This window comes from Melopsittacus undulatus, chromosome 28 (assembly GCF_012275295.1).
Source record: "Melopsittacus undulatus isolate bMelUnd1 chromosome 28, bMelUnd1.mat.Z, whole genome shotgun sequence".
NCBI classification, from domain to species: Eukaryota; Metazoa; Chordata; class Aves; order Psittaciformes; family Psittaculidae; genus Melopsittacus; species Melopsittacus undulatus.
The window spans coordinates 123799-267977 of record NC_047554.1 but is presented as its reverse complement, the minus strand read 5'-3'; the positions used below and the strand labels follow the sequence as shown (position 1 = coordinate 267977).

The window sequence follows — 144179 nt, the reverse complement described above, 5'->3', positions numbered from 1 at the left end:
CAGTGCATGGCACATCAACACTGTGGAGACAGAGAGGAGATGGAGCTGGAACAAGTGTGTGTGAGGGGCAGATGGGGCTCGTGGGGGTGTTTAGCATGGAGAAGGGCAGGAAGGTGACACCAGGTCAGCCCCTTGGATTCAATGGTGGATGGATACCCACCTCCACCTTCAAGGTCCTCCTCCTTTTAGCTGGGCTTGGGCTTTAGGCTGAGAATAAGCTGCTAACACAGGCCTGGTTTTAGTTAATTCAGCTGTTAAGTGCTTAGCATCAACTATTAATTACTTGAGGACTCTTAGTCTCATGCTGTGCCAAGGGAAAAGGGCTGGGGATGGGTTGAATGGAGAAGGTTTGGATGCCCCATCCCTGGATAAGGGATGATGGGGCTTGGAGGAAGCTGCTCCAGTGCAGGGCTGGGAATGGATCCTTCCCATCCCAAACCATTCCGTGATTCCCTATCATTGCCAAACCTTTTGCGTTTACTTTGCCCTCAGCGTTTGTACCACGATAACCCCAGATCGGAGCGGCAAAATGGGCACAAATCGGCCAAAATACGGCAAGAGAGAACATTTTGCACCAAATCCATGGGGAATTACCTCTGGATTCGCTGCGGTGAATGGATTCGCTTGCGGTAATGGTTGCATTTGTAGCCTGAGGCAACCCCAGAGCCGCTGCCCCCTCACAGGGTCTCTGTGTAACCTGCGGCTCTCAAAGGGGGGAATTGTGAGGTAAAATATGGAGGTTTACATTAAACCCAATGTTAACTGTAACAAATGTGCTCTTTGACGGCGGCAGACCCCCATTAACACCTCACAAAAGACCCCACACCGGGACCCCACACCGGGACCCCACATCGGGACCCCCCCAACGCCATAAGGAACGTCCCCCATCCCTTCCTCCCACCCCACCGGCCCCACACCGAACCCCTACCGCCCGTTGTACCTCGGAGGCGGCTCCAAGCGCCGGCCCAGCCCCTTTCCCCGCCCCGGAGCCGCCTCAGCCCCACAGCCCCAACATGGAGGCGGCGGCTCAAGATGGCGCCGGAGCCCTCCCTCCTTCTTCTCCTTCCCCTCCCTCCTTCCCGCCCTTTCCGCGGCTCAGCCAATGAGAGCGGAGGATCCCCCGTGACGTCATCGGTTGCCGGGTAGATTAGGGAGGACGCTAGCGGCGCCTGAGGCGGCCATCACCGCGCCTCAGGCCGGGTCCCCGCCGCCATGTTCTTCACGTGTGGCCCCAACGAGGCCATGGTGGTGTCGGGTGAGCCGCGATCCCCCCCCCATCATCATCATCATCATCATCATCATCATCATCATCATCATCATCATCATCCATCCCCCCCTTCCCCTGGCCGCTTGGATCCGTCCATGACAGCTCTGTCCCCTCAGGCTTCTGCCGCAGCCCCCCCGTCATGGTGGCCGGGGGCAGGGTGCTGGTGGTGCCGTGCCTGCAGCAGATCCAAAGGTGAGGGGGGGGGGGGTATCCATAGGGATGGATACAGGGAATGGGGGGGGGGGGTATCCATAGGGATGGATACAGGGAATGGGGGGGGGGTATCCATAGGGATGGATACAGGGAATGGGGTATCCATAGGGATGGATACAGGGAATGGGGGGGGGGGGTATCCATAGGGATGGATACAGGGAATGGGGGGGGGGTATCCATAGGGATGGATACAGGGAATGGGGGGGGGGGTATCCATAGGGATGGATACAGGGAATGGGGGGGGGGGTTATCCATAGGGATGGATACAGGGAATGGGGGGGGGGGGGTATCCATAGGGATGGATACAGGGAATGGGGGGGGGGGTATCCATAGGGATGGAAACAGGGACTGGGGGGGGGGGTATCCATAGGGATGGATACAGGGAATGGGGGGGGGGTATCCATAGGGATGGATACAGGGAATGGGGGGGGGGGGTATCCATAGGGATGGATACAGGGAATGGGGGGGGGGGTATCCATCGGGATGGATACAGGGAATGGGGGGGGGGGTATCCATAGGGATGGATACAGGGAATGGGGGGGGGGTATCCATAGGGATGGATACAGGGAATGGGGGGGGGGGGGTATCCATAGGGATGGATACAGGGAATGGGGGGGGGGGGTATCCATAGGGATGGATACAGGGAATGGGGGGGGGTATTCCATAGGGATGGATACAGGGAATGGGGGGGGGGGTATCCATAGGGATGGATACAGGGAATGGGGGGGGGGGGGTTATCCATAGGGATGGATACAGGGAATGGGGGGGGGGGGTATCCATAGGGATGGATACAGGGAATGGGGGGGTATCCATAGGGATGGATACAGGGAATGGGGGGGGGGTATCCATAGGGATGGATACAGGGAATGGGGGGGGGGGGGTATCCATAGGGATGGATACAGGGAATGGGGGGCGGGTATCCATAGGGATGGATACAGGGAATGGGGGGGGGTATCCATAGGGATGGATACAGGGAATGGGGGGGGGGGGGGTATCCATAGGGATGGATACAGGGAAGGGGGGGGGGTAACCATAGGGATGGATACAGGGAATGGGGGGGGGGGTATCCATAGGGATGGATACAGGGAATGGGGGGGGGGGTATCCATAGGGATGGATACAGGGAATGGGGGGGGGGGTATCCATAGGGATGGATACAGGGAATGGGGGGGGGGTTATCCATAGGGATGGATACAGGGAATGGGGGGGGGGGTTATCCATTGGGATGGATACAGGGAATGGGGGGGGGGGGGTTATCCATAGGGATGGAGACAGGGAATGGGGGGGGGTATCCATAGGGATGGATACAGGCAATGGGGGGGGGGGTATCCATAGGGATGGATACAGGGAATGGGGTGGGGGTATCCATAGGGATGGGTACAGGGAATGGGGGGGGGGGTATCCATAGGGATGGATACAGGGAATGGGGGGGGGGGTATCCATAGGGATGGATACAGGGAATGGGGGGGGGTATCCATAGGGATGGAAACAAGGAATGGGGGGGGGGGGGTATCCATAGGGATGGATACAGGGAATGGGGGGGGGGTAACCAAAGGGATGGATACAGGGAATGGGGGGGGGTATCCATAGGGATGGATACAGGGAATGGGGGGGGGGGGATCCATAGGGATGGAGACAGGGAATGGGGGGGGGGTATCCATAGGGATGGATACAGGGAATGGGGGGGGGGGGTTATCCATAGGGATGGATACAGGGAATGGGGGGGGGGGTTATCCATAGGGATGGATACAGGTAATGGGGGGGGGGGGTATCCATAGGGATGGATACAGGGAATGGGGGGGGGGGGGGGGTAACCAAAGGGATGGATACAGGGAATGGGGGGGGGGGGTATCCATAGGGATGGACACCGGGAATGGGGGGGGGGGGGTATCCATAGGGATGAATACAGGGAATGGGGGGGGGGTATCCATAGGGATGGATACAGGGAATGGGGGGGGGGGTATCCATAGGGATGGATACAGGGACTGGGGGGGGGGGTATCCATAGGGATGGATACAGGGAATGGGGGGGGGGGGTTATCCATAGGGATGGATACAGGGAATGGGGGGGGGGTATCCATAGGGATGGATACAGGGAATGGGGGGGGGTATCCATAGGGATGGATACAGGGAATGGGGGGGGGGGGTATCCATAGGGATGGATACAGGGAATGGGGGGGGGGGGTATCCATAGGGATGGATACAGGGAATGGGGAGCAGCGTGTGGACCTGTCCCTCCCTTAGGATCTCCCTCAACACGCTGACCCTCAACGTGCGCAGTGAGAAGGTTTACACCCGCCATGGGGTGCCCATCTCGGTCACCGGCATTGCGCAGGTACCACCCCCCCTCCATGTACTTGGTACAGCCCCTTTAAGTGGGACCCACCCCATGCTGCTGGGGGGGGGGGGGATCCCCTTCCTCTTCCTCACCTCTATTAAGACCCCACATTTAAAGGGTCCTGTCATGGTGGACCCCTCCCCATAAGGGGCTTGTAGTGGTGGGTCCCTGCGCAAGAGGTGCAGCCCCTCTTAAAAGGGCAATGCACCCCTTTAATTCTCACCATGGTGGTTCCCTATTCAACCTTACACTCTTAAACAGGCCCTTGCTATGGAGACGCAGGTTCTTAAAGGGGCCGCGTCCCGTTGGTGTTAAAGGGGGGGGTGCATGAGGCTGAATGGGTCCTGCTGGGAGCAGGTGAAGATCCAGGGGCAGAACAAGGAGATGCTGGCGGCCGCTTGCCAGATGTTCCTGGGCAAGTCAGAGGCTGAGATCGCCCAGATCGCCCTGGAGACCCTGGAGGGCCATCAGCGAGCCATCATGGCCCACATGACAGTGGAGGTATGGGGGGGGGACACACACACAGCCCCCTTTAAAGCCCCTTTTAAAGCCCCATTTAACCCTAAGCCCCAATGGAAGCCTTGCTCCGATTGGCTCCCTACCCTTGAAGCCCCGCCCCCCTCATCCCTAAGCTCCGCCCCTTCTATAGGAGATATATAAGGACCGGCAGAAGTTCTCGGAGCAGGTTTTCAATGTGGCTTCATCCGACCTGGTCAATATGGGCATCAGTGTGGTCAGCTATACCCTAAAGGACATCCATGATGACCAGGTGGCATTGGGGACAGGCAGGGATGGGGACAGGGACCATGGGATGGGGGTATGGGGATGGGATCAGCGGCCATGGGATTGGGATAGGGTGATGGGATGGGGATATGAGGATGAGGACAGTGGCCATGGGATGGGGATATGGGGGTGAGGATATGGGGATGGAGACAGTGGTCAAGGGATGGGGGCATGGGGATGGGATGGGGATATGGGGATAGGATCAGCGGCCATGGGATTGGGATAGGGTGATGGGATGGGGATATGAGGATGAGGACAGTGGCCATGGGATGGGGATATGGGGGTGAGGATATGGGGATGGAGACAGTGGTCGAGGGATGGGGATGGGGACATGGGGATGGGATGGGGATACGGGGATGGGATGGGGATATGGGGATGGGGACATGGGGATGGGATGGGGATATGGGGATGGGGACATGGGGATGGGATGGGGATATGGGGATGGGGACACGGGGATGGAGACAGTGGAGGAGGAATGGGGCTATGAGAATGGGGACATGGGGACAGGGATAGTGGCCATGGGATGGGGACATAGGGATGTGGACACTGGTCAAGGGATGGGAATATGGAAATGGGGACACGGTGATGGAATGAAGATATGGGGATGGGGACAGTGGCCATGGGATGGGGACATGGGAATTGGGACATATGGATGGGATGGGGATATAGGGGTGAGGATACAGGGATGGGGCTATGGGGCTGGGGACAACAGATGAGCACAACAACCCTGGGGACCCCATACAAGGCCAGAGCCATCCCCACTGTCTCCTATGGGGCCTTAGGGGGTGACTGTGCCCCCTTGTCCCCAGGACTACCTGCACTCCCTGGGCAAGGGCCGCACGGCTCAAGTGCAGCGCGACGCCCGCGTGGGAGAGGCTGAGGCCAAGCGGGACGCTGGGATCCGGGTGAGCTCTACACCCCATGGGCACCCCCTGACCCCCTCCATGTCCCCACGCCCACAGTGCCCCATGGTGTGCCCCATAGGAAGCCCGTGCCCGGCAGGAGCAGGTCTCGGCGCAGCTGCTCAGTGAGGCGGCCATGGCTCGTGCCCAGAGGGACTTTGAGCTGCAGCAGGCTCAGTGTGATGCTGCTGTCAGCGCCCGCAAGGCCACAGCTGACCTGGCCTATGAGCTGCAGGTAACTCCTTCCTTCCATGGTGCCCCATAGACCTCTATGTGTGTGTGTGTGTGTGTGTCCCATGTCCCTCCTTGGCCTGGGTTTGGATGCTTGGTCCCCCACCTTGGACATTCATCCTTTAGATCCCTACATCCCCCATCCAAGATCTGCCTCTCCCAAGCATCCTGGTCCCATAGGATCAATGGGATTGGGATGTCATTCAAGACCATTGAGGTCTTGGTGCTCAATAATGCTCTATGGGGCTGGGTTGGACCCATAGGATCAATGGGATTGGGATGTCCTTCAATACCATTGAGGTCTTGGGGTTCAATAAGGGACCATGGGGCTTGGTTGTACCCATAGGGTCAATGGGATGGGTGGGAATGGGATGTCCTTCATGACCATTGAGGTCTTGGTGCTCAATAACGCTCTATGGGGCTGGGTTGGACCCGTAGGATCAATGGGATTGGGATGTCCTTCAAGACCATTGAGGTCTTGGTGCTCAATAATGCTCTATGGGGCTGGGTTGGACCCATAGGGTCAATGGGATTGGGAAGTCCTTCAAGACCATTGAGGTCTTGGGGTTCAATAAGGAACCATGGGGCTTGGTTGTACCCATAGGGTCAATGGGATGGGTGGGAATGGGATGTCCTTCATGACCATTGAGGTCTTGGTGCTCAATGATGTTCTATGGGGCTGGGTTGTACCCATAGGATCAATAGGATTGGGATGTCCTTCAATACCATTGAGGTCTTGGTGCTCCATAATGCTCTATGGGGCTGGGTTGGACCCATAGGATCAATGGGATCGGGAAGTCCCTGCACCACACCCCAATGGTGCCTTCCCCCTTTAACATTGGGGTGCCCCCCACCCATTGGGGTGTCCTTTGTGGGGGTGCAGGTAGCGAAGACGAAGCAGCAGATTGAGGAGCAGCGGGCGCAGGTGCTGGTGGTGGAGCGAGCACAGAGGGCACAGCTGCAGGAGCATGAGATCGGCCGTCGGGAGCTGGAGCTGGAGGCCACGGTCCGTAAACCGGCCGAGGCTGAGCGGTACCGGCTGGAGCGCCTGGCTGAGGCGCAGAGGTGAGGACGTGGCCCCTTTAAGGGCAGCGGTGCCCCTTTAAGGGAGAGCCCCAACCCGGTCTCACAAGCCATTGCCCCTTTAAGAGGGAGCCCCGTCCCATTCTACCAAACCTGAGTGGTGGGACCCACTTCCTAACTTGATAGCATAGAGCTTTACCAAGCCACATCCATCAGGTGTTGGACACACTAACTTTGTGCCATTGCCCCTTTAAGGGAGCTTTACCAAGCTAAGCCCCCTCAAGAGTAAGGACACACTAAATTCATGCCATTGCCTCTTTAAGAGGGAGCTTTGTCCCATTCTACCCAGCCACACCCCCAAACTGGGGGTCCCACTCCTTAACTTTACGGCGTTGCCCATTTAAGGGGCAGCCCCATCCCATCCTACAAAGCCTCATTGCTGGTGTCCCCTGCCTAACACGATGCCATTGCCCCTTTAAGAGAGCTTTACCAAACCCCACTAAGAGGGGTCCCACCACCACCTTCCCCTTAAAACGGCGTCCTGGCCCCTTTAAGCCACGAGGCCACGCCCCCTATCGTAACCACGCCCTCCATTCATAAACCCCCAGGTCCCAGCTGATCCTGCAGGCAGAAGCAGAGGCCGAGGCCATGAGGGTGAGTTCGGGGGGGGTCACACGTTCACTTATGGGGCTCTGCCCCCCAAGTGTGGGTCAGACCCCCCCCTAACCCCAATGCAGGTGACAGGGGCAGCCAAAGCAGCCGCTGTGGCCGCCAGGGCCAGGGCAGAAGCAGCACAAGCAGCAGCCAAGGCTGAAGCCTTTGGGCAGTACCAGGATGCGGCCGTGGTGGAGATGGTGCTGCAGAGGCTGCCACAGGTATGGGGTCCCTATGGGGGGGTCCCTATGGGGGGGTCCCTATGGGGGGGGCCCTATGGGGGGGTCCCTATGGGGGGTTTAGGGGTGCCCCCCATAGATGTGGGGTGCCTGGTATGGAATAGGGATGGGTTGAGGGGGTGCTTGGTGGGGTTTTGGGGTCATTACAGAGGGATTTGGTACAAGGGAGGATGTTGGGGTCCCCCCATGGATGTGGGGTCCCTACTGTGGAACACAGGGGGTATTTGTGGGGTGTGTATTTGGGTGCTGGGCTTGCGTTTTGGGGTGAATAGGGGGTATTTTGGGTGTCAAGATCAGGTTTTGGGGTGATTTGGGGGTGTATTGGGTGCTACACACCCATTTTGGGGTGATTTGAGGGTATTTTGGGGTAATTTAGGGGTATTTTGGGTGCTGAGCTGTTTTGGGGGTGATTTGGGGATGTATTTTGGGTGCTGTGCTCCCATGTTGGGCTGATTTGGGTGTATTTTGGTGCGATTTTGGGGTATTTTGGGCTGATTTGGGGTTATTTTGGTGCGATTTGGTGGTATTTTGGTGCCATTTGGGGTTATTTTGGGCTGATTGGGGTGTATTTTGGTGTAATTTGGGGTTACTTTGGGCTACTTTGGGTGTATTTTGTGCAATTTAGGGTTATTTTGGTGCGATTTGGGTTTATTTTGGTGTGATTTGGGGTTATTTTGGGCTGATTTGGCTGTATTTTGGTGCAATTTGGGGTTATTTTGGGCTACTTTGGGTGTATTTTGTGCAATTTAGGGTTATTTTGGTGCGATTTGAGGTTATTTTGGCCTGATTTGGGTGTATTTTGGCCTGATTTGGGTGCATTTTGGGCTGATTTGGGTGTATTTTGGTCTGATTTGGGTGTATTTTGGTCTGATTTGGGTGTATTTTGGTCTGATTTGGGTGTATTTTGGCCTGATTTGGGTGTATTTCGGTCTGATTTGGGTGTATTTCGGTCTGATTTGGGTGTATTTTGGTCTGATTTGGGTGTATTTTGGTGCGATTTGGGGTTACTTTGGGCTGATTTGGGTGTATTTTGGTGCAATTTGGGGTTACTTTGGGCTGATTTGGGTGTATTTTGATGCAATTTGGGTGTATTTTGGGCTGATTTGGGTGTATTTTGGCCTGATTTGGGTGTATTTTGGCCTGATTTGTGTGTATTTCGTTCCCACCTCGGGTACAGGCGGCCGAGGCTGTGGCACAGCCGCTGCTGGGTACACGCCGGGTGACGCTGGTTGCCGGTGCCACCGGAGCTGTGGGTGTCTCTCGCCTGCCTGGGGAGGTCCTGGACGTCGTCACCCGTCTGCCCAGCGCCATCGAGGCCCTGACTGGTGTCAGCATCACCCAGGTCTGCCCTTGGGGTCATGGGGGGGGGACACCAGGGCCTGGTGCCACCTCCTGAGCCTCCTTCCTTCCCTATAGGGCAGCCAGAAGAAGAGCGAGTGCCAGGGGTGAGGTGGGGGCACCAGCCCCTTGGAGCCATTGACCCCATGGGGACACCAACCCCATGAGCCTTGACCCCATGGTGCCATCAACCCAATGTCCCCATAGTGCCTACAGCCCCCATGGAGCCCATTGTCCTCATGGGGCCACTGACCCAAAGCCCATGTCCCTATGGTGCCACCAACCCCGTGAGACCCATCCCCATGGTGCCATCAACCCCATGTCCCCATAGTGCCTACACCCCCCTGGAGCCCATTGTCCCTATGGGGACACCAACCCCATGAGCCCTGTCCCTATGGTGTGTACAGCCCCCCTGGAGCCCTTTGTCCTCATGGGGACACTGACCCAAAGCCCGTGTCCCAATGGTGCCACCAACCCCTAAAGCCTTGGCCCCATGGTGCCATCAACCCCTTGGAGCCCATTGTCCCCATGGTGCCATCCATCTCTTGGAGCCCATTGTCCCTATTGTGCCACTGACCCCAACCCCATGTCCCCATAGTGCCTATAGCCCCCCTGGAATCCATTGTCCCCATGGGGCCACCAACCCCATGAGCCTTGTCCCCATGGTGCCATCAACCCAATGTCCCCTTAGTGCCTACAACCCCCCTGGAGCCCATTGTCCTCATGGGGCCACTGACCCAAAGCCCGCGTCCCTATGGTGCCACCAACCCCATAAGCCCTGTCCCCATGGTGCAATCAACCCCGTGTCCCCATAGTGCCTACAGCCCCCCTGGAGCCCATTGTCCTCATGGGGACACCAACCCCATGAGCCCTGTCCCTATGGTGTGTACAGCCCCCCTGGAGCCCATTGTCCCCATAGGGCCACCAACCCCATGAGCCTTGTCCCCATGGTGCAATCAACCCCGTGTCCCCATAGTGCCTACAGCCCCCCTGGAGCCCATTGTCCTCATGGGGCCAAAAGCCCAAAGCCCATGTCCCTATGGTGCCACCAACCCCATGAGCCCCATCCCCATAGTGCCATCAACCCCATGTCCCCATAGTGCCTACAGCCCCCCTGGAGCCCATTGTCCCCATGGTACCATGAACCCCAACCCCATGTCCCCATGGTGCCATCGACCCCCTGGAGCCCATTGTCCCCATGGGGCCACTGACCCAAAGCCCGTGTCCCTATGGTGCCACCAACCCCATGAGCCCCATCCCCATGGTGCCATGAACCCCAAACCCATGTCCCCATGGTGCCACCAACCCCATGAGCCCCATCCCCATGGTGCAATCAACCCCGTGTCCCTATAGTGCCTACAGCCCCCCTGGAGCCCATTGTCCCTATGGGGCCACCAACCTCATGAGCACTGTCCCTATGGTGTGTACAGCCCCCCTGGAGCCCATTGTCCCCATGGGGCCACTGACCCAAAGCCCATGTCCCTGTGGTGCCACCAACCCCGTGAGCCTTGTCCCCATGGTGCCATGAACCCCAAACCCATGTCCCCATGGTGCCATCGACCCCATGGAGCCCATTGTCCCCATGGTGCCATCAACCCAAACCCCATTGTCCCCATAGTGCCTACAGCCCCCCCTGGAGCCCTCTGTCCCCATGGTGCCACCAACCCCTTGGAGCCCATTGCCCCCATGGTGCCACCAACCCCTTGGAGCCCATTGTCCCTATGGTGCCACCACCCCATAGCCTCTATCACCCAAGTGCCACCACCCCAGAGCCTGGGGTGTCCCCAAGGGGGGGGATGTGTCCCCACGTCCCCCCCATCATTAAAGCTGCTGCATCCACCCCAGGCCTGCCTCCTTCCCGATGCCTTTGGGGACCCCACTACAGGGCTATGGGGGGCAGGAGGTGACCCCCAAGTGCTATGGGGCAGGGAAAGGGGAGCAAAGACACAGGACAAGGGGGGTGGAATTTTCCATCCCGGGTTTATTCCTGGCCCCGGAGGCGGCTTTTCAATATGAAAAAAAAACAACCAAAAAAAGAGGGGAAAAAGGTTGAAAAGGGGAAAAATGGCCCAAAATGAGGGGGGGGATATGGGGGGGATGGGAGAGCCCATTTTGGGGGGGGGGGGGTGGCAATAATTTAGTGGTGTCACCCCCCGGCAGTGGGGACGTGGTGGCCTCTGGTGATGCCCATAAGGGTGCTGGGACTGTGGTGATGATGATGATGGTGGATGAGGGCTCTGCGTTGACCATAGTGAAGGATGAAGGCTCTTCCATTGACCATAATGGATGAAGGCTCTTCCATTGACCATAATGGACAAAGGCTCTTCCTTGACGATGATGAAGGCTCTTTGGTGACCATGATAAGAGGTGGGGATCTCTGGTGAGGATGATGATGGTTGAACGCTCTTCATTGACCATAGTGATGGACAAGAGCTCTTCCATTGACCATGATGAAGGATGAAGGCTCTTTACTGACCACAATGAACAAAGGCTCTTCCTTGACGATGATGAAGGCTCTTTGGTGACCATGATGAAGAGTTGGGTGTATCTCTGGTGAGGATGATGATGGTCCAGGGCTCTTCATTGCCCACGATGAAAGACGAAGGCTCTCATTGACCACGGTGATGACAAACAAGGACTCTCCATTGCCCACAATGGACAAAGCCTCTCCATTGCAATGACCTTTCCCTGCTGGACCCCAGCTGAGGAGGAGGAGCAGGATGAAGGCCAGGACCATCCCAAGGAGCAGGATGCAAGGGGGGGGGTCAGGACACGGATGCCACCAAGGCCGGGGGGGGGCTCTGAAGACGCCGCTGGAGGACGAGAGGATGATGAAGGCTCTCCAAGGACACTGCTATGGGGGAGGGGGGGGGGGGTTGGTTCCATCCACGGCCACCCCCATCCCTTCAAGCTTCTTCTTCGGCCTCTTCCCCGAAGTCCTCCTCTTCCTCGGCTGTAGCATCCTGGTACTGCTGGTACTCGGACACCAGGTCGTTCATGTTGCTCTCGGCCTCGGTGAACTCCATCTCATCCATCCCCTCCCCCGTGTACCAGTGGAGGAAGGCTTTGCGCCGGAACATGGCGGTGAACTGCTCCGAGATGCGCTTGAACAGCTCCTGGATGGCGGTGCTGTTGCCGATGAAGGTGACGGCCATCTTCAACCCGCGGGGGGGGATGTCGCAAACAGCCGTCTTCACGTTGTTGGGGATCCACTCCACGAAGTAGGAGCTGTTCTTGTTCTGCACGTTCAGCATCTGCTCGTCCACCTCCTTCATGGACATGCGGCCGCGGAACACGGCGGCTACGGTGAGGTACCGGCCGTGGCGCGGGTCGCACGCGGCCATCATGTTCTTGGCGTCAAACACCTGCTGGGTCAGCTCCGGTACCGTCAGCGCGCGGTACTGTTGGCTACCGCGAGACGTCAGCGGCGCAAAGCCCGGCATGAAGAAGTGCAGCCGCGGGAACGGCACCATGTTCACCGCCAGCTTACGGAGGTCAGCGTTGAGCTGACCTGGGAACCGCAGGCACGTGGTGACCCCGCTCATGGTGGCTGACACCAGGTGGTTGAGGTCGCCATAGGTTGGGGTGGTGAGTTTGAGGGTGCGGAAGCAGATGTCATAGAGAGCCTCGTTGTCGATGCAATAGGTCTCATCCGTGTTCTCCACCAGCTGGTGCACGGACAGCGTGGCGTTGTAGGGCTCCACCACCGTGTCCGACACCTTGGGGGACGGCACCACGCTGAAGGTGTTCATGATGCGGTCGGGATACTCCTCCCGGATCTTGGAGATGAGCAGGGTGCCCATGCCGGAGCCGGTGCCCCCCCCCCAAGGAGTGGGTCAGCTGGAAGCCCTGCAGGCAGTCACAGCTCTCGGCTTCCTTCCGCACCACGTCCAGCACCGAATCCACCAGCTCAGCACCTTCTGTGTAGTGACCCTTGGCCCAGTTGTTGCCAGCACCGCTCTGACCTGGGGGGGTACATGGGGGGGGGGTCACCATCATCCTCCTCCTCAGCACCCCCAGACCCATTGGAGGGCATTGGGAGCCCTCATCCCATTGCTGGGGGGCTTCAATGCCAACCTTGACCCCCCCCATCCCATTGCTGGGGGGCTTCAATGCCAACCTTGACCCCCCCATCCCATTGTTGGGGGGCTTCAATGTCAACCTTGACCCCTCCCCATCCCATTGCTGGGGGCTTCAATGCCAACCTTGACCCCCCCCATCCCATTGTTGGGGGGCTTCAATGTCAACCTTGACCCCTCCCCATCCCATTGCTGGGGGCTTCAATGCCAACCTTGACCCCCCCCCCCCCCATCCCATTGCTGGGGGGCTTCAATGCCAACCTTGACCCCCCCCATCCCATTGCTGGGGGGCTTCAATGCCAACCTTGACCCCCCCCCCCCATCCCATTGTTGGGGGGCTTCAATGCCAACCTTGACCCCCCCCATCCCATTGCTGGGGGCTTCAATGCCAACCTTGACCCCCCCCCCCATAGAGACCTCGATCCCATCCTCATGGGTCTCCATTGACCTCCTTGGGGACCCTTCTTTAGGACCCCCCATCTTGGGTACCTTATGGGTACCCATTTCCTACAGGAGCCACATTAATGGGGGACCCCAAAACCCAACTGGGGGACATCACAGGACAGCACGGCCACCAAGAAGGGGACAATGGGAACCTCCTGCCCCATTGCAACCAGCACTTGAGAGGCATTAAGAAGGGATGTGTGAATGGGGACCCACAGCAGTGGGGCCCACCAGCCAACCCCATGGTGATGGCACCCAATGGAGGCAATGGGCACCATAGAGGACATGGGGACTCACCAAAAACAAAGTTATCCGGCCTAAAGATCTGCCCAAAGGGTCCTGAGCGCACAGAGTCCATGGTCCCAGGCTCCAGGTCCACCAGGATGGCTCTTGGCACGTACTTCCCTCCTGGAATGGCACCAGGTCACCAAGGTGGTGGTGATGGGGACATGATGGTCATGGGGACAGGGATATGATGGTCTGGACATGGTGGAGGTTGGTGGTGATGGGGACGTGATGATGGGGATATGATCATAGAGATGTGGTGATGGGATATGATGATGGGGATGTGGTGGTGATGGAGACAGGGTGGTCATGGGGATATAATGGTGGGGACATGGTGGAGGTGGTGGTGATGGGGATGTGGTGGAGATGTGGATGTGGTGATGATGGGGATGTGATGATGGCAACATGATAATGGTAATGTGGTGATGGGATATGATGATGGGGCCACGGTGGTGATGGGGATGTGGTGATGGGGCCATGGTGGTGATGGGGATATGATGATAGGGCCATGGTGGTGATGGGGATGTGGTGATGATGGGGCCACGGTGGTGATGGGGATGTGGTGATGGGGACATGGTGGTGATGGGGATATGATAGTAGGGACATGGTGGTGATCGGGATGTGGTGATGATGGGGCCATGGTGGTGATGGGGACGTGGTGGTGATGGGTATGTGGTGATGATGGGGACATAGTGGTGATGGGGATGTGGTGATGGGGACATGGTGGTCATGGGGATATGATGGTGGGGCCATGGTGGTGATGGGGATGTAGTGATGGGGACATGGTGGTGATGGGGATATGATAGAGGGGACATGGTGGTGATGGGGATGTGGTGATGGGGATATGATAGTGGGGACATGGTGGTGATGGGGATGTGGTGATGGGGACATGGTGGTGATGGGGATATGATAGAGGGGCCATGGTGGTGATGGGGATATGATAGTGGGGCCATGGTGGTGATGGGGATGTGGTGATGGGGCCATGATGGTGATGGGGATATGATGATGGGGCCGTGGTGGTGATGGGGACATGGTGGTGATGGGGCCATGGGGGTGATGGGGATGTGGTGATGGGGCCATGGTGGTCATAGGGATATAATGGTGGGGACATAGTGGAGGTTGTGGTGATGATGTGGATGTGGTGATGATGGGGATGTGATGATGGCGACGTGATAATAGTAATGTGGTGATGGGATATGATGATGGGGATGTGGTGGTGATGGGGATATGATGGTGGGGCCATGGTGGTGATGGGGCCATGGTGGTGATGGGGATGAGGTGATGGGGCCATGGTGGTGATGGGGACATCCTACCGGTGGCCTCATTGTAGTAGACACTGATGCGGTCGAGCTGGAGGTCACTGTCTCCATGGTAGGTGCCGGTGGGGTCGATGCCGTGTTCATCACTGATCACCTCCCAAAACTAATGGGGGTAAAAGGGGGTGTCAATGAGGCCACGCCCCCTTTCGTTCCCCTCCAATGAGAGGAGAGGAACCCAGAAAGTCCCGCCCCTCCCCTTGGTCCTATAGGGGCTGGGGATGAATGAACAAGGCTGTGATTTAAAAGGGGGCGGAGCTTAAGGGGGAGGAGAAGCCCCATTGGCTGGGAGGGGTTGAGCTCTGGAAGCTGATTGGAGGAGCCAGCACAGAGCAGAAAGGGGGCGTGGCCTGACCGCATGGGCGGGGCCACAAGGAGGCGGACCAATGGGGGTGGAGCCCTCCGAGGGGGCGTGGTCTCGGTGACCGCGGGGGGCGTGGCTAAAGTAACGGGCAGGCGGGAACCGGAAGCAGGGTTTGAATGGCGGCGCCCCCAAAAAAGCCGCTTTTTACCCCAAATTTACCCCCCAAAACCCCCCCAGTGAACGGGAAAGTGCCAAAATCGAGGGGTTTGGCCTCAAAATGTGCCCCTAGGGAGGCAATGGGGAACCCAGACCCCATTCAAGCTTATGGGGGGGGGCAGAGCCACGCCCTAAAGGTGAAAATGGGTCCAAACCCCCCAATTTTGGGGCGATAAAGAAGAAATGGGGTAAAAAAGGCGATTTGGGTTAAAAAGCATCATTTTGGAGAGTGAAAATGCGTGAAAACTGCGGATGAATGAGGTTAAAATGGCTCTTTTTGGTTGAAAATGGTATTTTGGGGTGGAAAAGGGCAATTTTGTGACTAAAAGGGTCCTGATGGGATGAAAATATCCATTTGGGGAATAAAAACAACGAATGTGGGGGGGGGGAGGGAGGAAAATGCCATTTTAAGGCTATAAAATGCGGTTTGAGAACAAAAACGTTTCGATTCCTGGGAAAATAGGAATTCTGGGGTGGAAAACACGATTTTGGGGTTAAAAAATGGCTTTTTGGGGTAGAAAACCCCGTTTTGGGGGAGAAATTTGGGCTCCGAAACGCTCATTTGAGGCGTTTTGAAGAACAAAGATCACGTTCTGCGGCTGCAAGGCTCCATTGAGGAGCTGGTTTGGAGACACAAAGGGGCCGTTTTGGGGCTAAAAACGTCGATTTTAGCACAAAAATGATCATTTTCGAAGGGAAAGGTTGATTTTGAGCCCAAAAACCCGTATTTTGGTGTTAAAAACCATGTTATATGGGGAAAACCCTATTGTGAAGCAGCGATGAAACCATTTCGATGTGGAAAAGAGCCTGTTTTGAAGCCAAAATCACTCATTTTGGGGTTAAAAACATAATTTTGCGTTAAAATCAAGGTGAGGATGGGGGAAAAAAGTGTTAATTTTGGAGGAAAACGGCTCATTTTGGGGCAGAAAAGCTGCTTTTGGGCGCACAAAGATGCGATTCTTCAGCGGCAGCCTCCATTTTGGGGCTGGATTCCTCCATTTTGGGGTGGGATCGCCCTTCTTTCAGCAGCAAAAACCCCTTTTTGGACCGAATTAAACCCATTTTGGGGCTGAAAAGCTCCAGTTTGCTGCTCAAAAGGCCCTTTTTGGGGTAAAAAACGCCCTTTTTGGGACTGGAAAATGCTGTTTGTGAGAACAAAGCTCTTTCTGTGCTTGGGAAAAGCTCCATTTTAGCGCTTTTGGGTGCATAAAGGCTTCTTTTACGGCTAAAAAGAACCCATTTTGGGGCCAAAAACCGTAATTTTGGGCAAAAAAACCTCCATTTCAAGGAGAAAACCTCCCTTTTGAGGGCAAAACCGCGTTCTCCTCATAGAGAACAAAGCTTTCCGCACTGAAACTCCCATTTTAAGGCTAAAACCATCGATTTAGGGGCTAAAAAGCCTCTATTTTTCCCAACCCACCCCATATTTTAAAGCTCTTCAAGAAAATCGCCATTTTGGGACAAAAGAATCGCGGTTTTGGGGTGAAAAAAGCCCATTTTGGGGCCAAAAGAGCCCCTTGAGGGCCGGCACGCCCCTGTTTTGGGGATGAAAGCTTCATTTTGGGCTTAAATCTCGTTATTTTGGGGTGGAAAAGCCCCTTTTTGGTTGCTGTGGGCGCCACGCCCCAATTTTGGGGCAAAAAGCTTCATTTTGGGGGTAAAACCCTCATTTTAACGGCGAAAACGACGAGTTTTGGGCTAAAATCCCTTCTGAACGGGGTTTTAGAGCAAAAACGCAATTGGAAAGGGAGCAAAGGGGCGGATCGATGGGATTTTGGGGTAAAACCAGCTCATTTTGGGATTTTAAAGCACCCTTCGTGAGGAAAAACTCCTATTTTAGGGCTAAATCCCGACATTTTAGGGCTGCAACGCCCCTTCCGAGGGCGGAAAACCGGCGAATCGGGCCAAAACATGACATTTTGGGGGAAAACACCTTAAAATACGGTTTTAGGGAGGAAAAATAGGGTTTTTTGGGGTAAAAATGAGGGAATTTTGGGGTAAAAACGTCGTTTTTTGGGGCTTCAAAGCCGCTTTCGGGCGCCGCTCCCCTGAGGCGCGGCGGGAACCCGCCATTTTGAGCCGCGTGATAAGGGGGGAGAGGCACGTTTTGAGGCCAAAAACCTCCATTTTGGGGCCAAAAACCTCCATTTTGGGGCCAAAAACCTCCATTTTGGGGCCGAACCGCTGGTTTCCCCTTGGTGAGCCCCCGAAAACGCGGGAAAAGCGCCGTTTTGGGCTCAAATCGCCCCGATTCGGGTCCGCCTTTGTCTGGGCACGGGGAGGGGCTTCTTAAAGGGGCCACGCCGCGGTGGGAGGGATGAAGGGGGGGGCCCACCCCCACGTCCCTTCGCAGCCCGCCCGCCCTTCACCTTGGCCCCGATCTGGTTGCCGCATTGTCCCGCTTGGATGTGGACGATCTCCCTCATGGTGGCGGTGAAGGTGACGGTGCCGGTGCCGGAGCGGTGGGGCCCACCCGGTCGTGGACGGAGCTTGTGGGTGCAGCGGCCCCTTTAAGACCCGAGCGCGGAGTGCAGCGGCGGCGGCAGCAATGGCGGCTCCCGCGGCCCCGCGGCGCCTCATATAGACTAGGCGGCACCGCCCGGCCCCGCGCTCCCATTGGCCAGCACCGCCCTGCGGCCGCGCTCCCATTGGACGGCCTCTCCTAGCTCCGCCCCCTTCCCTCGGAGCACCGCCCCCCGCCTCTCTATACGGACGTGAGCGGCAGCCAATGGGATGACGGGTGGGTGGTGACGCGTGAGAGAACTGACCAATGGGGTGAGGGAGGCGGGGCTTGGGCCGATGGCGCGGGAGGGGTGAGTGATGGCGGCGGTTGAGGAGGGTTGGGGGGTGCCGGGGCAGTTGGGGGGGGGGCATGGGGCAATTGGGGGTCACGTGGGGCAGATTGGGGTCATATGGGGCAGTTTGGGGTCATGTGGGGCAGATTGGGGTCATATGGGGCAGATTGGGGTCATGTGGGGCAGATTGGGGTCATATGGGGCAGTTTGGGGTCATGTGGGGCAGATTGGGGTCATATGGGGCAGTTTGGGGGCGTCCCTGGGGCAATTTGGGGTCATATGGGGTAGTTTGGGGTCATGTGGGGCAGTTTGGTGTCATATGATGCAGTTGGGGGTCATATGGGGCAGTTTGGGGTCATGTGGGGCAGATTGGGGGTACCTGGGGCAGTTGGAGGGGGTCGAGGGGCAGTTGGGGATCATATGGGGCAGTTTTGGGGTCATATGGGGCAGTTTGGGGTCATGTGGGGCAGATTGGGGTCATGTGGGGCAGTTTGGGGTCATATGGGGCAGTTTGGTGTCATATGGGGCAGTTCGGGGTCATATGGGGCAGTTTTGGTGTCATATGGGGCAGTTTTGGGGTCCCTGGGGCATTTAGAAGCCAAGGGGGTGTTTGGATGAGTCCTTTATCCCCGGGGGGGGGGGGTTGGTTTGGGGGTGACTTGTGGGGGGCAATTGTTCCTATGGGGCAGTTATTGTTGCCCCCCCAGACCATGCACCGACGGCACCACCAAAGCCTCAGCACCGTGGGGGACACCGGTAGGTCCTTCCCCCCCCCCCCCCCCCCCCCCCCCATATATTGGGGTACCCTAAAGGGCCCCCCCCCCCCATATATTGGGGTACCCTAAAGGGCCCCCCCCCCATATATTGGGGTACCCTAAAGGGCCCCCCCCCCCCCATATATTGGGGTACCCTAAAGGGCCCCCCCCCCCATATATTGGGGTACCCTAAAGGGCCCCCCCCCCCCCCATATATTGGGGTACCCCAAAGGGCCCCCCCCCCCCATATATTGGGGTACCCTAAAGGGCCCCCCCCCCCCCATATATTGGGGTACCCTAAAGGGCCCCCCCCCCCCATATATTGGGGTACCCTAAAGGGCCCCCCCCCCCCCATATATTGGGGTACCCTAAAGGGCCCCCCCCCCCCCATATATTGGGGTGCCCTAAAGGGCCCCCCCCCCCCCATATATTGGGGTGCCCTAAAGGGCCCCCCCCCCCATATATTGGGGTACCCTAAAGGGCCCCCCCCAAGTAGCTGTGGCCTCCATAGGGCAGGGACCAGCGGAGGACCCAGATGTGCACCCAGATGTGTGGAGCATCCGCAAGCGCTGCCGGAGCCCCCCCAACCCGGAGCCAGATGTGGGGGACCCCAAAAGGCACCGGCTGGGGGGGGCGAGCGGCCCCCATCCAGATGTTCCCCCCCCCCCCGAGGATCCAGATGTGGAGCTGGGCAGCCCCCGGCTGCTGGTGGTGGAGAGTGATACAGATGTGGAGGAGGATGATGGAGCCTGGAGCCAGATGTGCCGCAAGGAGCAGGTCCTGGTGATGGAGACACCCAAGGCAGATGTTGGGGGGGCCCATGGGGGGGGGCACTGACAGCGATGGGGAGGACGAGGACCTGACCCAGTGTTTCCTGCCCCCCTGGAAGGCGCCAGTGGTGGTGCCGGAGACTCCGGTTCCAGATGTTGGGGGTGGTGGTGTTGGGATGGCCCCAAACAGCTGGGAAATGGCCCCAAAATGTGGGAGCAACATGGGGATGATCCTGAATGGCGACGATGGAAGCACAGATCCAGATGTGGAGACCCCAAGTCCGGATACGAGATCCCCAAGTCCAGATGTGGTGGCCCCATATCCAGATGTGGTGGCCCCAAGTCCAGATGTGGTGACCCCAAATCCAGATGCGGTGACCCCAAATCCAGATGTGGTGACCCCAGATCCAGATGCGGTGACCTCAAATCCAGATGTGGTGGCCCCAAGTCCAGATGTAAGGGCCTCAGATCCGGATGTGCCTGCCCCAAATCCAGATGTTGGGGCCCCAAATCCAGATGTTGTGGCCCCAAATCCAGATGTGAAGGCCCCAAATCCAGATGTGGAAGCCCCAAATCCAGATGTGGAGACCCCAAATCCAGATGTTGGGGCCCCAGATCCAGATGTTGGGGCCCCAGATCCAGATGTTAAAGCCCCAAATCCAGATGTTGGGACCCCAAATCCAGATGTTGGGACCCCAAATCCAGATGTTAAAGCCCCAAATCCAGATGTTAAAGCCCCAAATCCAGATGATAAAGCCCCAAATGCAGATGTTGGAGCCCCAAATCCAGATGTTGGGCCCCAAGAACACAATGGAGAGACCCTGGCCCCAATTCCAGCTGTGCCCATGGACTCTTCCACCCCCAAATCCCAACATCTGGATCCATGTTCGGCTGTTACCAGTGATGCCAATGGGATAGAGAGCGACAGTGATGGTAAGGGGGGGTCCCATCCCCTTCCCCCCCACCTTGGGGTGCACCCCCATATATTGGGGTCCCCCCTCATGGTCTCTTCTTGCTCTTCCCGATCCAGATGTTGACCTCTTCCTGGAGCCCACCCAGAGCTTCCTGCCTGCAGCAGACAAGGGTGGGTGCCCTGGACCCATGGGGGGGGTACCCCCATATCCTATAGGGTCCCTATGCACATATGGGGGTCCCCATCACCAGCTCCTTTCCAATATGGCCCCCCCATATTCGGGTGCCCCCCCCCACTCTTAGGGTACCCCCCATAGAGCCTTGGTTCACCCCCATATATGTGGGTCCCCCCCCAGGTTCACCCCAAGTTTGGGACCCCGAGGAGCCCACTCAGCTCTTCTGCCCCCCCCAAGAGGAGGACAAAGACCCCCCCCAACCCCCTCCCCCCCCAAAGGAAGGGACCAAGGAGGAGGTGAGTGGGGAGGGGCCTCGCGCAAGCTCCGCCCCTCTCCATTGTGACGTCACAATGGCCTCATTATGACGTCACTCACCCCCAACCCGCCCCCACCAATCCCACAGGGCCGCAGCCAGCGCCGGGCCAAGAGCCGAGGGGGCGGGGCTAAAGGGGGCGTGGCCTCCGAGGAGGTGGCGGTGGGCGTGGCTTCCGTTGGCCCCGCCCCCTTGCGGCGCAGTCCCCGCCTCCTGGCGCGCCCCGTCGCGGAGCCAACCCCCCCCCCGCCGCCGGCCAAGCCACGCCCCCGGCGGGCAGGGACGGGCCAATCACGGAAGAGAGCGCAGGTGGGTGTGGCCTGAAGGGGCGGGGCCTGATTGGTGCTTGCTGATTGGTGCAGAGCACACTGGGGGCGGGGCCTAACGCTGTGGCTCCACCCCTCCAGGATAAGGAGGAGGAGCCCATAGAGGTGGAGGCACCGAAGCTCCGCCCCCGGCGCAGCGTTGGCTCCTCCCCCCCGAAGGTATTATGGGATAGGGAAGGGGGGTCAGGACCTTGGGGGTCCCCAATGTCCACATTGTGTCCCTATTATATCCCCATTGTGTGTCTATCGTGTCCCCATTATAACCCCGTTGTATCCCCATTATGAGCCAATGGTGTCCCCATTATAACCCTGTTGTATCCCCATTATGAGCCAATGGTGTCCCCATTATATCCCCATTGTGTGCCCATCATGTCCCCATTATACCCCTATTATATCCCCATTGCATCCCTATTATGTTCCCATTATATCCCTATCACGTTCCCATCTTGTCCCCATCGTATCCTTATCGTATCCCCATTATATGCGCATTGTGTCCCCATTATATCCGCATTGTATCCCCATTGTATCCCTCTCATGTCCCCATGGTGTCCCCATTGCATCCCCATCGTATCCACATTATACCCCATCGTATCCCCATAGTATCCCTATCATATCCCCATTATCTTCTCATTATATCCCCATTGTATCCCCATCGTATGCCCATACAATGGGGATATAATGAGGACATAATGGGGATACGATGGGGATACCATGGGGATATGATCCTCATTGTGTCCCTATCCTATCCCCATTGTGTCCCCATTGCATTCTCATGGTATCCCCATTATATCCCCATTGTATCCCCATTATGATCCCATTGTATCCTCATGGTATCCCCATTGTATCCCCATTATATCCCCATTGTATCCCCATTGTATCCCCATTGTATCCCCATTGTATCCCCATTGTATCCCCATTGTATCCCCATTATATCCCCATTGTATCCCCATTGTATCCCCATTGTATCCCCATTGTATCCCCATTATATCCCCATTATATCCCCATTGTATCCCCATTGTATCCCCATTATATCCCCATTGTATCCCCATTATATCCCCATTGTATCCCCATTGTATCCCCATTGTATCCCCATTGTATCCCCATTATATCCCCATTATATCCCCATTATATCCCCATTGTATCCCCATTATATCCCCATTGTATCCCCATTGTATCCCCATTGTATCCCCATTATATCCCCATTGTATCCCCATTATATCCCCATTATATCCCCATTGTATCCCCATTATATCCCCATTGTATCCCCATTGTATCCCCATTATATCCCCATTATATCCCCATTGTATCCCCATTGTATCCCCATTATATCCCCATTGTATCCCCATTGTATCCCCATTATATCCCCATTGTATCCCCATTGTATCCCCATTATATCCCCATTGTATCCCCATTGTATCCCCATTGTATCCCCATTGTATCCCCATTGTATCCCTATTGTATCCCCATTGTATCCCCATTGTATCCCCATTGTATCCCCATTATATCCCCATTATATCCCCATTGTATCCCCATTGTATCCCCATTGTATCCCCATTGTATCCCCATTGTATCCCCATTGTATCCCCATTGTATCCCCATTGTATCCCCATTGTATCCCCATTATATCCCCATTGTATCCCCATTATATCCCCATTATATCCCCATTGTATCCCCATTGTATCCCCATTATATCCCCATTGTATCCCCATTGTATCCCCATGTTATCCCCATGTTATCCCCATTGTATCCCCATTGTATCCCCATTGTATCCCCATTGTATCCCCATTGTATCCCCATTGTATCCCCATGTTATCCCCATGTTATCCCCATTGTATCCCCATTGTATCCCCATTGTATCCCCATTGTATCCCCATTGTATCCCCATTGTATCCCCATTGTATCCCCATTGTATCCCCATTGTATCCCCATTATATCCCCATTGTATCCCCATTGTATCCCTATGTTATCCCCATGTTATCCCATCCCATCCCGCTGCAGGTTCTGTTCACAGGCCTGGTTGCCTCCGAGGCCATGGAACTTGCCCTGCTGTCACTGGGGGGGTCAGTGGCCAGCTCAGTGCTGGACTGTACCCACCTGGTCACGGACCGCGTGCGCCGAACCATCAAGTTCCTGTGTGCCCTGGGCCGGGGGGTCCCCATCGTCACCCCACTGTGGATACAGAAGGTGCTAGGGGGGCAATGGGGACGTGGGGGGGGGTTGGGGACATGGGGGACACTGGGGACATGGGGGGGCTTGGGGATATGGGGGGGCACTGGGGACATGGGGGGGGGTTGGGGATATGGGGGGGCACTGGGGACATGGGGGGGGTTGGGGACATGGGGGGGATTGGGAATGTGGTGGCCATTAGGGACAATGGGAAGAGCTTGGGGACAATGGGAAGAGCTTGGGATCAATGGGAAGAGCCTGGAGACAATGGGAAGAGCTTGGGGTCATGGTGGCCATTGGGGACAATGGGAAGAGCCTGGGGACAATGGGAAGAGCTTGGGGATATTGGGAAGAGCTTGGGGACAATGGGAAAAGCTTGGGGACAATGGGAAGAGCCTGGGGATGTGGTGGCCATTGGGGACATGGGAAGAGCTTGGGGATATTGGGAAGAGCTTGGGGATGTGGTGGCCATTAGGGACAATGGGAAGAGCCTGGGGCAATGGGAAGAGCTTGGGGACAATGGGAAGAGCTTGGGGACAATGGGAAGAGCTTGGGGACAATGGGAAGAGCTTGGGGACAATGGGAAAAGCTTGGGGACAATGGGAAGAGCTTGGGGACAATGGGAAGAGCTTGGGGATGTGGTGGCCATTGGGCACAATGGGAAGAGCCTGGGGACAATGGGAAAAGCTTGGGGACATTGGGAAGAGCTTGGGGACAATGGGAAGACGTTGGGGATATGGTGGTCATTGGGGACATGGGGAGACCATGGGGTCATGGTGGCCATTGGGGACAATGGGAAGAGCTTGGGGACAATGGGAAGAGCTTGGGGACAATGGGAAGACATTGGGGACATGGTGGCCATTGGGGACATGGTGGCCATTAGGGACAATGGGAAGAGCTTGGGGACAACGGGAAGAGCTTGGGGATGTGGTGGCCATTGGGCACAATGGGGAGACCTTGGGGACAATGGGAAGACGTTGGGGACCATAAAAAGAGCTTGGGGATGTGGTGGCTATTGAGGACAACGGGAAGAGCTTGGGGTCATGGTGGCCATTGGGGACAATGGGAAGAGCTTGGGGACAATGGGAAGACCTTGGGGACATGGTGGCCATTGAGGACAATGGGAAGAGCCTGGGGACAATGGGAAGAGCTTGGGGATATTGGGAAGAGCTTGGGATCAATGGGAAGACCTTGGGGACGTGGTGGCCATTGGGGTCATGGTGGCCACTGGGGACAATGGGAAGAGCCTGGGGACAATGGGAAGAGCTTGGGGACATGGTGGCCACTGGGGACAATGGGAAGAGCTTGGGGATGTGGTGGCCACTGGGAACAATGGGAAGAGTTTGGGGACAATGGGAAAAGCTTGGGGACGTGGTGGCCATTGGGCACAATGGGAAGAGCTTGGGATCAATGGGAAGAGCTTGGGGATATTGGGAAGAGCTTGGGGACAATGGGAAGACATTGGGGACATGGTGGCCACTGGGAACAATGGGAAGAGCTTGGGGACATGGTGGCCATGGGGGACATGGGGGGGCACTGGGGACATGGTGGTCATTGAGGGCATGGTGGCCATGGGGGACACAGGGGGGCTTGGGGTGATTGGGAAGAGCTTGGGGACAATGGGAAGAGCTTGGGGATATGGTGGCCATTGGGGACAATGGGAAGAGCTTGGGGATGTGGTGGCTATTAGGGACAATGGGAAGATCCTGGGCACAATGGGGAGACCTTGGGGACAATGGGAAGAGCTTGGGGACAATGGGAAGACTTTGGGGACCATAAAAAGAGCTTGGGGATGTGGTGGCTATTGAGGACAACGGGAAGAGCTTGGGGTCATGGTGGCCATTGGGGACAATGGGAAGAGCTTGGGGACAATGGGAAGACCTTGGGGACATGGTGGCCATTGAGGACAATGGGAAGAGCCTGGGGACAATGGGAAGAGCTTGGGGACATTGGGATCAATGGGAAGAGCTTGGGGTCAGTGGTCTGGGTCCCTGTGTTCAGCAGTGCAATGGGGTTAGGGTTAGGGTTAGGGTTAGGGTTAGGGTTAGGGTTAGGGTTAGGGTTGGGGTTAGGGTTGGGGTTAGGGTTAGGGGTTAGGGTTAGGGTTAGGGTTGGGGTTAGGGTTGGGGTTAGGGTTAGGGTTAGGGTTAGGGTTAGGGTTAGGGTTAGGGTTAGGGTTAGGGTTAGGGTTAGGGTTAGGGTTGGGGTTAGGGTTAGGGTTAGGGTTGGGGTTAGGGTTGGGGTTAGGGTTAGGGTTAGGGTTAGGGGTTAGGGTTAGGGGTTAGGGTTAGGGTTAGGGTTAGGGTTAGGGTTAGGGTTGGGGTTAGGGTTAGGGTTAGGGTTAGGGTTAGGGTTGGGGTTAGGGTTAGGGTTAGGGTTAGGGTTAGGGTTAGGGTTAGGGTTAGGGTTGGGGTTAGGGTTAGGGTTAGGGTTAGGGTTAGGGTTAGGGTTAGGGTTAGGGTTAGGGTTAGGGTTAGGGTTGGGGTTAGGGTTGGGGTTAGGGTTAGGGTTAGGGTTAGGGGTTAGGTTTAGGGGTTAGGGTTAGGGTTAGGGTTAGGGTTAGTGTTAGGGTTGGGGTTAGGGTTAGGGTTAGGGTTAGGGTTAGGGTTGGGGTTAGGGTTAGGGTTAGGGTTAGGGTTAGGGTTAGGGTTAGGGTTGGGGTTAGGGTTAGGGTTAGGGTTAGGGTTAGGGTTAGGGTTAGGGTTGGGGTTAGGGTTAGGGTTAGGGTTAGGGTTAGGGTTAGGGTTAGGGTTAGGGTTAGGGTTAGGGTTAGGGTTAGGGTTAGGGTTAGGGTTAGGGTTAGGGTTAGGGTTAGGGTTAGGGTTAGGGTTGTCAGCCATGGGGCTGTCCCGGTGCCACCCCCCATCCCCCTTTGCCCCCAGAGTGCCAGCACTGGCCGCATCCTGCCCCCCGGCCCCTTCCTGGTGCAGGACCCACAGCAGGAGCAGCACTTTGGCTTCAGCCTGGCCCAGGCCCTGCAGCGAGCGCGGCGCCAGCCCCTGCTCCGGGTGAGCCCCACGGGGGGACAATGGTGCTCAATGGGTCCCAATGGTCCTCAATGGTCCTCAATGGGGCTTTAATGGTCCCCAATGGTCCCTAATGGGTCCCAGTGGCACCCCAATGGTCCCCAGTGGGTCCCCAATGGGTCCCAGTGGGTCCCTAATGGTCCCCAATGGTCCTCAATGGTCCCCAATGGGTCCTCAATGGTCCTCAATGGTCCCTAATGGGTCCCTAATGGGTCCTCAATGGGTCCTCAATGGTCCCTAATGGGTCCTCAATGGTCCCCAATGGGTCCCAGTGGCACCCCAATGGTCCCCAGTGGGTCCCTAATGGTCCCCAATGGTCCTCAATGGGTCTTTAATGGTTCCCAATGGTCCCCAATGGGTCCCTAATGGTCCCTAATGGTCTCCAATGGGTCTCCAATGGTCCCCAATGAGTCCCAGTTGGTCCCCAATGGGTCCCAATGGTCCCCAATGGGTCCCAATGGTCCCAATGACCCCATTGAGGACCCAATGCTGGACACATCACCCAATGGCCTCATGGTGGACACCATTGAGTTGGTCCCATCAAGGGTGTCCCAAAGGGGTCCTGGTCCCCTCTCAAGTGGCCTCATCCCCATTGTCCCCATTGTCCCCATGGTCCCCATTGTCCCCATTGTCCCCATTGTCCCCATTGGTCCCAATGTCCCCATTGACCCCATTGGTCCTCATTGTCCCCATTGTCCCCATTGTCCCCATTGTCCCCATTGTCCCCATTGGTCCCCATTGGTCCCATTGTCCCCATTGGTCCCCATTGGTCCCCATTGGTCCCATTGTCCCCATTGGTTCCCATGGTCCCCATTGTCCCCATTGTCCCCATTGTCCCCATGGTCCCCATTGTCCCCATTGACCCCATTGGTCCTCATTGTCCCCATTGTCCCCACTGTCCCCATTGGTTCCCATTGTCCCCATTGTCCCCATTGGTCCCAATGTCCCCATTGTCCCCATTGGTCCCATTGTCCCCATTGTCCCCATTGGTCCTCATTGTCCCCATTGGCCCATTGTCCCCATTGGTCCCAATGTCCCCATTGTCCCCATTGGTCCCAATATCCCCATTGTCCCCATTGTCCCCATTGGTCCCCATTGGTCCCCATTGTCCCCATTGTTCCCATTGGTCCCCATTGTCCCCATTGTCCCCATTGTCCCCATTGTCCCCATTGGTCCCAATGTCCCCATTGTCCCCATTGGTCCCAATGTCCCCATTGACCCCATTGTCCCCATTGGTCCCATTGTCCCCATTGTCCCCATTGGTCCCAATGTCCCCATTGACCCCATTGGTCCCTATTGGTCCTCATTGTCCCCATTGTCCCCATTGTCCCCTTAGGGCTATGAGATCCACGTCACCCCCAGTGTCCGCCCCGAGCCCGAGCACATGAAGGACATCATCACCTGCAGTGGGGGCACCTTCCTGCCCACCATGCCCAGCACCTATAGGGTGAGGGGACAGCAATGGGGTCAGGGCCCCAGAGCCACAAGGGGGGGCATGAAATGGGGACCCCAAGCCTTTGGGGGGGATCTGGGTGGTCCCAATGAGGGTTGGGAGGGGGGGGGGGGGGCAGTAACAGGGGTCTTGGAGCATCCCCATTGGTATTGGGGTGCCCATTGGGTTTGGGGGTCTCCATTGGGTTTGGGGCTGCCCATTGGGTTTGAGGGTGCCCATTGAGTTTAAGGGGTGCCCATTGATGTTGGGGTCTCCATTGGGTTTAAGGGGTGCTCATTGGGTTTGGGGGTGCCCATTGGATTTAAGGGGTGCCCATTGGGTTTCAGGGTACCCATTGGGTTTAAGGGGTACCCATTGGGTTTAATGGGTACCCATTGGGTTTAAGGGATACCCATTGGGTTTGGGGGTGCCCATTGGGTTTAAGGGGTACCCATTGGGTTTAATGGGTACCCATTGGGTTTAAGGGGTACCCATTGGGTTTCGGGGTGCCCATTGATGTTGGGGTCTCCATTGGGTTTAATGGGTGCCCATTGTGTTTAAGGGGAGCCCACTGTGTTTAAGGGGTCTCCATTGGGTTTGGGGGTGCCCATTGGGTTTAAGGGGTACCCATTGGGTTTGGGGGTGCCCATTGTGTTTAATGGGTCCCCACTGTGTTTGGGGGTCCCCACTGTGTCTCACTGCCACCCCCTGACCCCAGTCCCTCCCCTCACCCATCCCCCCCCTCCAGCCCCGACGTGTGGTCGTGTCCTGCCCTGCAGACTCCTGGTGCTGGACTCCAGCTCTGAGCTCCCACCTGCCCCTGGCCTCAGTGGAGCTGGTGCTGACGGGGCTGCTGCGGCAGCGCCTGCAGCTCCAGCCCTACCTGCTGCCCCCCCCCCCCCAGGACCCCCCCCAGGACCCCCCCCAGGACCCCCCCCAGGACCCCCCCCAGGACCCGCAGGCACCCGACGGGACACCCCCAATAAACAGCAGCACCAATAGAGGATGGTTTGGGGGGGGATGGGATGGGGTGGGGGTGTCAGCTCTATGGGGGGGGGGGCAATGGGGGTGTCAGCTCTATGGGGGGGGGGCAATGGGGGTGTCAGCTCTATGGGGGGGGGGGCAATGGGGGTGTCAGCTCTATGGGGGGGGGGGCAATGGGGGTGTCAGGTCTATGGGGGGGGGCAATGGGGGTGTCAGGTCTATGGGGGGGGGGGCAATGGGGGTGTCAGCTCTATGGGGGGGGGGCAATGGGGGTGTCAGCTCTATGGGGGGGGGCAATGGGGGTGTCAGGTCTATGGGGGGGGATACCAGGTTAACCCACTATGGGGGGTATGGGGGGTGAGGGCATTTGTCTGCATTGGGGACCAGATTTACCCTTTCAGGACCTCATTTACACCCTTAGGACCCCAATTACCCTTTCAGGACCCAGATTTACCTTATTAGAACCCCATTTATACACTAAATATCCCATTCACCCTTTCAGGACCCAGATTTACCCTTTCAGGACCTCATTTACCCCCTCAGGACCCCATTTACCCCCTTCAGGACCCAGATTTACCTGCTTAGAACCCCATTTATACCCTAAATATCCCATTTCCCCTTTCAGGACCCAGATTTACCCTTTCAGGACCTCATTTACCCCTTTCAGGACCCAGAATTACCCCTTTAGGACCCAGATTTACCTGCTTAGAACCCCATTTATACCCTAAATGTCCCATTTCCCCTTTCAGGACCCAGATTTACCCCCTCAGGACCCCATTTACCCTTCCAGGACCCCATTTATCCCCTTAGGGCTCCATTCATTCCCTGTGTGCCCCCCCCAGCCTCCCATTGGCCAGCGAGGGGGCGGGGTCTCCGCTCCTCCGCCTCTCATTGGCTGGCAGCTTCCCGCGGCTGGCGTTGGGGGGCGGGCTCTTCGCTCGGCTCTGCGCTCTGATTGGCGGAGAGGGAGGGAGGGCGGGCAGAGGCGGGGGAGAGTTCCCGGCGTGCACTGCGCCACTGGAGGGTACTGGAAGGTACTGGGAGCATCAATGGGGGCAATGGGAGGTACTGGGAGCATCAATGGGAGGTACTGGGAGCATCAATGGGGGCAATGGGAGGTACTGGGAGCATCAATGGGAGGTACTGGGAGCATCAATGGGGGCAATGGGAGGTACTGGGAGCATCAATGGGGGCAATGGGATGTACTGGGAGCATCAATGGGGGCAATGGGAGGTACTGGGAGCATCAATGGGGGCAATGGGAGGTACTGGGAGCATCAATGGGGGCAATGGGAGGTACTGGGAGCATCAATGGGGGCAATGGGAGCATCAATGGGGGCAATGGGAGGTACTGGGAGCATCAATGGGGGCAATGGGAGGTACTGGGAGCATCAATGGGGGCAATGGGAGGTACTGGGAGATCAATGGGGGCAATGGGTACTGGGAGCATCAATGGGGGCAATGGGAGGTACTGGGAGCATCAATGGGGGCAATGGGAGGTACTGGGAGCATCAATGGGGAGCAATGGGAACATCAATGGGGGCAATGGGAGGTACTGGGAGCATCAATGGGGGCAATGGGAGGTACTGGGAGCATCAATGGGGGGCAATGGGAGGTACTGGGAGATCAATGGGGGCAATGGGAGGTACTGGGAGCATCAATGGGGGCAATGGGAACATCAATGGGGGGCAATGGGAGGTACTGGGAGCATCAATGGGAGGTACTGGGAGCACCAATGGGGGCAATGGGAGGTACTGGGAGCATCAATGGGAGGTACTGGGAGCATCAATGGGGGCAATGGGAACATCAATGGGGGGCAATGGGAGGTACTGGGAGCATCGGGGGGGGGGTACTGGGAATGACCCATCCCTTACTGGTTCTTACTGGGATTCAGGTGTCACCAATGGCCGAGCAGCCACCAGTGACTGGTGAGACCCTTCCCCCCCCCCCAATGTGGGTGCCCCCCCCCCCCCCCCCCCCCATCCCAATCACGTGGTTCCTTCCACCCCCCCCAGGTCTCATCCCCCCATCACACTTCATGCTCCGCCCCCCCGGGCCCAGCACCAGGTAAGGACCCCCCAGTGCTCCCAGTTACCCCCCCAGTGCTCCCAGTTACCCCCCCCAGTGCTCCCAGTTATCCCCAGTGCTCCCAGTTACCCCCCCAGTGCTCCCAGTTACCCCCCCCAGTGCTCCCAGTTACCCCCCCATTGCTCCCAGTTACCCCCCCAGTGCTCCCAGTTACCCCCCCAGTGCTCCCAGTAACCCCCCCAGTGCTCCCAGTTACCCCCCCAGTGCTCCCAGTTACCCCCCCATTGCTCCCAGTTATCCCCAGTGCTCCCAGTAACCCCCCCAGTGCTCCCAGTTACCCCCCCAGGACTCCCAGTTATCCCCCCCATTGCTCCCAGTTACCCCCCCCCCAGTGCTCCCAGTTACCCCCCCAGTGCTCCCAGTTACCCCCCCCCAGTGCTCCCAGTTACCCCCCCAGTGCTCCCAGTTACCCCCCCCATTGCTCCCAGTTACCCCCCCATTGCTCCCAGTTACCCCCCAGTGCTCCCAGTTACCCCCCCCAGTGCTCCCAGTTCCCCCCCCCAGTGCTCCCAGTTACCCCCCCCAGTGCTCCCAGTTACCCCCCCCAGTGCTCCCAGTTACCCCCCCAGTGCTCCCAGTTACCCCCCCCAGTGCTCCCAGTTACCCCCCCCCAGTGCTCCCAGTTACCCCCCAGTGCTCCCAGTTACCCCCCATTTTTCCCAGTTACCCCCCCCATTGCTCCCAGTTACCCCCCAGTGCTCCCAGTTACCCCCCCCAGTGCTCCCAGTTACCCCCCCCATTGCTCCCAGTTATCCCCAGTGCTCCCAGTTACCCCCCCCATTGCTCCCAGTTACCCCCCCAGTGCTGCCAGTTACCCCCCCCAGTGCTCCCAGTTATCCCCAGTGCTCCCAGTAACCCCCCCAGGGCCGGGCTCCCCTTTGGCAGGAGCCTGGAGGCGGAGCTCGAGGCCGAAAGGAGGCGGAGCCAAGGCCTGGGGGCGGAGCTTGAGGCTGAGAGGGGGCGGAGCCAAGCCCTGGAGGCGGAGCTTGAGGCCGAAAGGAGGCGGAGCCAAGCCCTGGGGGCGGAGCTCGAGGCCGAAAGGAGGCGGAGCCAAGGCCTGGGGGCGGAGCTCGAGGCCGAAAGGAGACGGAGCCAAGCCCTGGAGGCGGAGCTTAAAGCTGAGAGGGGGCGGAGCCAAGGCCTGGGGGCGGAGCTTGAGGCCGAAAGAGGGCGGAGCCAAGTCCTAGGGGCGGAGCCTATTGGGGGGGAGCCCCTGGAGGTGAGCACAGGCCCCGTGGGGTCCCCCTATCCCAATGGGGTCCCAATGGGATCTCAATGGGATCTCAATGGGGTTTCAATGGGGTCCCAATGGGATCTCAATGGGGTCCCAATGAGGTTCCAATGGGGTCCCAATGGGATCTCAATGGGGTTTCAATGGGGTCCCAATGGGATCTCAATGGGGTCCCAATGAGGTTCCAATGGGGTCCCAATGGGATCTCAATGGGGTTTCAATGGGGTCCCAATGGGATCTCAATGAGGTTCCAATGGGGTCCCAATGGAATCTCAATGGGGTCCCAATGAGGTTCCAATGGGGTCCCAATGGGATCTCAATGAGGTCTCAATGGGGTCCCAATGGGGTCCCAATGGGATCTCAATGGGGTCCCAATGAGGTTTCAATGGGGTCCCAATGGGATCTCAATGGGGTTTCAATGGGGTCCCAATGGGATCTCAATGGGGTCCCAATGAGGTTCCAATGGGGTCCCAATGGGATCTCAATGAGGTCTCAATGGGGTCCCAATGGGGTCCCAATGGGATCTCAATGGGGTTCTAATGGGGTCCCAATGGGATCTCAATGGGGTCCCAATGGGGTCCCAATGGGATCTCAATGGGGTCCCAATGGGGTCCCAATGGGATCTCAATGGGGTCCCAATGAGGTTTCAATGGGGTCCCAATGGGATCTCAATGGGGTTTCAATGGGGTCCCAATGGGATCTCAATGGGGTCCCAATGAGGTTCCAATGGGGTCCCAATGGGATCTCAATGAGGTCTCAATGGGGTCCCAATGGGGTCCCAATGGGATCTCAATGGGGTTCCAATGGGGTCCCAATGGGATCTCAATGGGGTCTCAATGGGGTCCCAATGAGGTTCCAATGGGGTCTCAATGGGATCTCAATGGGGTCCCAATGAGGTTCCAATGGGGTTCCAATGGGATCTCAATGGGGTCCCAATGAGGTTCCAATGGGATCTCAATGGGGTCCCAATGAGGTTCCAATGGGGTCCCAATGGGATCTCAATGGGGTCCCAATGGGATCTCAATGGGGTTTCAATGGGGTTCCAATGGGATCTCAGTGGGGTTTCAATGGGGTTCCAATGGGATCTCAATGGGGTTTCAATGGGGTCCCAATGGGATCTCAATGGGGTTTCAATGGGATCTCAATGGGGTCCCAATGGGGTCCCAATGGGGTCCCAATGGGGTCCCAATGAGGTTCCAATGGGGTTCCAATGGGGTCTCAATGGGGTTTCAATGGGATCTCAATGAGGTTCCAATGGGGTCTCAATGGGATCTCAATGGGGTTCCAATGGGGTCCCAATGGGATCTCAATGGGGTCCCAATGGGGTTCCAATGGGATCTCAATGGGGTTTCAATGGGGTTCCAATGGGATCCCAATGGGGTTTCAATGGGGTCCCCATTCCCCCCCCAGTGCCAGGCCCAGTTCCTGCTCCAGGCCCGGCTCAGTGCCATGGGTCACATCCTGGCCCTGCAGGAGAAGGAGCTGAGCCAAGAGGTAGGTACTTGGGGGGGGGGACATGGGGGGGTTTGGGTGCTATAGGGTACCCCGGGGGGGGGGGTTTGGGTGCCATAGGGTGCCCCTTGTGGGGGGGGGGTTGGGTGCTATAGGGTGCCCTTGGGGGGGGGTTTGGGTGCCATAGGGTGCCCCGTGTGGGGGGGGGGTTGGGTGCTATAGGGTACCCTTGTTGGGGGGGGGGTTGGGTACCATAGGGTGCCCTTGGGGGGGTGGGTTGGGTGCTATAGGGTACCCTTGGCAGGGGTTTGGGTGCCATATGGTTCACTTTGGGGGGGGGTTTGGGTGCCATAGGATGCCCCTTGTGGGGGGTGGTTTGGGTGCCATAGGGTTCACTTTGGGGGGGGTGTTTTGGGTGCTATAGGGTCCCCTTGGGGGGGGTTTGGGTGCCATAGGGTGCCCCTGGGGGGGGGGTTGGATGCTATAGGGTTCCCTTGGGGGGGGGGTTTGGGTGCTATAGGGTACCCTTGGGGGGGGGTTGGGTGCTATAGGGTGCCATTGGGGGGGAGGGGGTTGGGTGCCATAGGCTGCCCCTGTGTTGTGGCTCAGTCCTATAGGCTACCCCCTGTCCCCCCCCAGCTGCCCCCCCCAGGGCTGCCGCTGTCCCTGCCCCCCCCCCACCTGCTCCAGCTCTTGGGGCGCTGGAGGCTGAAGGTGTTTGAGCTCCTGGTGCAGCTGCAGGTGCAGGAGGAGCTGCAGAGGCTGCTGAGCACACAGGTGGGTGCTGAGCTCATCCCTATGGGGGGAGCCTATAGGGGGGGGCAGGACCCATAGGGCTGTGCTGGGTCCCATAGGGCAGTGCTGGGTCCCATAGGGCTGTGCTGGGTCCCATAGGGGGTGTCAGGTTCCATAGGGGGTGTCAGGACCCATAGGGGGTGTCAGGTCCCATAGGGGGTGACAGGACCCATAGGGCAGTGCTGGGTCCCATAGGGGGTGTCAGGACCCATAGGGCTGTGCTGGGTCCCATAGGGGGTGTCAGGACCCATAGGGGGTGTCAGGACCCATAGGGGGTGTCAGGACCCATAGGGCAGTGCGGGGTCCCATAGGGGGTGTCAGGACCCATAGGGCAGTGCTGGGTCCCATAGGGCAGTGTTGGGGTCCCATAGGGCTGTGCTGGGTCCCATAGGGCAGTGCTGGGTCCCATAGGGGGTGTCAGGACCCATAGGGCAGTGCTGGGTCCCATAGGGCTGTGCTGGGTCCCATAGGGCTGTGCTGGGTCCCATAGGGCAGTGCTGGGTCCCATAGGGCAGTGCTGGGTCCCATAGGGGGTGTCAGGACCCATAGGGGGTGTCAGGACCCATAGGGCTGTGCTGGGTCCCATAGGGCTGTGTTGGGTCCCATAGGGATGTGCTGGGTCCCATAGGGCTGTGCTGGGTCCCATAGGGCAGTGCTGGGTCCCATAGGGGGTGTCAGGTCCCATAGGGGGTGTCAGGTCCCATAGGGCAGTGCTGGGTCCCATAGGGCAGTGCTGGGTCCCATAGGGCTGTGCTGGGTCCCATAGGGCAGTGCTGGGTCCCATAGGGCAGTGCTGGATCCCATAGGGCAGTGCTGGGTCCCATAGGGCTGTGTTGGGGTCCCATAGGGCTGTGCTGGATCCCATAGGGCAGTGCTGGATCCCATAGGGCAGTGTTGGGGTCCCATAGGGCTGTGCTGGGTCCCATAGGGCAGTGCTGGGTCCCATAGGGCAGTGCTGGGTCCCATAGGGCTGTGCTGGGTCCCATAGGGCTGTGCTGGATCCCATAGGGCAGTGTTGGGGTCCCATAGGGCTGTGTTGGATCCCATAGGGCTGTGCTGGGTCCCATAGGGGGTGTCAGGACCCATAGGGCTGTGTTGGGTCCCATAGGGCAGTGCTGGGTCCCATAGGGCTGTGCTGGGTCCCATAGGGCAGTGCTGGGTCCCATAGGGCTGTGCTGGGTCCCATAGGGGCTGTGCTGGGTCCCATAGGGGCTGTGCTGGGTCCCATAGGGCTGTGTTGGGTCCCATAGGGCTGTGCTGGGTCCCATAGGGCTGTGCTGGGTCCCATAGGGCAGTGTTGGGTCCCATAGGGGGTGTCAGGACCCATAGGGCAGTGCTGGGTCCCATAGGGCAGTGCTGGGTCCCATAGGGCAGTGCTGGATCCCATAGGGCTATGCTGGGTCCCATAGGGCAGCGCTGGGTCCCATAGGGCTGTGCTGGGTCCCATAGGGCTGTGCTGGGGTCCCATAGGGGGTGTCAGGACCCATAGGGCTGTGCTGGGTCCCATAGGGGGTGTCAGGACCCATAGGGCAGTGCTGGGTCCCATAGGGGGTGTCAGGACCCATAGGGCTGTGCTGGGGTCCCATAGGGGGTGTCAGGACCCATAGGGCAGTGCTGGGTCCCATAGGGCTGTGTTGGGTCCCATAGGGCAGTGCTGGGTCCCATAGGGCTGTGCTGGGTCCCATAGGGGGTGTCAGGACCCATAGGGCAGTGCTGGGTCCCATAGGGCAGTGCTGGGTCCCATAGGGCTGTACTGGGTCCCATAGGGCAGTGCTGGATCCCATAGGGCAGTGCTGGGTCCCATAGGGCAGTGCTGGGTCCCATAGGGCTGTGCTGGGACCCATAGGGCAGTGCTGGGTCCCATAGGGCAGTGCTGGGTCCCATAGGGCTGTGCTGGGTCCCATAGGGCAGTGCTGGGTCCCATAGGGCAGTGCTGGGTCCCATAGGGGGTGTCAGGACCCATAGGGCTGTGCTGGGTCCCATAGGGGGTGACAGGACCCATAGGGCAGTGCTGGGTCCCATAGGGGGTGTCAGGTCCCATAGGGCTGTGTTGGGTCCCATAGGGCAGTGCTGGGTCCCATAGGGGTGTCAGGTCCCATAGGGCAGTGCTGGATCCCATAGGGCTGTGTTGGGACCCCATAGGTGAGCACACTGGGGGCAGTGGTGGCTGCAGGGACCCGCAGGGTGACCAGGTTGGAGCTGAGGCTGCAGGAGAGGATGGAGAGAGCTGAGGAGCAGAGACAGGAGAGGCAGGTGAGGAGGGGGTGGGGGTGGGGTGGGGGGTGGGTGGGGGATATGGGGTATATGGGATATGGGGTATATGGGGTATGGGGTATATGGGATATATGGGATATGGGGTATGGGATATATGGGGTATGGGGTATATGGGATATGGAGTATGGGATAAGAGGTATGGGATATGGGATATATGGAATCTGGGGTATGGGATATCTGATATGGGATATGGGGTATATGGGATATGGGCTATGGGGTATGGGATATGGGGTATAGGATATGGGGTATGGGGTGTATGGGATATGGGGTATGGGATATGAAGTATGGGATATGGGGTATGGGATATGGGATCTGGGGTATGGGATATGGGGTATGGGATATGGGATGTGGGATATGGGGTATATGAAGTATGGGATATGGGGTATGGGATAAGGGGTATGGGATATGGGATCTGGGGTATGGGATATGAAGTATGGGATCTGGGGTATGGGATTTCGGGTATGGGGTATGGGATAAGGGGTATGGGATATGGGATATATGGGATATGGGATATGAAGTGTGGGATCTGGGGTATGGGATATGAGGTATGGGATATGGGGTATATGGCATGGGATATAGGATATGGTATATGGGATATTGGATATGGGGTATATGGGATACAGGGTATGGGATATGGGGTATGGGGTATATGGGGTATGGGGTATGTGATATGGGCTATGGGGACACGTGCTGGGGACATGGTGCCTCTTGCCACAGCGCCTGGAGCAGGAGCTGATCCAGCATCGGGGCCGGGCAGAGGCTGCTGAGGAGGCACTGGGGGAACTGGCCCAGGCAGCTGCCAGGTACTGGGAGGGACTGGGGTAACACTGCCCCCATATCCTATATCCTGTATCCTATATCCCATACCCCATATCCCATATCCCATACCCTGTATCCCATATCCCATATCCCATACCTCATATCCCATATCCCATACCCCATATCCCATATCCCATATCCCATACCTCATATCCCATACCCCATATCCCATATCCCATATCCCATATCCCATACCCTGTATCCCATATCCCCATATCCCATACCTCATATCCCATATCCCATACCCCATATCCCATACCCTGTATCCTATACCCCATATCCCATACCCCATATCCCATATCCCATATCCCATACCCCATATCCCATACCCTGTATCCTATACCCCATATCCCATACCTCATATCCCATATCCCATACCCCATATCCCATACCCTGTATCCTATACCCCATATCCCATACCCCATACCCCATATCCCATACCCCATATCCCATACCCCATACCCCATACCCCATATCCCATACCCCATATCCCATACCCCATATCCCATATCCCATATCCCACATCCCATATCCCATACCCCATACCCCATATCCCATATCCCATACCCCATATCCCATTATTCCCATATCCCATATCCCATATACCCCATATCCCATACCCCATACCCCATATATCCCACACCCCATATACCCCATACCCCATACCCCATATACCCCATATCCCATATCCCATACCCCATACCCCATATACCCCATACCCCATTACCCCATGTCCCCTGTGCTGTCCCCAGGCTCACCAGGGTGGCTGCAGCACATGAGGCTGCAGTGGCAGCAGCCACCAGGACCATGGACACCCTCAGCACCCGCCTGCGCCGGGCGGGACACAGGCTCCGGGTGCTGCAGGGTATGGGGATGGGTATGGGATATATGGGATATGGGGTATATGGGGTATATGGGGTATGGGATATATGGGATATGGGATATATGGGGTATATGGGGTATGGGGTATGGGGTATGGGATATGGGATATATGGGGTATGGGATATGGGATATATGGGATATGGGATATATGGGATATGGGGTATGGGATATATGGGATATGGGATATATGGGATATGGGATATGGGATATATGGGATATGGGGTATGGGATATATGGGGTATGGATATGGGCTATGGGATATTGGGATATTGGATATATGGGATATTGGATATATGGGATATGGGGTATGGGATATATGGGGTATGGATATGGGATATATGGGGTATGGATATGGGATATATGGGATATGGGATATATGGGATATGGGGTATGGGATATATGGGATATGGGATATATGGGATATGGGATATGGGATATATGGGATATGGGGTATGGGATATATGGGGTATGGATATGGGCTATGGGATATTGGGATATTGGATATATGGGATATGGGATATGGGATATGGGATATATGGGATATGGGGTATGGGATATATGGGATATGGGATATATGGGATATGGGATATATGGGGTATGGGGTATATGGGATATGGATATATGGGATATGGGGTATATGGGGTATGGATATGGGATATGGGATATTGGATATATGGGATATGGGCTATATGGGATATGGGCTATGGGGACAGCATTACCTTGTCCTTGTCCCCCCAGCGCTGGTGTCTCCAGTGGTGGCCTTGGAGCAGGTGACCCCGGATGAGGTGAGGGGGGTTGGGAACATGGGATGGGATTGGGGGGGGGGGGGTTGGCACTTGGGGCCAGGGCTGGTTCCTGTCCCTGTGTCACCCCCTGTGTCACCCCCAGGCCCCCCCCCGTGAGGACAGGATGAGCCCCCCCCCCCAGCAGAGGTAGGTCCCATCCCATGTCCCTGTGTCCCCCCCATGTGCCCCCCATTGTCCCCTCATGTCCCCCCCATGTGCCCCCATTGTCCCCTCATGTCCCCCCATGTCCCCCCATTGTCCCTTCATGTCCCCCCCATGTCCCCCCATGTGCCCCCATTGTCCCCTCATGTCCCCCCCCATGTGCCCCCCATGTCCCCCCATTGTCCCCTCATGTCCCCCCATGTCCCCCCATTGTCCCTTCATGTCCCCCCCATGTCCCCCCATGTGCCCCCATTGTCCCCTCATGTCCCCCCCATGTGCCCCCCATGTCCCCCCATTGTCCCCTCATGTCCCCCCCCATGTGCCCCCCATTGTCCCCTCATGTCCCATCCCCCCCCATGTGCCCCCATTGTCCCCTCATGTCCCATCCCCCCCCATGTGCCCCCCATTGTCCCCTCATGTCCCATCCCCCCCTATGTGCCCCCCATTGTCCCCTCATGTCCCCCCATGTGCCCCCATTGTCCCCTCATGTCCCATCCCCCCCCATGTGCCCCCCATTGTCCCCTCATGTCCCATCCCCCCCTATGTGCCCCCCATTGTCCCCTCATGTCCCCCCATGTGCCCCCCATTGTCCCCTCATGTCCCCCCCCATGTGCCCCCATTGTCCCCTCATGTCCCATCCCCCCCCATGTGCCCCCCATTGTCCCCTCATGTCCCCCCCCATGTGCCCCCCATTGTCCCCTCATGTCCCCCCATGTGCCCCCATTGTCCCCTCATGTCCCATCCCCCCCCATGTGCCCCCCATTGTCCCCTCATGTCCCCCCCATGTGCCCCCATTGTCCCCTCATGTCCCCTCATGTCCCCCCCATGTCCCCCCATTGTCCCCTCATGTCCCCCCCATGTCCCCCCATTGTCCCCTCATGTCCCCCCCATGTCCCCCCATTGTCCCCTCATGTCCCCCCATGTGCCCCCCATTGTCCCCCCATTGTCCCCCCATTGTCCCCTCATGTCCCCCCATGTCCCCCCATTGTCCCCTCATGTCCCCCCATGTCCCCCCATTGACCCCTCATGTCCCCCCCATGTCCCCCCAGCTGCCCTGGGCTCCCTGGTGATGCAGCTACAGGCTCTGGGTGCCTCCATCCTTGGGGACCCCCCCTGACCCGGTGAGTGACCCCCAGCCCTGCTGCTTGGGGGTCCCACCAGTTTACCCCAGTAAGGCACTGGTGTGACCCCTGTACCATCCCCCTCCCAGTTTCTCCCCATCCTGGGCCCCAAATCTTCTATTTCCTGCCTTTTTTTACAGCTTTGCCCTTTTTCGCCTCGTTTCACCCCAATTAAAGCTCGTGTGATGACGTCACCGTGTCCGGTTGCACTAGGGGCCGGGGCAGCGGGCGGGCACTAGGACCCGGGGGCTCCGCTTACCCCTCCGGGCGCTCTCCTATTGGCTGCCGCGACCGGCGCTCCGCGCGCTGATTCTTGTGAATGGGGGTGTCAGTGTGAATGGGGGGTGCTTGTGAATGGGGGGTGTCAATGTGAATGGGGGGCATTGGTGAATGGGGGGCAATGGTGAATGGGGGTGTCAATGTGAATGGGGGGCAATGGTGAATGGGGGGTGTCAATGTGAATGGGGGGCAATGGTGAATGGGGGGCATTGGTGAATGGGGGTGTCAATGTGAATGGGGGGCAATGGTGAATGGGGGGCAATGGTGAATGGGGGGGTGCTTGTGAATGGAGGGGGGTGCTTGTGAATGGGGGGCATTGGTGAATGGGGGGCAATGGTGAATGGGGGGGCAATGGTGAATGGGGGGGTGCTTGTGAATGGGGGGCAATGGTGAATGGGGGGTGCTTGTGAATGGGGGGCAATGGTGAATGGGGGGTGCTTGTGAATGGGGGGCATTGGTGAATGGGGGTGTCAGTGTGAATGGGGGGCAATGGTGAATGGGGGGCAATGGTGAATGGGGGGGTGCTTGTGAATGGGGGGCAATGGTGAATGGGGGGCATTGGTGAATGGGGGGCAATGGTGAATGGGGGGCAATGGTGAATGGGGGGTGCTTGTGAATGGGGGGCAATGGTGAATGGGGGTGCTTGTGAATGGGGGGCAATGGTGAATGGGGGGCAATGGTGAATGGGGGTGTCAGTGTGAATGGGGGGGTGCTTGTGAATGGGGGGCAATGGGGAATGGGGGGCAATGGTGAATGGGGGGCATTGGTGAATGGGGGTGTCAGTGTGAATGGGGGGCAATGGTGAATGGGGGTGTCAATGTGAATGGGGGGCAATGGTGAATGGGGGTGTCAGTGTGAATGGGGGGCAATGGTGAATGGGGGGTGCTTGTGAATGGGGGGCAATGGTGAATGGGGGGTGTCAATGTGAATGGGGGGCATTGGTGAATGGGGGGGTGCTTGTGAATGGGGGGCAATGGTGAATGGGGGGCAATGGTGAATGGGGGGTGCTTGTGAATGGGGGGCAATGGTGAATGGGGGGCAATGGTGAATGGGGGGTGCTTGTGAATGGGGGGCAATGGTGAATGGGGGGTGTCAATGTGAATGGGGGGCATTGGTGAATGGGGGTGTCAATGTGAATGGGGGGCAATGGTGAATGGGGGTGTCAGTGTGAATGGGGGGCAATGGTGAATGGGGGGCAATGGTGAATGGGGGGCAATGGTGAATGGGGGTGTCAGTGTGAATGGGGGGCAATGGTGAATGGGGGGCAATGGTGAATGGGGGGCAATGGTGAATGGGGGTGTCAGTGTGAATGGGGGGCAATGGTGAATGGGGGGTGTCAATGTGAATGGGGGGCAATGGTGAATGGGGGGGTGTCAATGTGAATGGGGGTGTCAATGTGAATGGGGGGCAATGGTGAATGGGGGGTGTCAATGTGAATGGGGGTGTCAATGTGAATGGGGGGCAATGGTGAATGGGGGGTGTCAATGTGAATGGGGGTGTCAATGTGAATGGGGGGCAATGGTGAATGGGGGTGTCAATGTGAATGGGGGGCAATGGTGAATGGGGGGCAATGGTGAATGGGGGGCAATGGTGAATGGGGGGTGCTTGTGAATGGGGGGCAATGGTGAATGGGGGGCAATGGTAAATGGGGGGCAATGGTGAATGGGGGTGTCAGTGTGAATGGGGGGCAATGGTGAATGGGGGGCAATGGTGAATGGGGGGCAATGGTGAATGGGGGTTGCTTGTGAATGGGGGGTGCTTGTGAATGGGGGGCAATGGTGAATGGGGGTGTCAATGTGAATGGGGGGCATTGGTGAATGGGGGGTGTCAATGTGAATGGGGGGGCAATGGTGAATGGGGGGCAATGGTGAATGGGGGGTGTCAATGTGAATGGGGGGCATTGGTGAATGGGGGGCCCGGTGTATTGAAAGGGGGGGGATAGTGAGTGGGGGAAGGGGGTGTTGTGCATTGGGGGTCATCAAGTGGATGGGGGGTGGGGGTGCATTGGGGGGGTCTCAGTGCATTGGGGGGGCCCTGGTGAATAAGGGGGTGAATGGGGGTGCATTGATGCACGAGAGGAAGGGTCCAGTCCTGGTGCGAGAGTGGGGGGGGGGGGCTGCAGAAAAGGGGGTGTCCCCCCCCCCTTCCCTTTCCCACCCCCCCCTTCCCTCCCCATCCCTCCCTCCCCCCCCCCTTCCTCCTCCCCGGGGGTCTCCGGGAGCCGCCTCCATCCCCCCCCCAACATCCCCATCCCCCCCCCATGATTCCCTCCATGTTGGTTCGCTCCGCTTTGGGGGGGGGGGGGTTTGGGGGGAGGATGGAAGGTACCATTATGGGGTGGGGGGGGTTAGGGTCGCAGATCGCCGTTGGCCGTGATCGGGGGTGGCGAGGGCAGAAGCGGGGGTCGCCCTGGGGGGGGACCCCCCCCATACATCCCCCCCCAAGCAGCCCCCCCCCATCCCCGGCCCAGCTCACACCCAACAACAATGAGGTTGCAATGTGTGTACAATGAGTGTGCAATGGGTGTGTAATGAGTGTACAATGAGTGTGCAATGAGTGTACAATGAGTGTACAATGGGTGTACAATGAGTGTACAATGAGTGTGCAATGAGTGTGCAATGAGTGTGCAATGAGTGTGCAATGAGTGTGCAATGAGTGTGCAATGAGTGTACAATGGGTGTACAATGGGTGTACAATGGGTGTGCAATGAGTGTACAATGAGTGTGCAATGAGTGTGCAATGAGTGTGCAATGAGTGTGCAATGAGTGTACAATGGGTGTGCAATGAGTGTGCAATGGGTGTACAATGAGTGTACAATGAGTGTGCAATGAGTGTGCAATGAGTGTGCAATGAGTGTACAATGGGTGAACAATGGGTGTACAATGGGTGTGCAATGAGTGTACAATGAGTGTGCAATGAGTGTACAATGAGTGTGCAATGAGTGTGCAATGAGTGTGCAATGAGTGTGCAATGTGTGTGCAATGAGTGTACAATGAGTGTGCAATGAGTGTGCAATGAGTGTACAATGAGTGTACAATGAGTGTGCAATGAGTGTGCAATGAGTGTGCAATGTGTGTACAATGAGTGTACAATGAGTGTACAATGGGTGTACAATGTGTGTGCAATGAGTGTACAATGGGTGTACAATGGGTGTACAATGGGTGTACATTGGGTGTGCAATGTGTGTACAATGAGTGTACAATGAGTGTACAATGGGTGTACAATGTGTGTGCAATGAGTGTACAATGGGTGTACAATGGGTGTACAATGGGTGTACAATGGGTGTGCAATGAGTGTACAATGAGTGTGCAATGAGTGTGCAATGAGTGTGCAATGAGTGTGCAATGAGTGTACAATGGGTGTGCAATGAGTGTGCAATGGGTGTGCAATGAGTGTACAAAGAGTGTGCAATGAGTGTACAATGGGTGTGCAATGAGTGTGCAATGAGTGTGCAATGAGTGTGCAATGAGTGTACAATGAGTGTGCAATGGGTGTGCAATGGGTGTACAATGAGTGTGCAATGGGTGTACAATGGGTGTGCAATGAGTGTGCAATGAGTGTGCAATGAGTGTACAATGGGTGTGCAATGAGTGTGCAATGGGTGTGCAATGAGTGTGCAATGGGTGTACAATGGGTGTGCAATGAGTGTGCAATGAGTGTGCAATGGGTGTGCAATGGGTGTACAATGAGTGTGCAATGAGTGTGCAATGGGTGTGCAATGGGTGTACAATGGGTGTGCAATGAGTGTGCAATGGGTGTGCAATGGGTGTACAATGAGTGTGCAATGAGTGTGCAATGGGTGTGCAATGGGTGTACAATGAGTGTGCAATGAGTGTGCAATGAGTGTGCAATGAGTGTGCAATGAGTGTACAATGGGTGTGCAATGAGTGTGCAATGGGTGTACAATGAGTGTGCAATGAGTGTGCAATGAGTGTACAATGAGTGTACAATGAGTGTGCAATGAGTGTGCAATGGGTGTGCAATGAGTGTACAATGAGTGTACAATGGGTGTGCAATGGGTGTGCACTGGGTGTGCAATGAGTGTGCACTGAGTGTGCAATGAGTGTGCAATGGGTGTGCAATGGGTGTACAATGAGTGTACAATGAGTGTACAATGAGTGTGCAATGAGTGTGCAATGGGTGTGCTATGAGTGTACAATGAGTGTACAATGGGTGTGCAATGGGTGTGCACTGGGTGTGCAATGAGTGTGCACTGAGTGTGCAATGAGTGTGCAATGGGTGTGCAATGGGTGTACAATGAGTGTACAATGAGTGTACAATGAGTGTACAATGGGTGTACAATGGGTGTGCACTGGGTGTGCAATGGGTGTGCAATGGGTGTGCAATGAGTGTACAATGGGTGTACAATGAGTGTGCACTGAGTGTGCAATGAGTGTGCAATGGGTGTGCTATGAGTGTACAATGAGTGTACAATGGGTGTACAATGAGTGTGCACTGAGTGTGCAATGAGTGTGCAATGGGTGTGCAATGGGTGTACAATGAGTGTACAATGAGTGTACAATGAGTGTACAATGAGTGTGCAATGAGTGTGCAATGGGTGTACAATGAGTGTGCAATGGGTGTGCTATGAGTGTACAATGAGTGTACAATGAGTGTACAATGGGTGTGCAATGAGAGCCTGTACATGCCGTTCTGCGCCTGCGCACTGCGCCCCCCTGCCGCTCTCGCCCCGCCCCCTGCCGCTCTCGCCCCGCCCCCTGCCGCTCTCGCCCCGCCCCCTGCCGCTCTCGCCCCGCCCCCTGCCGCTCTCGCCCCGCCCCCTGCCGCTCTCGCCCCGCCCCCTGCCGCTCTCGCCCCGCCCCCTGCCGCTCTCGCCCCGCCCCCTGCCGCTCACGCCCCGCCCCCTGCCGCTCACGCCCCGCCCCCTGCCGCTCTCGCCCCGCCCCCTGCCGCTCTCGCCCCGCCCCCTGCCGCTCTGGCCCCGCCCCCTGCCCCTCTCGCCCCTCCCCCTGCCGCTCTGGCCCCGCCCACCGCCGCTGGGTCCTACCGCCCCCCGCTGTCCGTCCCCCCCCTTACCGGCCGCCGTAGCGGCACCGGAAGTCCCTCCCCCCGCTTCCGCTATGGCGAAGCTGCTGAGCTGCGTCCTGGGCCCGCGGCTCTACCGAGTCCATCGGACGGGAGCGGGGGGGGGAGGGGAAGGAACCGGGAACAGCGGCGGGGAGAGGAGCTGGGTGCGTGGGACAGCGGGGGGGGGAGGGGGGAACGGCGTTGTCATGGTGACAGCGGCGGGGGGGGGGGGGGGGAGAGGAGCTGGGTGCGTGCAACGGGGGGGGGGGGGGGACGGCGTTGTCATGGTGACAGCGGCGGGGGGGGGGGGGGGAACCGGGAACAGCGGCGGGGAGCGGAGCTGGGTGCGTGCAACGGGGGGGGGGGGGGAACGGGGTTGTCATGGTGACAGCGGCGGGGGGGGTGCGAGGAGCAGCGGGGGGGGGGACGGCGTTGTCATGGAGACGGTGGCGGTGGGACCCCCCCTCTGCAGTAACCCCATCCCAGTAACCCCATCCCAGTAACCCCATTCCCATCCCAGTAACCCCATCCCAGTAACCCCATCCCAGTAACCCCATTCCCATCCCAGTAACCACATCCCCATCCCAGTAACCCCATCCCAGTAACCCCATTCCCATCCCAGTAACCCCATCCCAGTAACCCCATTCCCATCCCAGTAACCCCATCCCCATCCCAGTAACCCCATCCCCATCCCAGTAACCCCATCCCAGTAACCCCATTCCCATCCCAGTAACCCCATTCCCATCCCAGTAACCCCATCCCAGTAACCCCATCCCAGTAACCCCATCCCCATCCCAGTAACCCCATCCCCATCCCATTAACCCCATCCCAGTAACCCCATCCCAGTAACCCCATCCCCATCCCAGTAACCCCATCCCAGTAACCCCATTCCCATCCCAGTAACCCCATTCCCATCCCAGTAACCCCATCCCCATCCCAGTAACCCCATCCCCATCCCAGTAACCCCATCCCCATCCCAGTAACCCCATCCCCATCCCAGTAACCCCATTCCCATCCCAGTAACCCCATTCCCATCCCAGTAACCCCATCCCCATCCCAGTAACCCCATCCCCATCCCAGTAACCCCATCCCCATCCCAGTAACCCCATTCCCATCCCAGTAACCCCATTCCCATCCCAGTAACCCCATTCCCATCCCAGTAACCCCATCCCAGTAACCCCATCCCCATCCCATTAACCCCATTCCCATCCCAGTAACCCCATCCCAGTAACCCCATTCCCATCCCAGTAACCCCATTCCCATCCCAGTAACCCCATTCCCATCCCAGTAACCCCATCCCAGTAACCCCATCCCCATCCCATTAACCCCATTCCCATCCCAGTAACCCCATCCCAGTAACCCCATTCCCATCCCAGTAACCCCATTCCCATCCCAGTAACCCCATTCCCATCCCAGTAACCCCATTCCCATTGCAGGATTCCTACTACCAGCCGCGGGGGCTGGAGAAGCACACGGACAGTGTCCTGGCACTGGTGAGATGGGGGGACCCCTATGGATCCCTATGGACCCCAATTGATCCCTATGGATCCCCCCATGGACCCCTATGGATCCCCCTATGGACCCCTATGGACCCCAATTGATCCTTATGGATCCCTATGGATCCCCCCATGGATCCCTATGGACCCCAATTGATGCCCATGGATCCCCCTATGGATCCCTATGGACCCCAATTGATCCCTATGGATCCCCCTATGGATCCCTATGGACCCCAATTGATCCCTATGGATCCCCCTATGGATCATTATGGACCCCTATGGACCCCAATTGATCCCTATGGATCCCCCCATGGATCCCTATGGACCCCAATTGATCCCTATGGATCCCCCTATGGACCCCTATGGACCCCTATGGATCCCCCTATGGACCCCTATGGACCCCAATTGATCCCTATGGATCCCCCTATGGATCCCTATGGACCCCTATGGATCCCCCTATGGACCCCAATTGACCCCTATGGATCCCCCTATGGACCCCAATTGACCCCTATGGATCCCCCTATGGACCCCTATGGACCCCAACTGATCCCTATGGATCCCCCTATGAACCCCTATGGACCCCAATTGATCCCTATGGATCCCCCTATGGACCCGTATGGACCCCAATTGATCCCTATGGATCCCCCTATGGACCCCAATTGATCCCTATGGATCCCCCTATGGACCCGTATGGACCCCAATTGATCCCTATGGATCCCCCTATGGACCCGTATGGACCCCAATTGATCCCTATGGATCCCCCTATGGATCCCTATGGACCCCTATGGATCCCCCCATGGACCCCTATGGACACCAATTGATCCCTATGGATCCCCCTATGGATCCCTATGGACCCCTATGGATCCCCCTATGGACCCCTATGGACCCCAATTGATCCCTATGGATCCCCCTATGGACCCCAATTGATCCCTATGGATCCCCCCATGGACCCCTATGGACCCCAATTGATCCCTATGGATCCCCCCATGGATCCCTATGGACCCCAATTGATCCCCATGGATCCCCCTATGGATCCCTATGGACCCCTATGGATCCCCCTATGGACCCCTATGGATCCCCCTATGGACCCCAATTGACCCCTATGGATCCCCCTATAGACCCCTATGGACCCCAATTGATCCCTATGGATCCCCCTATGGACCCCTATGGACCCCAATTGATCCCTATGGATCCCCCCATGGATCCCTATGGACCCCAATTGATCCCTATGGATCCCCCTATGGACCCCTATGGACCCCAATTGATCCCTATGGATCCCCCCATGGATCCCTATGGACCCCTATGGATCCCCCTATGGACCCCTATGGACCCCAATTGATCCCTATGGATCCCCCTATGGACCCCTAAGGACCCCAACTGATCCTTATGGATCCCTATGGATCCCCCCATGGATCCCTATGGACCCCAATTGATGCCCATGGATCCCCCCATGGATCCCTATGGACCCCAATTGATCCCTATGGATCCCTATGGACCCCTATGGATCCCTATGGACCCCTATGGATCCCCCCCAGGCCTCGGTGCTCTGGTCCATCTCCTACTATGCATCACCACTGGCTGTGTTCTACCTGTACCGCAAAGGTAGGGGCTATGGGGTGTCTATGGGGCACTATGGGTGTCTATGGGGTGTCTATGGGGCACTGTGGGGCACTATGGGTGTCTATGGGGCACTGTGGGGCACTATGGGTGTCTATGGGGTGTCTATGGGGCACTATGGGTGTCTATGGGGTGTCTATGGGGCACTGTGGGTGTCTATGGGGTGTCTATGGGGCACTTTGGGTGTCTATGGGGCACTGTGGGGCACTATGGGTGTCTATGGGGTGTCTATGGGGCACTGTGGGGCACTATGGGTGTCTATGGGGTGTCTATGGGGCGCTATGGGTTTCTATGGGGTGTCTATGGGGCACTGTGGGGCACTGTGGGGCACTATGGGTGTCTATGGGGTGTCTGTGGGGCACTGTGGGGCACTATGGGTGTCTATGGGGTGTCTATGGGGCACTGTGGGGCACTATGGGTGTCTATGGGGTGTCTATGGGGCACTGTGGGGCACTATGGGTGTCTATGGGGTGTCTATGGGGCACTATGGGTGTCTATGGGGTGTCTATGGGGCACTATGGGTGTCTATGGGGTGTCTATGGGGTGCCTATGGGGTGTCTATGGGGCACTGTGGGTGTCTATGGGGTGTCTATGGGGTGTCTATGGGGCACTATGGGTGTCTATGGGGTGTCTATGGGGCACTGTGGGGCACTATGGGTGTCTATGGGGTGTCTGTGGGGCACTGTGGGGCACTATGGGTGTCTATGGGGTGTCTATGGGGCACTGTGGGGTGTCTATGGGGTGTCTATGGGGCACTGTGGGGCACTATGGGTGTCTATGGGGTGTCTACGGGGCACTGTGGGGCACTATGGGTGTCTATGGGGTGTCTACGGGGCACTGTGGGGCACTATGGGTGTCTATGGGGTGTCAGTGGGTCACTGTGGGTCTGGGTTGGGTGTCTATGGGGTGTCAGTGGGTCACTGTGGGTCCCTATGGGTCACTATGGGTCAGGGCTGGTTGTCTATGGGGTGTCAGTGGGTCACTATGGGTCAGGGTTGGGTGTCTATGGGGTGTCAGTGGGTCACTGTGGGTCACTAGGGGTCACTGTGGGTCAGGGCTGGGTGTCTATGGGGTGTCAGTGGGTCACTGTGGGTCACTATGGGTCACTATGGGTCAGGGTTGGGTGTCTATGGGGTGTCAGTGGGTCACTATGGGTCACTATGGGTCAGGGTTGGGTGTCTATGGGGTGTCAGTGGGTCCCTATGGGTCACTGTGGGTCACTGTGGGTCTGGGTTGGGTGTCTATGGGGTGTCTATGGGGTGTCAGTGGGTCACTATGGGTCCCTATGGGTCACTCTATGGCTCTCACCAGTAGCCCCACTGTGCGCTATGGGGCACTCAGCCCTTGCCCCATAGCGCCCCCATTGCCCCATAGGGCTGCTGACCATGTCCCGTGTGATCCCCATGTCCCATTGCGCCGCTACCATCGTGCTGCTGCTGGCGGGGGTGGCGTGTCTGCGAGGTGAGAGATGGGGGTCCCAGCACCCCCTATGTGTGGGGCACCCCATTGTGTGGGTCACCCCATTATGTGGGGCACCCCATAGTGTGGGTCACCCCATTGTGTGGGTCACCCCATTGTGTGGGTCCCAGCACCCCCTATGTGTGGGGCACCCCATGGTGTGGGTCACCCCATTATGTGGGTCTGCCCCATTGTGTGGGTCACCCCATTGTGTGGGTCTGCCCCATTGTGTGGGTCACCCCATTGTGTGGGTCACCCCATTGTGTGGGTCTGCCCCATTGTGTGGGTCACCCCATTATGTGGGTCTGCCCCATTGTGTGGGTCATCCCATTGTGTGGGTCACCCCATTATGTGGGTCTGCCCCATTGTGTGGGTCACCCCATGGTGTGGGTCTGCCCCATTGTGTGGGTCTGCCCCATAGTGTGGGTCACCCCATTGTGTGGGTCACCCCATTGTGTGGGTCACCCCATTGTGTGGGTCACCCCATTATGTGGGTCTGCCCCATTGTGTGGGTCACCCCATTGTGTGGGTCTGCCCCATTGTGTGGGTCACCCCATTGTGTGGGTCTGCCCCATTGTGTGGGTCACCCCATTATGTGGGTCTGCCCCATTGTGTGGGTCACCCCATTGTGTGGGTCACCCCATTGTGTGGGTCACCCCATTATGTGGGTCTGCCCCATTGTGTGGGTCACCCCATTGTGTGGGTCTGCCCCATTGTGTGGGGCACCCCATAGTGTGGGTCACCCCATTGTGTGGGTCACCCTATTGTGTGGGTCACCCCATTGTGTGGGTCTGCCCCATTGTGTGGGTCACCCCATTATGTGGGTCACCCCATTATGTGGGTCTGCCCCATAGGCATCGGGCGCTGGAGCAACCCCCAGTACGTGGAGTTCATCTCAGTGCTGGAGGACAGTCACCGCCTGGGCACCCCCGAGACCAAGGTGGGACCTGACCCCCTGCCCCATAGATTCTATGGGTCTGAGGGTCTCACCCCATAGCTCCTGCTCTCCCCATAGCGCAAACTGGCCCAGTACAGCTTCGACTTCAGGAGCTGGCCCATTGACTTCCGTTGGGACAGCACCGGGGCCCCATGGTGAGCCCAGCCCCCCCCCCATAACTACTGCCCCCCCATAACTACTGCCCCCCCCATCCCCATTGATGCCCCCATCCCCATTGACCCCCCATCCCATTGACCCCCATCCCCATTGACCCCCCCATCCCCATTGATGCCCCCATCCCCATTGACCCCCCCATCCCCATTGACCCCCCCATCCCATTGACCCCCCCCATCCCCATTGACCTCCCATCCCCATTGACCCCCCCCCATCCCATTGACCCCCCCATCCCCATTGACCCCCCCTCATCCCCATTGACCCCCCCCATCCCATTGACCCCCCATCCCCATTGACCCCCCATCCCCATTGACCACCATTGACCCCCATTGATGCCCCCATCCCCATTGACCCCCCATCCCCATTGACCCCCCCTCATCCCATTGACCCCCCATCCCCATTGACCCCCCATCCCATTGACCCCCCCATCCCCATTGACCCCCCATCCCCATTGACCCCCCCTCATCCCATTGACCCCCCATCCCCATTGATCCCCCATCCCCATTGACCCCCCCATCCCCATTGACCTCCCATCCCCATTGACCCCCCATCCCCATTGACCCCCATTGACCCCCATCCCCATTGACCCCCCATCCCCATTGACCCCCATTGACCCCCATCCCCATTGACCCCCCCCATCCCCATTGACCCCCCATCCCCATTGCCCCCCCCATCCCCATTGACCCCCCCCATCCCCATTGACCCCCCACCCCCATTGACCCCCCATCCCCATTGACCCCCCCTCATCCCCATTGACCCCCCCATCCCATTGACCCCCATTGCCCCCCCATCCCCATTGACCCCCATTGACCCCCCCATCCCCATTGACCCCCATTGACGCCCCCATCCCCATTGACCCCCATTGACCCCCATTGACCCCCATTGCCCCCCCATCCCCATTGACCCCCATTGACCCCCATTGACCCCCATTACCCCCCCCGCAGGGGAGGCTCTCGGGCTGTTCCATTGCTCCGCACCCCCCCCCGGCACCGCGGGTCTGCACGGGGCTTCCTGGGGGCTCTGCGCAAGGTGCCCTGCAGGCTGGCCAGGTGGGCGGGGCTTGGGGTGGGCGGGGCCTGCAGGGGGGCGGGGCTTGAGGGGTGGGCGGGGCTTGAGGGGTGGGCGGGGCCTGGAGGGGGCGGGGCTTGAGGGGTGGGCGGGGCCTGAATGGGTGGGGCTTGAGGAGGGTTGGGGGCTGAAGGGGGCGGGGCTTGAGGGGTGGGCGGGGCCTGAATGGGCGGGGCTTGATAGGTGGGCGGGGCTTGAGGGGTGGGCGGGACCTGAATGGGTGGTGCTTGAGGGGGGTGGGGGCTGAAGGGGGCGGGGCTTGAGGGGTGGGCGGGGCTTGAGGAGGGTGTGGCCTGAAGGGGGCGGGGCTTGAGGGGGTGGGGCTTGAGGAGGGCGGGGTCGGATGTGGGTGGGGTTTAGGGGGGCGGGGCTTGATGGGGGCTTGGGATGGGAGCCCCTGGCCACGCCCCCAATGGGAGGGGGTGGAGCCTATAAAGGGGCGGGGATACTGCCACGTGACCACGCCCACAAGGGGAGGGGGGTGGAGCTTATAAAGGGGCGGGGTTACTGTCACGTGGCCACGCCCACAAGGGGAGGGGGTGGAGCTTATAAAGGGGCGGGGTTAGTGTCACGTGGCCACGCCCACAAGGAAGGGGGTGGAGCTTATAAAGGGGCGGGGTTACTGCCACGTGGCCACGCCCACAAGGAGGGGGTGGGACCTATGGCCATGGTGGCAGGGGATTGGTTGGGGGAGGTTAAAGCCACGCCCACAAGGGGAGGGGGTGGAGCTTATAAAGGGGCGGGGTTACTGTCACGTGGCCACGCCCCCAAGGGGAGGGGGTGGAGCCTGGCGCTGACTCCGCCTCCCGTGGGCGTGGCCTGCGCTGGCCCCGCCCCCAGCCTGGTCCTGGCGCACACCCTGGGCCGGAGGATGCTGTTCCCGGGGTCAGTTCGGCTGCTGCAGAAGCTGCTGCTGCCATCACTGCTGCAGGGGCAGGCCAGGCTGGTGGAGGAGGTGAGAGACCCTAATACACCTGAAATACACCCAAAATACAGCCCAAATACACCCAAAATACACCCGAAAACACCTGAAAACTGACCCCTGAAAACACCTGAAAACACAGCAAATACACCCAAAATACTGCTGCCATCACTGCTGCAGGGGCAGGCCAGGCTGGTGGAGGAGGTGAGAGACCTGAAAACACACTAAATACACCCAAAATACACCCAAATACACCCAAATACACCCAAAAACACAGCAAATACACCCAAAATACACCTGAAAACACCTGAAAACTGCCATCACTGCTGCAGGGGCAGGCCAGGCTGGTGGAGGAGGTGAGAGACCTGAAAACACACTAAATACACCCAAAATACACCCGAAATACACCCAAAATACACCTGAAAACTGCCATCACTGCTGCAGGGGCAGGCCAGGCTGGTGGAGGAGGTGAGACCCAAATACACCTGAAATACACCCAAAATACACCTGAAATACACCAAAAACACCCAAAATACACCCGAAACACCTGAAAACTGACCCAAAATACACCTGAAACACCTGAAAACTGCCATCACTGCTGCAGGGGCAGGCCAGGCTGGTGGAGGAGGTGAGAGACCTGAAAACACCTGAAACACACCCAAAATACAGCCCAAATACACCCAAAATACACCCAAAATACACCTGAAAACACCTGAAAACTGCCATCACTGCTGCAGGGGCAGGCCAGGCTGGTGGAGGAGGTGAGAGACCCGAAAACACCTGAAATACACCCAAAATACACCCCAAAAACTGACCAAAATACACCTGAAAACTGACCCCTGAAAACACCTGAAAACAGCCCCAAAAACACCTGAAAACTGCCATCACTGCTGCAGGGGCAGGCCAGGCTGGTGGAGGAGGTGAGAGACCTGAAAACACCTGAAATACACCCAAAATACACCTGAAAACACCCAAAATACACCTGAAAACTGCCATCACTGCTGCAGGGGCAGGCCAGGCTGGTGGAGGAGGTGAGAGACCCGAAAACACACTAAATACACCCAAAATACACCCGAAAACACACCCAAAATACACCTGAAAACACCTGAAAACTGACCCGAAAACACAGCAAATACACCCAAAATACACCTGAAAACACCTGAAAACTGCCATCACTGCTGCAGGGGCAGGCCAGGCTGGTGGAGGAGGTGAGAGACCCAAATACACCTGAATACAGCCCAAAATACACCTGAAATACACCCAAAATACACCTGAAAACACCTGAAACACACCCAAAATACACCTGAAACACCTGAAAACACAGCAAATACACCCAAAATACACCTGAAAACTGCCATCACTGCTGCAGGGGCAGGCCAGGCTGGTGGAGGAGGTGAGAGACCCAAATACACCTGAAATACACCCAAAATACACCTGAAACACACCCAAAATACACCCAAAATACACCCGAAAACACAGCAAATACACCCAAAATACACCCGAAAACACCTGAAAACTGCCATCACTGCTGCAGGGGCAGGCCAGGCTGGTGGAGGAGGTGAGAGACCCAAATACACCTGAAATACACCCAAAATACACCTGAAACACACCCAAAATACACCCAAAATACACCCGAAAACACAGCAAATACACCCAAAATACACCCGAAAACACCTGAAAACTGCCATCACTGCTGCAGGGGCAGGCCAGGCTGGTGGAGGAGGTGAGAGACCCAAATACACCTGAAATACACCCAAAATACACCCGAAAACACAGCAAATACACCCAAAATACACCTGAAACACAGCAAATACACCCAAAATACACCCAAAATACACCCAAAATACACCTGAAACACAGCAAGTACAGCCAAAATACACCTGAAAACACCCAAAAACACCCAAAAACACCTGAAAACACACCAAATACACCCAAAATACACCCGGAAACACAGCAAATACACCCAAAATACACCCGAAATACACCTGAAAACTGACCAAAAACACCCGAAAACACCCGAAAACACCTGAAAACACACCAAATACACCTGAAAACACCTGAAAACTGACCGAAAACACCTGAAAACACCTGAAAACAGCCCAAATACACCTGAAAACACAGCAAATACACCCAAAATACACCCGGAACACACCAAATACACCCCAAATACACCGGAAACACCCCAAAAACTGACCGAAAACACCTGAAAACAGCTCAAATACACCTGAAAACTGCCCCAAAACACCCGAAAACACCTGAAAACACCCAAAAAATGACCCAAACCACCCCAAATCCACCCCTAACCCCCCCCTGACCCCCCCCTGACCCCCCCCTGACCCCCCTGACCCCTGTCCCGCAGTGGGGGGGGGCAGCGCGCGAAGCTCTTGGCCTGTGATGGCAACGAGATCGACGCCATGTTCATTGACCGACGGCAGCGGCCTGGGCCCCACGGCAGCACCCTGGTGAGCTATGGGGACCTATAGGGGCTATGGGGCTATGGGGGCTATGGGGGCTATGGGGCCTATGGGGCACTATGGGGGATATGGGGCTATGGGGCACTATGGGGCTATGGGGGCTATGGGGCTATGGGGCTATGGGGGCTATGGGGCTATGGGGCTATGGGGGCTATGGGGCACTATGGGGCTATGGGGGCTATGGGGCTATGGGGCACTATGGGGGCTATGGGGGCTATGGGGGCTATGGGGCGCTATAGGGTGCTATGGGGCGCTATGGGGCTATGGGGCGCTATAGGGTGCTATGGGGCTATGGGGCTATGGGGTGCTATAGGGTGCTATGGGGCTATGGGGGCTATGGGGGCTATGGTGCTATGGGGGCTATGGGGCACTATGGGGGCTATGGGGGCTATGGGGGCTATGGGGGCTATGGGGCTATGGGGGCTATGGGGCTATGGGGGTTATGGGGCACTATGGGGGCTATGGGGCACTATGGGGCGCTATGGGGCTATGGGGCTATGGGGCACTATGGGGGCTATGGGGGCCTATGGGGCACTATGGGGGCTATGGGGGCTATGGGGGCTATGGGGCACTATGGGGGCTATGGGGGCTATGGGGCACTATGGGGGCTATGGGGGCTATGGGGCACTATGGGGGCTATGGGGGCTATGGGGCTATGGGGGCTATGGGGCACTATGGGGGCTATGGGGGCTATGGGGCTATGGGGGCTATGGGGCACTATGGGGGCTATGGGGCACTATGGGGGCTATGGGGCACTATGGGGGCTATGGGGGCTATGGGGCTATGGGGGCTATGGGGCACTATGGGGGCTATGGGGGCTATGGGGCTATGGGGGCTATGGGGCACTATGGGGGCTATGGGGTGCTATAGGGTGCTATGGGGCTCTATGGGGTGCTATGGGGGCTATGGGGGCTATGGGGGCTATGGGGCACTATGGGGGCTATGGGGGCTATGGGGCACTATGGGGGCTATGGGGGCTATGGGGCACTATGGGGGCTATGGGGGCTATGGGGCGCTATGGGGCACTATGGGGCACTATGGGGCTATGGGGGCTATGGGGCACTATGGGGTCCTATGGGGGCTATGGGGGCTATAGGGGCTATGGGGCTATGGGGGCTATGGGGCACTATGGGGGCTATGGGGGCTATGGGGCACTATGGGGCTATGGGGCTATGGGGCACTATGGGGGCTATGGGGGCTATGGGGCTATGGGGGCTATGGGGGCTATGGGGCTATGGGGCACTATGGGGGCTATGGGGGCTATGGGGCACTATGGGGGCTATGGGGGCTATGGGGCTATGGGGGCTATGGGGCACTATGGGGCACTATGGGGGTTATGGGGCACTATGGGGACTATGGGGCGCTATGGGGGCTATGGGGGCTATGGGGCACTATGGGGGCTATGGGGCACTATGGGGGCCTATGGGGCGCTATGGGGGCTATGGGGGCCTATGGGGCGCTATGGGGCACTATGGGGGCTATGGGGCTATGGGGCACTATGGGGTGCTATGGGGCTATGGGGCACTATGGGGGCTATGGGGCACTATGGGGGCTATGGGGCACTATGGGGCTATGGGGGCTATGGGGCACTATGGGGGCCTATGGGGGCTATGGGGCACTATGGGGCGCTATGGGGGCTATGGGGCACTATGGGGGCTATGGGGCTATGGGGGCTATGGGGCACTATGGGGGCTATGGGGCTATGGGGGCTATGGGGGCTATGGGGCTATGGGGGCTATGGGGCTATGGGGCACTATGGGGGCCTATGGGGGCTATGGGGGCTATGGGGCTATGGGGCACTATGGGGGCTATGGGGGTTATGGGGCACTATGTGGGCTATGGGGCACTATGGGGTGCTATGGGGCACTATGGGGGCCTATGGGGGCTATGGGGGCTATGGGGCTATGGGGCACTATGGGGGCTATGGGGCACTATGGGGGCTATGGGGCACTATGGGGCTATGGGGGCTATGGGGGCTATGGGGCACTATGGGGGCCTATGGGGGCTATGGGGCACTATGGGGCGCTATGGGGGCTATGGGGCACTATGGGGGCTATGGGGCTATGGGGGCTATGGGGCACTATGGGGGCTATGGGGCTATGGGGGCTATGGGGGCTATGGGGCTATGGGGGCTATGGGGCTATGGGGCACTATGGGGGCTATGGGGGCCTATGGGGCACTATGGGGGCTATGGGGGCCTATGGGGGCTATGGGGCACTATGGGGGCTATGGGGGCTATGGGGCTATGGGGCACTATGGGGGCTATGGGGCCTATGGGGTGCTATGGGGGCCTATGGGGCGCTATGGGGGCTATGGGGCACTATGGGGGCTATGGGGCTATGGGGGCTATGGGGCGCTATGGGGGCTATGGGGCTATGGGGGCTATGGGGGCTATGGGGCACTATGGGGGCTATGGGGCTATGGGGGCTATGGGGGCTATGGGGCACTATGGGGCACTATGGGGGCTATGGGGGCTATGGGGGCTATGGGGGCTATGGGGCTATGGGGGCTATGGGGGCTACGGGGGCTATGGGGGCTATGGGGCTATGGGGGCTATGGGGGCTATGGGGGCTATGGGGCTATGGGGGCTATGGGGGCTATGGGGGCTATGGGGGCTATGGGGGCTATGGGGCACTATGGGGGCTATGGGGGCTATGGGGGCTATGGGGCACTATGGGGGCTATGGGGGCTATGGGGGCTATGGGGCACTATGGGGGCTATGGGGGCTATGGGGGCTATGGGGCTCTATGGGGGCTATGGGGGCTATGGGGGTTATGGGGCACTATGGGGGTTATGGGGCGCTATGGGGGCTATGGGGTGCTATGGGGGCTATGGGGCGCTATGGGGGCTATGGGGCACTATGGGGGCTATGGGGCACTATGGGGGCTATGGGGCTATGGGGCGCTATGGGGCACTATGGGGCGCTATAGGGTGCTATGGGGCACTATGGGGGTTATGGGGCACTATAGGGTGCTATGGGGCACTATAGGGTGCTATGGGGCACTATGGGGGCTATGGGGCACTATGGGGGTTATGGGGCACTATAGGGTGCTATGGGGCACTATAGGGTGCTATGGGGCACTATGGGGGCTATGGGACACTATGGGGGCTATGGGGCACTATAGGGTGCTATGGGACACTATGGGGGCTATGGGGCACTATAGGGTGCTATGGGGCACTATGGGGCACTATGGGGGCTATGGGGCACTATAGGGTGCTATGGGGCACTATAGGGTGCTATGGGGGCTATGGGGCACTATAGGGTGCTATGGGGCGCTATAGGGTGCTATGGGGCACTATGGGGCACTATGGGGCTCTATAGGGTGCTATGGGGCACTCTGAAACCCCCTTGTCTCCCCCCAGGTCATCTGCTGTGAGGGCAACGCTGGGTTCTACGAGGTCGGCTGCTTGTGTACCCCATTGGAGGGTAGGGATGGAGCCTCCTGCCCCATAGATGGGTCCTCTGCCCTATAGATGTACTGCCCAGACCCCTAAGTGAACCCCCTGCCCCATAGATGGATCCTCTGCCCTATAAACTGCCCAGACCCCTAAGTGAACCCCCTGCCCCATAGATGGATCCTCTGCCCTATAGATGTACTGCCCAGACCCCTAAGTGACCCCCCCTGCCCCATAGATGGATCCTCTGCCCTATAGATGAACTGCCCAGACCCCTAAGTGAACCCCCTGCCCCATAGATGGATCCTCTGCCCTATAGATGTACTGCCCAGACCCCTAAGTGACCCCCCTGCCCCATAGATGGATGCTCTGCCCTATAGATGTACTGCCCAGACCCCTAAGTGCCCCCCCCTGCCCCATAGATGGATCCTCTGCCCTATAGATGTACTGCCCAGACCCCTAAGTGACCCCCCCTGCCCCATAGATGGATCCTCTGCCCTATAGATGTACTGCCCAGACCCCTAAGTGAACCCCCTGCCCCATAGATGGATGCTCTGCCCTATAGATGAACTGCCCAGACCCCTAAGTGAACCCCCTGCCCCATAGATGGATCCTCTGCCCTATAAACTGCCCAGACCCCTAAGTGAACCCCCTGCCCCATAGATGGATCCTCTGCCCTATAAGCTGCCCAGACCCCTAAGTGAACCCCCTGCCCCATAGATGGACCCTCTGCCCTATAGATGTACTGCCCAGACCCCTAAGTGAACCCCCTGCCCCATAGATGGATCCTCTGCCCTATAGATGTACTGCCCAGACCCCTAAGTGAACCCCCTGCCCCATAGATGGATGCTCTGCCCTATAAATGAGCTGCCCAGACCCCTAAGTGAACCCCCTGCCCCATAGATGGATCCTCTGCCCTATAAACTGCCCAGACCCCTAAGTGACCCCCCTGCCCCATAGATGGATGCTCTGCCCTATAGATGTACTGCTCAGACCCCTAAGTGAACCCCCTGCCCCATAGATGGACCCTCTGCCCTATAAACTGCCCAGACCCCTAAGTGAACCCCCTGCCCCATAGATGGATGCTCTGCCCTATAGATGAGCTGCCCAGACCCCTAAGTGAACCCCCTGCCCCATAGATGGATCCTCTGCCCTATAAACTGCCCAGACCCCTAAGTGAACCCCCTGCCCCATAGATGGACCCTCTGCCCTATAGATGTACTGCCCAGACCCCTAAGTGAACCCCCTGCCCCATAGATGGACCCTCTGCCCTATAGATGGATCCCCTGCCCCATAGATGGATCCTCTGCCCTATAAATGAGCTGCCCAGACCCCTAAGTGACCCCCCTGCCCCATAGATGGGCCCCCCCCTATAGGGCCCCAATGCACAGGGGGTCCCCCCATATCTTCCTGCCCCATAGCCGGTTACTCTGTCCTGGGCTGGAACCATCCTGGCTTTGGGGGCAGCACCGTGAGTGGGGCAGGGGCTTTGGTTTGGGGTATTTTGGGGTGTTTTAGGGTGTATTTTGGGGTGTATTTGGGGTGTTTTAGGGGTATTTGGGGTGTTTTAGGGTGTATTTTGGGGTGTTTTAGGGGTATTTTGGGGTGTATTTGGGGTGTTTTAGGGGTATTTGGGGTGTTTTAGGGTGTATTTTGGGGTGTTTTAGGGGTATTTTGGGGTGTATTTGGGGTGTTTTAGGGGTATTTGGGGTGTTTTAGGGTGTATTTTGGGGTGTATTTGGGGTGTTTTAGGGGTATTTTGGGGTGTATTTGGGGTGTTTTAGGGGTATTTTGGGTGTTTTAGGGTGTATTTTGGGGTGTTTTAGGGGTATTTTGGGGTGTATTTGGGGTGTTTTAGGGGTATTTTGGGGTGTTTTAGGGGTATTTGAGGTGTTTTTGAGGTATTTTGGGGTATTTTGGGGTGTTTTAGGGTGTTTTAGGTGTATTTTGGGATGTATTTGAGGTATTTTGGGGTGTTTTAGGGGTATTTAGGGGTGTATTTGGGGTGTGTTTGGGGTGTGTTTTGGGGTGTATTTGAAGTATTTTGGGGTGTTTTAGGGGTATTTTGGGGTGTATTTGGGGTGTGTTTGGGGTGTGTTTTGGGGTGTATTTGGTGTATTTGGGGTGTATTTTGGGGTGTATTTGAAGTATTTTGGGGTGTTTTAGGGGTATTTTGGGGTGTATTTGGGGTGTGTTTGGGGTGTGTTTTGGGGTGTATTTGGGGGTGGTTTTGGGTGTATTTGAGGTGTTTTAGGGGTATTTGAGGTGTTTTTGAGGTATTTTGGGGTGTTTTAGGGGTATTTTGGGATATCTTTGGGGTGTATTTGGGTTGTATTTTGGGGTGTATTTGGGGTTTTTTAGAGGTATTTTGGGTGTATTTGGGGTGTTTTGTGTGTATTCGGGTGTATTCTGGGTGTATTTCGGGTGTATTTTGGGTGTATTTTGGGTGTATTTTGGGTCTATTTTGGGTGTATTTTGGGTCTATTTTGGGTGTATTTTGGGTCTATTTTGTGTGTATTTTGGGTGTATTTTGGGTGTATTTTGAGTGTATTCGGGTGTATTTTGGGTGTATTTTGGGTGTATTCGGGGTGTATTCGGCTGACCCCTGACCCCTGACCCCTGCAGGGGGTGCCGCTGCCCCAGAGCGAGGCCAACGCTATGGACGTTGTGGTTCGGTTTGCGCTGCAGGAGCTTCAGTTCCCCCCCCACAGCATCGTCCTCTATGCATGGTCCATAGGAGGCTTTACTGGTACCGGCACTGGGAGCACTGGGAGGGACTGGGAGGGACTGGGAGGGACTGGGGGGGTGCATTGGGGTGCACTGGGGGGCACTGGGAGGTACTGGGAGGGACTGGGGGGGACTGGGAGGGACTGGGAGGGACTGGGAGGGACTGGGAGGTACTGGGGGGGTGCACTGGGAGGTACTGGGGCTGCATTGGGGTGCACTGGGAGGCACTGGGAGCTACTGGGAGGGACTGGGAGGGACTGGGGGGGACTGGGGGGGTGCACTGGGAGGCACTGGGGCTGCATTGGGGTGTACTGGGAGGCACTGGGGCTGCATTGGGGTGTACTGGGAGGCACTGGAAGGGACTGGGAGGGACTGGGAGGTACTGGGGGGGTGCACTGGGAGGCACTGGGGCTGCATTGGGATGCACTGGGGTGCACTGGGAGGCACTGGGAGGGACTGGGGGGGACTGGGAGGGACTGGGAGGGACTGGGAGGGACTGGGGGGGACTGGGAGGGACTGGGAGGGACTGGGGGGGACTGGGAGGGACTGGGAGGGACTGGGAGGGACTGGGGGGGACTGGGGGGGACTGGGAGGGACTGGGAGGGACTGGGAGGGAGTGGGAGCTACTGGGGGGGTGCACTGGGAGGCACTGGGAGGTACTGGGGCTGCATTGGGGTGCACTGGGAGGCACTGGGGGGCACTGGGAGGCACTGGGAGGGACTGGGAGGGACTGGGAGGGACTGGGGGGGTGCACTGGGAGGCACTGGGGGGGTGCACTGGGAGGCACTGGGGCTGCATTGGGGTGTACTGGGAGGCACTGGGAGGTACTGGGGCTGCATTGGGGTGTACTGGGAGGCACTGGGAGGTACTGGGAGGGACTGGGAGGGACTGGGGGGGTGCACTGGGAGGCACTGGGGCTGCATTGGGGTGTACTGGGAGGCACTGGGAGGGGCTGGGAGGGACTGGGAGGGACTGGGAGATACTGGGAGGGACTGGGAGGGACTGGGGGGGACTGGGGGGGTGCACTGGGAGGGACTGGGAGGGACTGGGGGGGACTGGGGGGGACTGGGGGGGACTGGGAGGCACTGGGAGGGACTGGGAGGGACTGGGAGGGACTGGGAGGTACTGGGGGGGTGCATTGGGGTGTACTGGGAGGCACTGGGATTGACTGGGAGGGACTGGGGGGGACTGGGAGGGACTGGGGGGGACTGGGAGGGACTGGGGGGGACTGGGAGGGACTGGGAGGGACTGGGAGGGAATGGGAGGTACTGGGGGGGTGCACTGGGAGGCACTGGGGCTGCATTGGGATGCACTGGGGGGCACTGGGAGGTACTGGGGGGGACTGGGAGGGACTGGGAGGGACTGGGAGGGACTGGGAGGTACTGGGGCTGCATTGGGGTGTACTGGGAGGCACTGGGGGGGACTGGGAGGGACTGGGGGGGTACTGGGGGGGTGCACTGGGAGGGACTGGGAGGTACTGGGGGGGACTGGGAGGGACTGGGAGGGACTGGGAGGCACTGGGAGCTACTGGGGGGGTGCATTGGGGTGCACTGGGGCTGCATTGGGGTGTACTGGGAGGCACTGGGGCTGCGCTGGTTTGTACTGGGTTGTACTGGGTTGTACTGGGTTGCACTGGGTTGTACTGGGTGTTACTGGGTTGTACTGGGTGCTACTGGGTTATACTGGGTGTTACTGGGTTGTACTGGGTTGCACTGGGTTGTACTGGGTGTTACTGGGTTGCACTGGGTTGTACTGGGTTGTACTGGGTGTTACTGGGTTGTACTGGGTGCTACTGGGTTATACTGGGTGTTACTGGGTTGTACTGGGTTGTACTGGGTTGTACTGGGTGTTACTGGGTTGTACTGGGTTGTACTGGGTTGTACTGGGTGTTACTGGGTTGTACTGGGTGTTACTGGGTTGTACTGTGTTGTACTGGGTGTTACTGGGTTGTACTGGGTTGCACTGGGTTGTACTGGGTTGTACTGGGTTGTACTGGGTTGTACTGGGTTGTACTGGGTGTTACTGGGTTGCACTGGGTTGTACTGGGTGTTACTGGGTTGCACTGGGTTGCACTGGGTTGCACTGGGTTGTACTGGGTGTTACTGGGTTGCACTGGGTTGCACTGGGTTGCACTGGGTTGCACTGGGTTGCACTGGGTGTTACTGGGTTGCACTGGGTTGTACTGGGTGTTACTGGGTTGCACTGGGTTGCACTGGGTGTTACTGGGTTGCACTGGGTTGTACTGGGTTGCACTGGGTTGTACTGGGTTGTACTGGGTGTTACTGGGTTGCACTGGGTTGTACTGGGTTGCACTGGGTGTTACTGGGTTGCACTGGGTTGTACTGGGTTGTACTGGGTTGTACTGGGTTGTACTGGGTTGCACTGGGTTGTACTGGGTGTTACTGGGTTGTACTGGGTTGTACTGGGTGTTACTGGGTTGTACTGGGTTGTACTGGGTGTTACTGGGTGTTACTGGGTTGTACTGGGTTGTACTGGGTTGTACTGGGTTGTACTGGGTTGCACTGGGTTGTACTGGGTGTTACTGGGTTGTACTGGGTTGTACTGGGTGTTACTGGGTTGTACTGGGTTGTACTGGGTGTTACTGGGTGTTACTGGGTTGTACTGGGTTGTACTGGGTTGCACTGGGTTGTACTGGGTTGTACTGGGTGTTACTGGGTTGCACTGGGTTGTACTGGGTTGCACTGGGTGTTACTGGGTTGCACTGGGTTGTACTGGGTTGTACTGGGTTGTACTGGGTTGTACTGGGTTGCACTGGGTTGTACTGGGTGTTACTGGGTTGTACTGGGTTGTACTGGGTGTTACTGGGTTGTACTGGGTTGTACTGGGTGTTACTGGGTGTTACTGGGTTGTACTGGGTTGTACTGGGTTGTACTGGTCTCCTGCAGCCACATGGGCAGCAATGTCCTACCCGGAGCTTGGAGCTCTTGTACTTGATGCCTCCTTCGATGACCTGGTGCCTCTGGCGCTGAAGGTTCTGCCGCGGAGCTGGGGTGAGAGCAACAACACCCTAAATACACCTGAAATACACCCAAAATACACCTGAAATACACCCAAATACACCTGAAATACACCCAAAATACACCTGAAATACACCCAAAATACACCTGAAATACACCTGAAATACACCTGAAATACACCCAAAATACACCTGAAATACACCTAAAATACACCTGAAATACACCTGAAATACACCTGAAATACACCTGAAATACACCCAAATACACCTGAAATACACCTGAAATACACCCAAAATACACCTGAAATACACCCAAAATACACCTGAAATACACCTGAAATACACCTGAAATACACCTAAAATACACCCAAAATACACCTGAAATACACCTGAAATACACCTGAAATACACCTGAAATACACCTGAAATACACCCAAATACACCCAAATACACCTGAAATACACCTGAAATACACCTAAAATACACCCAAATACACCCAAAATACACCTAAAACACCCCAAATACACCTGAAATACACCTGAAATACACCCAAATACACCTGAAATACACCTGAAATACACCTGAAATACACCTGAAATACACCCAAAATACACCCAAAATACACCTGAAATACACCCGAAATACACCTGAAATACACCTAAAATACACCTGAAATACACCTGAAATACACCTAAAATACACCTGAAATACACCTGAAATACACCTGAAATACACCTAAAATACACCTGAAATACACCTGAAATACACCTGAAATACACCTGAAATACACCCGAAATACACCCAAATACACCTGAAATACACCTAAAATACACCTGAAATACACCCAAAATACACCTGAAATACACCTGAAATACACCTGAAATACACCTGAAATACACCTGAAATACACCTGAAATACACCCAAATACACCTGAAATACACCTGAAATACACCTGAAATACACCTGAAATACACCTGAAATACACCTGAAATACACCTGAAATACACCTGAAATACACCTGAAATACACCCAAATACACCTGAAATACACCCGAAATACACCTGAAATACACCCAAATACACCTGAAATACACCCAAAATACACCTGAAATACACCTGAAATACACCTGAAATACACCCAAATACACCTGAAATACACCTGAAATACACCTGAAATACACCCGAAATACACCTAAAATACACCTGAAATACACCCGAAATACACCTGAAATACACCCAAATACACCTGAAATACACCCAAATACACCCGAAATACACCTGAAATACACCTAAAATACACCTGAAATACACCCAAAATACACCTGAAATACACCCAAAATACACCTAAAATACACCAAATACACCCCAAATACACCTGAAATACACCCAAAATACACCCCAAATACACCTGAAATACACCCAAATACACCCAAAATACACCTGAAATACACCCAAATACACCTGAAATACACCTGAAATACACCCAAAATACACCCAAAATACACCTGAAATACACCCGAAATACACCTGAAATACACCTGAAATACACCTGAAATACACCTGAAATACACCTAAAACACCCCAAATACACCTGAAATACACCCAAATACACCTAAAATACACCTAAAACACCCCAACTACACCCCAAATACACCCAAAATACCCCAAATACACCCAAATACACCCAGAATACACCTAAAATACACCCAAAATACACCTAAAATACACCTGAAATACACCCAAAATACACCTAAAATACACCCAAAACACCCCAAATACACCCAAAATACCACAAATACACCCCAAATACACCCCAAATACACCCAAATACACCCAAAATACACCAAATACAACCAAAATACACCCAAAATACACCCAAAATACCCCAAATACACCCAAAATACCCCAAATACACCTAAAATACACCCAAAATACCCCAAATACACCCAAAATACACCTAAAATACACCCAAATACACCCAAATACACCCAAAATACCCCAAATACACCCAAAATACCCCAAATTCACCCAAAATACACCCAAAACACCCCAAATACACCCCAAAACAGCCCTAACCCCCCCCCTGCCCCCCAGGGGAGCTGGTGACCAGGACCGTGCGGGAGCACCTGAACCTCAACAATGCTGAGCAGCTCTGCAGGTACCTGTGGGGACCCCCCCATAGCCCCATAGATCCCCCCCATAGCCCCATAGATCTCCCCATAGCCCCATAGATCCCCCCATAGCCCCATAGATCCCCCCCATAGCCCCATAGATCCCCCCAGTGCCCCATAGATCCCCCCAGTGCCCCATAGATCCCCCCCCGTGCCCCATAGATCCCCCCATAGCCCCATAGATCCCCCCCAGTGCCCCATAGATCCCCCCATAGCCCCATAGATCCCCCCCTGTGCCCCATAGATCCCCCCCAGTGCCCCATAGATCCCCCCCATCGCCCCATAGATCCCCCCATAGCCCCATAGATCCCCCCCTGTGCCCCATAGATCCCCCCCAGTGCCCCATAGATCCCCCCCATAGCCTCATAGATCCCCCCAGTGCCCCATAGATCCCCCCCCAGTGCCCCATAGATCCCCCCATAGCCCCATAGATCCCCCCAGTGCCCCATAGATCCCCCCCAGTGCCCCATAGACCCCCCCAGTGCCCCATAGATCCCCCCATAGCCCCATAGATCCCCCCCCATAGCCCCATAGATCCCCCCATAGCCCCATAGATCCCCCCCATAGCCCCATAGATCCCCCCATAGCCCCATAGACCCCCCCCATAGCCCCATAGATCCCCCCATAGCCCCATAGATCCCCCCCATAGCCCCATAGATCCCCCCATAGCCCCATAGATCCCCCCCAGTGCCCCATAGATCCCCCCATAGCCCCATAGATCCCCCCCTGTGCCCCATAGATCCCCCCCAGTGCCCCATAGATCCCCCCCATAGCCCCATAGATCCCCCCAGTGCCCCATAGACCCCCCCATAGCCCCATAGATCCCCCCAGTGCCCCATAGACCCCCCCATAGCCCCATAGATCCCCCCATAGCCCCATAGATCCCCCCCAGTGCCCCATAGATCCCCCCATAGCCCCATAGATCCCCCCCACTGCCCCATAGATCCCCCCATAGCCCCATAGATCCCCCCCATAGCCCCATAGATCCCCCCAGTGCCCCATAGACCCCCCCCAGTGCCCCATAGACCCCCCCAGTGCCCCATAGATCCCCCCCAGTGCCCCATAGACCCCCCCAGTGCCCCATAGATCCCCCCCCTAGCCCCATAGATCCCCCCCCCAGTGCCCCATAGATCCCCCCATAGCCCCATAGATCCCCCCCATAGCCCCATAGATCCCCCCATAGCCCCATAGATCCCCCATAGCCCCATAGATCCCCCCCAGTGCCCCATAGATCCCCCCATAGCCCCATAGATCCCCCCCAGTGCCCCATAGATCCCCCCATAGCCCCATAGATCCCCCCCAGTGCCCCATAGATCCCCCCATAGCCCCATAGATCCCCCCCATAGCCCCATAGATCCCCCATAGCCCCATAGATCCCCCCTGTGCCCCATAGATCTCCCCCAGTGCCCCATAGATCCCCCCCATAGCCCCATAGATCCCCCATAGCCCCATAGATCCCCCCTGTGCCCCATAGATCTCCCCCAGTGCCCCATAGATCCGCCCCAGTGCCCCATAGATCCCCCATAGCCCCATAGATCCCCCCCATAGCCCCATAGATCCCCCATAGCCCCATAGATCCCCCCCTGTGCCCCATAGATCTCCCCCAGTGCCCCATAGATCCGCCCCAGTGCCCCATAGATCCCCCCATAGCCCCATAGATCCCCCCCATAGCCCCATAGATCCCCCCATAGCCCCATAGATCCCCCCCCGTGCCCCATAGATCCCCCCCAGTGCCCCATAGATCCCCCCATAGCCCCATAGATCCCCCCCCGTGCCCCATAGATCCCCCCATAGCCCCATAGATCCCCCCCATAGCCCCATAGATCCCCCCCATAGCCCCATAGATCCCCCCCAGTGCCCCATAGATCCCCCCCAGTGCCCCATAGATCCCCCCATAGCCCCATAGATCCCCCCAGTGCCCCATAGATCCCCCCCCATAGCCCCATAGATCCCCCCCAGTGCCCATAGGATCCCCCCCAGTGCCCCATAGATCCCCCCATAGCCCCATAGATCCCCCCCATAGCCCCATAGATCCCCCTATAGCCCCATAGATCCCCCCCTGTGCCCCATAGATCCCCCCCCATAGCCCCATAGATCCCCCCCATAGCCCCATAGATCCCCCCCTGTGCCCCATAGATCCCCCCCCATAGCCCCATAGATCCCCCCCATAGCCCCATAGATCCCCCCATAGCCCCATAGATCCCCCCATAGCCCCATAGATCCCCCCCATAGCCCCATAGATCCCCCCATAGCCCATAGATCCCCCCCATAGCCCCAATAGATCCCCCCCAGTGCCCCATAGAGACCCCCCCATAGCACCCATAGATCCCCCCCATAGCCCCATAGATCCCCCCCATAGCCCCATAGATCCCCCATAGGCCCCATAGACCCCCCCCATAGCCCATAGATCCCCCCCATAGCCCCATAGATCCCCCCAGTGCCCCATAGATCTCCCCCATGGCCCCATAGATCCCCCCCAGTGCCCCATAGACCCCCCCCAGTGCCCCATAGCTCCCCCATAGCCCCATAGATCCCCCCAGTGCCCCATAGATCCCCCCAGTGCCCCATAGATCCCCCCATAGCCCCATAGATCCCCCCCAGTGCCCCATAGATCCCCCCATAGCCCCATAGATCCCCCATAGATCCCCCCATAGCCCCATAGATCCCCCCATAGCCCCATAGATCCCCCCCAGTGGCCCCATAGAATCCCCCCCCATAGCCCCATAATTCCCCCCCATAGCCCCATAGATCCCCCCCATAGCCCCATAGATCCCCCCCCATAGCCCATAGATCCCCCCCAGTGCCCCATAGATCCCCCATAGCCCCATAGATCCCCCCCAGTGCCCCATAGATCCCCCCCCATAGCCCCATAGATCCCCCCATAGCCCCATAGATCCCCCATAGCCCCATAGATCTGCCCATAGCCCCATAGATCCCCCCCAGTGCCCCATAGATCCCCCCATAGCCCCATAGATCCCCCCCATAGCCCCATAGATCCCCCCATAGCCCCATAGATCCCCCCCAGTGCCCCATAGATCCCCCCCATAGCCCCATAGATCCCCCCCCATAGCCCCATAGATCCCCCCCAGTGCCCCATAGATCCCCCCATAGCCCCATAGATCCCCCCATAGCCCCATAGATCCCCCCCCATAGCCCCATAGATCCCCCCCAGTGCCCCATAGATCCCCCCCATAGCCCCATAGACACCCCCCATAGCCCCATAGATCCCCCCATAGCCCCATAGATCCCCCCCATAGCCCCATAGATCCCCCCCAGTGCCCCATAGATCCCCCCCATAGCCCCATAGATCCCCCCATAGCCCCATAGACCCCCCCCATAGCCCCATAGATCCCCCCCCCCAGTGCCCCATAGATCCCCCCCCCATAGCCCCATAGATCCCCCCATAGCCCCATAGATCCCCCCCATAGCCCCATAGATCCCCCCCATAGCCCCATAGATCCCCCCCAGTGCCCCATAGATCCCCCCATAGCCCCATAGATCCCCCCCATAGCCCCATAGATCCCCCATAGCCCCATAGATCCCCCATAGCCCCATAGATCCCCCCCATAGCCTCTCATTGCAGGTACCAGGGGCCGGTGCTGTTAGTGAGGAGGACGAGGGACGAGATCATCACAACCACGTGAGCCCCTTTTGGGGGACCCCTGTGACCCCCATTGTGACCCCCATGTCCCATTGTGCCCCCTATGTCCCATTGTGACCCCCATGTCCCATTGTGACCCCCATGTCCCATTGTGACCCCTATGTCCCATTGTGACCCCCCCATGTCCCATTGTCCCCCCCATGTCCCATTGTGACCCCCATGTCCCATTGTGACCCCCCCATGTCCCATTGTGACCCCCATGTCCCATTGTCCCCCCTATGTCCCATTGTGACCCCCCCATGTCCCATTGTCCCCCCTATGTCCCATTGTGACCCCCCCATGTCCCATTGTCTCCCCCATGTCCCATTGTGACCCCCCCATGTCCCATTGTGACCCCCATGTCCCATTGTGACCCCCATGTCCCATTGTCCCCCCCATGTCCCATTGTGACCCCCATGTCCCATTGTGCCCCCCATGTCCCATTGTGACCCCCATGTCCCATTGTGACCCCCATGTCCCATTGTGACCCCTATGTCCCATTGTGACCCCCATGTCCCATTGTGCCCCCCATGTCCCATTGTCTGCCCCCCATGTCCCATTGTCCCCCCCATGTCCCATTGTGACCCCCATGTCCCATTGTCCCCCCCATGTCCCATTGTGACCCCTATGTCCCATTGTGACCCCCATGTCCCATTGTGACCCCCATGTCCCATTGTCCCCCCCATGTCCCATTGTGACCCCCATGTCCCATTGTGCCCATGTCCCATTGTGCCCCCCATGTCCCATTGTCTCCCCCCCATGTCCCATTGTGACCCCCGCATGTCCCATTGTCCCCCCCATGTCCCATTGTGACCCCATGTCCCATTGTGACCCCCATGTCCCATTGTGACCCCCATGTCCCATTGTCCCCCCCATGTCCCATTGTCCCCATGTCCCATTGTGACCCCCATGTCCCATTGTGACCCCCATGTCCCATTGTGACCCCCATGTCCCATTGTCCCCCCCATAGGGTCCCCGATGACATCGCATCCAATAGGGGCAATGATCTCCTGCTGAAGCTGCTGCAGCACAGGTGGGAATGGGATGGGAATGGGATGGGAATGGGATGGGGATGGGATGGGAATGGGATGGGGATGGGATGGGGATGGGATGGGATGGGATGGGGATGGGATGGGGATGGGATGGGGATGGGATGGGGATGGGATGGGATGGGATGGGGATGGGATGGGAATGGGATGGGGATGGGATGGGATGGGATGGGGATGGGATGGGGATGGGATGGGGATGGGGATGGGATGGGATGGGATGGGGATGGGATGGGATGGGGATGGGATGGGGATGGGATGGGATAGGATGGGATGGGATGGGGATGGGATGGGGATGGGATGGGGATGGGATGGGAATGGGATGGGATGGGGATGGGATGGGATGGGGATGGGATGGGGATGGGATGGGGATGGGGATGGGATGGGGATGGGATGGGATGGGGATGGGATGGGGATGGGGATGGGATGGGGATGGGATGGGGATGGGATGGGATGGGGATGGGATGGGGATGGGGATGGGATGGGGATGGGATGGGGATGGGATGGGAATGGGATGGGATGGGGATGGGATGGGATGGGGATGGGATGGGGATGGGGGGGGGGGGGGGGGGTCAATATGGGGTTTATGGGGGCCCATGGGGGGTCTGAGCCCTGTGCCCCCCATAGATACCCCAAGATTATGGCGGATGAGGGCACCCGGATCGTGCGGGAATGGCTGGAGACAGCGACACCAGCAGAGGAGAGTGAGGAACCCTATTGAGTCCCATAGACACCCCATAGATACCCCATAACACCCATAGACCCCATTGAGCCCCATAGACACCCCATAACACACATAGACCCCATTGAGCCCCATAGATACCCCATAGACACCCCATAACACCCATAGACCCCATTGAGCCCCATAGACACCCCATAACACACATAGACCCCATTGAGCCCCATAGACACCCCATAGACACCCCATAACACCCATAGACCTCTCATAACCTATATAGACCCCATAAGCACAGATAGCTCCCCATAGCTGCCCCATAGCCGCCCCATAGATACCCCATAACACCCATAGACCCCATTGAGCCCCATACACACCCTATAACACCCATAGACCCCATTGAGCCCCATAGACACCCCATAACACCCATAGACCTCTCATAACCTATATAGATGCCATAAGCACAGATAGTTCCCCATAGCTGCCCCATAGCCGCCCCATAACACCCATAGACCCCAGACCCCATAGACACCCCATAACACCCATAGACCCCATTGAGCCCCATAGATACCCCATAACACCCATAGACCCCAGACCCCATAGACACCCCATAGCACCCATAGACCTCTCATAACCTATATAGACCCCATAAGCACAGCTAGTTCCCCATAGCCGCCCCATAGCCGCCCCATAACACCCATAGACCCCAGACCCCATAGACACCCCATAGCACCCATAGACCCCATTGAGCCCCATAGACACCCCATAACACACATAGACCCCATTGAGCCCCATAGACACCCCATAGATACCCCATAACACACATAGACCCCATTGAGGCCCATAGACACCCTATAACACCCATAGACCCCATTGAGCCCTATAGATACCCCATAGACACCCCATAGATACCCCATAACACCCATAGACCCCATTGAGCCCCATAGACACCCTATAACACCCATAGACCCCATTGAGCCCCATAGACACCCCATAACACACATAGACCCCATTGAGCCCCATAGACACCCCATAACACCCATAGACCCCATTGAGGCCCATAGACACCCCATAACACCCATAGACCTCTCATAACCTATATAGACCCCATCAGCACAGATAGTTCCCCATAGCCGCCCCATAGCCGCCCCATAACACCCATAGACCCCAGACCCCATAGACACCCCATAACACCCATAGACCCCATTGAGCCCCATAGATACCCCATAGACACCCCATAGATACCCCATAACACCCATAGACCTCTCATAACCTATATAGACCCCATAAGCACAGATAGTTCCCCATAGTCACCCCATAGCCGCCCCATAACACCCATAGACCCCAGACCCTATAGACACCCCATAACACCCATAGACCTCTCATAACCTATATAGACCCCATAAGCACAGATAGCTCCCCATAGCCGCCCCATAGCCACCCCATAGATACCCCATAACACCCATAGACCCCATTGAGCCCCATAGACACCCCATAACACCCATAGACCTCTCATAACCTATATAGACCCCATAAGCACAGATAGTTCCCCATAGCCACCCCATAGCCGCCCCATAACACCCATAGACCCCATTGAGCCCCATAGACACCCCATAGACACCCCATAACACACATAGACCCCATTGAGCCCCATAGACACCCCATAGCACCCATAGACCCCATTGAGCCCCATAGACACCCCATAGACACCCCATAACACCCATAGACCTCTCATAACCTATATAGACCCCATAAGCACAGACAGCTCCCCATAGCTGCCCCATAGCCGCCCCATAACACCCATAGACCCCAGACCCCATAGACACCCCATAACACCCATAGACCTCTCATAACCTATATAGACCCCATAAGCACAGATAGTTCCCCATAGCCGCCCCATAGCCACCCCATAGATACCCCATAACACCCATAGACCCCATTGAGCCCCATAGACACCCCATAACACACATAGACCCCATTGAGCCCCATAGACACCCCACAACACCCATAGACCTCTCATAACCTATATAGACCCCATAAGCACAGATAGTTCCCCATAGCTGCCCCATAGCCACCCCATAGATACCCCATAACACCCATAGACCCCATTGAGCCCCATAGACACCCCATAGACACCCCATAACACACATAGACCCCATTGAGCCCCATAGACACCCCATAGATACCCCATAACACACATAGACCCCATTGAGCCCAATAGATACCCCATAGATACCCCATAACACACATAGACCCCATTGAGCCCCATAGACACCCTATAACACCCATAGACCCCATTGAGCCCTATAGATAGACACCCCATAGATACCCCATAACACCCATAGACCCCATTGAGCCCCATAGACACCCCATAGATACCCCATAACACACAGACCCCATTGAGCCCCATAGATACCCCATAACACACATAGACCCCATTGAGCCCCATAGACACCCCATAGATACCCCATAACACACAGACCCCATTGAGCCCCATTGAGCCCCATAGACACCCCATAGACACCCCATAACACACATAGACCCCATTGAGCCCCATTGAGCCCCATAGACACCCCATAACACACATAGACCCCATTGAGCCCCATTGACACCCCATAGATACCCCATAACACCCATAGACCCCATTGAGCCCCATAGACACCCCATAGATACCCCATAACACACATAGACCCCATTGAGCCCCATTGACACCCCATAGATACCCCATAACACCCATAGACCCCATTGAGCCCCATAGACACCCCATAGATACCCCATAACACCCATAGACCCCATTGAGCCCCATAGACACCCCATAACACCCATAGACCCCATTGAGCCCCATAGACACCCCATAGACACCCCATAACACCCATAGACCCCATTGAGCCCCATAGACACCCCATAGATACCCCATAACACACATAGACCCCATTGAGCCCCATAGACACCCTATAACACCCATAGACCCCATTGAGGCCCATAGACACCCCATAACACCCATAGACGTCTCATAACCTATATAGACCCCATTGAGCACAGATAGCTCCCCATAGCCGCCCCATAGCCACCCCATAACACCCATAGACCCCAGACCCCATAGACACCCCATAGCACCCATAGACCCCATTGAGCCCCATAGACACCCCATAGACACCCCATAACACCCATAGACCTCTCATAACCTGTATAGACCCCATAAGCACAGATAGTTCCCCATAGCCACCCCATAGCCGCCCCATAACACCCATAGACCCCAGACCCCATAGACACCCCATAACACCCATAGACCTCTCATAACCTATATAGACCCCATAAGCACAGAGAGTTCCCCATAGCCACCCCATAGCCGCCCCATAACACCCATAGACCCCAGACCCCATAGACACCCCATAACACCCATAGACCTCTCATAACCTATATAGACCCCATTAGCACAGAGTCCCCATAGCCGCCCCATAGCCACCCCATAGATACCCCATAACACCCATAGACCCCATTGAGCCCCATAGCCGCCCCATAGCCGCCCCATAGCCACCATGGGGCAGGTCACGTGACAGGTCACATGACCGGTCACGTGCAGGGGCGCTGGCGCAGAGGTGCCCTGTGGACGAGCGCTGGTGCCTGGAGCTGCTCGAGGCCTTCGCGGGTGACAGAGACCCACAGTTCCCATGGAGCCTGGGTGAGCCAATGGGGAGCCAGGGAGCCAGGGACAGCCAATGGGGAGCCAGGGAGCCCCAGACAGCCAATGGGGAGCCAGGGAGCCTGGGTGAGCCAATGGGGAGCCAGGGAGCCCCAGACAGCCAATGGGGAGCCAGGGAGCCCCAGACAGCCAATGGGGAGCCAGGGAGCCCCAGACAGCCAATGGGGAGCCAGGGAGCCCCAGACAGCCAATGGGGAGCCAGGGAGCCCCAGACAGCCAATGGGGAGCCAGGGAGCCCCAGACAGCCAATGGGGAGCCAGGGAGCCCCAGACAGCCAATGGGGAGCCAGGGAGCCCCAGACAGCCAATGGGGAGCCAGGGAGCTGGGGACAGCCAATGGGGAGCCAGGGAGCCCCAGACAGCCAATGGGGAGCCAGGGAGCCCCAGACAGCCAATGGGGAGCCAGGGAGCCCCAGACAGCCAATGGGGAGCCAGGGAGCCCCAGACAGCCAATGGGGAGCCAGGGAGCAAGAGAACAGCCAATGGGGAGCCTGGGAGCCCCAGACAGCCAATGGGGAGCCAGGGAGCCAGGGACAGCCAATGGGGAGCGAGGGAGCCCCAGACAGCCAATGGGGAGCCAGGGAGCCAGGGACAGCCAATGGGGAGCCAGGGAGCCCCAGACAGCCAATGGGGAGCCAGGGAGCCCCAGACAGCCAATGGGGAGCCAGGGAGCCCCAGACAGCCAATGGGGAGCCAGGGAGCCCCAGACAGCCAATGGGGAGCCAGGGAGCCCCAGACAGCCAATGGGGAGCCAGGGAGCCCCAGACAGCCAATGGGGAGCCAGGGAGCCAGGGACAGCCAATGGGGAGCCAGGGAGCCCCAGACAGCCAATGGGGAGCCAGGGAGCCCCAGACAGCCAATGGGGAGCCAGGGAGCCAGGGAACAGCCAATGGGGAGCCAGGGAGCCCCAGACAGCCAATGGGGAGCCAGGGAGCCGGGGACAGCCAATGGGGAGCCAGGGAGCCTCAGACAGCCAATGGGGAGCCAGGGAGCCCCAGACAGCCAATGGGGAGCCAGGGAGCCCCAGACAGCCAATGGGGAGCCAGGGAGCCCCAGACAGCCAATGGGGAGCCAGGGAGCTGGGGAACAGCCAATGGGGAGCCGGGGAGCAAGAGAACAGCCAATGGGGAGCCAGGGTTTAGGTTGCCCAATGAGCATTATGGGGTGGAGGGAACAGCCAATCAGAGCCCGCGCTGGGGGCGCTGTGGACACACTGGAAGGGGATTGGTCACCTTCAGCCAATCAGGGCTGAGCCCGGCGCTGGCCCCGCCCCTTTTAACAGTCACGTGTCCCCCTCTAGGGGAGGAGCTGTCGGGGGAGGAGCGGCAGCAGCTGGCGCTGTTCCTGGTGAGGGGGCGGGGCTAGAGGGGGCGGGGCTTGAGGGGGCGGGGCTTGTGGAGGGGAGGGGCTTGTGAAGGGGAGGGGCTTGTGAAGGGGAGGGGCTCATGCAAGGGGAGGGGCTTGTGAAGGGGAGGGGCTTGTGAAGGGGAGGGGCTTGTAAAGGGGAGGGGGCTTGTGAAGGGGAGGGGCTTGTGAAGGGGAGGGGCTTGTGAAGGGGAGGGGCTTGTGAAGGGGAGGGGCTTGTGAAGGGGAGGGGCTTGTGAAGGGGAGGGCGTGTGGGGGCGGGGCTAGCGGGGGGGCGGGGCTTGTGAAGGGGAGGGGCTTGTGAAGGGGAGGGGCTTGTGGGGGCGGGGCTAGCGGGGGGGCGGGGCTTGTGAAGGGGAGGGGCTTGTGAAGGGGAGGGGCTTGTGAAGGGGAGGGGCTTGTGAAGGGGAGGGGCTTGTGAAGGGGAGGGGCTTGTGGAGGGGAGGGGCTTGTGAAGGGGAGGGGCTTCTGAAGGGGAGGGGCTTGTGAAGGGGAGGGGCTTGTGAAGGGGAGGGGCTTATGAAGGGGAGGGGCTTGTGGGGGCGGGGCTTATGCAAGGGGAGGGGCTTATGAATGGGGTGTGGTTTGGGTCGGGGGGGGAGGGGCACCCATGGCCCCTCCCCCCATGGCCCCTCCCCCCCATCGCCCCTCCCCCTCATGGCCCCTCCCCCCCATGGCCCCTCCCCCCCGCGCAGGCGCAGAAGCACCTCCAGAACTTCGAGGCCTCGCACTGCACGCCCCTCCCCCCCCAGGCCTTCCGCCTGCCCTGGAGCCTCTGACCTCTGACCCCCATCGCCCCTCCCCCACCCCCCGCACGTGCCCCTCCCCCCCCCCCCCCCCCCAAATCCTTCATTAAAGATGAGTTTTGTTCCCAGCGTTTAATGAATGGGGGAGGGGGGGGGAGGGGGGAGGGGGTCACGGGGGGGGGGAGGGGTCACGGGGGGTCACGGGGGGGGGGGAGGGGTCACAGCATCTTCCTCATCAGCTCCTCGGCTTCCAGAACCTTCTCCAGCTCTGCCTCTGCTTGTGCCAACTATGGGGGGGGGGGGGGGGGGGGGGGGGGGGGGGGGGGATGGGTGACCCCCAACCCCGGACACCCCAAAACCCCCTTTAACCCCCCCCAAAACCCCCTTTAACCCCCCCAAAACCCCCATAGGACCCCCCCAAAACCCCCCATAGGTCCCCCCCAAAACCCCTTTAACCCCCCCCAAAACCCCCTTTAACCCCCCCCAAAACCCCCATAGGACCCCCCAAAACCCCCTTTAACCCCCCCAAAACCCCCATAGGACCCCCCAAAACCCCCTTTAACCCCCAAAAACCCCCTTTAACCCCCCCAAAACCCCATAGGACCCCCCAAAACCCCCTTTAACCCCCCCAAAACCCCATTTAACCCCCCAAAAACCCCCTTTAACCCCCCCCAAAACCCCCATAGGACCCCCCAAAACCCCCATAGGACCCCCCAAAACCCCATCGGACCCCCCAAAACCCCATTTAACCCCCCCCAAAACCCCCATAGGACCCCCCAAAACCCCATTTAACCCCCCAAAACCCCCATAGGACCCCCAAAACCCCCTTTAACCCCCCAAAAACCCCCTTTAAACCCCCCCCAAAACCCCCATAGGACCCCCCCAAAACCCCCTTTAACCCCCCCAAAAACCCCCTTTAACCCCCCAAAAACCCCCTTTAACCCCCCCCAAAACCCCCATAGGACCCCCCAAAACCCCCTTTAACCCCCCCAAAACCCCCTTTAACCCCCCCAAAACCATCATAGGACCCCCCAAAACCCCTTTTAACGCCCCCAAAAACCATCATAGGACCCCCAAAACCCCCTTTAACCCCCCCAAAACCCCCATAGGACCCCCAAAACCCCCATAGGACCCCCCAAAACCCCCTTTAACCCCCCCAAAACCCCCATAGGACCCCCCAAAACCCCCTTTAACCCCCCCAAAAACCCCCTTTAACCCCCCCAAAAACCCCCTTTAAACCCCCCCAAAAACCCCCATAGGACCCCCCAAAACCCCCATAGGACCCCCCCAAAACCCCTATAGGACCCCCCAAAACCCCCTTTAACCCCCCCAAAACCCCCATAGGACCCCCCAAAACCGCCTTTAACCCACCCAAAAACCCCCATAGGACCCCCCAAAACCCCCTTTAACCCCCCCAAAACCCCCATAGGACCCCCCAAAACCCCTATAGGACCCCCCAAAACCCCCATAGGACCCCCCAAAACCCCCTTTAACCCCCCAAAACCCCCATAGGACCCCCCCAAAACCCCCTTTAAACCCCCCCCAAAACCCCCATAGGACCCCCCAAAACCCCCAAAGGACCCCCCAAAACCCCCATAGGACCCCCAAAACCCCCTTTAACCCCCCCAAAACCCCCTTTAAACCCCCCAAAACCCCATAGGACCCCCCAAAAACCCCCTTTAACCCCCCCAAAACCCCCATAGGACCCCCAAAAACCCCCTTTAACCCCCCCCAAAACCCCCTTTAACCCCCCCAAAACCCCCATAGGACCCCCCAAAACCCCCTTTTAACCCCCCCAAAACCCCCATAGGACCCCCCAAAACCCCCATAGGACCCCCCAAAACCCCCTTTAACCCCCCCCAAAACCCCCTTTAACCCCCCCAAAACCCCCTTTAACCCCCCAAAAACCCCTATAGGACCCCCCCAAAACCCCCTTTAACCCCCCCAAAACCCCCATAGGACCCCCCAAAACCCCCTTTAAACACCCCAAAACCCCCATAGGACCCCCCCAAAACCCCCTTTAACCCCCCCCAAAACCCCCATAGGACCCCCCATAGGACCCCCCATAGGACCCCCCAAAACCCCCATAGGACCCCCCATAGGACCCCCCATAGGACCCCCCATAGGACCCCCCCATGCCCTCACCTTGGCCGCATCCGCCTCCTGCACATGGGGGGGCACCTTCTCCATGTACCCTGCCCCCCCCCTGCGCTCCTGCAGCCTCTCTATGGTCCGGACCAGCTCCTGCCTGCGCCCCCCCAACCGGGACAGCTCCTTGGGGGCGTCCACCAGACCCTATGGGGGGGGGGACCCCATAATGATGTCATCAATGGGGGGTTACCCCGTAATGACGTCATCAATGGGGGGGGGAATGCCCCATAATGACGTCATCAATGGGGGGAAATACCCCGTAATGACATCATCAATGGGGGGGTTACCCCATAATGACGTCATCAATGGGGGGTTCACCCCGTAGTGACGTCATCAATGGGGGGATTACCCCATAATGACGTCATCAATGGGGGTTACCCTGTAATGACGTCATTAATGGGGGGTTACCCCGTAATGACGTCATCAATGGGGGGGTTACCCCGTAATGACGTCATCAATGGGGGGGTTACCCCATAATGATGTCATTAATGGGGGATTACCCCGTAATGACGTCATCAATGGGGGTTACCCCATAATGACGTCATCAATGGGGGGTTACCCCGTAATGACGTCATTAATGGAGGGGATCACCCCATAATAACGTCATCAATGGGGGGGGGAATGCCCCATAATGACGTCATCAATGGGGGGATTACCCCATAATGACGTCATCGATGGGGGGTTACCCCATAATGATGTCATCAATGGGGGGTTACCCCATAATGACGTCATCAATGGGGGGGGTTACCCCGTAATGATGTCATTAATGGGAGGATCACCCCATAATGACGTCATCAATGGGGGTTACCGCGTAATGACGTCATCAATGGGGGTTACCCCGTAATGACGTCATCAATGGGGGGAAATACCCCATAATGACGTCATCAATGGGGGGGTTACCCCATAATGACGTCATCAATGGGGGGGAATACCCCATAATGACGTCATCAATGGGGGGGTTACCCCGTAATGACGTCATTAATGGGGGGATTACCCATAATGACGTCATCAATGGGGGCTACCCCATAATGATGTCATCAATGGGGGGGGTTACCTTGTGATGACGTCAACAATGGGGGGATTACCCCATAATGACGTCACCAGTGGGGGGATTACCTCATAATGACGTCATCAATGGGGGGGGGGGCTCACCTTGAGCAGCAGGTGGACGGAACAGCGCTCGGAGGCCACGCCCACGGCACAGCCCGGGGGGGGGGGCTCCGGGCTGGCCCCGCCCCCCAGCACGCGCACGGACCCCACCCCCCCCAGGACCCGGATGTGGGGGGTGCAGCTCTCGGCAAGGGAGGCCCAGGAGGGGTCTGAGACCTGCAGGAAACCTGGGGGGGGAGGGGTGAATGGGACCCATAGGGACCATAGAGACACATAGAGACACATAGAGACCCATAGAGACACATAGAGACACATAGAGACCATAGAGACACATAGAGACACATAGAGACACATAGAGACACATAGAGACCATAGAGACACATAGAGACCATAGAGACCCATAGAGACACATAGAGACACATAGAGACACATAGAGACCATAGAGACCATAGAGACACATAGAGACCCATAGAGACCCATAGAGACCCATAGAGACCCATAGAGACCATAGAGACACATAGAGACCATAGAGACCCATAGAGACACATAGAGACCCATAGAGACACATAGAGACACATAGAGACACATAGAGACCATAGAGACACATAGAGACACATAGAGACACATAGAGACCATAGAGACCATAGAGACACATAGAGACACATAGAGACCATAGAGACACATAGAGACACATAGAGACACATAGAGACACATAGAGACCATAGAGACCATAGAGACACATAGAGACCCATAGAGACCCATAGAGACCCATAGAGACCCATAGAGACCATAGAGACACATAGAGACCATAGAGACCATAGAGACCATAGGGACCCATAGAGACCCATAGAGACCATAGAGACCCATAGAGACCATAGAGACACATAGAGACCATAGAGACCATAGAGACACATAGAGACCATAGAGACCCATAGAGACCAATAGAGACACATAGAGACCATAGAGACACATAGAGACCATAGAGACACATAGAGACCATAGAGACACATAGAGACACATAGAGACCCATAGAGACCCATAGGGACCCATAGAGACACATAGAGACCCATAGAGACCCATAGAGACACATAGAGACACATAGAGACACATAGAGACCCATAGAGACCATAGAGACACATAGAGACCATAGAGACCCATAGAGACCCATAGAGACACATAGAGACCATAGAGACACATAGAGACCCATAGAGACCATAGAGACCCATAGAGACCCATAGAGACACATAGAGACCATAGAGACACATAGAGACCATAGAGACACATAGAGACCATAGAGACCCATAGAGACCATAGAGACACATAGAGACACATAGAGACACATAGAGAAACATAGAGACCATAGAGACACATAGAGACACATAGAGACACATAGAGACCATAGAGACACATAGAGACACATAGAGAAACATAGAGACCATAGAGACACATAGAGACACATAGAGACCCCATAGAGACCCATAGAGACACATAGAGACCCATAGAGACCATAGAGACACATAGAGACACATAGTGACCCATAGACACCCACAGACCCCATAGTCACACACAGACCCCCATGGAGCCCCACAGACACATATGGACACACATATACAGTGCCATAGACCCCACAGACCCCATGACCCCCATAGACCCCACAGACCCCATGACCCCCATAGACCCCACAGACCCCATAGACCCCCATAGACCCCACAGACCCCATGATCCCCATAGACTCCACAGACCCCATAGACCCCCATAGACCCCACAGACCCCATGACCCCCATAGACCTCATAGACCCCATAGACCCCCATAGACCCCATGACCCCCACAGACCCCACAGACCCCATGACCCCCACAGACCCCATGACCCCATAGACCTCACAGACCCCATAGACCCCCATAGACCCCACAGACCCCATAGACCCCCATAGACCCCATAGACCCCATGACCCCCATAGACCCCACAGACCCCATAGACCCCCATAGACCCCATGACCCCCATAGACCCCACAGACCCCCATAGACCCCATGACCCCCATAGACCCCATGACCCCCACAGACCCCATGACCCCCATAGACCCCACAGACCCCATGACCCCCATAGACCCCATAGACCCCCATAGACCTCACAGACCCCATGATCCCCATAGACCCCACAGACCCCATGACCCCCATAGACCCCATAGACCCCATGACCCCCATAGACCCCACAGACCCCATGACCTCCATAGACCCCATAGACCCCATAGACCCCCATAGACCCCATAGACCCCATAGACCTCACAGACCCCATAGACCCCACAGACCCCATGACCCCCATAGACCCCACAGACCCCATGACCCCCATAGACCTCACAGACCCCATAGACCCCACAGACCCCATGACCCCCACAGACCCCATAGACCCCACAGACCCCATGACCCCCATAGACCCCATAGACCCCACAGACCCCACAGACCCCATGACCCCCATAGACCCCACAGACCCCATCACCCCCATAGACCTCACAGACCCCATAGACCCCCATAGACCCCACAGAACCCCATAGACCCCATGACCCCCATAGACCCCACAGAACCCCATAGACCCCATGACCCTCATAGACCCCATGACCCCCATAGACCCCACAGACCCCATGACCCCCATAGACCCCACAGACCCCATGACCCCCATAGACCCCACAGACCCCATGACCCCCATAGACCTCATAGACCCCACAGACCCCATGACCCCCATAGACCCCATGACCCCCATAGACCCCACAGACCCCATGACCCCCATAGACCTCATAGACCCCACAGACCCCATGACCCCCACAGACCCCATGACCCCCATAGACCCCATAGACCCCATAGACCCCCATAGACCTCACAGACTCCATGACCCCCATAGACCCCACAGACCCCATAGACCCCCATAGACCCCACAGACCCCATAGACCCCACAGACCCCATAGACCCCACAGACCCCATGACCCCCATAGACCCCATAGACCCCCATGGACCCCATGACCCCCATAGACCCCATAGACCCCCATAGACCCCACAGACCCCATAGACCCCATAGACCCCATGACCCCCACAGACCCCACAGACCCCATGACCCCCACAGACCCCATGACCCCATAGACCTCACAGACCCCATAGACCCCCATAGACCCCACAGACCCCATAGACCCCCATAGACCCCATAGACCCCATGACCCCCATAGACCCCACAGACCCCATAGACCCCCATAGACCCCATGACCCCCATAGACCCCACAGACCCCCATAGACCCCATGACCCCCATAGACCCCATGACCCCCACAGACCCCATGACCCCCATAGACCCCACAGACCCCATGACCCCCATAGACCCCATAGACCCCCATAGACCTCACAGACCCCATGATCCCCATAGACCCCACAGACCCCATGACCCCCATAGACCCCATAGACCCCATGACCCCCATAGACCCCACAGACCCCATGACCTCCATAGACCCCATAGACCCCATAGACCCCCATAGACCCCATAGACCCCATAGACCTCACAGACCCCATAGACCCCACAGACCCCATGACCCCCATAGACCCCACAGACCCCATGACCCCCATAGACCTCACAGACCCCATAGACCCCACAGACCCCATGACCCCCACAGACCCCATAGACCCCACAGACCCCATGACCCCCATAGACCCCATAGACCCCACAGACCCCACAGACCCCATGACCCCCATAGACCCCACAGACCCCATCACCCCCATAGACCTCACAGACCCCATAGACCCCCATAGACCCCACAGAACCCCATAGACCCCATGACCCCCATAGACCCCACAGAACCCCATAGACCCCATGACCCTCATAGACCCCATGACCCCCATAGACCCCACAGACCCCATGACCCCCATAGACCCCACAGACCCCATGACCCCCATAGACCCCACAGACCCCATGACCCCCATAGACCTCATAGACCCCACAGACCCCATGACCCCCATAGACCCCATGACCCCCATAGACCCCACAGACCCCATGACCCCCATAGACCTCATAGACCCCACAGACCCCATGACCCCCACAGACCCCATGACCCCCATAGACCCCATAGACCCCATAGACCCCCATAGACCTCACAGACTCCATGACCCCCATAGACCCCACAGACCCCATAGACCCCCATAGACCCCACAGACCCCATAGACCCCACAGACCCCATAGACCCCACAGACCCCATGACCCCCATAGACCCCATAGACCCCCATGGACCCCATGACCCCCATAGACCCCATAGACCCCCATAGACCCCACAGACCCCATAGACCCCATAGACCCCATAGACCCCACAGACCCCATGACCCCCATGACCCCATAGACCCCACAGACCCCCTTACATGGGGGGCGGGCGCGGGTGATCCCATGGGTGCTGCGGAGGCTGCGCAGAGCATGTACGATGCTGAGGGTGAACTCCATGGAGGCCTCGGCCTCCTCGTCCTGCCAACAGTACTGGGGGCAGAGAGACCAGTGAGACCAGTGAGACCCATTGGTACCCATTGATACCCATTGAGACCCATTGACACCCACTGACACCCATTGAGACCCATTGATAACCATTGATACCCATTGAGACCCATTGACACCCACTGACACCCATTGAGACCCATTGATACCCATTGATACCCATTGAGACCCATTGACACCCACTGACACCCATTGAGACCCATTGATAACCATTGATACCCATTGAGACCCATTGACACCCATTGACACCCATTGAGACCCATTGATACCCATTGACACCCTTTGAGACCCATTGAGACCCATTGATACCCATTGATACCCATTGATACCCATTGACACCCATTGATCCCATTGATACCCATTGACACCCATTGACACCCATTGAGACCCATTGATACCCATTGATACCCATTGAGACCCATTGAGACCCATTGATACCCATTGAGACCCATTGACACCCACTGAGACCCATTGATAACCATTGATACCCATTGACACCCACTGATACCCATTGATACCCAGTGAGACCCATTGGTACCCATTGACACCCATTGATACCCATTGAGAGCCATTGATACCCATTGAGACCCATTGATACCCATTGAGACCCATTGATACCCATTGATACCCATTGACACCCATTGACACCCATTGACACCCATTGATCCCATTGACACCCATTGACACCCATTGATACCCATTGACACCCATTGATACCCATTGATACCCATTGATACCCATTGACACCCATTGATCCCATTGATACCCATTGACACCCATTGGTACCCACTGGTACCCATTGACACCCATTGACACCCATTCACTCCCATTGACACCCATTGATACCCATTGACACCCATTGATCCCATTGACCCCCATTGACACCCATTGACACCCATTAACCCCCATTGACACCCATTGATACCCATTGATACCCATTGATCCCATTGATACCCATTGACACCCATTGATCCCATTGATACCCATTGACCCCCATTGACCCCCATTCACTCCCATCCCCCCCAGTTACCTGCTGGGGCTCGGGGAAGGGGCAGACACAGATGCTGGGGGCTGGGGGGGGCGCGGGGGGGGCCGGGGGGGGCAGTCGCTGCCACAGCTCCTCACTCAGGAAGGGCATGAATGGGGCCAAGAGCCTGAGCCCAACGTCCAGACACGTGTGGAGGGTGTCCTGTACTGCCAGGGCTGCATCCAGTGCACCCAGTGCATCCACTGCATCCACTGCATCAGCTGCATCCACTGCATCTGCTGTATCCAGTGTGTGCACTGCATCTGCTGCATCAACAGTGTGCAGTGCATCAGCTGTGTGCACTGCATCCACTGCATCCCCTGTGTGCACTGCATCCACTGCATGCACTGTGTGCACTGCATCCACTGCATCCCCTGTGTGCACTGCATCCACTGCATGCACTGTGTGCACTGCATCCACTGTATCCCCTGTGTGCACTGCATCCACTGTATGTACTGTGTGCACTGCATCCACTGCATGCACTGTGTGCACTGCATCCACTGCATGCACTGTGTGCACTGCATCCACTGCATCCTGTGTGCACTGCATCCACTGTATCCCCTGTGTGCACTGCATCCACTGCATCCCCTGTGTGCACTGCATCCACTGCATGCACTGTGTGCACTGCATCCACTGTATCCACTGCATGCACTGTGTGCACTGCATCCACTGTATCCCCTGTGTGCACTGCATCCACTGTATCCCCTGTGTGCACTGCATCCACTGCATGCACTGTGTGCACTGCATCCACTGTATCCTGTGTGCACTGCATCCACTGTATCCCTTGTGTGCACTGCATCCACTGCATGCACTGTGTGCACTGCATCCACTGTACCCCCTGTGTGCACTGCATCCACTGCATGCACTGTGTGCACTGCATCCACTGCATGCACTGTGTGCACTGCATCCACTGCATGCACTGTGTGCACTGCATCCACTGCATGCACTGTGTGCACTGCATCCACTGTATGCACTGTGTGCACTGCATCCACTGTATGTACTGTGTGCACTGCATCCACTGTATGTACTGTGTGCACTGCATCCACTGTATGCACTGTGTGCACTGCATCCCCTGTGTGCACTGCATCCACTGTACCCCCTGTGTGCACTGCATCCACTGTATCCTGTGTGCACTGCATCCACTGTACCCCCTGTGTACACTGCATCCACTGTATCCCCTGTGTGCACTGCATCCACTGCATCCCCTGTGTGCACTGCACCCACTGCATCCACTGTGTGCACTGCATCCACTGCATGCACTGTGTGCACTGCATCCACTGTGTGCACTGTGTGCACTGCACCCACTGCATGCACTGTGTGCACTGCATCCACTGTATGCACTGTGTGCACTGCATCCACTGTATCGTGTGTGCACTGCATCCACTGCATGCACTGTGTGCACTGCATCCACTGTATGCACTGTGTGCACTGCATCTACTGTATCCCCTGTGTGCACTGCACCTACTGCATCCCCTGTGTGCACTGCATCCACTGCACCCACTGTACCTGCTGCATCAGCTGCATCCAGTGCGTCCCCATCAGCTCCTATGGGGGCAGCCTCAGGGTCCCCCCTGCCCCTGGTGCCTGAGGCAGCAGCCGCTCGAGCCAGGACAGGCTTAACACACTCCTGAGGGATGGGGAGAGATGGAGACGGCACAGACCAAACCCCATACACCCCATATCCCATACCCCATATATCCCATATACCCCACATCCCATACCCCATATATCCCATATACCCCACATCCCATACCCCATATATCCCATATACCCCATATCCCATACCCCATATACCCCATACACCCCATATCCCATACCCCATATATCCCATACACCCCATATCCCATACCCCATATATCCCATACACCCCATATCCCATACCCCATATATCCCATATACCCCATACCCCATATACCCCATATACCCCATACCCCATATACCCCATACACACCATATCCCATACCCCATATATCCCATGCACCCCATATCCCATACCCCATATATCCCATATCCCATACCCCATATACCCCATATCCCATACCCCATATATCCCATACACCCCATATCCCATACCCCATATATCCCATACCCCATATACCCCATATCCCATACACCATATACCCCATATCCCATACCCCATATATCCCATACACCCCATATCCCATACCCCATATATCCCATATACCCCATACCCCATATACCCCATACCCCATACCCCATATACCCCATACCCCATATCCCATACCCCATATATCCCATATACCCCACATCCCATACCCCATATACTCCATATCCCATATCCCATACCCCATATACCCCATATATCCCATACCCCCCCCCCCATATCTCACCAGGTACACATCGCACAGCTCATACACCCAGAACCTGTGCACGGCACTTGTGGCTCCAGGGAAGTCAAAGTCCTCCATGGCCGACCCCACAGACCCCACAGCGCGACTGAGGCGGCTCCGGATCCAGCGCTCAGGCAGCCCCGGCCGGCCCCGAACCTGCCCCACACATGGGGGGCAGCCCCACAAGTGGGGGTCACAACCAGGGCCCCACACATGGGGGGCAGCCCCACAAGTGGGGTCACAACCTGAGCTCCCAGCCCCACACATGGGGGGCAGCCCCACAAGTGGGGTCACTCCCAGCCCCACACATGGGGGTCAGCCCCACAAGTGGGGTCACTCCCAGCCCCACACATGGGGGTCAGCCCCACAAGTGGGGGTCAGCCCCACAAGTGGGGTCACTCCCAGCCCCACACATGGGGGGCAGCCCCACAAGTGGGGGTCACTCCCAGCCCCACACATGGGGGGCAGCCCCACAAGTGGGGTCACAACCAGGGCCCCACACATGGGGGGCAGCCCCACAAGTGGGGGTCACAACCTGAGCTCCCAGCACCACACATGGGGGGCAGCCCCACAAGTGGGGGTCACAACCTGAGCTCCCAGCCCCACACATGGGGGGCAGCCCCACAAGTGGGGGTCACAACCTGAGCTCCCAGCACCACACATGGGGGGCAGCCCCACAAGTGGGGGTCACTCCCAGCCCCACACATGGGGGGCAGCCCCACAAGTGGGGTCACAACCTGCCCCACACATGGGGGGCAGCCCCACAAGTGGGGTCACAACCTGATGCACTCCCAGCCCCACACATGGGGGGCAGCCCCACAAGTGGGGGTCAGCCCCACAAGTGGGGTCACAACCTGAGCTCAGGGCCCCACACATGGGGGTCAGCCCCACAAGTGGGGTCACAACCTGAGCTCCCAGCCCCACACATGGGGGGCAGCCCCACAAGTGGGGTCACTCCCAGCCCCACAAGTGGGGGTCAGCCCCACAAGTGGGGGTCACTCCCAGCCCCACACATGGGGGTCAGCCCCACAAGTGGGGGTCAGCCCCACAAGTGGGGGTCAGCCCCACAAGTGGGGGTCACTCCCAGCCCCACACATGGGGGGCAGCCCCACACATGGGGGTCACTCCCAGCCCCACAAGTGGGGGTCAGCCCCACAAGTGGGGGTCACTCCCAGCCCCACAAGTGGGGGTCAGCCCCACAAGTGGGGGTCACTCCCAGGCCCACACATGGGGGTCAGCCCCACACATGGGGGTCAGCCCCACAAGTGGGGGTCACTCCCAGCCCCACACATGGGGGTCAGCCCCACAAGTGGGGGTCAGCCCCACACATGGGGGTCAGCCCCACAAGTGGGGGTCACTCCCAGCCCCACAAGTGGGGGTCAGCCCCACACATGGGGGTCAGCCCCACAAGTGGGGTCACTCCCAGCCCCACACATGGGGGTCAGCCCCACACATGGGGGTCAGCCCCACACATGGGGGGCAGCCCCACAAGTGGGGTCACAACCTGATGCACTCCCAGCCCCACACATGGGGGTCAGCCCCACAAGTGGGGGTCACTCCTAGCCCCACACATGGGGGTCAGCCCCACAAGTGGGGGTCAGCCCCACACATGGGGGTCAGCCCCACACATGGGGGCAGCCCCACAAGTGGGGGTCACTCCCAGCCCCACACATGGGGGGCAGCCCCACAAGTGGGGTCACAACCAGATCTCAGGGCCCCAATGCACTCCCAGCCCCACAAGTGGGGTCACAACCACAGCTCAGGGCCCCACATATGGGGGGCAGCCCCACAAGTAGGGTCACAAACAGAGCTCCCAGCCCCACACATGTGGGGCAGCCCCACAAGTGGGGTCACAACCTGATGCACTCCCAGCCCCACACATGGGGGGCAGCCCCACAAGTAGGGTCACAAACAGAGCTCCCAGCCCCACACATGTGGGGCAGCCCCACAAGTGGGGGTCACTCCCAGCCCCACACATGGGGGTCAGCCCCACACATGGGGGTCAGCCCCACAAGTGGGGGTCACTCCCAGCCTCACACATGGGGGGCAGCCCCACAAGTGGGGGTCACTCCCAGCCCCACAAGTGGGGGTCAGCCCCACAAGTGGGGGTCACTCCCAGCCCCACACATGGGGGTCAGCCCCACAAGTGGGGGTCACTCCCAGCCCCACACATGGGGGCAGCCCCACAAGTGGGGGTCACTCCCAGCCCCACACATGGGGGTCAGCCCCACAAGTGGGGGTCACTCCCAGCCCCACAAGTGGGGGTCACTCCCAGCCCCACACATGGGGGTCAGCCCCACACATGGGGGTCAGCCCCACACTTGGGGGTCAGCCCCACACATGGGGGTCAGCCCCACAAGTGGGGGTCACTCCCAGCCCCACACATGGGGGTCAGCCCCACACATGGGGGTCAGCCCCACACATGGGGGTCAGCCCCATACCTGCAGGTCGGGGGGGGGGTCGGTAGCTGCCCCCCAGGGTCTGCAGCACGAACCTGGCCCCATTCCAGACCTTGTTGCAGAAGTGTCGGTAGCCAAGAACCCGCAAGACATCCAGGTTGATGTCCCGGCCTGGGAATGGGGTAGGGGGGATATGGGGTATGGGGTGTATGGGGTATGGGGTATATGGGGTATATGGGGTATGGGGTATGGGGGATATGGGGTATATGGGGTATATGGGGTATGGGATATGGGGTATATGGGGTATGGGGTATATGGGGTATATGGGGTATGGGGTATATGGGGTATGGGGTATATGGGGTATGGGATATGGGGTATGGGGTATATGGGGTATGGGGTATGGGGTATATGGGATATGGGGTATATGGGGTATGGGGTATGGGGTATATGGGGTATGGGGTATATGGGGTATGGGATATGGGGTATGGGGTATGGGGTATATGGGGTATGGGGTGTATGGGGTATGGGGTATGGGGCATATGGGGTATGGGGTATGGGGGATATGGGGTATGGGGTATATGGGGTATATGGGGTATATGGGGTATGGGGTATATGGGGTATGGGGTATATGGGGTATGGGGTATGGGGTATATGGGGTATGGGGTATATGGGGTATGGGGTATATGGGGTATGGGGTATATGGGGTATATGGGGTATGGGGTATATGGGGTATGGGGTATATGGGGTATGGGGTATGGGGTATATGGGGTATGGGGTATGGGGTATATGGGGTATGGGGTATATGGGGTATGGGGTATATGGGGTATATGGGGTATGGGGTATATGGGGTATGGGGTATATGGGGTATGGGGTATGGGGTATATGGGGTATGGGGTATATGGGGTATGGGGTGTATGGGGTATGGGGGATATGGGGTATGGGGTATATGGGGTATGGGATATATGGGGTATGGGGTATATGGGGTATGGGGTATATGGGGTATATGGGGTATGGGGTATATGGGGTATGGGGTATATGGGGTATATGGGGTATGGGGTATATGGGGTATGGGGTATATGGGGTATGGGGTACATGGGGTATATGGGGTATGGGGTATATGGGGTAGGGGGTATATGGGGTAGGGGGTATATGGGGTATATGGGGTATGGGGTATGGGGTATATGGGGTATGGGGTATATGGGGTATGGGGTATGGGGTATGGGGTATGGGGTATATGGGGTATATGGGGTATGGGTTATATGGGGTATGGGGTATGGGGTATATGGGGTATATGGGGTATGGGGTATGGGGTATATGGGGTATGGGGTATATGGGGTATGGGGTATATGGGGTATGGGGTATGGGGTATATGGGGTATGGGGTATGGGGTATATGGGGTATGGGGTATATGGGGTATGGGGTATATGGGGTATGGGGTATATGGGATATATGGGGTATGGGATATGGGGAATGGGGTATGGGATATGGGATCTATGGGGCAGGGTCCTACCCTGGGCTGTGTATGCACACAGAGCAAAGCGCAGAGCATCCGTCCCACACTCAGGGATCCCATTGGGGAAGTCACGTTTCTATAGGGGGGCCCCATAGGAAGGGGTCACAATAGACCCCCCATCCCCCCCTCCCAGCCCCATAAGTGCCCCCCCCCCCAGCCCCATAAGTGCCCCCCCTGCCCCATACCTGCCCCATAAGTGCCCCCCCCTGCCCCATACCTGCCCCATAAGTGCCCCCCCTGCCCCATACCTGCCCCATAAGTGCCCCCCCTGCCCCATAAGTGCCCCCCCAGCCCCATACCTGCCCCACAAGTGCCCCCCCTGCCCCATACCTGCCCCATAAGTGCCCCCCCTGCCCCATACCTGCCCCATAAGTGCCCCCCCTGCCCCATACCTGCCCCACAAGTGCCCCCCCTGCCCCATACCTGCCCCATAAGTGCCCCCCCTGCCCCATAAGTGCCCCCCCTGCCCCATACCTGCCCCATAAGTGCCCCCCCTGCCCCATACCTGCCCCTCCCTTGCTCGCTCCAGCTCCGCAGGCTCCAGGTTACTGTTCTCCAGCTGCTCATGCAGCCCCTGTGGACACAGCAGAGGGACCCCATAGAGACACATAGAGACACATAGAGACACATAGAGACCATAGAGACACATAGAGACCATAGAGACCATAGAGACACATAGAGACCATAGAGACACATAGAGACCATAGAGACACATAGAGACCCATAGAGACACATAGGGACCCCATAGAGACCCATAGAGACCATAGAGACACATAGAGACCCATAGAGACACATAGAGACCATAGAGACACATAGAGACACATAGAGACCCATAGAGACACATAGGGACCCCATAGAGACCCATAGAGACCATAGAGACACATAGAGACCATAGAGACACATAGAGACACATAGAGACCATAGAGACACATAGAGACACATAGAGACCCATAGAGACACATAGGGACCCCATAGAGACCCATAGAGACCATAGAGACACATAGAGACCCATAGAGACACATAGAGACACATAGAGACACATAGAGACACATAGAGACACATAGAGACCCCATAGAGACCCCATAGAGACCCCATAGAGACCATAGAGACCATAGAGACCCATAGAGACCCATAGAGACCCCATAGAGACCCCATAGAGACCCATAGAGACCATAGAGACCATAGAGACCCATAGAGACCCATAGAGACCCATAGAGACCATAGAGACCCATAGAGACCCATAGAGACCCATAGAGACCATAGAGACCCATAGAGACCCATAGAGACACATAGAGACCCATAGAGACCCATAGAGACCCATAGAGACCCATAGGGACCCCATAGAGACCCTATAGAGACCCATAGAGACCATAGAGACCCTATAGAGACCCATAGAGACCATAGAGACCCATAGAGACCCCATAGAGACCCATAGAGACCCATAGAGCCCCATAGAGACCCCATAGAGACCCTATAGAGACCCATAGAGACCATAGAGACCCATAGAGACCCATAGAGCCCAATAGAGCCCCATAGGCACCCCATAGAGACCCATAGAGACCATAGAGACACATAGAGACCCATAGAGACCCATAGAGACCCATAGAGACACATAGAGACCATAGAGACCCATAGAGACCCATAGACACCCCATAGAGACCCCATAGAGACCATAGAGACCCATAGAGACCCATAGAGACCCATAGAGACCCATAGAGCCCAATAGAGACCCATAGACACCCCATAGAGACCCATAGAGACCATAGAGAGCACATAGAGACCATAGAGACACATAGAGACCCATAGAGACCATAGAGAGCACATAGAGACCCCACAGAGACCCATAGAGACGCATAGAGCCCCATAGACACCCCATAGAGCCCCATAGACACCCCATTGACACCCCATAGAGCCCCATAGAGCCCCATAGAGCCCCATAGACACCCCATAGAGCCCCATAGACACCCCATAGAGCCCCATAGAGACCCTACAGAACCCCATAGACACCCCATAGAGCCCCATAGAGCCCCATAGAGCCCCATAGACACCCCATAGACACCCCATAGAGCCCCATAGACCCCCCATAGACACCCCATAGACCCCCATAGACACCCCATAGACACCCCATAGAGCCCCATAGACACCCCATTGACACCCCATAGAGCCCCATAGACACCCCATAGAGCCCCATAGAGACCCTACAGAACCCCATAGACACCCCATAGAGCCCCATAGAGCCCCATAGAGCCCCATAGACACCCCATAGAACCCCATAGACCCCCCATAGACACCCCATAGACCCCCATAGACACCCCATAGACACCCCATAGAGCCCCATAGACACCCCATAGACACCCCATAGACACCCCATAGAGCCCCATAGACACCCCATAGAGCCCCATAGACACCCCATAGACACCCCATAGACACCCCATAGAGCCCCATAGACACCCCATAGAGCCCCATAGAGCCCCATAGAGCCCCATAGACACCCATAGAGCCCCATAGACACCCCATAGAGCCCCATAGACACCCCATAGCACCCCATAGAGCCCCATAGACACCCCATAGAGCCCCATAGACACCCCGTAGCGCCCCATAGACACCCCATAGACACCCCATAGAGCCCCATAGAGCCCCATAGACACCCCATAGACACCCCATAGACACCCCATAGAGCCCCATAGAGCCCCATAGACACCCTATAGACACCCCATAGAGCCCCATAGACACCCCATAGAGCCCCCATAGACACCCCATAGACACCCCATAGAGCCCCATAGAGCCCCATAGACACCCCATAGACACCCCATAAACACCCCATAGACCCCCATAGACACCCCATAGAGCCCCATAGAGCCCCATAGACACCCCATAGAGCCCCATAGAGCCCCATAGACACCCCATAGACACCCCATAGAGCCCCATAGACATCCCATAGACACCCCATAGAGCCCCATAGAGCCCCATAGACACCCCATAGAGCCCCATAGACACCCCATAGACACCCCATAGAGCCCCATAGACACCCCATAGACACCCCATAGAGCCCCATAGACACCCCATAGAGCCCCATAGACACCCCATAGACACCCCATAGAGCCCCATAGACACCCCATAGACACCCCATAGAGCCCCATAGACACCCCATAGAGCCCCATAGACACCCCATAGACACCCCATAGACACCCCATAGACACCCATAGACACCCCATAGACACCCCATAGAGCCCCATAGACACCCCATAGAGCCCCATAGAGCCCCATAGACACCCCATAGACACCCCATAGAGCCCCATAGACACCCCATAGAGCCCCATAGACACCCCATAGACACCCCATAGACACCCCATAGAGCCCCATAGACACCCCATAGACACCCCATAGACACCCCATAGAGCCCCATAGACACCCCATAGAGCCCCATAGACACCCCACAGAACCCCATAGACACCCCATAGAGCCCCATAGACACCCCATAGACACCCCATAGAGCCCCATAGAGCCCCATAGACACCCCATAGAGCCCCATAGAGCCCCATAGACACCCCATAGAGCCCCATAGACACCCCATAGACACCCCATAGAGCCCCATAGACACCCCATAGACACCCCATAGACACCCCATAGAGCCCCATAGAGCCCCATAGACACCCCATAGAGCCCCATAGAGCCCCATAGAGCCCCATAGACACCCCATAGACACCCCATAGAGCCCCATAGACACCCCATAGAGCCCCATAGACACCCCATAGACACCCCATAGAGCCCCATAGACACCCCATAGAGCCCCATAGACACCCCATAGACACCCCATAGAGCCCCATAGACACCCCATAGAGCCCCATAGACACCCCATAGACACCCCATAGAGCCCCATAGACACCCATAGACACCCCATAGAGCCCCATAGACACCCCATAGAGCCCCATAGACACCCCATAGACACCCCATAGAGCCCCATAGACACCCCATAGAGCCCCATAGACACCCCATAGACACCCCATAGACACCCCATAGAGCCCCATAGAGCCCCATAGACACCCCATAGACACCCCATAGAGCCCCATAGACACCCCATAGACACCCCATAGAGCCCCATAGAGCCCCATAGACACCCCATAGACCCCCCATAGACACCCCATAGACAACCCATAGAGCCCCATAGACACCCCATAGACACCCCATAGAGCCCCATAGACACCCCATAGACACCCATAGAGCCCCATAGACACCCCATAGAGCCCCATAGAGCCCCATAGACACCCCATAGACACCCCATAGAGCCCCATAGACACCCCATAGAGCCCCATAGACACCCCATAGAGCCCCATAGACACCCCATAGACACCCATAGACACCCCATAGACACCCATAGAGCCCCATAGAGCCCCATAGAGCCCCATAGACACCCCATAGACACCCCATAGAGCCCCATAGACACCCCATAGACACCCCATAGAGCCCCATAGACACCCCATAGCGCCCCATAGAGCCCCATAGAGCCCCATAGCCCCTCCCCCACCTGCAGGGTGATCCCATGGATGACATCCAAGGGGTCGATGACATTCCCAAGGGATTTGCTCATCTTCCTCCCATGAGCATCGCGGACGATGGCGTGAAGGTAAACCTGGGGGGGGAGGGGGGGTTAGGGGTGTCCTATAGGGGGTTAGGGGGTTGGGGGATTTGGGGTCAGTTTGGGTCAGTTTCTGGTGATTTTGGGTCAGTTTTGGGTCAGTTTCAGGTGTTTTTGGCTCAGTTTGGGTCAGTTTGAGGTGTTTTTGGGTCAGTTTGGGTCAGTTTGAGGTGTTTTTGGGTCAGTTTCAGGTGTTTTCGGCTCAGTTTGGGTCAGTTTGAGGTGTTTTTGGGTCAGTTTTGGGTCAGTTTGAGGTGTTTTTGGGTCAGTTTTGGGTCAGTTTGAGGTGTTTTTGGGTCAGTTTGGGTCAGTTTGAGGTGTTTTTGGGTCAGTTTGGGTCAGTTTGAGGTGTTTTTGGGTCAGTTTTGGGTCAGTTTGAGGTGTTTTTGGGTCAGTTTGGGTCAGTTTGAGGTGTTTTTGGGTCAGTTTGGGTCAGTTTGAGGTGTTTTTGGGTCAGTTTCAGGTGTTTTCGGCTCAGTTTTGGGTCAGTTTGAGGTGGTTTTGGGTCAGTTTGGGTCAGTTTCGGGTGTTTTTGGGTCAGTTTTGGGTCAGTTTGAGTCAGTTTCAGGTGTTTTTGGGTCAGTTTCAGGTGTTTTTGGCTCAGTTTTGGGTCAGTTTCAGGTGTTTTCGGCTCAGTTTTGGCTCAGTTTCAGGTGTTTTCGGCTCAGTTTTGGGTCAGTTTCAGGTGTTTTTGGCTCAGTTTGGCTCAGTTTTGGGTCAGTTTCAGGTGTTTTCGGCTCAGTTTTGGGTCAGTTTCAGGTGTTTTTGGCTCAGTTTGGCTCAGTTTTGGGTCAGTTTCAGGTGTTTTTGGCTCAGTTTCAGGTGTTTTCGGCTCAGTTTTGGGTCAGTTTCAGGTGTTTTTGGCTCAGTTTGGCTCAGTTTTGGGTCAGTTTCAGGTGTTTTTGGGTCAGTTTCAGGTGTTTTTGGGTCAGTTTCAGGTGTTTTCGGCTCAGTTTTGGGTCAGTTTCAGGTGTTTTTGGGTCAGTTTCAGGTGATTTTGGGTCAGTTTCAGGTGATTTTGGGTCAGTTTGGGTCAGTTTCAGCTGTTTTTGGCTCAGTTTTGGCTCAGTTCAGGTGTTTTTGGGTCAGTTTTGGGTCAGTTTCAGTTGTTTTTGGCTCAGTTTTGGGTCAGTTTCAGGTGTTTTTGGCTCAGTTTTGGGTCAGTTTCAGCTGTTTTCAGCTCAGTTTTGGGTCAGTTTCAGATGTTTTTGGCTCAGTTTTGGGTCAGTTTGAGGTGTTTTTGGCTCAGTTTTGGGTCAGTTTCAGCTGTTTTCGGCTCAGTTTTGGGTCAGTTTCAGCTGTTTTCAGCTCAGTTTTGGGCTCAGTTTGAGGTGTTTTTGGCTCCGGTACCTCCCGGAACGGCAGCCTCCCTGTCAGCGCCAGCCCCAGCATCACCATCCTGGCCACCCAGAAGAACAGGATGTCATGTCCTGTCTCCAGCAGAGACCCCGGATAGAACACGGAGAGATCCTCAGTCTGTGGAACAGGCAGAGATCAGGGGCAGGAACACACCAAATACAGATACAGCCGGAAACAGACCAAATACACACAAATACACCCGAAAACAGCCCAAATACACACAAATACACACAGATACACACAGAAACACACCAAATACACCCCAAATACACCTAAATACACCCAAATACACCCAAATACAACCAAATACACCCCAAATACACACAGATACACACAGATAGACCCCAAATACACCCCAAATACACCTGAAAACAGCCCAAATACACCCAAATACACACAAATACACCCGAAAACACCCGAAAACAGCCCAAAAACAGCCCGAAACCAGCCCAAATACACACAAATACACACAGATACAGCCGGAAACAGACCAAAAACACCCAAAAACACACAAATACACCTGAAAACAGCCCAAATACACCCGAAAAACACCCAAATACACCCAAATACACCCGAAAACAGCCCAAAAACACACAAATACACCCCAAATACACCCAAATACACACAAATACACCCCAAATACACCCGAAAACAGCCCAAAACACCCCAAATACACCCCAAAACCAGCCCAAATACACCCCAAATACACCAAAATACACCCCAAATACACACAAATACACACAAATACACCCCAAAACCACACAAATACACCCAAATAGACCAAAATACACCCGAAAACAGCCCAAATACACCCCAAATACACCCAAATACACAAAAATAAACCCCAAATACACCCAAATACACCCCAAAAACAGCCCAAAACACCCAAAACCACCACAAATATACCCCAAAAACACTCAAGAAACACCCCAAATACACCCAAAACACCCCAAAACCACCCCAAAATGACCCCAAAAAGACCCAAAATGACCCAAAAAAGACCCCAAAATGGCCCCAAGATGACCAAAAAAAACCCTAAAATGACCCAAAATGACCCCAAAATGACCCCAAAGAGACCCCAAAACCACCCCAAAAAGACCCCCAAAAGACCCAAAAAGACCCCAAAATGACCCTGAAATGACTCAAAAAAGACCCCAAAACCAACCAAAAAAGACCCCTAAAACACCCCAAAATAACCCAAAATGACCCGAAAATGCCCCAAAATGCCCCAAACTGCCCCATAGACCCCCCAGTGCTCACCGGTTCCGGCCACCCGAAGATGGAGAAGGGGAAGAGGCCAGAGGAGAACCAGGTGTCCAGAACATCCTCATCTGGGGGGGACACAGGGACCCCATTGACACCCATTGATCCCATTGACACCCATTGATCCCATTGACACCCATTGACACCCATTGATCCCCATTGATCCCATTGATCCCCATTGATCCCCATTGACACCCATTGATCCCATTGACCCCATTGATCCCATTGATCCCCATTGATCCCCATTGATCCCATTGATCCCATTGATCCCCATTGACACCCATTGACACCCATTGACCCCATTGATCCCCATTGACCCCATTGATCCCCATTGATCCCATTGACACCCATTGACACCCATTGACCCCATTGATCCCCATTGACCCCATTGATCCCCATTGATCCCATTGACACCCATTGACACCCATTGATCCCCATTGATCCCCATTGATCCCATTGATCCCATTGATCCCATTGACCCCATTGACACCCATTGATCCCCATTGACACCCATTGATCCCATTGACACCCATTGATCCCCATTAATCCCCATTGACACCCATTGATCCCCATTGACACCCATTGATCCCCATTGATCCCATTGACACCCATTGACACCCATTGATCCCCATTGATCCCATTGATCCCATTGATCCCCATTGATCCCCATTGATCCCATTGACACCCATTGATCCCCATTGATCCCCATTGATCCCATTGACACCCATTGATCCCCATTGATCCCCATTGATCCCATTGACACCCATTGACACCCATTGATCCCCATTGATCCCCATTGATCCCATTGACACCCATTGATCCCCATTGATCCCCATTGATCCCATTGACACCCATTGATCCCCATTGATCCCATTGATCCCCATTGATCCCCATTGATCCCATTGACACCCATTGATCCCCATTGATCCCCATTGATCCCATTGACACCCATTGACACCCATTGACACCCATTGATCCCCATTGATCCCATTGATCCCCATTGATCCCCATTGACCCCATTGATCCCCATTGACCCCATTGATCCCATTGATCCCCATTGACCCCCATTGATCCCCATTACCCCATTACCCCCATTACCCCCTTTGTCCCCATTGACCCCATTGATCCCATTGACACCCATTGATCCCATTGATCCCCATTGATCCCCATTGACCGCATTGATCCCCACTGATCCCCATTGACCCCATTGATCCCCATTGACCCCATTGCCCCCATTGATCCCCATTGACCCCATGCTGACCCTGCCGCAGGGTCACGCGCTCTGGGGTCACGTGGAACCGTTTTGCTGCCTTCTCTCGAGCCTCTTCCTCAGTCCTCCCACTGACCCAGAACTTCCCATCCCCGTCCTGCAGAGACCATAGAGACTATAGAGACCATAGAGACTATAGAGAGAGACCATAGAGACTATAGAGACCATAGAGACTATAGAGACTATAGAGACCATAGAGACCATAGAGACTATAGAGACCATAGAGACTATAGAGACCATAGAGACTATAGAGACCATAGAGACCATAGAGACTATAGAGACCATAGAGACTATAGAGACCATAGAGACACATAGAGACACATAGAGACACATAGAGACCATAGAGACACATAGAGACCATAGAGACACATAGAGACACATAGAGACCATAGAGACACATAGAGACACATAGAGACCATAGAGACCATAGAGACCATAGAGACACATAGAGACACATAGAGACACATAGAGACCATAGAGACACATAGAGACCATAGAGACACATAGAGACACATAGAGACACATAGAGACCATAGAGACACATAGAGACTATAGAGACCATAGAGACTATAGAGACCATAGAGACTATAGAGACCATAGAGACCATAGAGACACATAGAGACACATAGAGACCATAGAGACACATAGAGACTATAGAGACCATAGAGACTATAGAGACCATAGAGACCATAGAGACACATAGAGACACATAGAGACACATAGAGACACATAGAGACCATAGAGACTATAGAGACCATAGAGACTATAGAGACCATAGAGACTATAGAGACCATAGAGACCATAGAGACACATAGAGACACATAGAGACCATAGAGACCATAGAGACACATAGAGACCATAGAGACACATAGAGACACATAGAGACACATAGAGACCATAGAGACCCATAGAGACCATAGAGACCATAGAGACCCATAGAGACCCATAGAGACACATAGAGACACATAGAGACCATAGAGACACATAGAGACCATAGAGACCATAGAGACACATAGAGACTATAGAGACCATAGAGACTATAGAGACCATAGAGACTATAGAGACCATAGAGACACATAGAGACCATAGAGACTATAGAGACTATAGAGACTATAGAGACTATAGAGACCATAGAGACCATAGAGACACATAGAGACACATAGAGACCATAGAGACACATAGAGACACATAGAGACACATAGAGACACATAGAGACCATAGAGACACATAGAGACCATAGAGACACATAGAGACACATAGAGACCATAGAGACACATAGAGACACATAGAGACACATAGAGACCATAGAGACCATAGAGACTATAGAGACCATAGAGACACATAGAGACCATAGAGACACATAGAGACCATAGAGACACATAGAGACCATAGAGACTATAGAGACTATAGAGACTATAGAGACTATAGAGACCATAGAGACCATAGAGACACATAGAGACACATAGAGACACATAGAGACCCATAGAGACACATAGAGACCATAGAGACACATAGAGACACATAGAGACCATAGAGACACATAGAGACACATAGAGACCATAGAGACCATAGAGACCATAGAGACACATAGAGACACATAGAGACACATAGCACCATCCCAGCCCCATAGCACCCCAGCCCCATAGCACCCCCCAGCCCCATAGCACCCCCAGCCCCATAGCACCCCCAGCCCCATAGCACCCCCCAGCCCCATAGCATCCCCCCAGCCCCATAGCATCCCAGTCCCATAGCACCCCCCCAGCCCCATAGCACCCCAGCCCCATAGCACCCCAGCCCCATAGCATCCCCCAGCCCCATAGCATCCCCCAGCCCCATAGCACCCCCCCAGCCCCATAGCACCCCCCCAGCCCCATAGCACCCCAGCCCCATAGCACCCCCAGCCCCATAGCACCCCAGCCCCATAGCACCCCAGCCCCATAGCATCCCCCAGCCCCATAGCATCCCCCAGCCCCATAGCACCCCCCCAGCCCCATAGCACCCCCCCAGCCCCATAGCATCCCCCCAGCCCCATAGCACCCCCCCCAGCCCCATAGCACCCCAGCCCCATAGCACCCCAGCCCCACAGCACCCCCAGCCCCATAGCACCACCCCAGCCCCATAGCACCCCCCAGCCCCATAGCATCCCCCAACCCCATAGCACCCCCCAGCCCCATAGCACCCCAGCCCCATAGCATCCCCCAGCCCCATAGCATCCCCCCAGCCCCATAGCAGCCCCCAGCCCCATAGCATCCCCCCAGCCCCATAGCAGCCCCCAGCCCCATAGCATCCCCCCAGCCCCATAGCATCCCAGCCCCATAGCATCCCCCAGCCCCATAGCATCCCCCCAGCCCCATAGCACCACCCCAGCCCCATAGCATCCCAGCCTCAAAGCACCCCCCCAGCCCCATAGCATCCCCCCAGCCCCATAGCACCCCCCCAGCCCCATAGCACCCCAGCCCCATAGCACCCCAGCCCCACAGCATCCCCCAGCCCCATAGCACCACCCCAGCCCCATAGCATCCCCCCAGCCCCATAGCATCCCAGCCCCATAGCACCCCCAGCCCCATAGCACCACCCCAGCCCCATAGCACCCCAGCCCCATAGCACCCCCAGCCCCATAGCACCACCCCAGCCCCATAGCACCCCAGCCCCATAGCACCCCCAGCCCCATAGCACCACCCCAGCCCCATAGCACCCCCAGCCCCATAGCACCCCCCCAGCCCCATAGCATCCCCCCAGCCCCATAGCATCCCAGCCCCATAGCACCCCAGCCCCATAGCACCACCCCAGCCCCATAGCACCACCCCAGCCCCATAGCACCCCAGCCCCATAGCATCCCCCAGCCCCATAGCATCCCCCCAGCCCCATAGCATCCCCCCAGCCCCATAGCACCCCAGCCCCATAGCATCCCCCAGCCCCATAGCATCCCCCAGCCCCATAGCACTCCAGCCCCATAGCACCCCCCAGCTCCATAGCACCCCCCAGCCCCATAGCACCCCCCAGCCCCATAGCACCCCCAGCCCCATAGCATCCCCCCAGCCCCATAGCACCACCCCAGCCCCATAGCATCCCCCCAGCCCCATAGCACCCCAGCCCCATAGCACCCCAGCCCCATAGCACCACCCCAGCCCCATAGCACCACCCCAGCCCCATAGCACCCCAGCCCCATAGCACCCCAGCCCCATAGCACCACCCCAGCCCCATAGCATCCCCCCAGCCCCATAGCATCCCAGCCCCATAGCATCCCAGCCCCATAGCACACCAGCCCCATAGCACCCCAGCCCCATAGCATCCCCCAGCCCCATAGCACCCCAGCCCCATAGCATCCCCCCAGCCCCATAGCATCCCAGCCCCATAGCATCCCAGCCCCATAGCACCCCAGCCCCATAGCATCCCCCAGCCCCATAGCACCCCAGCCCCTTAGCATCCCCCCAGCCCCATAGCATCCCCCCAGCCCCATAGCACCCCAGCCCCATAGCACCCCAGCCCCATAGCATCCCAGCCCCATAGCACACCAGCCCCATAGCATCCCAGCCCCATAGCACACCAGCCCCATAGCATCCCAGCCCCATAGCACCCCAGCCCCATAGCACCCCCAGCCCCATAGCACCCCAGCCCCATAGCACCCCCAGCCCCATAGCACCCCCCCAGCCCCGTAGTATCCCCCAGCCCCATAGCACCCCCAGCCCCATAGCACCCCAGCCCCATAGCATCCCAGCCCCATAGCACCCCAGCCCCATAGCACCCCCAGCCCCATAGCACCCCAGCCCCATAGCATCCCCCAGCCCCATAGCACCCCAGCCCCATAGCACCCCCCAGCCCCATAGCATCCCCCAGCCCCATAGCACCCCCAGCCCCATAGCACCCCAGCCCCATAGCACCCCAGCCCCATAGCACCCCCCAGCCCCATAGCATCCCCCCAGCCCCATAGCACCCCCAGCCCCATAGCACCCCAGCCCCATAGCACCCCCAGCCCCATAGCACCCCCAGCCCCATAGCATCCCAGCCCCATAGCACCCCCAGCCCCATAGCACCCCAGCCCCATAGCACCCCCAGCCCCATAGCACCCCCAGCCCCATAGCACCCCCAGCCCCATAGCACCCCAGCCCCATAGCACCCCAACCCCATAGCACCCCCAGCCCCATAGCACCCCCAGCCCCATAGCACCCCAGCCCCATAGCACCCCCAGCCCCATAGCACCCCCCCAGCCCCATAGCACCCCCAGCCCCATAGCACCCCAGCCCCATAGCACCACCCCAGCCCCATAGCACCCCAGCCCCATAGCACCCCAGCCCCATAGCACCCCCCCAGCCCCATAGCACCCCCAGCCCCATAGCACCCCAGCCCCATAGCACCCCCAGCCCCATAGCACCCCCAGCCCCATAGCACACCCCAGCCCCATAGCATCCCAGCCCCATAGCACCCCAGCCCCATAGCATCCCAGCCCCATAGCACACCAGCCCCATAGCATCCCAGCCCCATAGCACCCCAGCCCCATAGCACCCCAGCCCCATAGCATCCCCCCAGCCCCATAGCATCCCAGCCCCATAGCACCCCAGCCCCATAGCATCCCAGCCCCATAGCACCCCAGCCCCATAGCACACCCCAGCCCCATAACACCCCAGCCCCATAGCACCCCCAGCCCCATAGCACCCCAGCCCCATAGCACCCCAGCCCCATAGCATCCCAGCCCCATAGCACACCAGCCCCATAGCATCCCTGCACCCCATAGCAGCCTGCAGCCCCATAACACCTCCCAGCCCCATAGCGAGCCCCATAGCATCCCCCAGCCCCATAGCACCCCCAGCCCCATAGCACCACCCCAGCCCCATAGCACCCCCCCAGCCCCATAGCACCATCCCAGCCCCATAGCATCCCCCCAGCCCCATAGCACCCCCAGCCCCATAGTACCCCAGCCCCATAGCACCCCCAGCCCCATAGCACCCCAGCCCCATAGCACCCCCAGCCCCATAGCACCCCAGCCCCATAGCACCCCCAGCCCCATAGCACCCCAGCCCCATAGCACCCCAGCCCCATAGCACCCCCCAGCCCCATAGCATCCCAGCCCCATAGCACCCCAGCCCCATAGCACCCCAGCCCCATAGCATCCCAGCCCCATAGCACCCCCAGCCCCATAGCACCCCAGCCCCATAGCACCCCAGCCCCATAGCACCCCAGCCCCATAGCACCCCCAGCCCCATAGCATCCCAGCCCCATAGCACCCCAGCCCCATAGCACCCCCAGCCCCATAGTACCCCAGCCCCATAGCACCCCCAGCCCCATAGCACCCCAGCCCCATAGCACCCCCAGCCCCATAGCACCCCAGCCCCATAGCACCCCCAGCCCCATAGCACCCCAGCCCCATAGCACCCCAGCCCCATAGCACCCCCCAGCCCCATAGCATCCCAGCCCCATAGCACCCCAGCCCCATAGCACCCCAGCCCCATAGCATCCCAGCCCCATAGCATCCCCCAGCCCCATAGCACCCCCCCAGCCCCATAGCGCCCCCAGCCCCATAGCACCCCAGCCCCATAGCACCCCAGCCCCATAGCACCCCCAGCCCCATAGCACCCCAGCCCCATAGCACCACCCCAGCCCCATAGCACCCCAGCCCCATAGCACCCCAGCCCCATAGCACCCCCAGCCCCATAGCACCCCAGCCCCATAGCACCCCAGCCCCATAGCACACCAGCCCCATAGCACCCCAGCCCCATAGCACCCCCCCAGCCCCATAGCACCCCAGCCCCATACCATCCCCCCAGCCCCATAGCACCCCAGCCCCATAGCACCCCCAGCCCCATAGCATCCCAGCCCCATAGCACCCCCCCAGCCCCATAGCACCCCCCCAGCCCCATAGCATCCCAGCCCCATAGCACCCCAGCCCCATAGCACCCCAGCCCCATAGCACCCCAGCCCCATAGCGCCCCCAGCCCCACACTGACCTTGCCGGGGGGGATGTTGGGGTCATCAATGGTGATGAAGTAAGCAGGGATGCGATGGCCCCACCAGAGCTGGCGAGAGATGCACCAATCCCTATGGGGGGGGACATTGGGGTCAGCCCCATAGCAAGGGGGCCCTATGGGATCCCTATAGGGCTGTGGGGTTTGGGGCTGTGGGGCAGGTCTATGGGGCAGCAATGTGGGTCAGTACCAGGCAGGGCTGGGCTCAGGTCTGTGGGTTGCTATGGGTCACGCTGTGGGTCATGCTGTGGGTCACGCTATGGGTCATGCTATGGGTCATGCTATGGGTCATGCTATGGGTAACGCTATGGGTCATGCTATGGGTCATGCTGTGGGTCATGCTGTGGGTCACGCTATGGGTCATGCTATGGGTCATGCTATGGGTCATGCTATGGGTCATGCTATGGGTCACGCTATGGGTCATGCTATGGGTCATGCTATGGGTCATGCTATGGGTCATGCTATGGGTCACGCTATGGGTCACGCTGTGGGTCACGCTATGGGTCATGCTGTGGGTCATGCTATGGGTCACGCTGTGGGTCACGCTATGGGTCATGCTGTGGGTCACACTATGGGTCATGCTATGGGTCATGCTGTGGGTCACACTATGGGTCATGCTATGGGTCATGCTGTGGGTCAGGCTATGGGTCACACTGTGGGTCATGCTGTGGGTCACACTATGGGTCATGCTATGGGTCATGCTGTGGGTCATGCTGTGGGTCATGCTGTGGGTCATGCTATGGGTCATGCTGTGGGTCACACTATGGGTCATGCTATGGGTCACGCTATGGGTCATGCTGTGGGTCACGCTGTGGGTCACACTATGGGTCATGCTATGGGTCATGCTATGGGTCATGCTATGGGTCATGCTATGGGTCACACTATGGGTCACGCTATGGGTCACGCTGTGGGTCATGCTGTGGGTTGCTATGGGTCATGCTGTGGGTCATGCTATGGGTCATGCTATGGGTCATGCTGTGGGTCACACTATGGGTCATGCTATGGGTCATGCTATGGGTCATGCTATGGGTCATGCTATGGGTCATGCTGTGGGTTGCTATGGGTCATGCTGTGGGTTGCTATGGGTCATGCTATGGGTCACGCTATGGCTCACGCTATGGGTCGCCGTGGGTCCCTATGGGTCTCTATGTGTCCCTGTTGGTCCCTACGTGTCTCCATGGGGTCACTGTGGGTCCCTATGTGTCTCTATGAGTCCCTATGGGGTCACTATGGGTCTCTATGGGTTGCTGTGGGTTGCTATGGGGTCTCTATGGGGTCTCTATGTGTCTCTATGTGTCTCTATGGGTCTCTATGGGTCTCTATGGTCTCTATGTGTCTCTATGTGTCTCTATGTGTCTCTATGTGTCTCTATGGTCTCTATGTGTCTCTATGTGTCTCTATGTGTCTCTATGGTCTCTATGTGTCTCTATGTGTCTCTATGTGTCTCTATGGGTCTCTATGTGTCTCTATGGTCTCTATGTGTCTCTATGTGTCTCTATGTGTCTCTATGGTCTCTATGGTCTCTATGTGTCTCTATGTGTCTCTATGGTCTCTATGTGTCTCTATGTGTCTCTATGTGTCTCTATGTGTCTCTATGTGTCTCTATGTGTCTCTATGGTCTCTATGTGTCTCTATGTGTCTCTATGGGTCTCTATGGGTCTCTATAGTCTCTATGGTCTCTATGGTCTCTATGTGTCTCTATGGTCTCTATGTGTCTCTATGTGTCTCTATGGTCTCTATGGGTCTCTATGGGTCTCTATAGTCTCTATGGTCTCTATGGTCTCTATGTGTCTCTATGGTCTCTATGTGTCTCTATGTGTCTCTATGGTCTCTATGTGTCTCTATGTGTCTCTATGGGTCTCTATGGGTCTCTATAGTCTCTATGGTCTCTATGGTCTCTATGGTCTCTATGTGTCTCTATGGTCTCTATGTGTCTCTATGTGTCTCTATGTGTCTCTATGGGTCTCTATGGTCTCTATGGTCTCTATGGTCTCTATGGGTCTCTATGGTCTCTATGTGTCTCTATGGTCTGTATGGTCTCTATGGTCTCTATGGGTCTCTATAGTCTCTATGGTCTCTATGGTCTCTATGGTCTCTATGGGTCTCTATGTGTCTCTATGTGTCTCTGTGTGTCTCTATGTGTCTCTATGTGTCTCTATGGGTCTCTATAGTCTCTATGGTCTCTATGGTCTCTATGGTCTCTATGGTCTCTATGTGTCTCTATGTTCTCTATGTGTCTCTATGGTCTCTATGGTCTCTATGGTCTCTATGTGCCTCTATGGTCTCTATGGTCTCTATGGTCTCTATGTGTCTCTATGGTCTCTATGTGTCTCTATGGTCTCTATGGTCTCTATGGTCTCTATGGTCTCTATGTGTCTCTATGTGTCTCTATGTGTCTCTATGTGTCTCTATGTGTCTCTATGGTCTCTATGTGTCTCTATGGTCTCTATGTGTCTCTATGGTCTCTATGTGTCTCTATGTGTCTCTATGTGTCTCTATGTGTCTCTATGTGTCTCTATGGTCTCTATGTGTCTCTATGGTCTCTATGTGTCTCTATGTGTCTCTATGTGTCTCTATGTGTCTCTATGGTCTCTATGTGTCTCTATGTGTCTCTATGGGTCTCTATGGGTCTCTATGGGTCTCTATGTGTCTCTATGGTCTCTATGTGTCTCTATGGTCTCTATGGGTCTCTATGTGTCTCTATGTGTCTCTATGTGTCTCTATGTGTCTCTATGTGTCTCTATGTGTCTCTATGTGTCTCTATGTCACTCACCGGATGTTGTCCATCCACTGCAGCCATGTCCGTGTGTGAGCCGCCGGCCGCAGCCTCAGTTCCCCCCCCCTGACAACAGCAGCAGCTGCTGCAGCCAGAGCTGAGCAGCGAAGGAACCACTGGGGGCGCAGGACAGGCTCCAGCACGTCCTGGGACCGGCTGCGGACAGAGAGACATTGAGAGCCCATAGGGATCCATTGGGATCCATTGATACCCATGGGGATCCATTGGGATCCATTGATAACCATTGGTAACCATTGAGAGCCATTGGGATCCATTGATAACCACTGACACCCATTGGGATCCATTGATAACCATTGACACCCATTGGGATCCATTGATAACCATTGACACCCATTGGGATCCATTGATAACCATTGGTACCCATTGATACCCATTGACACCCCATAGGGATCCATTGGGATCCATTGATCCCATTGGTAACCATTGACACCCATTGACATCCACTGATAACCATTGATCCCATTGGTACCCATTGATAACCATTGACACCCATTGATACCCATTGACATCCACTGATAACCATTGATGCCATTGATACCCATTGAGAGCCATTGATACCCATTGAGACCCATTGGGATCCATTGGGATCCATTGATAACCATTGACACCCATTGAGAGCCATTGGTGCCCATTGAGAGCCATTGATACCCATTGGTACCCATTGACACCCATTGACATCCACTGATAACCATTGATCCCATTGATACCCATTGAGAGCCATTGATACCCATTGACACCCATTGACACCCATTGATACCCACTGAGACCCATTGATACCCATTGATACCCATTGACACCCATTGATACCCATTGATAACCATTGATACCCATTGACACCCATTGAGAGCCATTGATGCCCATTGATACCCATTGACACCCACTGACACCCACTGAGCCCCACTGATACCCATTGACACCCATTGATGCCCATTGAGAGCCATTGAGAGCCATTGGTACCCATTGATATCCATTGACACCCATTGACACCCATTGATACTATTGGTACCCACTGATACTCTTTGAGACCCATTGATAACCATTGACACCCATTGATCCCATTGGCACCCATTGATAACCATTGATAACCATTGATACCCATTGACACCCATTGGTACCCATTGACACCCATTGACACCTATTGGTACCCATTGATACCCATTAACACCCATTGATCCCATTGACACCCATTGGTACCATTGGCACCCATTGATAACCATTGATACCCACTGGTACCCATTGATGCCCATTGGTACCCATTGATGCCCACTGATAACCATTGGTACCATTGGCACCCATTGATAACCATTGATACCCACTGGTACCCATTGATGCCTATTGGTACCCATTGACATCCATTGACCCCATTGACCCCCATAGATCCCCATTGCCCCCACCTGCAGATGGGCACCACCATGGGGTTCTCAGTGACCCCCCGGAACAGCCCCCGCTCCTTCAGTGCCTCCATCACTGCAGTGCGGGCCTGGAACCGCGGCATGCCCTGTGGGGAGACAGACCCCATAGCACCCCATAGAGACCCATAGAGACCCATTGAGACCCATAGAGCACATAGAGCACCATAGAGACCCATAGAGACACATAGAGACCCATAGAGCCCATAGAGCACCATAGAGACCCATAGAGAACATAGAGCCCATAGCACCCCATAGAGCCACATAGAACCCATAGACCCCATAGCGCCCCATCAGCCCATAGAACCCCACAGAGCCACATAGAGCCCATAGAGACCCATAGAGACCCATAGAGCCCCATAGAGCCCCATAGCGCCCCATAGAGCCCATAGCACCCCATAGCGCCCCATAGAGCCCCATAGAGACCCATAGAGCCCCAAATAGACCCATAGAGCCCCATAGAGCCCATAGCACCCCATAGCACCCCATAGAGACCCATAGAGCCCCATAGAGCCCATAGAGCCCCATAGAGCACATAGAGACCCATAGAGACCCATAGAGCCCATAGAGCCCCATAGAGACCCATAGAGCCCATAGAGCCCATAGCGCCCCATAGAGCCACAGAGAACCTAAGCATCCCATAGCGCCCCATAGCGCCCCACAGAGCCCATAGAACCCCATAGAGCCACATAGAGCCCATAGCACCCCATAAAGCCCCATAGCGCCCCATAGAGCCCATAGAGCCCATAGCACCCCATAGCGCCCCATAGAGCCCCATAGCGCCCCATAGAGCCCCATAGAGCCCATAGAGACCCATAGAGCCCCATAGCACCCCATAGAGCCCCATAGAGCCCATAGAGCCCCATAGCGCCCCATAGAGCCCATAGAGCCCCATAGCGCCCCATAGCACCCCATAGAGCCCATAGCACCCCATAGCGCCCCATAGCACCCCATAGAGCCCATAGCACCCCATAGAGCCCATAGGACCCCATAGCGCCCCATAGCACCCCATAGAGCCCCATAGCGCCCCACACACCAGGAAGGGGGGGGGCACGTCCTGCAGCCGCCCCTCATCGTCCAGGATGCAGGGGGAGGGCAGATGGTGTCGCTGACCCACATCGAAGTCGGTGGCGTCATGGCCGGGGGTGACCTTGACTGCACCTGGGGGGGAGGAGAGAACATAGAGACCATAGAGACACATAGAGACCCATAGAGACACATAGAGACACATAGAGACCCATAGAGACACATAGAGACACATAGAGACCATAGAGACACATAGAGACCCATAGAGACACATAGAGACACATAGAGACACATAGAGACACATAGAGACCATAGAGACACATAGAGACCATAGAGACACATAGAGACACATAGAGACACATAGAGACACATAGAGACACATAGAGACACATAGAGACCATAGAGACACATAGAGACACATAGAGACCATAGAGACCATAGAGACCATAGAGACACATAGAGATACATAGAGACCATAGAGACACATAGAGACCATAGAGACACATAGAGACCCATAGAGACCATAGAGACACATAGAGACCATAGAGACACATAGAGACCCATAGAGACCATAGAGACACATAGAGACCATAGAGACACATAGAGACACATAGAGACCCATAGAGACCATAGAGACACATAGAGACACATAGAGACACATAGAGACCCATAGAGACACATAGAGACCATAGAGACACATAGAGACACATAGAGACCATAGAGACACATAGAGACCCATAGAGACACATAGAGACCATAGAGACCCATAGAGACCATAGAGACACATAGAGACACATAGAGACCATAGAGACACATAGAGACCCATAGAGACCCATAGAGACACATAGAGACCCATAGAGACCATAGAGACCCATAGAGACCCATAGAGACCCATAGAGACACATAGAGACCATAGAGACCCATAGAGACCCATAGAGACCCATAGAGACCCATAGAGACCCATAGAGACCATAGAGACCCATAGAGACACATAGAGACACATAGAGACACATAGAGACCATAGAGACCCATAGAGACACATAGAGACCATAGAGACCATAGAGACACATAGAGACCCATAGAGATCATAGAGACCCCATAGAAACCCATAGGGACCAATAGAGGGAGACCCATAGAGAAAGACCATAGAGCCCCCACAGACCCCATAGCGCCCCATAGAGCCCCATAGACCCCCCATAGAGCCCCATAGACCCCCCATAGCGCCCCATAGAGCCCCATAGAGCCCCCATAGAGCCCCATAGACCCCCCATAGCGCCCCATAGACCCCCCATAGAGCCCGATAGACCCCCCATAGAGCCTCACAGACCCCACAGACCCCATAGACCCCACAGACCCCATAGAGACCACAGAGCCCCATAGACCCCCCATAGCACCCCATAGAGCCCCATAGACCCCCCATAGAGCCCCATAGACCCCCCACAGACCCCATAGACCCCCCATAGTGCCCCATAGAGCCCCACAGACCCCACAGACCCCATATACCCCATAGACCCCATAGAGACCACAGAGCCCCATAGACCCCCATAGCACCCCATAGAGCCCCATAGACCCCCCATAGAGCCCCATAGAGCCCCACAGACTCCATAGACCCCCCATAGAGCCCCATAGACCCCATAGACCCCCCATATAGCCCCATATACCCCATAGACCCCATATACCCCATAGACCCCATTGACCCCATAGACCCCATAGACCCCATAGACACCCCATATAGCCCCATATACCCCATAGACCCCATATACCCCATACACCCCATAGACCCCATAGAGCCCCATATACCCCATATACCCCATATACCCCATAGAGCCCCATATACCCCATATACCCCATATACCCCATATACCCCATTGACCCCATATACCCCATTGACCCCATATACCCCATATACCCCATATACCCCATAGACCCCATATACCCCATATACCCCATAGACCCCCCATAGAGCCCCATATACCCCATAGAGCCCCACAGACCCCATAGACCCCATATACCCCATAGAGCCCCATAGACCCCATAGACCCCATATACCCCATAGCCCCTCACCGGTGCCGAACTGTGGGTCCACGAACGGGTCATGCAGCACCGGCAGCCTCTGCCCCGTGAACGGGTGCACCACGTGACGGCCCCGGAGGTGCTGGGGAGGGGGCGGGGCTTGGGTCAGGCCACACCCACACCGACACACCCCCTATGGGGAAGCCACGCCCCCATTGGCTGAGACCACGCCCCCATTTGAAGCTACTCCTATTGGTTGAAGCCACGCCCCCATTGGATTAAGCCACGCCCCCATTTGAAGCCACTCCCGTTGGCTGAAGCCACGCCCCCATTGGGCGAAACCACGCCCCCATTGGCTGAAACCACGCCCCCATTCGAAGCCCCTCCCATTGGCTCAAGCCACGCCCCCATAGGCTGAAGCCACGCCTCTATTGGCCGAAACCACGCCCCCATATGCTGAAGCCACGCCCCCATTGGCTGAAGCCACGCCCCCATTGGCCGAAACCACGCCCCCATTTGAAGCCACTCCCATTGGCTGAAGCCACGCCCCCATTGGCCGAAACCACGCCCCCATTTGAAGCCACGCCCCTAATGGCTGAAGCCACGCCCCATTGGTCGAAACCACGCCCCTATTGGTTGAAGCCACACCCACATTGGCCGAAGCCACGCCCCCATTTGAAGCCACGCCCCCATTGGCTGAAACCACGCCCCCATTTGAAGCAGCTCCCATTGGTTAAAGCCACGCCCCCATTGGCCGAAACCACGCCCCCATTGGTTGAAGCCACGCCCCCATTGGCCGAAACCACGCCCCCATTTGAAGCCACTCCCATTGGTTCAAGCCACGCCCCCATTGGCCGAAGCTACGCCCCCATTTGAAGCCACGCCCCCTGGCTAAAACCACGCCCCCATTGGGTGAAGTCACACCCCCATTTGAAGCCACTCCCATTGGCTGAAGTCACGCCCCCATTGGCTGAAGCCACGCCCCCATTTGAAGCCACTCCCATTGGCCGAAACCACGCCCCCATTTGAAGCCACGCCCCCATTTGAAGCCACGCCCCCTGGCTAAAACCACGCCCCCATTGGGTGAAGTCACGCCCCCATTGACCGAAACCACGCCCCCATTTGAAGCCACTCCCATTGGTTGAAGCCACGCCCCCATTTGAAGCCACTCCCATTGGCTGAAGCCACGCCCCCATTTGGTCGAAACCACGCCCCCATTTGAAGCCACTCCCATTGGCTCAAGCCACGCCCCCATTGGATGAAACCACGCCCCCATTCGAAGCCACTCCCATTGGTTGAAGCCACCCCCCATTGGCTGAAACCACGCCCCCATTGGCCGGAACCACGCCCGCATTGGAAGCCACGCCCCCATTGGCTGAAACCACGCCCCCATTGGCTGAAACCACGCCCCCATTTGAAGCCACTCCTATTGGTTGAAGCCACGCCCCCATTGACCGAAGCCACGCCCCCATTTGAAGCTACTACTATTTGCTGAAGCCACGCCCCCATTGGCTGAAGCCACGCCCCCATTTGAAACCACGCCCCCATTTGAAACCACGCCCCCCATTTGAAGCCCCTCCCATTGGATCAAGCCCCGCCCCCATTGGCTGAAGCCACGCCCCCCTTTGAAGCCCCGCCCCCTTAGCCTGTAGCCCCGCCCCCTTCCCCAAGCCCCGCCCTCTCCCCAAGCCCCGCCCCCTCCCCTAGCCCCGCCCCTCACCGTGTACCGCGGGTCCTCAGGGTGAACGGCCACAGCCACATCCCCCAGCATCGTCTCCAGCCTCGTTGTGGCCACGACCACCTCCTGCCCCCCCCCTGCCCCATAGACACCCATAGACAGCTATGGGGCAGCCCCATAGACACCACACACAGCTATGGGGCAGCCCCATAGACACCCATAGACAGCTATGGGGCAGCCCCATAGACACCACACACAGCTATGGGGCAGCCCCATAGACACCCATAGACAGCTATGGGGCAGCCCCATAGACACCACACACAGCTATGGGGCAGCCCCATAGACACCCATAGACAGCTATGGGGCAGCCCCATAGATACCCCCCATAGACACCACACACAGCTATGGGGCAGCCCCATAGACACCACACACAGCTATGGGGCAGCCCCATAGACACCACACACAGCTATGGGGCAGCCCCACATATATAGCCCCATGTAAGTCCTTAACCCCCTATGGGTCTCCCCATACATGTGTCCCCCCATCTCCTATGGGTCCCACCCCATAGATACTCCACCTGTTATGGGTCCTACCCCATAGAGACCCCCCTATGGGTCCTGCATCTCCTATGGGTCCCACCCCATAGCGACCCCGCTATGGGTCCTGCATCTCCTATGGGTCCCACCCCATAGCGACCCCCCTATGGGTCCCACCCCATAGCGACCCCCCTATGGGTCCCACCCCATAGCGACCCCACTATGGGTCCTGCATCTCCTATGGGTCCCACCCCATAGAGACCCCCCTATGGGTCCCACCCCATAGAGACCCCCCTATGGGTCCCACCCCATAGTGACCCCCTATGGGTCCCCCCTCACCGCTGCCCTCCAGGGGGTAGGCAAAGGACACCAGGACCCCAAACTCCACTGGTTCCCCATAGCCTGGAACCCGAAGCAGCGTCCGGCCAGAGAGCTCGCGCTTGTCTACCTATAGACAGCACAGGGACCCATAGAGACACATAGAGACCATAGAGACACATAGAGACACATAGAGACACATAGAGACACATAGAGACACATAGAGACCATAGAGACACATAGAGACACATAGAGACCATAGAGACACATAGAGACACATAGAGACACATAGAGACACATAGAGACCATAGAGACACATAGAGACACATAGAGACACATAGAGACACATAGAGACACATAGAGACACATAGAGACACATAGAGACCATAGAGACACATAGAGACACATAGAGACCATAGAGACCATAGAGACACATAGAGACACATAGAGACCATAGAGACACATAGAGACACATAGAGACACATAGAGACACATAGAGACACATAGAGACCCATAGAGACACATAGAGACACATAGAGACACATAGAGACACATAGAGACACATAGAGACCATAGAGACACATAGAGACCCATAGAGACCATAGAGACCATAGAGACCCATAGAGACACATAGAGACACATAGAGACCCATAGAGACACATAGAGACACATAGAGACACATAGAGACACATAGAGACACATAGAGACCATAGAGACCCATAGAGACACATAGAGACACATAGAGACCCATAGAGACACATAGAGACACATAGAGACACATAGAGACACATAGAGACACATAGAGACACATAGAGACACATAGAGACCATAGAGACCCATAGAGACCCATAGAGACACATAGAGACACATAGAGACCCATAGAGACACATAGAGACCCATAGAGACACATAGAGACCCATAGAGACACATAGAGACACATAGAGACACATAGAGACACATAGAGACACATAGAGACCATAGAGACCCATAGAGACCCATAGAGACACATAGAGACACATAGAGACACATAGAGACCCATAGAGACCCATAGAGACACATAGAGACCATAGAGACACATAGAGACACATAGAGACCATAGAGACCATAGAGACACATAGAGACACATAGAGACACATAGAGACACATAGAGACACATAGAGACCCATAGAGACATATAGAGACACATAGAGACCATAGAGACACATAGAGACACATAGAGACCATAGAGACACATAGAGACACATAGAGACACATAGAGACACATAGAGACCCATAGAGACCATAGAGACACATAGAGACACATAGAGACCATAGAGACCATAGAGACACATAGAGACCATAGAGACACATAGAGACCCATAGAGACACATAGAGACCCATAGAGACACATAGAGACACATAGAGACCATAGAGACACATAGAGACACATAGAGACCATAGAGACCATAGAGACACATAGAGACCCATAGAGACCATAGAGACACATAGGGACCCATAGAGACCCATAGAGACACATAGAGACACATAGAGACACATAGAGACCCATAGAGACCCATAGAGACCCATAGAGACCATAGAGACCATAGAGACCATAGAGACCATAGAGACACATAGAGACACATAGAGACACATAGAGACACATAGAGACCCATAGAGACCCATAGAGACACATAGAGACCATAGAGACACATAGAGACACATAGAGACACATAGAGACACATAGAGACCCATAGAGACCCATAGAGACCCATAGAGACACATAGAGACCCATAGAGACACATAGAGACCATAGAGACCATAGAGACACATAGAGACACAGAGACACATAGAGACACATAGAGACCATAGAGACCATAGAGACACATAGAGACACATAGAGACACATAGAGACCCATAGAGACCCATAGAGACCCATAGAGACACATAGAGACCATAGAGACCATAGAGACACATAGAGACACATAGAGACACATAGAGACACATAGAGACACATAGAGACACATAGAGACCATAGAGACCCATAGAGACACATAGAGACCCATAGAGACACATAGAGACACAGAGACACATAGAGACACATAGAGACCATAGAGACACATAGAGACACATAGAGACACATAGAGACCCATAGAGACCCATAGAGACCCATAGAGACACATAGAGACCATAGAGACCATAGAGACACATAGAGACACATAGAGACACATAGAGACACATAGAGACCATAGAGACCCATAGAGACACATAGAGACCATAGAGACACATAGAGACACATAGAGACCCATAGAGACCCATAGAGACCATAGAGACACATAGAGACACATAGAGACCATAGAGACCATAGAGACCATAGAGACCCATAGAGACACATAGAGACCATAGAGACACATAGAGATGCATAGAGACCCATAGAGCCCCATAGCACCCGTAGCGCCCCATAGCACCCGTAGCACCCATAGCGCCCCATAGCGCCCCATAGCACCCATAGCGCCCCATAGCACCCCATAGCGCCCCATAGAGCCCCATAGAGTCCCATAGCGCCCCACAGCGCCCCAGAGCCCCATAGAGCCCCATAGCCCCATAGCGCCCCACAGCACCCCATAGCACCCATAGCGCCCCACAGCGCCCCATAGCACCCCATAGAGCCCCATAGAGCCCCATAGAGCCCCATAGAGCCCCATAGCACCCCATAGAGCCCCATAGTCCCATAGCACCCCACAGCGCCCCATAGAGCCGCATAGCACCCATAGCACCCCATAGCGCCCCATAGAGCCCCATAGCGCCCAATAGCACCCCATAACGCCCCATAGAGCCCCATAGAGTCCCATAGCGCCCCACAGCGCCCCATAGAGCCCCATAGCCCCATAGCACCCATAGAGCCCCATAGAGCCCCATAGCACCCATAGCGCCCCATAGCACCCATAGAGCCCCATAGCACCCATAGCGCCCCATAGAGACCCATAGCACCCATAGCGCCCCATAGAGCCCCATAGCACCCATAGCACCCCATAGCACCCATAGAGCCCCATAGAGCCCCATAGAGCCCCATAGCACCCCATAGCACCCATAGAGCCCCATAGAGCCCCATAGAGCCCCATAGAGCCCCATAGTGCCCCATAGAGCCCCATAGCACCCATAGCGCCCCACAGTGCCCTATAGCACCCCATAGAGCCCCATAGCACCCATAGCGCCCCATAGAGCCCCATAGCACCCGTAGCGCCCCATAGCACCCGTAGCACCCATAGCGCCCCATAGCGCCCCATAGCACCCATAGCGCCCCATAGCACCCCATAGCGCCCCATAGAGCCCCATAGCACCCGTAGCGCCCCATAGCACCCGTAGCACCCATAGCGCCCCATAGCGCCCCATAGCACCCATAGCGCCCCATAGCACCCCATAGCGCCCCATAGAGCCCCATAGCACCCCATAGCGCCCCATAGAGCCCCATAGCGCCCCATAGAGCCCCATAGCGCCAGTGTTACCTCGATGTCGGAGATGGCCGAGCGCAGGGCACAGCTCCAGTGCACCATGCGGGTGCTGCGGTAGATGAGCCCCTGGTCATGGAGCCGCACGAAGGCCTCACACACAGCGCGGCTCATCTTCTGTGGGGCACAGGGGTCAGGGCCCATAGAGACCATAGAGACACATAGAGACACATAGAGACCATAGAGACACATAGAGACACATAGAGACCATAGAGACCATAGAGACACATAGAGACCCATAGAGACACATAGAGACACATAGAGACCATAGAGACCATAGAGACCCATAGAGACACATAGAGACACATAGAGACACATAGAGACACATAGAGACACATAGAGACACATAGAGACCATAGAGACACATAGAGACACATAGAGACCCATAGAGACACATAGAGACACATAGAGACCATAGAGACCATAGAGACCCATAGAGACACATAGAGACACATAGAGACACATAGAGACACATAGAGACACATAGAGACACATAGAGACCATAGAGACACATAGAGACACATAGAGACCCATAGAGACACATAGAGACACATAGAGACCATAGAGACACATAGAGACACATAGAGACCCATAGAGACACATAGAGACACATAGAGACACATAGAGACCATAGAGACACATAGAGACACATAGAGACCATAGAGACACATAGAGACACATAGAGACACATAGAGACACATAGAGACCATAGAGACACATAGAGACACATAGAGACATATAGAGACACATAGAGACACATAGAGACACATAGAGACACATAGAGACACATAGAGACACAGAGACACATAGAGACCCATAGAGACACATAGAGACACATAGAGACACATAGAGACACATAGAGACACATAGAGACCCATAGAGACACATAGAGACACATAGAGACACAGAGACACATAGAGACCCATAGAAACACATAGAGACACATAGAGACACATAGAGACCATAGAGACCATAGAGACACATAGAGACCATAGAGACCATAGAGACACATAGAGACACATAGAGACCATAGAGACCATAGAGACACATAGAGACACATAGAGACCCATAGAGACACATAGAGACACATAGAGACACATAGAGACACATAGAGACACATAGAGAGACATAAAGACACATAGAGACACATAGAGACACATAGAGACCATAGAGACCCATAGAGACACATAGAGACCCATAGAGACACATAGAGACACATAGAGACACATAGAGACACATAGAGACACATAGAGACACATAGAGAGACATAAAGACACATAGAGACACATAGAGACACATAGAGACCATAGAGACCCATAGAGACACATAGAGACCCATAGAGACACATAGAGACACATAGAGACACATAGAGACACATAGAGACCCATAGAGACACATAGAGACCCATAGAGACACATAGAGACACATAGAGACACATAGAGACACATAGAGACACCCCGCAGACACAGATCCACCTTCCAGCCCCATAGACCCACATTGCCCCATAGAAACCCCCCAGCCCCATAGAGACCCCCCAGCCCCATAGACCCACATTGCCCCATAGAGATCCCCCAGCCCCATAGAGACCCCCCAGCCCCATAGACCCACATCGCCCCATAGAGACCCCCCAGCCCCATAGACCCACATTGCCCCATAGAAACCCCCCAGCCCCATAGAGACCCCCCAGCCCCATAGACCCACATTGCCCCATAGAAACCCCCCAGCCCCATAGAGACCCCCCAGCCCCATAGACCCACATTGCCCCATAGAAACCCCCCAGCCCCATAGAGACCCCCCAGCCCCATAGAGACCCCCAAGCCCCATAGACCCACATTGCCCCATAGAAACCCCCCAGCCCCATAGACCCACATTGCCCCATAGAGACCCCCCAGCCCCATAGACCCACATTGCCCCATAGAGACCCCCAAGCCCCATAGACCCACATTGCCCCATAGACCCACATTGCCCCATAGAAACCCCCCAGCCCCATAGACCCACATTGCCCCATAGAGACCCCCCAGCCCCATAGACCCACATTGCCCCATAGAGACCCCCCAGCCCCATAGAGACCCCCCAGCCCCATAGACCCACATTGCCCCATAGAAACCCCCCAGCCCCATAGAGACCCCCCAGCCCCATAGAAACCCCCCAGCCCCATAGAGACCCCCCAGCCCCATAGAAACCCCCCAGCCCCATAGACCCACACTGCCCCATAGACCCACACTGCCCCATAGAAACCCCCCAGCCCCATAGAGACCCCCCAGCCCCATAGAGACCCCCCAGCCCCATAGACCCACATTGCCCCATAGAAACCCCCCAGCCCCATAGACCCACAATGCCCCATAGAAACCCCCCAGCCCCATAGAGACCCCCCAGCCCCATAGAGACCCCCCAGCCCCATAGACCCACAATGCCCCATAGAGACCCCCCAGCCCCATAGAGACCCCCCAGCCCCATAGACCCACAATGCCCCATAGAGACCCCCCAGCCCCATAGAGACCCCCCAGTCCCATAGACCCACATTGCCCCATAGAAACCCCCCAGCCCCATAGAAACCCCCCAGCCCCATAGATACCCCCCAGCCCCATAGAGACCCCCCAGTCCCATAGACCCACATTGCCCCATAGAGACCCCCCAGCCCCATAGAGACCCCCCAGCCCCATAGAGACCCCCCAGTCCCATAGACCCACATTGCCCCATAGAGACCCCCAAGCCCCATAGAGACCCCCCAGCCCCATAGAGACCCCCCAGCCCCATAGACCCACACTGCCCCATAGAGACCCCCCAGCCCCATAGACCCACATTGCCCCATAGAGACCCCCCAGCCCCATAGACCCACATTGCCCCATAGAAACCCCCCAGCCCCATAGACCCACATTGCCCCATAGAGACCCCCCAGCCCCATAGACCCACACTGCCCCATAGAAACCCCCCAGCCCCATAGACCCACATTGCCTCATAGAGACCCCCCAGCCCCATAGACCCACATTGCCCCATAGAGACCCCCCAGCCCCATAGACCCACATTGCCCCATAGAAACCCCCCAGCCCCATAGATACCCCCCAGCCCCATAGAGACCCCCCAGTCCCATAGACCCACATTGCCCCATAGAGACCCCCCAGCCCCATAGAGACCCCCCAGCCCCATAGACCCACATTGCCCCATAGAAACCCCCCAGCCCCATAGATACCCCCCAGCCCCATAGAGACCCCCCAGTCCCATAGACCCACATTGCCCCATAGAGACCCCCCAGCCCCATAGAGACCCCCCAGCCCCATAGAGACCCCCCAGTCCCATAGACCCACATTGCCCCATAGAGACCCCCAAGCCCCATAGAGACCCCCCAGCCCCATAGAGACCCCCCAGCCCCATAGACCCACACTGCCCCATAGAGACCCCCCAGCCCCATAGACCCACATTGCCCCATAGAGACCCCCCAGCCCCATAGACCCACATTGCCCCATAGAAACCCCCCAGCCCCATAGACCCACATTGCCCCATAGAGACCCCCCAGCCCCATAGACCCACACTGCCCCATAGAAACCCCCCAGCCCCATAGACCCACATTGCCTCATAGAGACCCCCCAGCCCCATAGACCCACATTGCCCCATAGAGACCCCCCAGCCCCATAGACCCACATTGCCCCATAGAAACCCCCCAGCCCCATAGAGACCCCCCAGCCCCATAGACCCACATTGCCCCATAGAAACCCCCCAGGCCCATAGAGACCCCCCAGCCCCATAGACCCACATTGCCCCATAGAAACCCCCCAGCCCCATAGAGACCCCCCAGCCCCATAGACCCACATTGCCCCATAGAGACCCCCCAGCCCCATAGAGACCCCCCAGCCCCATAGAGACCCCCCAGCCCCATAGAGACCCCCCAGCCCCATAGATCTCACAGGGTCCATGGTGAAACAGGCTCGATCCCAGTCCATGGAGGCCCCCAACTGCCGGAGCTGCTGATAGATGCGGTCGCCCTTCCTGTGCCAGGGGGCAGCCATGGGGCAGATGTGGGGCTGGGGGCACTATGGGGCTGGGGCTGCCTGTAGGGGGCTCTAGGGCACTATAAGCATTGGCTATAGGGCAGCCATGGGGCAGTGCTATGGATCAGACCATGGGTTGCTATAGAGCAGCAATGGCTCTCTATGGGTTGCTATAGGGCAGCAATGGGGCAGCAATGGGTCGCTATGGGGCAGCAATGGGTCTCTATGGGTGTCTATGGGGCAGCAATGGGGCAGCAATGGGTCACTATAGGGCAGCAATGGGGCAGCAATGGCTCTCTATAGGGCAGCAATGGGGCTCTATGGGTCTCTATGGGGCAGCAATGGGGCAGCAATGGGTCTCTATAGGTCTCTATGGGGCAGCAATGGGTCTCTATGGGTCTCTATAGGTCTCTATGGGTGTCTATGGGTCTCTATGGGGCAGCAATGGGTCACTATAGGTCTCTATGGGGCAGCAATGGGGCAGCAATGGGTCTCTATGGGGCAGCAATGGGTCTCTATGGGTCTCTATGGGGCAGCAATGGGTCTCTATGTGTCTCTATAGGGCAGCAATGGGTCTCTATGGGTCTCTATAGGGCAGCAATGGGTCACTATGTGTCTCTATAGGGCAGCAATGGGTCTCTATGTGTCTCTATGGGGCAGCAATGGGGCAGCAATGGGTCTCTATGGGTCTCTATGGGGCAGCAATGGGTCTCTATGGGGCAGCAATGGGTCTCTATGTGTCTCTATGGGGCAGCAATGGGTCTCTATGGGGCAGCAATGGGTCACTATAGGTCTCTATGGGGCAGCAATGGGTCTCTATGTGTCTCTATGGGGCAGCAATGGGTCTCTATGGGGCAGCAATGGGTCTCTATAGGGCAGCAATGGCTCTCTATGGGTCACAATAGGGCAGCAATGGGTCTCTATGGGGCAGCAATGGGTCTCTATGGGTCTCTATAGGGCAGCTATAGGTCAGCTATAGGTCCCTATAGGTCAATACTCACTCCTGCTTCCAGGCCCACACCTCCTGCAGGAACCTCTCCCGTCCCAGCTGGTGCCTGGTGAGCTGCTGCTGGCGCCAGAGCCGGCGCTCGACCACCACCTGGGTGGCGATGCCAGCGTGGTCACAGCCTGGGTTCCATAGGGTGGTCAGCCCCCGCATGCGGTGCCTAGGGGAGATATGGGGCAGCTATGGGGCAGCTATGGGGCAGCTATGGGGCAGCTATGGGGCAGCTATGGGGCAGCTATGGGGCAGCTATGGGGCAGCTATGGGGTGTGCTATGGGGCAGCTATGGGGCAGCTATGGGGCAGCTATGGGGCAGCTATGGGGTGTGCTATGGGGCAGCTATGGGGTGTGCTATGGGGTGTGCTATGGGGCAGCTATGGGGTGTGCTATGGGGTGTGCTATGGGGGGTGCTATGGGGGGTGCTATGGGGTGTGCTATGGGGTGTGCTATGGGGCAGCTATGGGGTGTGCTATGGGGTGTGCTATGGGGCAGCTATGGGGTGTGCTATGGGGCGCTATGGTCACAGCCTGGGTTCCAGAGCGTGGTCAGCCCCCGCATGCGGTGCCTAGGGGAGATATGGGGCAGCTATGGGGCAGCTATGGGGCACGCTATGGGGTGCGCTATGGGGTGTGCTATGGGGTGTGCTATGGGGTGTGCTATGGGTGTGCTATGGGGTGTGCTATGGGGTGTGCTATGGGGTGTGCTATGGGGCGCTATGGTCACAGCCTGGGTTCCATAGGGTGGTCAGCCCCCGCATGCGGTGCCTAGGGGAGATATGGGGCAGCTATGGGGCAGCTATGGGGCACGCTATGGGGTGCGCTATGGGGTGTGCTATGGGGTGTGCTATGGGGCAGCTATGGGGCAGCTATGGGGCAGCTATGGGGTGTGCTATGGGGCACACTATGGTCACAGCCTGGGTTCCATAGGGTGGTCAGCCCCCGCATGCGGTGCCTAGGGGAGATATGGGGCAGCTATGGGGCAGCTATGGGGCAGCTATGGGGTGTGCTATGGGGTGTGCTATGGGGCAGCTATGGGGCAGCTATGGGGCAGCTATGGGGTGTGCTATGGGGTGTGCTATGGGGCAGCTATGGGGCACACTATGGGGCGCTATGGGGCACACTATGGGGCGCTATGGGGCACACTATGGGGCAGCTATGGGGCACACTATGGGGCAGCTATGGGGCACACTATGGGGCGCTATGGGGCACACTATGGGGCGCTATGGGGCACACTATGGGGCAGCTATGGGGCGCTATGGGGCACACTATGGGGCGCTATGGGGCACACTATGGGGCAGCTATGGGGCGCTATGGGGCACACTATGGGGTGCTATGGGGCACGCTATGGGGCACACTATGGGGTGCTATGGGGCACACTATGGGGCGCTATGGGGCACCTATGGGGCGCTATGGGGCAGCTATGGGGCGCACTATGGGGCGCTATGGGGCACACTATGGGGCAGTATGGAGCCCGCTATGGGGCGCTATGGGGTGCGCTATGGGGTGTGCTATGGGGTGTGCTATGGGGTGTGCTATGGGGTGTGCTATGGGGGGTGCTATGGGGCGCTATGGTCACAGCCTGGGTTCCAGAGCGTGGTCAGCCCCCGCATGCGGTGCCTATGGGACATGGAGCTATGGGGTGTGCTATGGGGCAGCTATGGGGCAGCTATGGGGCAGCTATGGGGCAGCTATGGGTCACACTATGGGGGGTGCTATGGGGTGTGCTATGGGGTGTGCTATGGGGTGTGCTATGGGGTGTGCTATGGGGCAGCTATGGGGTGTGCTATGGGGTGTGCTATGGGGGGTGCTATGGGGCGCTATGGTCACAGCCTGGGTTCCAGAGCGTGGTCAGCCCCCGCATGCGGTGCCTATGGGAGATATGGGGCAGCTATGGGGCAGCTATGGGGCAGCTATGGGGCAGCTATGGGGCAGCTATGGGGCAGCTATGGGGTGTGCTATGGGGCGCTATGGTCACAGCCTGGGTTCCATAGGGTGGTCAGCCCCCGCATGCGCTGCCTATGGGAGATATGGGGCAGCTATGGGGCAGCTATGGGGCACACTATGGGGCGCTATGGGGCACAGTATGGGGCGCTATGGGGCACGCTATGGGGCGCTATGGGGCACACTATGGGGCGCTATGGGGCACACTATGGGGCGCTATGGGGCACACTATGGGGCGCTATGGGGCACACTATGGGGCACTATGGGGCACACTATGGGGCGCTATGGGGCACACTATGGGGCGCTATGGGGCACACTATGGGGCGCTATGGGGCACGCTATGTGGTACACTATGGGGCACTATGGGGCACACTATGGGGTGCTATGGGGGGTGCTATGGGGCCCACTATGGGGCAGTATGGAGCCCGCTATGGGGCGCTATGGGGGGTGCTATGGGGGGTGCTATGGGGGGTGCTATGGGGTGTGCTATGGGGTGTGCTATGGGGTGTGCTATGGGGTGTGCTATGGGGCGCTATGGTCACAGCCTGGGTTCCAGAGCGTGGTCAGCCCCCGCATGCGGTGCCTATGGGGGATATGGGGCAGCTATGGGGCAGCTATGGGGCAGCTATGGGGCGCTATGGGGCACGCTATGGGGCGCTATGGGGCACGCTATGGGGCAGCTATGGGGCGCTATGGTCACAGCCTGGGTTCCAGAGCGTGGTCAGCCCCCGCATGCGGTGCCTATGGGACATGGAGCTATGGGGTGTGCTATGGGGCAGCTATGGGGCACGCTATGGGGCGCTATGGGGCACACTATGGGGCGCTATGGGGCACGCTATGGGGCGCTATGGGGCACGCTATGGGGCACACTATGGGGCGCTATGGGCCACACTATGGGGCGCTATGGGGCACGCTATGGGGCACGCTATGGGGCGCTATGGGGCACACTATGGGGCAGCTATGGGGCACGCTATGGGGCGCTATGGGGCACGCTATGGGGCACACTATGGGGCACTATGGGGCACACTATGGGGCAGCTATGGGGCACACTATGGGGCGCTATGGGGCACACTATGGGGCGCTATGGGGCACGCTATGGGGCAGCTATGGGGCACACTATGGGGCAGCTATGGGGCACACTATGGGGCAGCTATGGGGCAGCTATGGGGCACACTATGGGGCACACTATGGGGCGCTATGGGGCACACTATGGGGCGCTATGGGGCACACTATGGGGCAGCTATGGGGCACACTATGGGGCGCTATGGTCACAGCCTGGGTTCCAGAGCGTGGTCAGCCCCCGCATGCGCTGCCTATGGGAGATATGGGGTGTGCTATGGGGTGTGCTATGGGGTGTGCTATGGGGTGTGCTATGGGGCAGCTATGGGGTGTGCTATGGGGCAGCTATGGGGTGTGCTATGGGGCAGCTATGGGGCAGCTATGGGGTGTGCTATGGGGTGTGCTATGGGGTGTGCTATGGGGTGTGCTATGGGGCGCTATGGTCACAGCCTGGGTTCCAGAGCGTGGTCAGCCCCCGCATGCGGTGCCTATGGGAGATATGGGGCAGCTATGGGGCAGCTATGGGGCAGCTATGGGGCAGCTATGGGGCACACTATGGGGCACACTATGGGGCGCTATGGGGCAGCTATGGGGTGTGCTATGGGGCACACTATGGGGCGCTATGGGGCACACTATGGGGCGCTATGGGGCACACTATGGGGTGCTATGGGGCAGCTATGTGGCACACTATGGGGCGCTATGCGGCACACTATGGGGCGCTATGGGGCAGCTATGGGGCAGCTATGGGGCAGCTATGGGGCACACTATGGGGCGTTATGGGGCACACTATGGGGTGCTATGGGGCACACTATGGGGCACACTATGGGGCGTTATGGGGCACACTATGGGGCGCTATGGGGCACGCTATGGGGCGCTATGGGGCACACTATGGGGCGTTATGGGGCACACTATGGGGCGCTATGGGGGGTGCTATGGGGTGTGCTATGGGGTGTGCTATGGGGCAGCTATGGGGTGTGCTATCGGGTGTGCTATGGGGCAGCTATGGGGTGTGCTATGGGGTGTGCTATAGGGTGTGCTATGGGGTGTGCTATGGGGCAGCTATGGGGCAGCTATGGGGTGTGCTATGGGGTGTGCTATGGGGCAGCTATGGGGCAGCTATGGGGTGTGCTATGGGGTGTGCTATGGGGTGTGCTATGGGGCAGCTATGGGGTGTGCTATGGGGCGCTATGGTCACAGCCTGGGTTCCAGAGCGTGGTCAGCCCCCGCATGCGGTGCCTATGGGAGATATGGGGCAGCTATGGGGCAGCTATGGGGCAGCTATGGGGCAGCTATGGGGCACACTATGGGGCGCTATGGGTCACACTATGGGGTGCTATGGGTCACACTATGGGGCGCTATGGGGCACGCTATGGGGCACACTATGGGGCGCTATGGGGCACACTATGGGGCGCTATGGGGCACGCTATGGGGCACACTATGGGGCACTATGGGGCACACTATGGGGCGCTATGGGGCACGCTATGGGGTACACTATGGGGCACTATGGGGCACACTATGGGGTGCTATGGGGGGTGCTATGGGGCCCACTATGGGGCAGTATGGAGCCCGCTATGGGGCGCTATGGGGTGCGCTATGGGGTGTGCTATGGGGTGCTATGGGGTGTGCTATGGGGGGTGCTATGGGGTGTGCTATGGGGGGTGCTATGGGGTGTGCTATGGGGGGTGCTATGGGGTGTGCTATGGGGTGTGCTATGGGGTGTGCTATGGGTGTGCTATGGGGTGTGCTATGGGGCAGCTATGGGGGGTGCTATGGGGTGTGCTATGGGGTGTGCTATGGGGTGTGCTATGGGGGGTGCTATGGGGTGTGCTATGGGGTGTGCTATGGGGTGTGCTATGGGGCGCTATGGTCACAGCCTGGGTTCCATAGGGTGGTCAGCCCCCGCATGCGGTGCCTATGGGACATGGAGCTATGGGGCAGCTATGGGGCAGCTATGGGGCACCTATGGGGTGTGCTATGGGGTGTGCTATGGGGGGTGCTATGGGGTGTGCTATGGGGGGTGCTATGGGGTGTGCTATGGGGCAGCTATGGGGTGTGCTATGGGGTGTGCTATGGGGTGTGCTATGGGGTGTGCTATGGGGTGTGCTATGGGGTGTGCTATGGGGCGCTATGGTCACAGCCTGGGTTCCAGAGCGTGGTCAGCCCCCGCATGCAGTGCCTGCCAGACACCGACATGGGGGGATATGGGGGGTTCTATGGGGCGCTATGGGGCCTGCTATGGAGCCCCCTATGGGGTGCTATGGGGCTCACTATGGGGCCCACTATGGGGCGCTATAGGGCGCGCTATGGGGCACTATGGGGTGCACTATGGGGCACTATGGGGTGCACTATGAAGCCCGCTATGGGGCGCTATGGGGCGCTATGGGGTGCGTTATGGGGCGCTATGGGGTGCACTATGAAGCCCGCTATGGGGTGCTATGGGGCACTATGGGGTGCGTTATGGGGCACTATGGGGTGCACTATGAAGCCCGCTATGGGGCGCTATGGGGTGCGTTATGGGGCGCTATGGGGCTCACTATGGGGCGCTGTGGGGTGCGCTATGGGGCTCACTATGGGGCTCACTATGGGGTGCGCTATGGGGCTCACTATGGGGTGCGCTATGGGGCTCACTATGGGGTGCTATGGGATGCACTATGGGGCACTATGGGGCTCACTACGGGTCGCTATGGGGCTCACTATGGGGCTCACTATGGTGTGCACTATGGGGCCCACTATGGGGTGCTATGGGATGCACTATGGGGTGCTATGGGATGCACTATGGGGTGCACTATGGGGCACTATGGGGCTCACTATGGGATGCACTATGGGGCACTATGGGATGCACTATGGGATGCACTATGGGATGCACTATGGGGCACTATGGGGCTCACTATGGGATGCACTATGGGGCACTATGGGGCTCACTATGGGGCGCTATGTGATGCACTATGGGATGCACTATGGGGCGCGCTATGGGGCGCGCTATGGGGCGCGCTATGGGGCTCACTATGGGTCGCTATGTGATGCACTATGGGGCGCGCTATGGGGCTCACTATGGGTCGCTATGGGGCTCTATGGGGCGCTATGGGGCTCACTATGGGGCACACTATGGGTCACTATGGGGCTCACTATGGGGCTCACTATGGGGCACGCTATGGGTCGCTATGGGTCTCACCAGCGCGTGAGGCTGTCCTGGATGGCGCTGGTCAGTGCATGGCCCAGGTGCAGAACTCCAGTGACGTTGGGGGGGGGGACACACATCATGAACACCCCCCGAGGGTTGGGCTCCGACACACGGGACCTCTGGGGCAGCAGGACCCACATCAGCCCCATAGACCCATAGAGGGACCCATAGACACACATCAGACCCATAGACACACATCAGACCCATAGACACACATCAGCCCCATAGACACACATGAGACCCATAGACACACAGCAGGACCCACATCAGCCCCATAGACACACATCAGCCCCATAGACACACATCAGCCCCATAGACACACATCAGACCCATAGACACACATCAGCCCCATAGACACACATCAGCCCCATAGACACACATCAGCCCCATAGACACACATCAGACCCATAGACACACATCAGCCCCATAGACACACATCAGACCCATAGACACACATCAGACCCACAGCAGACCCATAGACCCACATCAGACCCATAGACACACATCAGACCCATAGACACACATCAGCCCCATAGACACACATCAGACCCATAGACACACATCAGACCCATAGACACACATCAGCCCCATAGACACACATCAGACCCATAGACACACATCAGCCCCATAGACACACATCAGCCCCATAGATACACATCAGCCCCATAGACACACAGCAGACCCATAGACACACATGAGACCCATAGACACACATCAGCCCCATAGACACACAGCAGGACCCATAGACACACATCAGACCCATAGACACACAGCAGGACCCATAGACACACAGAGGGACCCATAGACACACATCAGCCCCATAGACACACATCAGACCCATAGACACACATCAGACCCATAGACACACATCAGACCCATAGACACACAGCAGACCCATAGACACACATCAGACCCATAGACACACATCAGACCCATAGACCCACATCAGACCCATAGACACACATCAGACCCACAGCAGACCCATAGACCCACATCAGACCCATAGACACACAGCAGGACCCACAGACCCACATCAGACCCATAGACACACATCAGACCCATAGACCCACAGCAGGACCCACATCAGACCCATAGACCCACATCAGACCCACAGACCCACAGCAGGACCCACATCAGCCCCATAGACCCACAGCAGGACCCACACCAGCCCCATAGACCCACAGCAGGACCCACATCAGACCCACAGACCCACAGAGGGACCCACAGCAGGACCCACATCAGACCCACAGACCCACATCAGACCCACAGACCCACATCAGCCCCACACCAGCCCCATAGCTCACCCCATAGCTCACCCCATAGCTCAGCCCCATAGCTCAGCCCCATAGCTCACGCCATAGCTCAGCCCCACAGCTCAGCCCCACACCAGCCCCATAGCTCAGCCCCATAGCTCAGCCCCACATCTCACCCCATAGCTCAGCCCCATAGCTCAGCCCCATAGCTCACCCCATAGCTCAGCCCCATAGCTCAGCCCCACAGCTCACCCCATAGCTCAGCCCCACATCTCACCCCATAGCTCAGCCCCATAGCTCAGCCCCACACCAGCCCCACATCTCACCCCACATCTCACCCCATAGCTCATCCCATAGCTCAGCCCCACATCTCACCCCATAGCTCAGCCCCACAGCTCAGCCCCACATCTCACCCCATAGCTCACCCCATAGCTCACCCCACATCTCACCCCATAGCTCACCCCATAGCTCAGCCCCATAGCTCACCCCATAGCTCTGCCCCACATCTCACCCCATAGCTCAGCCCCATAGCTCAGCCCCACATCTCACCCCATAGCCCAGCCCCATAGCTCACCCCATAGCTCTGCCCCACATCTCACCCCATAGCTCACCCCATAGCTCACCCCATAGCTCAGCCCCACACCAGCCCCATAGCTCAGCCCCACAGCTCACCCCATAGCTCACCCCATAGCTCACCCCATAGCTCACCCCACATCTCACCCCATAGCTCAGCCCCACACCAGCCCCATAGCTCAGCCCCACATCTCACCCCATAGCTCACCCCACAGCTCACCCCACATCTCACCCCATAGCTCAGCCCCACATCTCACCCCATAGCTCAGCCCCACATCTCACCCCATAGCTCAGCCCCATAGCTCAGCCCCATAGCTCAGCCCCACATCTCACCCCATAGCTCAGCCCCATAGCTCACCCCATAGCTCAGCCCCACATCTCACCCCATAGCTCACCCCATAGCTCAGCCCCACAGCTCACCCCATAGCTCAGCCCCACAGCTCACCCCATAGCTCAGCCCCATAGCTCAGCCCCACATCTCACCCCATAGCTCAGCCCCACATCTCACCCCATAGCTCAGCCCCACATCTCACCCCATAGCTCAGCCCCACATCTCACCCCATAGCTCAGCCCCACATCTCACCCCATAGCTCAGCCCCATAGCTCACCCCATAGCTCACCCCACAGCTCAGCCCCACAGCTCACCCCACATCTCACCCCACAGCTCACCCCATAGCTCAGCCCCCATAGCTCAGCCCCACATCTCACCCCATAGCTCACCCCATAGCTCAGCCCCACATCTCACCCCATAGCTCACCCCACATCTCACCCCATAGCTCAGCCCCATAGCTCAGCCCCACATCTCACCCCATAGCTCACCCCACATCTCACCCCATAGCTCACCCCATAGCTCAGCCCCACATCTCACCCCATAGCTCACCCCACATCTCACCCCATAGCTCACCCCATAGCTCACCCCACATCTCACCCCACATCTCACCCCATAGCTCACCCCACATCTCACCCCATAGCTCACCCCACATCTCACCCCATAGCTCACCCCACATCTCACCCCATAGCTCAGCCCCATAGCTCAGCCCATAGCTCACCCCATAGCTCAGCCCCATAGCTCAGCCCCACATCTCACCCCACATCTCACCCCATAGCTCAGCCCCATAGCTCAGCCCATAGCTCACCCCATAGCTCAGCCCCATAGCTCAGCCCCACATCTCACCCCATAGCTCACCCCATAGCTCAGCCCCATAGCTCCAGCCCCACATCTCACCCCATAGCTCAGCCCCATAGCTCAGCCCCATAGCTCAGCCCCATAGCTCAGCCCATAGCTCAGCCCCACATCTCACCCCATAGCTCAGCCCCATAGCTCAGCCCCACACCAGCCCCATAGCTCAGCCCCACATCTCACCCCACAGCTCACCCCATAGCTCAGCCCCATAGCTCAGCCCCACACCAGCCCCATAGCTCAGCCCCACATCTCACCCCATAGCTCAGCCCCACATCTCACCCCATAGCTCAGCCCCATAGCTCAGCCCCACACCAGCCCCATAGCTCAGCCCCACATCTCACCCCACATCTCACCCCATAGCTCACCCCATAGCTCACCCCATAGCTCAGCCCCATAGCTCAGCCCCACATCTCACCCCATAGCTCACCCCATAGCTCAGCCCCACATCTCACCCCATAGCTCAGCCCATAGCTCAGCCCCATAGCTCAGCCCCACATCTCACCCCATAGCTCAGCCCCACATCTCACCCCATAGCTCACCCCATAGCTCACCCCATAGCTCAGCCCCATAGCTCAGCCCCATAGCTCAGCCCCACATCTCACCCCATAGCTCAGCCCCACAGCTCAGCCCCACATCTCACCCCATAGCTCACCCCATAGCTCAGCCCCACATCTCACCCCATAGCTCAGCCCCACAGCTCAGCCCCACATCTCACCCCATAGCTCAGCCCCACATCTCACCCCACAGCTCACCCCATAGCTCAGCCCCACATCTCACCCCATAGCTCACCCCACATCTCACCCCCATAGCTCAGCCCCACATCTCACCCCATAGCTCACCCCATAGCTCACCCCCACAGCTCACCCCATAGCTCACCCCATAGCTCACCCCATAGCTCACCCCATAGCTCAGCCCCATAGCTCAGCCCCACATCTCACCCCATAGCTCACCCCATAGCTCAGCCCCACATCTCACCCCATAGCTCAGCCCATAGCTCACCCCATAGCTCACCCCATAGCTCAGCCCCACATCTCACCCCATAGCTCAGCCCCATAGCTCAGCCCCATAGCTCAGCCCCACATCTCACCCCATAGCTCAGCCCCACATCTCACCCCATAGCTCACCCCATAGCTCACCCCATAGCTCAGCCCCATAGCTCAGCCCCATAGCTCAGCCCCACATCTCACCCCATAGCTCAGCCCCACAGCTCAGCCCCACATCTCACCCCATAGCTCACCCCATAGCTCAGCCCCACATCTCACCCCATAGCTCACCCCACATCTCACCCCATAGCTCAGCCCCACATCTCACCCCATAGCTCACCCCATAGCTCACCCCACAGCTCACCCCATAGCTCACCCCATAGCTCACCCCATAGCTCACCCCATAGCTCTGCCCCATAGCTCACCCCACATCTCACCCCATAGCTCACCCCATAGCTCAGCCCCACATCTCACCCCATAGCTCTGCCCCATAGCTCACCCCACATCTCACCCCACAGCTCACCCCATAGCTCAGCCCCATAGCTCACCCCACATCTCACCCCATAGCTCACCCCATAGCTCACCCCATAGCTCACCCCATAGCTCAGCCCCACATCTCACCCCACATCTCACCCCATAGCTCAGCCCCACATCTCACCCCACATCTCACCCCACATCTCACCCCATAGCTGCCCCACATCTCACCCCATAGCTCAGCCCCATAGCTCAGCCCCACATCTCACCCCATAGCTCAGCCCCATAGCTCAGCCCCACATCTCACCCCATAGCTCAGCCCCATAGCTCAGCCCCACATCTCACCCCATAGCTCAGCCCCATAGCCCAGCCCCACATCTCACCCCATAGCTCACCCCATAGCTCAGCCCCACATCTCACCCCATAGCTCTGCCCCATAGCTCACCCCACATCTCACCCCACAGCTCACCCCATAGCTCAGCCCCATAGCTCACCCCACATCTCACCCCATAGCTCACCCCATAGCTCACCCCATAGCTCAGCCCCACATCTCACCCCACATCTCACCCCATAGCTCAGCCCCACATCTCACCCCACATCTCACCCCACATCTCACCCCATAGCTGCCCCACATCTCACCCCATAGCTCAGCCCCATAGCTCAGCCCCACATCTCACCCCATAGCTCAGCCCCATAGCTCAGCCCCACATCTCACCCCATAGCTCAGGCCCCATAGCCCAGCCCCACATCTCACCCCATAGCTCACCCCATAGCTCAGCCCCACATCTCACCCCATAGCTCTGCCCCATAGCTCACCCCACATCTCACCCCACATCTCACCCCATAGCTCAGCCCCATAGCTCACCCCACATCTCACCCCATAGCTCACCCCATAGCTCACCCCATAGCTCAGCCCCACATCTCACCCCACATCTCACCCCACATCTCACCCCATAGCTGCCCCACATCTCACCCCATAGCTCAGCCCCATAGCTCAGCCCCACATCTCACCCCATAGCTCAGCCCCATAGCTCAGCCCCACATCTCACCCCATAGCTCAGCCCCATAGCTCAGCCCCACATCTCACCCCATAGCTCACCCCATAGCTCAGCCCCACATCTCACCCCATAGCTCAGCCCCATAGCTCAGCCCCATAGCTCACCCCATAGCTCAGCCCCATAGCCCAGCCCCACATCTCACCCCATAGCTCAGCCCCACATCTCACCCCATAGCTCTGCCCCACATCTCACCCCACATCTCACCCCATAGCTCACCCCATAGCTCAGCCCCATAGCCCAGCCCCACATCTCACCCCATAGCTCTGCCCCACATCTCACCCCATAGCTCACCCCATAGCTCACCCCATAGCTCAGCCCCACATCTCACCCCATAGCTCAGCCCCACATCTCACCCCATAGCTCAGCCCCATAGCTCAGCCCCACATCTCACCCCATAGCTCACCCCATAGCTCAGCCCCACATCTCACCCCATAGCTCACCCCATAGCTCACCCCATAGCCCAGCCCCATAGCCCAGCCCCATAGCTGCCCCACATCTCACCCCATAGCTCAGCCCCATAGCTCAGCCCCACATCTCACCCCACATCTCACCCCACATCTCACCCCACATCTCACCCCACATCTCACCCCATAGCTCACCCCATAGCTCAGCCCCACATCTCACCCCATAGCTCTGCCCCATAGCTCACCCCACATCTCACCCCACAGCTCACCCCATAGCTCAGCCCCATAGCTCACCCCACATCTCACCCCATAGCTCACCCCATAGCTCACCCCATAGCTGCCCCACATCTCACCCCATACTCCGGCTTGAAGAACCCCTGCTGCTCCCACCAGCTGTACCAAGAGGCCTCCACATACCTGGGGCTGTAGGACGGGGGCAGCGGCACCGACACGTCTGGGGGATTATGGGATGTAATGGGGTATTATGGGATGTAATGGGGTATTATGGGATATAGGATATTATGGGATATAGGGTATTATGGGATATAGGGTATTATGGGATATGGGGTATTATGGGATATGGGATATTATGGGATATAGGGTATTATGGGATATAGGATATTATGGGATATAGAATATTATGGGATATAGGATATTATGGGATATAGGGTATTATGGGATATAGAATATTATGGGATATAGAATATTATGGGATATAGGATATTATGGGATATAGGGTATTATGGGATATAGGATATTATGGGATATATTATGGGATATAGGATATTATGGGATGTGGGGTATTATGGGATATGGGATATTATGGGATATAGGATATTATGGGATATGGGGTATTATGGGATATAGGATATTATGGGATATGGGGTATTATGGGATATAGGATATTATGGGATATGGGGTATTATGGGATATAGAATATTATGGGATATGGGGTATTATGGGATATAGGATATTATGGGATATGGGGTATTATGGGATATAGGATATTATGGGATATAGGATATCATGGGATATAGGATATTATGGGATATAGGATATTATGGGATATAGGATATCATGGGATATAGGATATTATGGGATATAGGATATTATGGGCTATAGGGTATTATGGGATATAGGGTATTATGGGATATGGGATATTATGGGATGTGGGACTCGGCTGCCCCCCCCTTACCTTTCTTCTGCCCCGGGGGGGTCTCCAGGTCATAGGTCACTACCCCAGGGGGGCGGCGCTGCCGGCGGGTGGGCGGAGCCTGGGAGACCACGTGACTTGTGAGACCCACATGGACCCATAGAGACCCATAGAGACCTGCCAGGGGTCAGGCAATCTATAGGGCTCTATGGTCTCTATGTGTCTCTATGTGTCTCTATGTGTCTCTATGGTCTCTATGGTCTCTATGGGTCTCTATGGGTCTCTATGTGTCTCTATGTGTCTCTATGTGTCTCTATGTGTCTCTATGGTCTCTATGGTCTCTATGTGTCTCTATGGTCTCTATGGGGCTCTATGGTCTCTATGTGTCTCTATGTGTCTCTATGGTCTCTATGGTCTCTATGGGTCTCTATGTGTCTCTATGGGTCTCTATGTGTCTCTATGTGTCTCTATGTGTCTCTATGTGTCTCTATGTGTCTCTATGTGTCTCTATGTGTCTCTATGGGTCTCTATGTGTCTCTATGGTCTCTATGTGTCTCTATGGTCTCTATGTGTCTCTATGTGTCTCTATGGTCTCTATGGGTCTCTATGTGTCTCTATGTGTCTCTATGGTCTCTATGGGTCTCTATGTGTCTCTATGTGTCTCTATGGTCTCTATGTGTCTCTATGTGTCTCTATGTGTCTCTATGGTCTCTATGGGTCTCTATGTGTCTCTATGTGTCTCTATGGTCTCTATGGGTCTCTATGTGTCTCTATGTGTCTCTATGTGTCTCTATGGGTCTCTATGTGTCTCTATGTGTCTCTATGGGTCTCTATGTGTCTCTATGGGTCTCTATGGTCTCTATGTGTCTCTATGTGTCTCTATGGTCTCTATGGGTCTCTATGTGTCTCTATGTGTCTCTATGTGTCTCTATGTGTCTCTATGAGTCTCTATGGTCTCTATGGGTCTCTATGGGTCTCTATGGTCTCTATGGTCTCTATGTGTCTCTATGTGTCTCTATGTGTCTCTATGTGTCTCTATGAGTCTCTATGAGTCTCTATGTGTCTCTATGTCTCTCTATGGGTCTCTATGGTCTCTATGTGTCTCTATGTGTCTCTATGTGTCTCTATGGTCTCTATGTGTCTCTATGGTCTCTATGGTCTCTATGTGTCTCTATGTGTCTCTATGGGTCTCTATGTGTCTCTATGGGTCTCTATGTGTCTCTATGTGTCTCTATGTGTCTCTATGTGTCTCTATGTGTCTCTATGGTCTCTATGGTCTCTATGTGTCTCTATGTGTCTCTATGTGTCTCTATGGTCTCTATGGGTCTCTATGTGTCTCTATGTGTCTCTATGGTCTCTATGTGTCTCTATGTGTCTCTATGTGTCTCTATGTGTCTCTATGTGTCTCTATGTGTCTCTATGGTCTCTATGGTCTCTATGTGTCTCTATGTGTCTCTATGTGTCTCTATGTGTCTCTATGTGTCTCTATGTGTCTCTATGTGTCTCTATGGTCTCTATGTGTCTCTATGTGTCTCTATGTGTCTCTATGTGTCTCTATGTGTCTCTATGGTGTCTATGTGTCTCTATGTGTCTCTATGTGTCTCTATGTGTCTCTATGTGTCTCTATGTCTCTCTATGTGTCTCTATGTGTCTCTATGTCTCTCTATGTGTCTCACCTGTTTCTCCTTCATCTTCTCCTGTTTCTGTTGGAACTTCTCCAGTTTCTCCCTTTTCTTTGCCTCCTTCTTCAGCTGAGCTGCACTCTTGGCTGGGGCTGGAGCTGCCTGCCCCATAGCGGCCTGCCCCATAGCAGCCTGCCCCATAGCGGCCTGCCCCATAGCAGCCTGCCCCATAGCGGCCTGCCCCATAGCAGCCTGCCCCATAGCGGCCTGCCCCATAGCAGCCTGCCCCATAGCATCCTGCCCCATAGCAGCCTGCCCCATAGCATCCTGCCCCATAGCAGCCTGCCCCATAGAGGCCTGCCCCATAGCATCCGGCTCCGCAGCATCCTGCTCCACGTCCAGCCCCAGGGCTCCCAGGTCCACTGTGGGGATGGCAAAGTCACACCCCCTGCCCCACACATCCCAGCCCCACACATCCCAGCCCCACACACCCCCAGCCCCACACACCCCAGCCCCACACATCCCAGCCCCACACATCCCCAGCCCCACACATCCCCAGCCCCACACACCCCAGCCCCACACATCCCAGCCCCACACATCCCCAGCCCCACACATCCCCAGCCCCACACATCCCCAGCCCCACACACCCCAGCCCCACACATCCCAGCCCCACACATCCCCAGCCACACACATCCCCAGCCCCATAGAGCCCCACACATCCCAGCCCCACAGAGCCCCAGCCCCACACATCCCAGCCCCACACATCCCAGCCCCACACATCCCCAGCCACACACATCCCCAGCCCCATAGAGCCCCACACATCCCAGCCCCACACATCCCAGCCCCACACACCCCAGCCCCACACATCCCAGCCCCACACATCCCCAGCCCCACACATCCCCAGCCCCACACATCCCCAGCCCCACACATCCCAGCCCCACACATCCCAGCCCCACATCCCCAGCCCCACAGAGCCCCACACACCCCCAGCCCCACACATCCCAGCCCCACACATCCCAGCCCCACACACCCCCAGCCCCACACATCCCCAGCCCCACACATCCCCAGCCCCACATCCCAGCCCCACACACCCCCACCCCACATCCCCAGCCCCACACATCCCCAGCCCCACACATCCCCAGCCCCACACATCCCCAGCCCCATAGAGCCCCAGCCCCACACATCCCAGCCCCACACATCCCCAGCCCCACAACCCCAGCCCCACACATCCCCAGCCCCACAACCCCAGCCCCACACATCCCAGCCCCACACATCCCCAGCCCCACACACCCCCCAGCCCCACACATCCCAGCCCCACACATCCCCAGCCCCACACACCCCCAGCCCCACACATCCCAGCCCCACACATCCCCAGCCCCCACACACCCCCAGCCCCACATCCCCAGCCCCATAGAGCCCCAGCCCCACACACCCCAGCCCCATAGAGCCCCAGCCCCACAGAGCCCCACACATCCCCAGCCCCACACACCCCAGCCCCACACATCCCAGCCCCACACACCCCAGCCCCACACATCCCCAGCCCCACACATCCCCAGCCCCACACATCCCAGCCCCACACATCCCCAGCCCCACACATCCCCAGCCCCACATCCCCAGCCCCACACATCCCCAGCCCCACACATCCCCAGCCCCACATCCCCAGCCCCATAGAGCCCCAGCCCCATAGAGCCCCAGCCCCACACATCCCAGCCCCACACATCCCCAGCCCCACACATCCCAGCCCCACACATCCCCAGCCCCACAGAGCCCCACACATCCCAGCCCCACACATCCCCAGCCCCACACATCCCCAGCCCCACACATCCCCAGCCCCACACATCCCAGCCCCACACATCCCCAGCCCCATAGAGCCCCACACATCCCCAGCCCCACACATCCCCAGCCCCACAGAGCCCCAGCCCCACACATCCCCAGCCCCACATCCCAGCCCCACACATCCCCAGCCCCACATCCCCAGCCCCACACACCCCAGCCCCACACATCCCCAGCCCCACACATCCCCAGCCCCACACACCCCCAGCCCCACACATCCCCAGCCCCACATCCCCAGCCCCACACATCCCCAGCCCCACACATCCCCAGCCCCACACATCCCCAGCCCCACACATCCCCAGCCCCATAGAGCCCCAGCCCCACACATCCCCAGCCCCACACATCCCCAGCCCCATAGAACCCCAGCCCCACACATCCCAGCCCCACACATCCCCAGCCCCACACATCCCAGCCCCACACATCCCCAGCCCCACACATCCCCAGCCCCACACACCCCCAGCCCCACACATCCCCAGCCCCACACATCCCCAGCCCCACACATCCCCAGCCCCACACATCCCCAGCCCCATAGAGCCCCAGCCCCACACATCCCAGCCCCACACACCCCCAGCCCCACACATCCCCAGCCCCACATCCCCAGCCCCACATCCCCAGCCTCACACATCCCAGCCCCACACATCCCCAGCCCCACACATCCCAGCCCCACACATCCCCAACCCCACATCCCCAGCTCCACACATCCCCAGCCCCACACATCCCAGCCCCACACATCCCCAGCCCCACACATCCCAGCCCCACACATCCCAGCCCCACACACCCCCAGCCCCACACATCCCAGCCCCACACATCCCAGCCCCACACACCCCCAGCCCCACACATCCCCAGCCCCACACATCCCAGCCCCACAC

General features: G+C 57.1%; 6 protein-coding genes and 1 long non-coding RNA gene across 11 annotated transcripts in view; 4 read left to right on the top strand and 3 right to left on the bottom strand.

Annotated features, from left to right (window-relative positions):
* LOC117437808 (uncharacterized) overlaps positions 1 to 1045 on the bottom strand; it is a 4197-nt gene extending 3152 nt beyond the window's left edge. The window contains exons 1-3 of one of the 4 annotated variants that reach the window (XR_004550507.1): positions 941 to 965; positions 595 to 705; positions 1 to 221 (exon numbers count right to left, since the gene is read on the bottom strand). The exon at positions 1 to 221 is cut by the window's left edge and continues 105 nt beyond it. This is a non-coding gene — a long non-coding RNA (uncharacterized lncRNA). Of the gene's footprint in view, positions 706 to 940 lie in introns of all 4 variants that reach the window. The other 3 variants (XR_004550505.1, XR_004550511.1, XR_004550506.1) reach the window with 3 other exon arrangements.
* Positions 1046 to 1145: 100 nt separating this feature from the next.
* FLOT1 (flotillin 1) lies at positions 1146 to 10581 on the top strand. 2 transcript variants are annotated; one of them, XM_034072449.1, is made up of 12 exons: positions 1146 to 1255; positions 1384 to 1459; positions 3723 to 3813; positions 4174 to 4317; positions 4466 to 4585; positions 5409 to 5504; positions 5584 to 5736; positions 6616 to 6797; positions 7364 to 7409; positions 7493 to 7630; positions 8826 to 8990; positions 9065 to 9148. In XM_034072449.1, the coding sequence occupies exons 1-12, from the start codon at positions 1213 to 1215 to the stop codon at positions 9095 to 9097; spliced, it is 1287 nt and encodes a 428-aa protein (XP_033928340.1). In that variant the 5' UTR covers positions 1146 to 1212; the 3' UTR covers positions 9098 to 9148. The 2 variants fall into 2 exon arrangements, with proteins under 2 accessions (XP_033928340.1, XP_033928339.1); XM_034072448.1 differs by lacking the exons at positions 1146 to 1255; positions 1384 to 1459; positions 3723 to 3813 and adding an exon at positions 10321 to 10581 and having other exon boundaries at positions 4067 to 4317; positions 9065 to 9142.
* A 522-nt stretch (positions 10582 to 11103) lies between these two features.
* On the bottom strand, positions 11104 to 18187 carry LOC101877088 (tubulin beta chain). Its single transcript, XM_034072438.1, is given in 5 exon segments — positions 11104 to 12810; positions 12812 to 12951; positions 13807 to 13917; positions 15108 to 15216; positions 18000 to 18187. Coding segments are annotated over 5 exon segments (1335 nt in total). The 5' UTR covers positions 18057 to 18187; the 3' UTR covers positions 11104 to 11892.
* A 1984-nt stretch (positions 18188 to 20171) lies between these two features.
* On the top strand, positions 20172 to 29220 carry MDC1 (mediator of DNA damage checkpoint 1; the record flags this gene model as incomplete). The annotated part of the gene is made up of 9 exons (XM_034072436.1): positions 20172 to 20883; positions 20981 to 21034; positions 21219 to 21334; positions 21442 to 21660; positions 21759 to 21836; positions 23676 to 23861; positions 26726 to 26851; positions 28206 to 28316; positions 29050 to 29220. Coding segments are annotated over exons 1-9 (1773 nt in total), but the record flags the coding sequence as incomplete, so codon positions are not given.
* Positions 29221 to 32563: 3343 nt separating this feature from the next.
* Positions 32564 to 41087, top strand: CCHCR1 (coiled-coil alpha-helical rod protein 1). Its single transcript, XM_034072459.1, has 9 exons — positions 32564 to 32591; positions 34014 to 34097; positions 34695 to 34832; positions 36993 to 37103; positions 37842 to 37927; positions 38696 to 38808; positions 39564 to 39610; positions 39714 to 39757; positions 40822 to 41087. Exons 2-9 carry the CDS (start codon positions 34053 to 34055, stop codon positions 40895 to 40897), a joined length of 660 nt encoding a protein of 219 aa, XP_033928350.1. The 5' UTR covers positions 32564 to 32591; positions 34014 to 34052; the 3' UTR covers positions 40898 to 41087.
* Positions 41088 to 46231: 5144 nt separating this feature from the next.
* LOC117437817 (phosphatidylserine lipase ABHD16A) lies at positions 46232 to 78846 on the top strand. The gene is made up of 20 exons (XM_034072461.1): positions 46232 to 46364; positions 47637 to 47693; positions 49232 to 49298; positions 50688 to 50774; positions 51626 to 51711; positions 51787 to 51863; positions 52827 to 52931; positions 53791 to 53907; positions 56235 to 56334; positions 59710 to 59773; positions 61164 to 61213; positions 62368 to 62491; positions 65376 to 65480; positions 67541 to 67604; positions 71201 to 71257; positions 72228 to 72290; positions 72931 to 73007; positions 76563 to 76661; positions 77982 to 78028; positions 78742 to 78846. The coding sequence occupies exons 1-20, from the start codon at positions 46254 to 46256 to the stop codon at positions 78823 to 78825; spliced, it is 1641 nt and encodes a 546-aa protein (XP_033928352.1). The 5' UTR covers positions 46232 to 46253; the 3' UTR covers positions 78826 to 78846.
* Positions 78847 to 78992: 146 nt separating this feature from the next.
* LOC117437816 (valine--tRNA ligase-like) lies at positions 78993 to 141639 on the bottom strand. The gene is made up of 28 exons (XM_034072460.1): positions 141532 to 141639; positions 139898 to 139976; positions 139056 to 139156; positions 132766 to 132893; positions 126593 to 126757; positions 125508 to 125589; positions 121603 to 121722; positions 118142 to 118250; positions 117309 to 117403; positions 115640 to 115730; positions 113586 to 113710; positions 112535 to 112638; positions 111117 to 111275; positions 108326 to 108416; positions 102375 to 102480; positions 101111 to 101181; positions 99842 to 99967; positions 98381 to 98485; positions 94361 to 94429; positions 93853 to 93931; positions 92388 to 92513; positions 89944 to 90095; positions 89111 to 89219; positions 87596 to 87834; positions 86439 to 86550; positions 82096 to 82280; positions 80938 to 81087; positions 78993 to 79079 (listed from the first exon to the last, which is right to left on the bottom strand). The coding sequence occupies exons 1-28, from the start codon at positions 141544 to 141546 to the stop codon at positions 79011 to 79013; spliced, it is 3162 nt and encodes a 1053-aa protein (XP_033928351.1). The 5' UTR covers positions 141547 to 141639; the 3' UTR covers positions 78993 to 79010.
* Between the last annotated feature and the right edge of the window lie 2540 nt (positions 141640 to 144179).

Excerpts from the sequence above, each read along its gene's own strand:
- FLOT1 (XM_034072449.1), top strand. The coding sequence starts at position 1,213 with ATGTTCTTCACGTGTGGCCCCAACGAGGCCATGGTGGTGTCGG. Across the intron at positions 4,318-4,465 it reads TGGCCCACATGACAGTGGAG|GAGATATATAAGGACCGGCA; the intron begins GTATGGGGGGGG and ends CCCCTTCTATAG. Across the intron at positions 7,410-7,492 it reads CAGAGGCCGAGGCCATGAGG|GTGACAGGGGCAGCCAAAGC; the intron begins GTGAGTTCGGGG and ends ACCCCAATGCAG.
- CCHCR1 (XM_034072459.1), top strand. The coding sequence starts at position 34,053 with ATGGGTCACATCCTGGCCCTGCAGGAGAAGGAGCTGAGCCAAGAG. Across the intron at positions 34,098-34,694 it reads AGAAGGAGCTGAGCCAAGAG|CTGCCCCCCCCAGGGCTGCC; the intron begins GTAGGTACTTGG and ends GTCCCCCCCCAG. Across the intron at positions 38,809-39,563 it reads CAGGCTCCGGGTGCTGCAGG|CGCTGGTGTCTCCAGTGGTG; the intron begins GTATGGGGATGG and ends TTGTCCCCCCAG.
- LOC117437817 (XM_034072461.1), top strand. The coding sequence starts at position 46,254 with ATGGCGAAGCTGCTGAGCTGCGTCCTGGGCCCGCGGCTCTACCGAGTC. Across the intron at positions 53,908-56,234 it reads GCCAGGCTGGTGGAGGAGGT|GGGGGGGCAGCGCGCGAAGC; the intron begins GAGAGACCCTAA and ends GTCCCGCAGTGG. Across the intron at positions 76,662-77,981 it reads ACAGTTCCCATGGAGCCTGG|GGGAGGAGCTGTCGGGGGAG; the intron begins GTGAGCCAATGG and ends GTCCCCCTCTAG.
- LOC117437816 (XM_034072460.1), bottom strand. Across the intron at positions 139,157-139,897 it reads CCCCCCGGGGCAGAAGAAAG|ACGTGTCGGTGCCGCTGCCC; the intron begins GTAAGGGGGGGG and ends ATAATCCCCCAG. Across the intron at positions 87,835-89,110 it reads TGGGGACGCACTGGATGCAG|CAGCAGATGCAGTGGATGCA; the intron begins CTGATGCAGCAG and ends ACACACTGGATA.